This window comes from Sebastes fasciatus, chromosome 8 (genome assembly GCF_043250625.1).
Source record: "Sebastes fasciatus isolate fSebFas1 chromosome 8, fSebFas1.pri, whole genome shotgun sequence".
In the NCBI taxonomy this organism is placed as follows: domain Eukaryota; kingdom Metazoa; phylum Chordata; class Actinopteri; order Perciformes; family Sebastidae; genus Sebastes; species Sebastes fasciatus.
The window spans coordinates 24,924,893-25,036,343 of record NC_133802.1 but is presented as its reverse complement, the minus strand read 5'-3'; the positions used below and the strand labels follow the sequence as shown (position 1 = coordinate 25,036,343).

Below are 111,451 nucleotides of genomic sequence, written 5' to 3'. Positions count from 1 at the left end.
CTCACGAAACCACCTGGTGGTCAAAGAGTGTAAAACAGGCAGATATGATCTTAACCATGTGATAAGATAAGATATTCCTTTATTAGTCCAGCAGTGGGGACATTTTCAGTGTACAGCAGCAAAGGGGATAGTGCAAAAAACAAGATGCATCAGCTAACACAGTAAAAAAGAGCCAAACAAAGTGTAACAAAATATGAACCAAGTATAAAGATAGGAAGTATAAAAATAGCAGTATATACAGTATTGACAATAAACAGACTATTAACAAAATTGGGAATGACTATAAACAATGAAAACAAATCTATTACCATGTAATCAATTTATATATATATATCATATATAATAAAATGTCCATTTAGTAAGTATATTATGAGTATATAAGATACATGTATAATAAACTGTAATTGTTTTGTGAGTAATGCATCTTATGTGTGTAACCCAATCCTTTGGTCAATAATAGTATTGTAGTGTAGTGTAATATAATATAATAATTGCAGGAGGGGTAATATTAGTGTTCTGTGTCACTTCTGGAAAATAGCATTGGTTGAACCAGTGAAGATTTGAACCACTTCATGATCCAGTCAGCGGTACGGCCGGGCAGCGAGGCTTCGGACGTCATCAATGACGTCATTGGTCTAAAACGACACAAGTTTCGATACGCGCATCGCAGGAAACTTCCTGGATTACTCGACACACGCTCCGAAGCCTCAGCACAGCACATAACATCACTAATAAAAACACAGCACAGTGTTCCCCTCGTACCGTAACCACGGGTACTGTGTTAGCCATTGTGGCTGAAAGTGGTACTTCTTTTTCTTCACCTGTCAGCCAGTCTCTCCGTGCCTGTTGCACATTCATCATCGGTGGTGTCTAAGTGGGCACCTCTGTTAGACTCTCCCTCACCACCAGCTTCCTCCTTTCTTTTTTTAAATAATCAACGATAGGCCGCTTCTTTTTGGTGAACAGTGGAACTTTGGCGCCCTGCAGTGTGTGATGCGCGTGAGCAGGGTCTGAAATTAACTTTTTTCCATTAACTGTGGTTTGTTATTGCCATATGTAGTGGTTATTTGCATAAAAACATAATTATTAATTGTGATTATTTAAATATAATATGTTTAATCATAATTCCCTTTCTATTATCTATTTTATATTGCTGTGAAAAAAAAAGCATTTTGTCGAAAAACAAGATTTTGCATAGGGCCCCCAAAAAGTTATGACCGGCCCTGCTAGCTGCTCCTAAAGTTGGAGGAGATGCTGCTGTCATGAGGAGAGACGCAGCATGTTGGGACGGACTAAATTCATTCATTGCAGCCTTGTTACCCAAAGAGGACAAAGAGAGGAGTAAGTAAGTAAATAAGTGGTTAACATCAGTAACATGATTTGAGCTGTGGCGGAGTTTTGACGTCATCTCACTCACTGTGATTGCAAACGTCGGCTGCCGGCTCGTTAGTGAGCGTTAACTGTAACGTTACCGTTAACATCCAACAGTCTAACGTTAGCTAACCGTAACGTTACTGGTAACTACTAGAAAGTTTAACTCACTGACTTGAGAATAATTCCCCGTTGACGCTGCAGCTCCTGAGATCAGAGGCCGGTCATTTTGGTCGCATATGCGATCATTTTGGTCGCAGTCTAGAGCCCTGAGGTCAAACCAGTGAAATGCTCTGCGTTCAAACATATGGACAGTCATGTTAGAGCAGGGACAGAAGATTCAGAGGTAAGAGAGCAGTTGCAAAAAACGTAGTCTCCATTGCATACTGCCCTTCTTGCTATAATCCAGTGGTTCTCAAACTGTGGGATGCAGAGGGAAAATGTGATACGCAATTGATGTTGCAATCGTTTTCAAGGCGGACAGGATGAGACCCAACAAATAAAGAAGACATTTAGAAACATCACATCCCAGTCATGTCAATAAAAAAGTGGTTTGATAAAGTTTAACCCTCATCCTATCAACCTATTTAACATACTATGACTACCAATTGAATAAACTATATAAAAAAACATAGGAATCTTCTCAAAAACATTGTTAGTTATGTAATTAATGTCCCCTGAAGAAAAACAACAGATTATTGTTATTTAAGGAAAGTTACAGATTGTTTGCTTATTGTGTAAAAATGAAAATAGAACCACTGCTATAATCTCCACAAAGACAAAAAAAATAGCATACTGTCTATAATATGTCTGTGGGAGATGATTAGTGCCCATGACTCCGTGATTAACTACTTAAATTCCTGACTTTTGAAGGTCACTTTCCAGCCTACATCACTGATTTGAAATTGAAACTCCCCACGCATCATTTTAAACTAATACCGCTGGAAGACAATTGAGCTAGGAGGACTGGAAAGCCTTGTTTTCCAAACAAAAAAACCCGACATATTGTCAGATAAGTGTCGTGCATTGCTGAATGCTGAGTTCCAGTTCCTCCCAGTCACCAGTAGAGGTCACATATGAGGTTCCTCTTCAAGAGGGCGACCAGCGCCCCCAAGAAGGTGGTGCCCTATGTGACTGCCTATATTGCCTATGCTTTAAGTCGGCCCTGTCTAATATTAAAGGGTAACTTCGGTATTTTTCAACCTTCAACCCTATTTTCCCATGTTTTTGTGTCCAAATGACTAATGGGGACAACACTATTTGTGTCCAGAAATTGGTCCAGTATTGAGGGAGAACGCTGCAGCCGCGAAACGAGTTGCGAGGGCAAGTACGCAAGCGTCAGTGTAACGTTAGGTTCACTAAAAGTGCATGTTTGTACCACTAACAGGCTCAGATTCCAGCTGTAATGAGTCCATAGGGAAAAGAAGGCAATATCTAACACAGCATAGACCGGTAATGTTCACAGCCTCTGGTATTATTAATTATCTTTTTTCAGTTGCTAGGGCAACAAGTTACTGCTGGTCTTGTTCAGGTACATTTTTATCATTCTAGCAGGGGAATAATGTCACCTTGGGTGTACTTGTTCTGTGGTTTCATTAACTCTTCTCACTGTGTCTGTTGTTTTCTCTGCACACAACAGAACTGGATCAAAGAGGATTATAGGAAAGTCTTTGTTTTTGACTTCTTATTTCAAGGAGAGCTTCAATAATGGCTGATGGTTGACTTTATATAGGAAGGTGAGGGAAAGGCACATTGATCCACTGCAGGGATGGACGTTTAGGAAGAGGACAACACATCAGAGGGCATGAGATACAGTTTACAGACTAGAAGAGAAAGTCAACAAGCACTGAGATGATCAGTCAGAACCAAGGAGACTGAACACAACCCAAGAAATGTGAAGAATAGAGTGATGTCACCAGTCAAGTTGATCTTAATGACTAAGTAGGAACAACATGCAGTAGACTCATCCTCAGTGGAAAGTGTTCCCACAGAATGAATCAGCAAATGGTAGAAAACCCAAAGAGAAACACTGTCAGATTGATAGGATATATGATAGGTAAAATTCTGTGGGTTGTGTCTCTTTGGGAGGTTCAAAGGAAACATTAGAGTGGGAAGAAATTGAATGAAAAATTAAGACGGTATCAGCTGAGGTCGGAAGAACTTATGAAAAAGCATTTAACCAAAGACAGTATTCAGTCCATTAATACAGAATTTAACAGCATGATTCATCATTTCTTAAAGCCTTTGGCCAGAAAAAAAAATGAAAATGCATTAGTGCTCCTTTGTAAGTAATAATGTCATTGTTGTGAAATATACCCCGACGCGAAGGTCTTGCATCGCCCCGAAGGGGTTTATTTCACAACAATTGCCCGCTATCTGCACATTGTACGCTCATTAACACAAAAGCAAAACGCAAAACACTTCACCCTCATTTAAAATTATTACTAAAAGCCGCCCCAGGCTGCTAAAACGCACTCTGTGTGATCGGCCACTTACTGAGTTTTTTTCTTAAGAAAATGTGTTTATTTTGACATTTTATGAGTGTATTTTGGTGGTTCAGATATCTTATGTCATGGTTATTACTGTTATAGTGTTATAGAAAGTATCTTACCATGCAAGAATTTTTTGATATTCTTATATTTACTACTACTACCTTTCAAAAGTCTACTTTGAAACTGTAGATTGATTGAGATAACATCTGGAATGTTACATTCATGCACAGTTATATAGACGGGAAAAATCTGTGCCATTATTGGTCGTAATTGGTGAAAGCAGTGTTTTTGTTTTTGCAGAGGACTCTTTTAGGGGACTTTTAATTGCATTTCTACCTATTACATGTTACTGATGTTTAAACCATGCTCTGCTGTACGGCTTTTCACTTTCTAATGCAATTTTAATCTCTGTTGGCCCTACAATTTTGTGCATCCTCCCTCTTTCCCTTTTCCTCCTCCTCTGTACGTACCTCTTCATACTCTTCTTGCAGCCAGCTCTGCAGCAATGCAGTCCACCGAAAAGGAGGTGTGTTGGAGAAAAGCAATTATGTCACCTATAGTGCTGATGATGCATGTGAAGGTTGAGGATCTCGGAATCTTGGAAGGCGTTCACAACCTCGTGTCTGTGATGATGCACATCAGGAAATACAGCTGAGAGGGGTGGAGCTTTTTCTTCTAGCCCTGTTTATAATGTATGTTAATTGTGTGTACATTTCAAAACCAATTAAGTGAAACATGCAAAACAGCCTGTATAGATGGGGGAATACCCGTTAACATCAAAGAGGAGATTTCCCCCAAACGTGTTGTATATTCTGCATAATGAGCGCGTTAGAGAGAGAGCTCTGATTTTATTCTGCCATTCTCCGCCCCTGACTGACTCTTACATTATTTACGAAGTGGGGATGTGCACTGCACTGATGTACATTCCCTCTGCTGAAATGCAGTGAAGTGTCTGCTGCTGCCTGCATGTTAGGTCCATTACGGTATTCCACAGCTATCTAGCGGGGGAGCAGAGGAGCTTGACGGATGCAGAGATAGAGAGGAGAGATAGACGAGGGAAGCACAGATTGCTGCAAATCCATCACCACAGCAAAGGTGCAGTATTTTCTCTTTTCAGTCTCTTTCTTTAAAAGCATGTCATCTGTGAGTTACTTCAGAAATAAGCACAGATTTCTTATACAGTATAATATCATGTGAATGCTCAGTATATGTGTCCAGCCACAGGACTTCTTCATCATGTTGAGGAAGGGCTCAGAGCCGTTGAGGGGAGACAGAAAGGTCCTCCTGGATCTGGACTATGAGGGTGAAGCACAGACCACAGACAGCTATGGGAGTCTGCAGAACGGGATCTTCATTCCGCCAAGATATGTAAGCACTGTTTTACTTTTTTCCTCTATAATGCTGCAGCCTGTTTTCCTTTCATAGAGAATTCACATTGATATGAAACAATAACTGCACACTCACAGAGCAGCCATAACCCTGCTGCTCTGCTCATCCCTTCACGCCTCACTGACTTCTCTGAGATTTTGCAGTGGATCTGATATCCACAGGAGTACAATGTGGTATGACTTTGGTTCCCAACCTTTTGCCTTTTGTCATTAAGTAAACTGACGACTAAGGGACATATTTTATTGATATTCCATATTATATTCAATGCATAACAATAACAGTGCAGAATAACTGATAAACTGTGCAATTAACCCAAATAGTGAACGCAATAACTGCAGGAAGTTTGTGTGAAACAAGCGATTTGAATGACTTTTGAGCAGATCATTTCCTGTGAATATTGCATCAGAGATGAGTTATTTTTAGGAACTTTTAATACAATTCCCTGTCTGTATTATGTATTGTTTTGAATTTTTAACAACCATACATACTTAATAAGCTTCTTTTTTTTTGACGAATTCAGTGTTTTCTTCTCCCTGAAGCGTGGCCATTGTTCTATCAGCTCTTTGGTTGTTTTAACTGTGTACTTTTCTAATGCAGGATGAGGCTGTTTAGCAGAGAGGGAAGGCTCTGTGAATATAACTTGTGTCCAGGTCATCACAGTGGCCTTAATAAATAAGCCAAACTTTAAAAATGTAGTATTCTTCATGGAAATGAATGAAATGCTATAGGCCAACTGTATGTTTTAAAAAAGTTATCTTACACCTCTTAAAATCAAGAAGGCCTCGCGACCCCCCTGTGAAGATTTGGCGACCTGTAGTGGGTGTCAGGACCCCCAGGTTACTGTATGTCACTGGGAAAATAAAAAATGTCTCGTTGGGAAGCGCGACTTTACTGCACTGAAAGAGCTGTTTTCAATCATACTGTAAAAAGCTCAGTGATCATTTTCCATCTCATCTTTCTGGACTCATTATTGCAAAGTGGAGGCTTTTATGATGCTGAGTAATGGCTCAGGATCTTATGGGTTAAACCTCATCAAGAGCAAATTAACTGTCAATATACAGAACAAAGGACTTGCCTGCAGGAAAGGGAGTAAAAAAAGCAGTTCTCACTTTTTTTTTTTAATTAACAGATATTGATGACTCTGGATGCTTTTAGTTTTCAGCTGTAGCTGATGACGAAGAATTGGAAGGTGATAATCCCATGTATATTCACTGTAATACAAGAAGTGAGCAGCCGGTTCCACAGCAGGGGAACTACTTCAGAGATGGAAGAACCAAAATCGGTAGGTACTAGGTAGCATCAGCAGCTCGTATTAGTTGTCACAAGCTCAGTCCTTCATTTAATCTTTTGGACCTTTATGGTTGATCTGGGTTTAGACTTTGTGCTGGTGTGGGAGATCCGCTCGCGGAGGAAACGGCGAGGGAAGGCACACCTGGCACAGTGGAGGGAGAAGTTTGTTCAGAATCTGGAGAGCGCTGGAGTGCTCATGGAAAAGGTGCTGTAGATCAGATTATTCATCTTCTTAATAAATTCTAAATCAACTCATTATTTTTGTTGATTTTTCAAATTAACCACTTCTCTGTTGCCTCTCGTCTCTTCAGGAGGAAACGTCGAATGAAAAGAAAACAATACATTTTCTGAAGCTCAGTGCTCCTTGGGATGTGATGCTGTATTACGCTGAGGAACTCTGTCTGAGAGCTCCATTACAGGTTAGTGCAACTATTTATAGTCAAATAAGTCTAATATGAAGGTATAATCCTTAAGAGGATGGCACTGTCAGTCTGTCCATCGGTCCAGAATGAAATATCTGTCCTAATGATTTTGGTGATCTTCTGACCTTTCGTCTAGTGTAACCAGCTGGTCAAAGTTTTCACTTGTCCTGTGAAATATTTCAGTATGTACAAGATGAATTGCAATAGAAATTCATGGTTTTTATACATAGTATCCTGCTGACTTAAGGCATCCTTTGATTTCTCCAGTTGTGCCATCATGAGGTTGACATTTATTTTTTTGTTTTGGACTATTGGATGGCTTGCCACAAAATCTGGTACACATTTTGTCCAGTACTTTGGTTTATGACCAAAGACCTGCAAAACTAACCACATTCCCATCAGCCTCAGCTGTACTCGTTTGTGTTTAGTGCTAATTAGTAGGGCTGTCCTCGACCAAACAAATTCTTAGTTGACTAACATTCGATAGATTGTGACTAATCTATTAGTTGATTTAATCGACAGATCTGTAAAACTGAGTCTCTCCACAAAGAATCACACAAAAGCACCACTTTAAATCTTGTGTTTACCAGAGATGTGCTCCTACGTTTCTTAGAAATAAGTAAAAAAAAAAGCATAAAGAATTACTAATTGACTAAAGAAGACTTAGTCGACTAAGACCAAAATGACCGATTTGTCGACTAATCGACTAAGAGGGGGCAGCCCTACTAATTAGTTTACATCAGCATGCTAACATGCTAAACTAAGATGACAAACCCCTTACACACATACATATACAGTACATGGTACATATTATACCTGTTAAATATCAGCATCGTAGCATTAAATTTAATCGAACTCAACTGAAATGTCATTGGGCGCATATTAGCATGTTAGAATGTTTATGTTAAGATTGAGTTCAAAGTACAACCTCGCGGAGCCGCTAACATGGTTATAGACTCTAAAGCTGCCTTCACATGATAACAATTTGCCCTTCGCTCACTGTGAGGTAGAGCTCAGAGCCTTGCTGTGCTAGCAGGTATAATATGTCACCAAAAAGTGCGGAAGGAACGTCATTCGCTATTTCTAGGCAACAACAATAGTTGTAGCTGTTATCTCATTGGTTGCGCTTTGAAAGGTCAGCAGCAACCAAGGTCAAAGTTGAAATAATTTGAACTCTGAAGCGGCAATTTCGAGCGGTGCGGCATACCAAGGGTAGTGCTTCCGGCTATTTGGTCTCTCCCCATCGTAAAACTATAGCACAGCCAGCGCAGAGCGATTTTACCGCTGATCATGTGTGGGTGGCTATAGTGTTGTATTGTTAGTGGCGGAGTTCACCTTTCTTGAGCAGGGTTCAAATGCGTTCCCAGTACCCGCACACAAGGCATTCACAGGAAAAAGTACATGCAGGTACTGGACATGATGTGGAGGACAAAAGCCGATGAGTTGAGTGTTATCGTGTCGGACGCCATTGTTGACTGTAACTGAATCCTCTCTGCCAACGGTTTGTTTGGCTGTGTTGTAAACAGATACAAGCTGCCACTGAAATTTTAAGGATTGTAGTTATTTAAAGAGAAAGGAAGATTAAATGCTCTTCATCTTGAATGAATGTGTGTTTGACTTCCAGGCGCAGCCAAATCTGGACTTAAACACATCTGCTCGGGTTATGAAAAGACTATGCATACCTAACGTGATGGAGGAGTCGGTGCCAAACAGGCCTCTAGACTATTACACATGTGCCTTTCGCAAGTCAAAGATGAGCAGGTGAGTTCTTACTAATGATGGTAAATAATAGGATCGGTTAACAAAGTATCACAGTATATAAAAGTGTATTTCGGCTGAATGAATGTCTCTCTTCTACAGGTTCGTTGGCTGTGACAACCATGAAACCTACTTCACTAACACACAGAGACACCGTGTTGTGAGTAACAGGAATTCCTCTACAGTGCATGTACTCAGTGAAATTATTCTCCCATGGAATGAGAGTTTGTGTATTATTTCAGGTGTATGAGATTCTTGCCAGGACGGTATACGGCAAAAGGAAGAGGGCTGAGGTTGGTGTGGAGAGACTGGTAAATGAAGGGGTGTACACAGCAGCTTTCCCCCTGCACGAGGTCAGATATCATTTATCTGTTCTTTAATCGGATGTAAAGCGTGTGCTGTTTTCCCGCTCTAATCAACATGTTGGTTTTTTTCACAGGGCCCCTTTGAGCTTCCAAAGTATGAGATTCGTCCTGACGAGCTGAACCAGAGGCAGGTTATTTACCACTACTGGGCCCGCTGGTGCAAATGGTACAAGTACCAACCATTGGACCACATCAGGGAGTACTTTGGAGAGAAGATCGCACTCTACTTTGCCTGGCTGGGTAAATATAAATTCTTATTCATACAAATAAGATTCTATGCATTGAAATTAGTAGTTTTGGGGTGGGGGAAACATGGCGTTTTCTCACTTGTCATGCAGATGGCTCAGTTAAATATGGAACTTTGGTCACATAATAACAGGTAGTTGTATATGAGATAGAAAGAGAAGGGTGTAGCATACACAGCATCACACATTGTCAGTCGCCTTCTGCGACGCCAACCCGACCTCTTTATCAAGGACATTTCAGCACCAAACAGCAGTGTAATTGCACATCCCTGCATCAGCCAAGAGCTGCAGCCTAATGGAGCTTTATGTCTCTGCAGGTTTCTACACAGCGTGGCTGCTGCCAGCTGCAGTGGTTGGAACCCTGGTCTTTGTGTCTGGAGTCATGTCCATGGGTAGCAACACACCGGCGTGAGTCCACACACAGTCCGCATTTTAGTTGATTTAGTTAATGTGTCAAGTTATATTGGTCAAGTCTTAGACTTAGACTTACTCCACCTGTTTTACAGCCATTACGCAATGATTTGTATGCTATTGTACTAGTACTGGTAGTACTAGTAGTACTGTAATAGTACAGTATTAGTATTAGTAGTTATGATTCTGCTGAATCAGGCTGTACATTGTTTTTTTTAGAAAATTCCTGCATATTATACCTTTTAAGGGATGTCGGAATCACCTAGAAATTAAAACTCAACTCACACTCTTCCTCCCAAATTATGTAAAGCAATCACAGTTTGTGCTTTGATGCTTTGGTATATTTGTTTCTCAGTCTGCTCTGCATGAAAACAAACCCCATAATTATTCAATCCACATGGGGTATGTCTGTGCCCAATTTATTATTTATTATTTATCACCACAGTGGGCTCTACTTTTCATACACAGCATTTGTGGAGTCATTTCTCTTTCGGAGTAGGTGTACCTGAGAGTGTTTGTACCCTCATATTGCCTCACCAGTTGTTTTGTGTTTACCATTCTCTTTGTACTGCATCCTGTTGGTTTCAGTGACAGAAAATTCATTCCCACCATAAAGTAAAAAGGGAGGTTAGAGAGAGTGGAAGACGAGTCAATATCTCAGGAAGGAAACGACCGAATGCCTCCTGATTCATGAGGTTCATTAGTTCACACCATAGATTAAAGCCACTGATTAGTGGAGAATGGATGGAGAGCAGCCTGCGGCAACAAACTGCAGCAATCTTATGTGATAATGAACAATTAGAGCAGAATAACAATCACCCGTGGCATAAATAACGAAGATAGACGTCTCTCAGTGAGCGTTATTTGTGCAGCATGTGTAGTCATTGTTTCACTAGCTCATTGAATAACTGTAACAAGTGAAAGTGCAGTAGCTCTGTTTCCTGGCAGCGAGCTGGGAGACAGATTTCAACACCTTCCATCTGTTCTATTTTCTCACTCAATCGATATACCCGTGGTTTGTGTGAACTACAAAATACATCACTACTAATTCAGCCAATCTCTTATCTCTCACATTGGTAACTATAGTTTCTGTCAAATGTGCTCGGCCACCTGATACATCAAAATCTGAAAAGCAGTCCTGGTTTGAAAGCTTTAACACATGTTTTCTCAGTTGTGACTAATGTGTTTCTATGTGTCTGTCAACAGTAAGGACATCTGTAACAGCGGAGCCAGTTATCTGATGTGTCCTCTCTGTAACACATGCAAGGCCTGGAACATGTCTGACATCTGCACCATGGCCAAGGTAATGAACTTTCAATTCATGTCACTACCTCAGTTTCTTAATGCAAAGAGACTTAAAGTTGATGCACTCTGATTGCATTGCAGTTGGGCTACTTGTTTGACCACCCGGGTACGGTCCTCTTCAGTGTGTTCATGTCCTTCTGGGCCGTAACCTTCCTGGAGTACTGGAAGAGAAAGATGGCCACCCTGGCCCATCACTGGGACTGCATGGACTTCCATGAAGAAGAGGTCTCACAATCCTTCCTTTCTTGTTTGTTTTCAGTATGAGTATGACTTTAATGGTTCTTAGGTATGTCATGATTAAGGGACTAGCTGCAGACCTTAAGTCAATGGGAAGAGAGTTGGGTTTCCCAGGCATGAGGTGCATCCCTACCTATTGCGCCTTTAACTTTATTTAAAGGGCATTGTTTTATGTTTTTCTCAAATATAAACACCCACTCATCTGTTAGCAAAAAGCAGTGACGTATGTTATCAAAGTAAGCTAAACAATAAGGTTATGAATAATGTGAACATTAGCACTAGCTGAGTCAAAGTTAGGAAATAAGTGAAAGGGTTAGTTTGGCTTTTTTGAAATGTATACTCCCGCGTTCTGCAAGGTTAAATTACTGTTTTTGTGAATGTAGTCTGGTGGCTTTGAAGAGAGCGATCAAAGCAGCTGTGGACGGGAGTCGCGAATAAAGAAAAAAAAAAAAAAAATCAATATCAATTTAAGTGTACACTATATTTAGAATATATCACTGCTTTACCTCTCCATCAGACGGCCCTTTCCGACGAGGACCTGAAGCTGTTATATTACTGTCTTTAAAGCCACCAGACTCCATTCACCAAAACAGTAATTTTACCTCACAGAACACGGGAGTTGCTTGTCTACCGCTGCATCGATCCGTTAGTTTGTTTGTGTTATTGTGTGACTTTCGGATCTGAACTAACGTGGCGTTCCACAGCAGTACATTGCTTAGCTTCCGTGCTGGTACTCCTGTCTGCTTCTCCAAACTGGGGGCATGCCGACCACCATCTAAATTACTGTATGTAACGTTAATACACTGGCTGTAAGGATATGTAGCAGCGTCATCATGCAGAAACCTACGTCAGGTCACGTCAAACCAGCAAAGAGTGTGTCCATTGATGCTGATGTCATCACTGTGTTGCCTCAGGAGCGTCCTCGTCCAGAGTTTGCAGCCATGGCCCCGACGATGGAGCAAAACCCAGTGACTGGGGTGAAAGAGCCCTACTTTCCAGAGAAGACCAGGCTGTCCCGCATGTTCGGTGGCTCCATGGTCATCATTATGATGGTGAGACAGCATTATTTTAATGAAGTATTTGGGGTAACAAAAGGTTCTTTCCTTGTGTAATATATTGGTTTGCTGGTATCAGTCATTATGTCTGAGTCTCAGATAAGCCCGTCAATATCACCGACTTCTAATTTGATGAATACAGTACAGTTTGATTATTGTAATGAATTACTCTACTTGTTTTCTATGGAAATAATCACATATCAAGTCAAACTTATTCTCCTTTTCTTCTTTTTGCAATCATTGTCATTATACTTGGCTTCAGTGAGGAGTCTCTGTGTCTTTTTTGAGCTTTTACTTTTGTAATCCTGAAGAGAAAGAGAGGTGGGGTTCACACCACTGAATCCTGCAGTGGTAACTGAATCTTTCTCTAATAATGAATCCAGGTCATTTGCCCACAGGGCTGGATGTGATCTGATCATCTCAGCCATACACCGTACTGTACGCTCAGTCTCAGGATTAACTTGTTCCTGTTAAGGGATCTGAGGATCAGTTTCCCCAACCCTCCTCCTGACAATGATGATGGAGGTGGAAAATTGAAAAATTGCTACCATTGGCACCAGGTCTGTAAAGGCACACTGCGTAGAATAGTATCTATGACCACTTACCGGTATCTGGAAAAAGAATCAGCCGACTATGGGGAGTGGTGTAGATGATGATGGCTGCCCTCCATCTGGCTGTGATGGCGTGCCACATAATATGTAGCAGTGAAGGCGGGGAAACCCCCCACGAAGAACTACTTCACTGAGATGTTGTTCAGAATATTTCTTTGCTGTTTTCCTTCACAAAATCCACATTTTACCCAGTATCCCTGTGTGTTCCCTCTCAGCTGTGTGTTGTGATGATCTTCCTGGTAACGGTGGTCATGTGCCGCGGTATCATCAGCCTGATGATGTTCCGTACGGGGAGCCCCGTCCTGCGTACAGAGGTACATCAGAGCTGCACAAGGCATCTACAGTGGATGTGTGGATTTAATTTGTTCTATTTTGCATTCTATTTAAAAGCAGTGTAATGACCCTCTGAGGGTATGTGCATGTGTGTGTGTGTGTGTGTGTGTGTGTGTGCGCATATTAATATTCATACATGTGTGTGTGCTGTCCTCCCTAGGCAACGACCATAGCCAACATCTCCAGCAGTATTGTGAGTCTGGGCCTCATCCTGCTGATGGGCCGGGTCTACACTGCATTAGCAGAGCAGCTCACTAAATGGGGTAAGAATCAATACTGCTCTCTAACACCTCAAAGCCAAATGTTGTGTATTGATATCAGCCTCTCACTGGATCGCCACTAACTAAAAGACGAGACTCCTCAAAGAGCAGAGGGTGTCTTGAATTTGATTACAACATCTGTGGTGGTAATAATGATAATAATAATAACCATAAACTTTATTTGTAAAGCACCTTTCATACAAGAAATGCAGCACAATGTGCTTTATAAAAAAGGAAAACAGACAGAGGGGACATGAAAACAGGGATGAAAGGGTCACACTGTAAAGGACACAGGGTGTTGTATCCTGTACAGATTGTAATTTCCCCTGAGGCAAATTTGTGATTTTGGGCTGTATAGCCATACTGTATACATCAGTAACCACTGCAGCAGCATCAAAAGATCATCCATCCTCTCCTACTCTGTTTTTATCTTTCCTTTTCTACATCAGTGGTGGAGATTTTAATTTTTTTTTAGACGAAAACTCAAAGTGTGAAAACATGTTAGCAGGCTAACACCGTCTGGCATGCAAATTAGCACTGCAGTTACAATCTTCGTGGCTAAAAACAGTTACGAAGCACTGAAATGAACAATTCAGAGCAAAAAAGGCACATAAATAAACCATACATTTTGCCCCAGAGACACTAGAGGTTGTATTATATCACCTTTGCAGTTCAAATGCTTATGGGATTGCTTGACATCTCTCTTGATGAGAGAGAGTAAATGAAGCACAGATATATTTTCAGGTTTATTAATGTCTGTCTGATAAAGATTTGACTGCTCAGAGTCGTTGTGTTGATTTCACTCCATTTGCTCCTTTGGAGGATAATTCCAGTTTATTTCTTAATATATTCACCAAGATATTGCTGAGATCTCTGAACATGGTAACATTATTATTTTAATTTTACTTGAATGTCTTTAACACTGTGTCCATGTTTTTTTCTCTGTTGCAGAGATGCACAGAACACAAACCCAGTATGACAATTCCTTCATCTTCAAGGTGTTCATCTTCCAGTTTGTCAACTTCTACTCGTCCCCCTTCTACGTGGCTTTCTTTAAAGGAAGGTGAGACACCAGTCAGTCTCCACAGACACACGGACACCGTTGAGAAAGGCAGAACATTTTGTGCCAAATAAGATTTTAACTGTGTTACCTCTCTGTGTGGGCAGGTTTGTGGGTTACCCCACCAACTATGGGACCTTGTTTGGGATGAGGAATGAAGACGTGAGTCTATTAATTTACCGATAAATGTCAAAGAGAGAAAGTACTACAGATCCCTGCTATTTTATTTTTATCTAAGCATGTAGAAAATGTGATGCTCCATTGTGTCATATCTCTGTGTTTCTATTGCAGTGCGGTCCCGGGGGTTGTCTCATTGAACTGGCTGAGCAACTCTTCATCATCATGGTGGGAAAGCAACTCATCAACAACATTCAGGAGTTCATTATCCCGTAAGTTTATCAGTATCTCCGACATTATTATGATTTCTACTTTTACTAAACACCTCAAAGGGTATCAGACCTTTTTCAAACCTGCTTCACTTTGTCTCGTAGAGCTTATAAGGTATACGTATACAAGGTTTCCTCAACCAGACAGGAGTACAATTGAAATTGAAATTGTTGAATTTGATTATCACCTGGAATTCATAAATTGTCACAAGTATCAAATACATTAAATAGAACCGGATAAAATTGAATTAGCATAATACAATCATGTGATATTTGTAGTCTTAAAAGACTGCTTAAAATCCATAGTTACTTTTTTTTTTATCTGCATGACGTTGTCATTGTTTTTTGAGGTGTTGCATCAGACGGCTCTGCATCCTGATTGCAGCTCTGTTTGTTTGGTGCAGTAAAGCTCATCGACGTACCTCTGCAGCACTGGCACACTGTCTGTGTGTGTGTGAGTGTCTCCAGACACATAGCAGACCAGACAACAAGGCAGAATCAGGTTTCAGAGGGTTTTGGTAAACAAATAATATACTGTAGCAGAAAGCCACGGAGCCTTTAAAGAAACATTAAAGATAGTGTTCCTTAAGTTTTTGGCACCGAATGCTCCCCTCACAGTATGAGGCTTAACCCGCCCACAACATCAGCAGTAAAATCGCTCTTTGCTGGCTGTGCCATAGTTTTCCTATGGGGAGAGCGGTGTCGCCCAACTAGGCGGTAGCGCAGTTGACGGCCAGGTTTGTTGTTTCTGTTATACCGTAGCTGCGTCCCAATTCATCTGCGTCTTGAATCTTTCAAAGGACGTATTATTGCACAAGGCTTAATCTAACACTGACACTGGCAGCATCCTTCGGGTTGCGGCATCCGCCTCTTTGGATCAGCACACCTGTTCCAGTCCTACATTCTTGCTCATATCTGAGAGGATAGCTGCCACTGAAGAGAAGGAAGGGACACATTTTAAGTGAAACCTGTCCAGCACCTGATTCGTGTCCTACCTAAATACCGAACCATAAAAGATTGTTTGTGTGCTTTTTGTGTGAAAGTGGCCATGCTGTACAGATTTATTATTATTATGACAAGTGCAGAGTTTTTAGACAGATATTTGGTACAGCGGAGCAAGGATGAGTTACTGAGATGCCACAATAGAACAGTCTGAAACAGTTTTTGAAGGTTTCAGCCTCTGGGACTTGTTACTATGACAACAGCTCCAACTGAATCCAGATTTGAAGAAATGAAAAACCCATGCTCAGGGCAAAAATTCAAAACGCTGGATTGTAAGCTAACAGTTATCCATGTAATATAATATCTATGAATTATAGTTTGTATTCAGGGTGTATAAAATGACAACAATAGAGACACAAACTATTGAAAACTGTGAAACAAAAATGAAAGGCAGTGCTAAACTAAAATCAGAATCTCTACCAGCAGCTGTTGTTTATGAGTCTGACCCCGATGTGTTGAATATAAAAGTTCTATATTAACGCTATTGTCATGTTCATTTCATATTTCTAAGCTCTGTCTCTCTGCTCTGACAGGAAGGTGACGGCCTGGAAACAGAAGAGATCTCTGGCCAAGGTGATGGGAGATAAGGCATCCCATGAGCCTCAGCGCTGGGAGGAAGACTACCAGCTGGTGGAGTGTGAAGGCCTGTTTGAAGAGTACCTGGAGATGGGCAAGTATCTGCTACTGTATCTTAATGTCACTGACATTCAAATGTCTATAACATACAGTATGATGAACGTAGGTAAAAAAAAGGATAATGTAAGAAGTTTAAACTGTCTGACTCATTGTTCTGCAGTGCTCCAGTTTGGGTTCATCACCATCTTCGTGGCAGCGTTCCCCCTCGCTCCGCTCTTCGCCCTCCTCAACAACTGGGTGGAAATCCGTTTGGACGCCCACAAGTTTGCGTGCGAGTACCGCCGGCCGGTGGCTGAGCGCGCCCAGAACATCGGAGTCTGGTTCAACATACTGGAAGCCCTGTCGCACCTGTCCGTCATCGCCAACGTGAGTCCGTTGGAAACGACATCTATCCCAGACTGGATCCTGATCTCTTTTCTCCAACATCATTTTTTCTTCTCTTTTCCGTCTGCAGGCTTTCCTCATCGCCTTCACGTCAGATTTCTTACCTCGTTTGCTCTACCAGTTCAAGTTCGGTATTGATCTCAATGGATACGTCAACTTCACCTTGGCTTACGCCCCACTTAACTACACTGAGAACCCCATGTGCAGGTACACTGTGTGCTGATACTCTGAATGCATGTATTATAAGAGTGGGGAGACACTCTTTGGTTAAAAATTCAATGTTTTGCCTCTCAAATATGTTTCGTTTGATGTAATTTTTGCAAACAAAATGTCAAAGTTTCGCTTTTAATCTTGCTGACGTCAGATCACAGCGTTGACCAACAGAGGGTGGTATTACTGATGTTTAACACATTGTTCAGTTGTCATTTGCTGCTGTATGTTCTGCAGTAACTCTGTGTTTAATTTTATTTTAGATATAAAGCGTACAGAGACGACAATGGAAACTACTCACTGTTCTTCTGGGAGCTTCTCGCCGTCAGACTTAGCTTTATCATCGCTTTTGAGGTATGAATGGAGCTGCTTTGTCTCTCTATTTGCTCATTTGTTTCCTTCTGTGCCATGGAGTTCGCTTGCTTGTCATGGAGATAATTCAACTGAGCAAAGTCCATTCGCTGATAAAGGCGAGAAGCGGCTGACAGCTGTGGACTGTCAAAATATTAATTTCAAGGTCACCTTCAAGCTCCAACACAAATGTTGCTTTCCATCGTCTTAACATGTGACGTCCAACTGCTTGTGTACTCTGAGTTTAAACTTCAGATTTCGTGACAGGAGAGGCAGTTTTTGTCAGTCTGATGAGCTTAAAGGAACAGTGTGTAGCATTTATGGGCAGAAATTAAATATAATATTTATGAGTATGTTTTCTTTAGTGTTTAATCACCTGAAAATAAGACACATTGTGTTTTTGTTACCTTAGAATAAACACTTTATATCTACATACGTAGCAGGTCCTCTTCATGGAGCCGTCCGCCATGTTTCTACAGTAGCCCAGAACGGACAAACCAAATACTGGCTCTAGAAAGGGACAATTGTATTTTCACGTTTTTGCATCAGCCACCGTAGTTCTCCCTACAGACTTGGCACACGGGAGAAGTGTCTGTTCATCTCACCATGAGATGCTGCCAGATCCTACACACTGCACCTTTAAAGGTCTTGCTGTTTTACCCGTTTTCCCTCCTCCAGCATGTGGTGTTCTTCGTGCTGCGAGCCATCGACTGGATCGTGCCCGATGTCCCCGAATCCCTGGAGGTGAAGATCAAGAGGGAGCGCTACCTGGCCAAGCAGGCTCTGGCCGAAAACCAGGAGGCCCTGTTGGTGAGTCGAGGCCGAGGGGCCGCCCCCGCCCCCGCCCCCGCCTCTCCAGTCACCTCCAGCCCAGGTCAGTAGAACATGGGACACACACATACACACACAATGTAGTGCAACGGACACTCATTCATAAAACCTGACACTCTGGTTCTGTATTTCAATATTTAGGGCTTGAGCCACTCTTAGGGTTCTAGATCAGGAGTCCTCAAATGTTTTAATGCAAGGGAAGTATGAGTTTGTATTTGATAAGAGCTACTCCAAGAGAAGTTGATATAGTGTGTGCAGAGATAATAGCGGTGAGAGTGATCTATGATCAGTTATATCAAACTTAGCTCTCTAACTTTTATAATGTCTGGAGAATTCAAAGGGTCAGCTCACCCAAAGCATACTCAGGCTACATCCACACTAATATGTTTTAAAACGCATAACTTTTGCTACGTTAATGCCGAGCGTCCACACCACTCTGGGGTTTAAGAACCCCTAAAGGATGTTTGAAAATGCTGCTGATGACGTTTTAGTTTGAAAACTCTGGGGTTGCATTTTAATCTGGACAGGCCGAAACGGAGACCTTTGAAAACGATGACGCAGACACCCACGTTCACTTCTTCATACGGTCTTATCAGTCACTAGCTTTATGATATTTGAACTAAATATCACAATCATATTGTAAATGTTTGATGTTCTGCAGTATGTTGTCGTCCCATTTGGTTCCATACAGGTGTTCAATGAAACAAGGCACCAGTTCACAGTTCACATCCAGTGTTAACCTGTCACTGTTGATTCTCATAAATAAATTCCAGATTTTAAAGGTTTTTTAAAGCTCACACACATACTCACACCTCCACAGATTTGCAAAGCACCCGCGAGGTGCTCAACTAGCTCTTATTAACTCCCTACACTGCACGCAACATGATCATTAAAGGTAATCTGTGTGGGATCTTAGCCAAATGTGTCAGTGTCAGATGAATTTGATTACAGCCGTAGACCGGGCTGATGTCTGTTGGTGTAGTTTAGAATTCCCTCTATTAACACTGCTTGTTTAACTAGATAAAAGTGTGACAGAAATAAAATAAATGAAATGAAAAAGCATTACCTTGTGAGCAGGAAGTAAACAATAAACAGTAGAACAGTTCAAGCACCCAGCCTGAGTATCACAGCCTGTACATTCATACATGTCCTCCTCTCTGTGTGTGTATGTGTGTGTGTCCCTGTGCTCTGACCCATGCTGTTGTCATGTGTCCCATGTAGTCAATGTTGCTTGATGAGGTGAGTACTACACAACACGTAAGTAAATGGCATTCTCAAGAAGGATGTCATTATTTCAGTAACTATAGCAGAATTGATCAAATGACAATTTATGACCAATTCAGTGGTATTAACTCATGAAACCTATAATACTTACAGTACTGCAGCACAGTAACACCTATTGTCATTTCTCGCCACAACTATATTATCAATTGATATATGTGATGACTAAATAATATCTGTAAAAGACAAGGTCCTTGCTAGGAATTATAGTGACAGTTTATTGTGTTAAAGCTGTCGTCAGTCTCTCTGTTTTGAAGCTGTTTGTCGTAGTTACTGAGGAGGCGAGAGATGAAGAGTGACTGTTGTAGCTGCTCGACGAGGGCTGGGTAATACAGTTAAAATCAATATCACAATATTAATAGGAGTATTTTTTTAGATATTGCGAAATTAGGACGTCATAAAAAAACGAAGAAACAAAACAAGAAAAGAATTTACGAGATTGAAATCGTAAATTTACGAGAATAAAAATAGTCATTACCACGGTTTTGCACTCTACTATTTTTCTGATTTCTCGTAAATGTATGACTATAATCTCGCAAATTTGTTAGTTTTTTTATTGTAAATTTGCCACTTTAATCACAGGGAGCTTGAGTCAAAGTTTTTCTCTCGTAATTGTATGACTTTATATGTATATATATATATATATATATATATATATATATATATATATATAATTTAAAAAAATAATTAATTTTAGCACAGTTTTATTTTAAAACATGCCTTATTTGCCTTAAATCCTGAAATGTTTTAATCCTGGTTCAACCAGGTAAAGCACTTTGTAACTTTATTTTTAAAAGCGCTTTATAAATAAAGTTTTTATTATTATTATTATTATTATTATAATTATTATTATTATTTTTATCTCGCAAATTTGCCACTTAAACTCAGAGAATATCTAAGTTTTTTTCTCGATTTTAATCACAGAAAGAATCTTTTTCTTGGAATATTACCCCTGTCCCCCGGCTCTGTAGTTTTTTTTTTTTTTTTTTACCTACAATGGCCCTAATACGCCATCGCACAAAATAAATGTAATACGTAAAAAAAAAAATTCAGTACAATTACCTGTGTTCCAGTGTATTTAATTACACACGACTCTTAGATGTGTGAACATTTCTTGCTTGGAAGTCATTCATTTGACAGCATAATTTTTGTAAAACAATAAGGCAGTATTATCTTGTTATCATGATATGATACCACTCAGTCGATAAACGATAATATTGAATTATCGCCCAGCCCTATGCTCGACATAAACTACAAGCAGATACAAAACTTACTGGTAATTAAAGTAAGTGTCTGGACATGGTTAGCTAGTTTAGCATAAAGCCTGGAGGTGGCTAGCCTGGCTCCATCTGCCCAGTACTTTCTTTGCTGCATCACTGATGGCCTGATACAGTCCGTCCGCTTTTCTGCTCTGAGTTGAATTTTTTCGAGGCATTCAAGGAGTGAAAAACGCAGGGTGCATAGAGCAGAAAAACATGAGGCACTCAACAGCTCAAAACAATTACAAAAAGCTTCCCCAGGCTGCTAAAACACACTTCATCTGATTAGGGCCTAACGGCGCAATGCTACCAGACCTTGCGACCTCTACAAACAAGACTTTTGGAGGCAGCTCACAGTCACTGTGCCCAGCCGTTCAATAAGAAAGAGTTATAAACACATTACTCCCCTAAAACCAAACTTGTCATGTTTAAATTTCAGTTTATATCAGGGGTTATACAATTAAGATAGAGTATGTTAATTAGTAAGTTATTGAGGTGCTGCCAGGTGTATTTTTGACATTTGGACTGAGCCAGGCTAGCTGTTTTCTGCTATGTTAGGTTAACCACATCCAGACTCTAGCTCCTTACTTAACACACAGATAATGAGATTGTCATCTATTTTATATAGTCTCATTCTCGGGAAATAACGCATGTTTCTCAAAATGTTTTAAAACTCATGGTAATTGAAACAATCTGTTTTATCGCAAATGTCACTGAATATAAGAGGAGTAAGTATCAGCCAGCTGTTCAGTAGCATGTTGTAACAAAGATTGTCTGTCAGCGTTTTTTTCCCTCTCCATTCCTCCTACAGTAGTCAGTCTGACAGAACTAATTCTCTCCTCTGTCTCTCTGCTCCTTCCCCATTCCTACCGTGTCCAAACCCAACTGCACTGCCTCCCCTGAAGCAAGCGACGCGTCCTTTGGAATCATGAGTTAGGACTCCAGTGAGGAAAAACGAGTGGTTTGAGGGGATATTGGAGGAATAATAGACACTCCTTCACATCTGGAATAACATGAGTGAACTTTTTCCCTGATTTGAATACGTCTCTGCACTGGGATTTTGTTTTAATTTTATTAATATGCATACCGCTGCACAGATGTTATGATAAGCAGGTTGTGTAATGGAGGCTAAACTCACCCAAAACTTAGTTCACCCACCTTATCCATACTGGGAACTGACCCTACATCAACTGGGCCTAGCGGACACTCAAGAAACAGAACAAAAACGCCCTGAAAAATGTGATTAATATAGTTGCTGATGCGCTGCCCCCAATTTGCTTTAAGCCAGCATCAATCTGTTTATTTATTTTCTTGTCTAGGCAGTAAAAGTACTGCCTAAATATATATCTTAGGGCTGACAATCGATTAGAATTTTTAATCACGATTAATCGCATGATTGTCTGTAGTTTATCGCGATTAATCGCAAATTAAAGGCACATTTTTTATCTGGTCAAAATGTACCTTAAAGGGAGATTTGTCCATTTTTTATATTCTTATCGACATGGGAGTGGGCAAATATGCTTTCTTTATGCAAATGTATGTATATATGTATTATTGGAAATCAATTAACAACACAAAACAATGACAAATATTGTCCAGAAACGCTCACAGGTACTGCATTTAACATAAACAATATGCTCAAATGTTGTTATGGTGTTTGGGGGAAACTCCTCTTCCTTGACAAAGTTCCTCCAGTGCAAAAGTCGACAGTAAAGAACCAGTTTACGCAGGTTGTGTAGTGCTCCCCATCGTAGTATAGAAATAGAATAGGAGAAGAAAAGACATTCCCATTGAAATCAACGTAGCAGGACGGTCAAAGTGGCGGGCATTTTTATGTGTACCGTTGCCATTGCAACCAGGCTAACTTCCATATAAACTGAGTTATGGCAAGTCGCAGACTCACTGAGATGAGGTTTTGCAGTAAAACAAGCAGTGGAATAGTAATGTTATAAAGCACAGAGAGCCAGAGTTGATGAGTACAATTTAGAAACTTAATACTTCTTCCACACACTCTCAGGGGAGGAAAGCACATTGCTATCACCAGATGAGTGGCAACTTTGTTCGGCTCATTTTCTGTAACCAGTGAAGCGTTAAAGCATGTTGGAATTAGCAAGCTGCAAGCCACACAGCATGGTTAGTTAGCTATCTTGCTAATTCCACTATGCTTTAATGCTACACTGGTGGCCAGTTGCAGGTCTTGATCTAACCATCTCTCCGCCTCACTATCTAGCTAACTAGCCATCCGTGTCTGAAGCTGCATCTGCTCTCTCTTCGGCGAGCTGCGATCACACTTTACAGCCCTACTATCATGTGTTGTTACCATAACAACTAAGAACAATCGCCCTTTTCTTTTGTACCGTTAAAATGACTACGGAAAACTGTGCAATGAATGTTCTTCTCCTATTCTGTTTCATTGGTGTAAAATCAGCAGAGTGACCCTTTGAGTTTAAATTGTGGTTGTTTTCTTTATGATGACCTCTGACTTGAGATCAAAGTGCAACTACCTTTTATCAGTAGCTGATACTGTAAGACGGCAAAGAACCAACAGTGTTTTTTTCCCTGTTAATTTTTAATAGGCTTTGATTGTGAGCTGTTATTATTACGTAGATTATGTGATGTCTTCACTGTGATGAAGAACATCTGCACATCGTTTGCACTGTATGCAATGTAAATATATACTGTACATGTTTACTGTCCGTGGATGCTGAGCATGTCCGTCTTTTCTACTTGAACTCTCTGCAGAGTTAAGAGGATTTCTGAGAGTCGCTGCTGTAAGATACTGTAAACAGGAGTGAAATAGTACCTCCATATAGAACATATTTTGTGTGTGAGCTGTTTTGCATTTAGGACCTTTTAGACCAAAATAAATGTAGTTTTATGAATGCATATGCCTCCTCAGCGTGGGATTCTGATGTTCTCACTGTGCTGTAGGGATGAACTTTATGTTATCATGCTGTTCCATCTACCTTCTCCGCTTTCTGCTCGTTCTCTCCAAACAGCAGAGACCTGCAGACAGATAAAGAGGAGGCTGATTTATTAGGAGTCAGAAACAGACAGGTGTTCGTTGATGATTTCTCTCTTCCTCTCCCTCCTCCCCTCACAAACGAAACCAATGGCTATGGCCTTGGGCAACTCCTGTCTTTTACTTTATCTCCTCTTCCTCCTCACCCATTCTTCACCCTTTCCTGCACTCTCTCCTCCCTTTTATTTCACTTTAGTCATCCTTATTTTTTTTTAATATACGCTCTCTTTCCCTCCCTCTCCCAGCCACATTCATCTTCTGATTGTTATGATTGCGGTGCGTTCCTCTGCCATGGCCTGCAGGAAGAGTGAGTTAGTACATGTCAGCGAGCACAGGTATGCACTGTGGACACCGGCTGCCTCATTCACCGACTGCTGGAGCGAGGAAGGAGACGCTTGCATGCATGGACTGCAAAACAAAGCTCCACATCAGCCACAAGGTAACGATGCAACACGGCACGCCGAAGGGGACCAAAAGTATACAAAAAAAAAACACATTTCTGATGAGGCTGATCCATTTCTGAGACGTTGAGTGTGATGCAGATAAACTGCAGAGCTGGTGATATGTCTGAAATCAATATCATATATTTATATGAATATGTTTGCAATATTTATATACTGTAGCCTACATCACAATATGTACAATATATGCAAAATCACATACAAGAATCAAACTGATGCAATGCAATTTTTATGCATTAAGTCATAAAAATCCTGCATTACGCAACATGATAATTTCATCAGTACACAAATCCACTAAATGCTGATAATCAATATATTTTAATTATACCATATACGCAGATTTCATATTGAACATCAGCAACAAAAAAAAGAAACAGCCTCAGTTCATAATATCCCCAGTTGGTCCGTCATTACAAACTCAACATTGTGCAGCAAAACATTGTTCAAACCCACAAAACTGTATATTTAATTCTAGCGGAGATCCCAAAGGGCCCAAATATGTCTGGTTCTAATGAGCCTGCATGTGACATAGGAAGGGGAGCCAAATCTGAATTGTCTTGTTGAATCACATGTTTTCTGATCGAGGCAGCCCCCAAAAAACTGACTGGGTTGTCTTGTTTCACAGTTTTTTGGGTTGGTAGACACTCCAGATACCCAAATGTATGTGCCAGGACTGTCAAAGTTAAGGCGATAACACGTTAATACAAATTAATTTTAACGCCACTAATTTCTTTAACACAATTTTTAGGTTGTAGCGAGCTCAGTTTTAAAGCTAGTGAAGATACTGACGTCGTATGAAACTATAAAACCTAAAGAATCCATTGATACCAACCATGTCATACTAGCTAGGAGGTTGAATAACGCTCCAAATTTTGCCGAGGAAAAACTGGTATGACCATTTTCAAAGGGGTCCCTTGACCTTTGACCCCAAGATATGTGAATGAAAATGGGTTCTATGGGTACCCACGAGTCTCCCCTTTACAGACATGCCCACTTTATGATAATCACATGCAGTTTGGGGCAAGTCATAGTCAAGTCAGCACACTGACACACTGACAGCTGTTGTTGCCTGTTGGACTTGAGTTTGCCATGTTATGATTTGAGCATATTGTTTATGCTAAATGCAGTACCTGTGAGGGTTTCTGCACAATATATGTCAAAGTTTTGTATTGTTAATTGATTTCCAATAATAAATATATACATATGTTTGCATAAAGCAAGCATATTTTATCCACTCCCATGTTGATAAAAGTATTAAATACTTAACAAATCTCCCTTTAAGGCACTTTTCGAACAGATAAAAAAGGTGCCATTAATTTGCGATTAATCCTATTAATCATGGACAATCATGATTAATAGGATTAAATATTGTAATCAATTGACAGCCCTAGTATGTGCACAAGCTCTGAAAAGTGTTGATGATACAGTATATCCCCTTTAAAGCTAATGGGGATACAGGGATAAGATGCATATTAGGGGTTAAAATAGCTAGTTATTTATCTGGCCTCATAATTGTATTGTACATCCTATATTTTATCCCACCAAAAATATTTAATGCTGAGTTCAGTATTGACAATTAAAAAATAAATCTCAGTAAGAATAGTGATACAAAAGGAAAATTGCAACCAGCTCTCAAGCCTTTATTAGTGACCTGTTTTCCTCCAACAAAAAGGGGGACAATTAGACGTCCACCACTGCTGAGTAAACCAGTGTCCCGAGGTAACCTACCGCCTCCCCACCCTCCCACCCCACACCACCACCACCAGCACCGCCATTCTTTTCATGTTTGATTAGTGAACATAGTTGATACAGCAGCAAGCGGGGAGCACTGAAAGAGATGAGAGAGCTCAAACATGCCGTAGCAGCTATTTTTCTTTCACCAACTCTCAGTTTGACGTTCAGTGAAAAGCTGCATGAAGACACACACACACACACACACACACACACACACAGCCACGGGCATTTCTAACGATGGATCTGCACACACAGTGATGCAAATACACACACATGCACAAACACTTATGCAAATATGCACTTTTGCATGCTAGTCTTTGTGCTTGTTGTGAATGCACAATCTCACACACTCAAATAACACGGTACATGAACACACACTTGTGCTGATAAAGTGCACGTGCATGCTGTACACACACTCCCACTGAGGAGCAACATTTTTCTCTTCAAGTCTGTCTGCTCACTCCTCTCGTTCTGTCTCGAAGCAGGTGCTGAAATGAGACACTAAATAACTATTAGAGGAAGGGCGAGAGAGGGGGAGGAGAATGAGAGAAAATGAGAGAGCACTTCCCCAACAGTAGCAGAGAGAGAGGGAGAGAGAGGGAGGGAACAGGAGCGAGAGGGAAGGGAGAGCAGAGGAGCTTTAGAGAGGGGATCTGCATTGTAAGTAGCTCTGAGAGCAGCAAGTGGTGGCTGCTTTTCCAACCTGTTTTTGTTTTTCCCGAGGAGGTGGTGAACGAGAAGAAGAAAAAGAACCAGGCAGAAGAGCACAGATTTGAAAAAGTCTGAGCTGAAAAGAAAAGAAGCTGAGAGAGGAGGAGAAGAGGGAGAGAAGCCGGGAGGAACACAAGGCAGCAATGGATAGCAGAGTGGCTCAGCCTGACCCTGGGATGGCATGGATTCACACACAGCTGCTGGCTACCATCCAGCACTCACACTAGGCTGCTAACACCAATGAGGTACAGTACTGAAAACAATTACTAACAAAGCAGAGAAATACATTCACGTTTCATGGCCTTTTTTCTCCAAGTTGGAGATTTTTTGCTGCTGAGTGAAAGTTGAGCTGTGTTGTTTGCTCTGATTTGTGCGGTGGAGAAAGTAGTGCAGCTTGTCAGGTGCATTGCATTTATCTGACAGCTCTGAAAACAAAGGTAGATGCTGTTTTTATGTGGGATACAGGGAACAACACAGGCTCAATATGTGAATTGCAGTGAAATGCAGGATTCAAATGTGACAGTTTTACCATTATTTTTACTTTCCTGCAATACAAAAGTAGCTAAATATCCAGCACAAGTAGATGCACAAGTCCTGCCAGACTGATCATTGGCTTCTCTATTCATGTATTCTCTTGGAAGAAGTCGCTGCTTGCATCGATAATGTTTCCAGCAGCTCCCTAGGCAGTGCAGAGAGAGGCGAGCCTTGAATGTGATGGTTACAGTGCAGAAATGAGTTGTTGCAGAGCGGGGCAGGTAAGTGCATGTCTGGAGTATGTTGGATGAGGGGTTGTTAAAAAACTGTACATGGCTGAAACGTCTCTGTTCTCTGTTTTCGTGGGACATTTTAGCATAAGACTCATAACACCTCCTCTGCTTGTAGCCTCGGGCGAAGAGGGAACCTCGGGTCGTTCACTGAGGAGTGGACGTGGATCTGTGTGTGAATGTGTTCATGCATTTCCCAGAGGCAATGCACAGTGGTTTGGCTTTTCTTTCACCTTTCTCCCTGTTTGTTTGTTTGTTTGTTGACTCGTGTGGAGCCTCCAGCTGGTCAGAGTTGTTTACACGGATTGTGACATTCAGCAGCCAAGTTATGTTTTTTGAATTCTGAGGAAGCTTCTTCTTCTCTAGTTGTGACCCACATGTGAAACACCCTCAAGACTTTTTCTAAACATCTTCCAAACCCCATCAGCGAGAGGGCGGGCTGAGGTGATGGCTGCATTTCTGTCTGCCATCCAGATGACTAAGTGCATTGTCATGTGAGCTGACTGCTGCTGCTGCTGTGTGTGTGTATGGATAGTCTGGAGGTACATATTTTGGCTGGAGTGCAAATAGATAGCTGTGGGTGTTTTCTGGATTATCTGATTTACTACGGTATGTCTGGACTGGAATGCACCACCTGCACGTTAGGCAGACATGCACCAGCACAAAGCATAAATCAGGACCTTGAACTGTTTTACTGCACTTTATTACAGGCTGGAGATCCCCTGCGTGATGGCAGACTTCTGATAACAATTTGAATAGTCATCACATTGGGGGGGAAAAAAAGAGATATAGGATATCCTGTCGCTGTGATTGAATGTCTAGCCTGCGAGCACACTACTGTATGTTTGAGTAACCTCTGCATGCCTGCTCATATCACACACAGATTTATAACTCAGCTCACCAACGTCCTCCCACTTCCTCCCTCCCCCCATATGTCTGGAGAGCACCTGCCCCATCACCTGCCTCTCAGACGGTGGCTGTCTGAGTGTGTTTGTGTGTGTGTGTGTATACCATGGACGTATTAAGAGAACTGGATACAGCGTTGGAGGCGGGGCCCCGTTCATTCCTATGAAAGTTGCTCAGTGGCGCATGAAGCCTAAATGGTTCGACTTCCGTCTGGAAAAGTAACCCGGATCTTGGGCACATTGAACATGCGCAGTAGCGTCTGCTCGGTCACATGACTCGGTCACAGGGTCCCAACGTCACGCCGTCCTCACGGCTTGCGCTCCAGCCTCGGTCTGGGTCTCATTCACATGAACGGAGGAAGGGAAATAACTCTGGATTCCGCTATTAGTGCATTTTACAACTTTAAAAACTTAATTTTTTAAATAAGCGCTATTCAAGTGTTCGTACTGGGAAGTTGATTCACCTCAAAAAAAATTATCCGCTTAGTTACAGACATCTCTTTCCCAATGTAAGTCTATGGGGAAAATTATTTCTGGGCCTAATGCATCACGTGACTGACACGAAAGTTGCAGTAACGCCATTTGGCCATTACGAAAGTCGGGATCGACGACCAGCGCACTTCCTGGGGGCTTGGTGTATATGCTGAGGGGAAGCGTTCCAGGATGCCACGCCTCACCCTCCTTCTACCCCGTACCTCCCTCATCCCCCCCCAGCTAACCCTGCATGCAAGTGCTACCTGTGCTTAGGGTTGGGAAAATTATCGATTCACCTATGTATCACGATTTTGAAATATATTTTTTTAATGGCTGGAAAAGCAGAGCTAGACATCATGGCTAAAGCTACATGCTAACTCTGTCACGGAGAGGAAACGTCATCGTATTGCAGTCAAGCCAGCCGTCACGCTCATCTCCGTGGTCAAACCGGCTGACGCTACAACTGTAGAGCACCCATATACTGATATTTATGTTAAACGCATTAAAACGGCCCCGACGGAGCTGACCATGGATGTATAAAGAGAACGGAGCTGACAGGCCCGCTAGAGACAGACTTGGCAAAGTTAGCGGAAGTATACACATGTGAGGTTTTCAAAATAAGGTGTTGACAAAGGGAACTGTATTTACAAAATACATATATGGAAATAAGATTGATTGGATTCTATTCACAAATAGTATAAAACATTACATGTCCCTTATAAATTAAAAAGAAAATACCACTAATTTGTGAGGAATTTTTGCTGGAAAAAATTTATAATTCCTGACAATGACTGATATATTTGACTTCGGGACATCTCTGACTACATATATTTTCCGAAGTAAAAGTCCCTAGAAGTGTATGATTCAAGTTTTTCACCCAAGAATCGTGATAGTATTGAATCGGGAGATAGGTGTATCGTCCCAGCCCTACCTGTGCTCCTTATTGTGTTTACATTCACGTGTCCACACCCAGCTGCTAACCTCAACGTGAATGTTTCTGCTCTGTGATTTGCACAGACCTGTTTTTCTTAAAACTAGCCTAAAATCAAATCATTAGGCGTCATTGACTGATGGCGACCTGCCCTTTAACCATCAGTGACACCGATACTTTAGAGACCCTGTCACTTTCCAGTCTTTTTGGCTTGTGGCCTAAATAGCAGCGGCCTTAATAGCTCATAATAGCAGCCCCTTACTCCTGCACGTGTACAGTTGAGCTGCTTTGTTCGTCTCCTGCCTCGGTTTAGTGGTCAATTTCAGAGGAATGAGCTTGCCGAGTCATCCAGGGAATGTGGAAAAGTGTCTCTGTGTATCAGAGGGTCCCGTCTGGGGGTTGAGTGCCTCCGAAGTTGGACATGAACTTGTCTTTAAACCTGGACAATAAAAGAGACCACCTACTGCGTTAAACCCTGTGTATTCACTTAATGATAATACAGTAATGTGATGGCTTTGATTTGTAAGTAGAAAAGCTGATTTTCTAAAGAGCTGTATCTCCTTGAAAGCACAAACCACAGTGCACAGGCTCTGCCATTTATTAGTTAATCTGTATGTGAGAGAATATTTGCCCCGTGCATGAAGGGTAAAACAGACAGAAACTCGAGCCCAGAGGTGATGTGTGCGGAAACCGCGGCAGCTGTGTTGCTGCACACCTGTCTAGCACTGTAGCCCTCAGGTTATTGCAGATTGTGACTTGGCCAATAAGACGCTGTGTGTGTGTTTCTCATGCGAGATAATACTTTTCTGGCTCAGGAGGAGGGCGTTTCTTCTTTGCTAAAATGTTTTTGTGCCTCTTTGGGAAGAAAAACACAAACAAGATGTTGTTCTCAAGTAAAACAGCAGCAGCTCTTCTTTTCTTTTCAGCGTCTTCAAGGGTGTTTAGCTCTGGCTTTAACCCTGAAGACGCTGCTGGTATCCAGAGTTTGTTTTTGAATAGTTTATAGCTTTAGCCGTCTGGATGGTCAGCTCGTTAGGTGTGTTCCACTTTTACCCGATCACATTTCAAAACAACAAGCAGCCCAGTGGACGGCTTGTCCATACCTGTCCAGATAATAAAAGCAAGTTGTAGGCTGGAGGAGGAGGAGGAAGAGGAGGGGGGGCGAGGAGAAACTGCTGTTGCTCAGCTGGGAAAAAGTGGAGCAGAGAGCGAGACAACAGAGAGGAGGAAGAGAGCGCAAGTAAACACAGGAGCAGATGAATGCAAGAGATGCATCAGCAGTTTGTTGTAAAGTAGGTCAGCCTCTTGAGAGCTCAGTGGCAAATGATCAGATTGTAATCCAAGTGCTCTGATTGACAGTTTGAGTACAGCAAACCCGGCCGACTCCTATCACTGAATTTAAACCATAAAAACATAAAAAACTGAAGTGAAACTACAGCAGATACATGAACGGCACACCTTATTTTAATGTTACTCAGTTACTGCAAAGCTTCTAGTGCCGATATGATTGGTCGGGAAACAGAAAATGAATCACCAGTAACTTTGAGAATGGATTAAAGGATACGGCTCTGCGTTTTTGATTTAAAAACGTCTTAAACTAGATAAGGTTGTTGATATTTTCTTATTGTCAAAAAGTCCCAAACCAACAATTAGTGGTGGGAATCACCAGAAGCCCCGTGATACAATATTATCACAATACTTAAGTCATGATACAATCTTATTGCGATTTTAAACATTTTGCGATACGCTGAGTATTGCGATCCCCCATAGTGTAAAGCGTCTTTGAGTCCTTGAAAAGCGCTATATAAGTTGAATTTATTATTATTATTATTATTATTATAATTAAGATATATTGCGATTTAAACTTTCAAGCTAACATGACATTGGTACCAGTGGATTCCTTAGATGTTTTAGTTTCATATGATACCAGTATCTTCATTCTAGCTTTAAGACTGAGCCTGCTACAACCTCTGAAAGACAGAATAGTGGCCGGGCCCACCGGATTATTAAGGGTTTAGTTTATATAATAAAAGATTAATACTTCCGTCCATGTATCAATGCAATATTGCCACGCAAAATATCGCGACACTATGCTGTATCGATTTTTCCCCCAGCCCTACCAACAATAACAATGCATTAGTCCGTCCCTAAATACTTTTCTACCTCCCTACCTTGTCTTTGGCTCTCAGCCTCAAGTCCATTGGTTCCCACTGAAAGTGTAAATCTTTAAAAATGTGTCACAAATTAAGTTTCACTTTTGATAAAGGTTGAATAGCTCCCCTAAAAGAAATCACTGTAGTGTTAGCAAACTTTACTCAAAAATGTGTAAAACGGTGAATGTACTCGGAACTACTTTCAGAGGCATAGTAATATACATTTGGTGCTCTATTGAGTATTTACGGCTTTAGGATGGTGTATGTGAGATTGACTAAAATAAACTATACTGTGAGTGTTCGTGATAATGAAGGAACACGTCACCCTGTGCAACAGTGTGGATCATTGACGTGGATAGTTTTTGGACAACAATGGAGCTCTATGCATCAGAAGATTTGGTCTTTTCATGGGAATGAACGCAAAAAAATATAATAAATTGCTAGCCTTACCCTTTTGAATGTTTTAGTTGTTGATCAGCCTAAATTGCCAAAAAGTTGCTCATTGCTCTGGATTTGCTGATTTATATCTGCTTCATAATTGTAAATTAAATATCTTTTGGTTTTGGACTGCTGGTCAGACAAAAGAGGTCATTTGAAGACACCACCCTGGGCTCTGGAATATTGTGTATTTTTAACTATTTTATCGACTAAACAATTTATTAATAAAATGAATGCATAATGAACATAACCATTAGTTGCGGACCTAGACGTGTAAGGATGACACATTACATACTAACTCATCACATTTAATCCATAGTGAGATATCAGTTATTGGAGAAACTGTTGTCAATAGCTGTATGAAACATGAAATGGTTGTTGAGTTAATCGTAAAAAAAAAATCACTTTTTTGATGATGGAGTCTGGTGGATTTTTGAACATACAGTACTGTAAGCCAACAATGTCCAAGGCTGGTCCCTCTTAGTCGATTAGTCGACTTATCGGTCGTTTTGGTCTTTAGTTGTTTTTTTATGCTTCTTTCATTCTGATGACTTATTTCTAAGAAACTTATGTGCAAATCTCTGGTAAACACCAGATTTAAAGTGGTGCTTATGTGTGATTCTTTATGGAGAAACTCAGTTTTACAGATCTGTCGATTAAATCAGCTAACTGATTAGTCGACAAAATCGTATGAGTGTTAATCGACTGAGAATTTCTTTGGTGGAGGACAGACCTTCTTTTTTTTACTGAGGTGGATTCCCAATGTGTTTGATTTTTCATATGTCCATGTAACCTGACAAAACATCCTAAATCAGCACTCCTTTTCTTAGCATCTCATCTCATACAGATAACCATCGTCTGTCAGAAGGTACTGATTATGAGATTTTCTGGATTTACTGCATGTTGGATCCTTGGCCCTCCATAGCTTTTGTGACTTATGACAAAGCACCATAATTAGACAGATTTCCATAAGTTAGTCAATAGCTCCTTTGTGTCTTTACCATCCTGGCTGTATGTCTCCTGAGTGCCGGCTTATCTGACTGCAGTTGTTATGGTGGCAGAGTGAGAGGTTAAAGGTCCAAAAGTTTTGCCGTGTACGTGTGAGATGGTCACCATTTTTTTCAGGCTTTTAAATGAGAGGTTGCTGTTTGTCCCTTTTTCAGTCAGCGGGAATCCCACCGGGTGAGACAAGGTCAGAGAAGGCCTCTCTACGTCTTGTCGCTTTCAATCAGAGACAGATAGCGTCTCAAACACACATTCAGGTGGGCCTTGTGTGTGATTGTAAAGCCAGTCTGTATCTTCATAGTGTCTGGGAAGGTCGTGGGTAAGTTGCCTGAGGCTTTAGAGGCGGATTAGGAGGACCCACACCATGTGTAAACATTTGGGCATATCTCCCCCCTCCACCTGCCTCCTCTGTAGCCTCTGGGGTGCTCACCTGTCTCAGAGTGGGTGGAGGCTCGAAGAGCAACGAATACAAAAAACTCCCTCACCTGATTTCACTCAACCATTCTCACACCATTCAGTGTCAGATCTTCCAAAAAAACAGCAGCTTAGTGCGTCAACTTGACATCTGGTACGCTTTCTCTGACAGGAACTCGCTGAGGAGTTTGTTTTGATTGAGAGATTTAGACGAAGCCCATTAAAATACCAAGAAGACACGCCCTGGCTTCCAATCCAGGTATTTTAAGTGTGCAAAAACAAAAATTCAAGTTACGTGCATTGCTATCAGCTGGGTCGAGACACATGGGTTAGACACATGGGAGATACATTTTACTGTACTGCAAAACCACATCATTCACTGACAAAAAACCTGCCTACCGCAAACAAGCACGAAATCGTATTGCATAATGTCTGATTTTTATCAACAAGTTCCCAGTTGCCTTTGATTGTTTTTACATCAACGCACGTCATAATTTGCATCAAAATAATTGGATGGAAAACCGGCACAAAAGACTGCAAAAAGATGAGGGGAAGATTTGAGGTTAGTACTTTAAATGGATAGTTCAGGTGTTTTAAAAGTGGGGTCGTATGAGGTACTTATCCATAGTAGGTGTATTATCTACAGTAGATGACGGTCGGCACGCCCCCAGTTTGTAGAAGCAGACAGGAGTTACCGCACGGAAGCAAAGCAATGTACTGCTGTGGACGGGGGCGGCAACAAAACGTATATTAGACACCTAAAAGAAAAGATTTCTTTAGGTGAGTCTTTCTTTTAGGTGTCTAAAATACAGTTAGCTGCCGGCCACGTCCCCAGCAGTACATTGCTTTGCATCCGTGCGGTAACTCCTGTCTGTTTCTCCAAACTTGGGGCGTGCCGACCGTCATCTACTGTAGGTAATACACTGACTATAGATAAGTACCTCATACAACCCCACTTCAAAACATCTGAACCATCCCTTTAAAGCTATTTTAGATCCACAGCAGCCTGCAACAACTAACCCTAACTACACAGCAGTCTGCTGCTTCAGTAAACACAAGAACATATTAATATATTCTGTGCTGAAGAGTAGCACAAACACTAATAAGTTGACATCCCACTGTTAAAACTTTTTAAATAATTTTAGTAATTCCAGTGGAAAAAAGGTTGTTGGCCAATTAACAGAATCTTATCACTTTCCAAGCAGTGATAGAAAGTGTTACAAAAACACAGAGAGACTGTGAGGATGGTTTTCCCAGAAGTGACGCTGAATGATGTCATGTCTTGTCTCGGCAGACAATGCTGGGCTCTTTAGTCTCCTGCTTGGCAATTAGTGGTCCGATGTGACCAAGTTAAACTGCGATCTCACACACACACATGAGCTGGTCACACCACACTGTCAGGACACTCCAGTCTGTCTGACCAAACACACCAGACCTATGCTCATGGAGGGAAAACTGTGCGGGGGGGAAGGGACAGACACTGAAGTTTCCACAGTCTGATCAATGTTAGATGAAATATTAGTTGGTTGGATATCCTTAACACTGCAAACAATAAATATGATCCTCCAACATGATTTTTAGTGACTTCCATCTGTGACCAGTACATAACAAAGCTCACAGTGTCCTCTAATTGAATAAAATGTCTTCCAGGGTATTTCCAGGGAATATTACAGTATGCAAATACTGGACACTACGGCGGCATAAATATCCCATAATGCTTTGTAGCAGTAACGACAACGTTCACAATGGCGGACAGCTCTATAACGTCAACAACGCTTCAATTTAAGTATAAGTATTAGATTTCACTTTTCTAGGCGTAATATAGTTTTTAAATTAGTTCAGACTTTATGATTCTCACAAATCATCGTTTAGTCATGTGAGGTTGGTACGGGTTACCATGGTTACGCGTCTCTAACTGGCAAGTAGGGTTCTCAGGAAGTGACGTGATAATTACAGCTCAGTGGGTCCAAGAAGATACATACTACTGTTTATCCACACAAAGGTATATTGTATAGTATTATAGTACACATATTGAGCAGTAGTGCATAGTATGAGATTTTGGACGCAGCGTGGCACAAAAAAATGACATCCCGACCTTCTTAATCCAACAAACCAAGCTCTGATGGGCTCGGTCTGGAACCAGGTTACTTTTACTGTGTATCACCACACAAACTACTGGAAAAATAACTGCTTTGGCATTAGGGCTGACCCGATTGCTTCAGTGCTTTGACCATTGCCATGGTAATTAACCTCCAATCAGTATTCGAATGCTTCGTTTTTTTGTTATACTTTGATATAAGTATGTAATGATAAAGTAGAAATCCCAAAGTGGCCCATGAAATAAGGAATAATTCCACAACCTTATTCATTATTCATGTTCAGCATGACTTATTATTAGTTATTCTCAGACGGATATCACTGTTTGTTGTGTGTAGAGGTGTGTGTGTGTACAGTAGTGCTGCAGCGGCACTGAAACGGGGTGGGGGGGATGGAGACAGACAGACAGAAGAACATGTCAGCCTGCAGCGCCGTGCCGGAAGCTTCGAATACCTTCGAATATTTCTCACCGAAGCGTCAAAGCCCAAAAAATGGTATTTGGGACAGCTCTATTTGGCATTTGTTGTTGACGTCAGAAAGAGAGTTTTTTTATACTTGAAAGCTGATATGGGTTGCATCCGGGGTCACCTCGTTGTAGGAACATCCATGTTTGAGCAGCTGAAAAGTAAATAGGGAGGAAATGTCGTGAAACTCAAACAGGTTTTTTGTACTATATTACACAAGAGGATGAGAAAGGACTTTTAATAGAGCCGCTCTCCTGGCAAACCCTGATTTAATCTCACAAGCTTAGTTTTAGCCTGGTAAACATCCACTGAGAATCTGTGTTCAGATCAGCAAACAGTTTGTTCCAGAAATGAGGACCAACGTAACAAAAAGTTCCTACACCAGATCTGAATCTTAGTTTATGTACAGTTACTGCCAAAACTGTGACGTCTTGAGGGAGGAGATATTTGCACAAATAACCGATAAGACTGGTGACATTCAGTATTTTTGCTATGCATTTCTCTGTCTCTCAGTACTTTCTGACTTGACCCTGTCTGTGGCACTGGGCCCTGAGGGTTCCTGAAGACTTATATCTTTAAAAAGGTGTCACAAATATATGGTTTCATTTTAAAAAAAAGACTAAATAATTTCACAAAAGAGCTGGGCACTGTAGTTTTTAGTAAATGTAACTAGAATAGGAATAAATGTTGCATTTTGTTTGGGGACTATTTTCAGCTGTGGATTAATACACTTTTGGTGTTCTAGTGAGTCTTTACAGCAGCAGGGTGGCGTATGTTGGAATAACTTAAAATAAACTACAGTATGTTCATAGTTGGATAAATTGATTGTTGTTTTTTTTTGTCTTTCTCATGGAATTTGTCACCAATAAAAAAAATATAGAAGACTTATTTTTTTAAAGCAGGCTGTACCGGGCCCGTGGAAAAACAGCCTTAGTAAACCACAACCTGATGATGTGAAAAATGTGCCAAATATAGCCCCAACTTGTGATGTCATCTTGGAAAGGTTCATGTTGATGATGTTCAACTTGAAGTAATGTCTGACCAACTGAAGCAAATACCTAATCAGCCTTTCAGGGCTACACTGAGCAAAACAAAGTAGATTGTTGTCATTTATTGACCCACATTGACAAACAGAGTATTAGTTAAACGACTCTTATAGTCTTGCATAGCCAGATCTATCCCCACAGTGCTGTGTGTGACTGCACACATTATCATTCTGCTATAGAGTAAAAAATGGTCTGGCTTGTTTGTACTTCTTTAAACCATCACATCGTCTTGGGCGGCGCTAAGCACAGGACAAACGGTAACAAGCAGATAGACAGGCAAAGTCCAGCCCCTTCCGGTCTTATTTTTCAAAAATATGAACGGTAGTCAACAGAGAGAGACAAATACATCTTTGATCCCATTTGAATTGTGCCATGAATTACACATATGATGTTTGTCAATTTAAAAGATAACTTTGCAAGTCAAGAAAGCCTCCGCTCAGTGAACTACATCTCTCATCTCACACAATATGCGTCACCAACACTAGCTAGCTAGTTAACTGCTATGTTTCACGCACAAATGAAAGGTTATCTTACCTGATGTGTTTTATCCAGCGACTCCTGGTCTTTTTATCAACCGGGAAGCGAAAGAACTGATGTGAGTACATCCCATTACGAAACACACAGGCATCGTAGTTTCAGTGAGAGAGACGTCACTTATGTGCCTTTTGGGTGTGAAGTCTTTCTAATTACTTTTTTTCACAGTCTGATACTTTTGCACAGTTTTGCAACAAACTGAGACTTTCTTGACTTGCAAAATTATCTTTTAAATTGACAAACATCATATGTGTGATTCATGGTGCAATTCAACGTTGACTACCGTTCATATTTTTTGTGAAATAATCCCATCTAATGGTGGTCCACCAGAAAGGTTGCTCTCTGTAGCGGAAGGGGAGGAGAATGCGATGAAATACGTGTCCAGTAGCAGGCTTATACCTACAGTCTATATCTGGTGAGTCAGACCACGATTTTTATAAACCAGGCACAGATATATTATGATCATTTTCCTCTCTGAAACCATAATGGTACATGTCCACAGCCTTTTCCACACTTCCCATTCATTGTCTGTGTAAGCAGCCGCGCAATGCAATCTGGTAGCGTGTCGGCGCGATTCGAGAGACGGGGCGTCACGTTGGCCGCTCCTCATTTGCATAAAGTTGAGGTCTAGGCTACTTTATGCAAATCCGGTGTGACACACAGCCTCTGAAAAACACCCTCGAGAAACTTTTAAACGAATCGTTGTCGATCCAAAATAAAGACAGATTCAGAGAAACACATTTCGGTGAACTATTTTCTTGATATACGAGCCGCCATGTTGGTTCCGGTGCGAAAACTAGGAGCAGCAGTCCACGAGGCAAAGCGTTCGTGCAATGAGGTGCCGAGTGTCTTGTGTATAGTGGCAGCCCATCAAGCGTCCAATGCTGGGAAGCGAGGCGATCCCTATCACAGCACTATCACACTCCCTAACATTAGAAAAGCAAACAGTGTAGAAGTGTATTTCTTCACATCCATGAACCGCAAACAGATCCAACAGTGAATCCATTTGTTTGAACATTCATATCTCCCCTCTGGCGAACATCAAACAAACTTTAATTATGTTATTACACAACATTTGGCTCCGTCGTGAAGCTGAATCAGCAGCAATGGATTTATGCTCATATTTATGTGCTACACTCCATTAAAGGATTATTCTGAGACATTTATGATGAAAAATATCACAATTAAAAAAGCTCCTCGTATGACTGCTGGCATTAAAGGCATGCCAGAGTGCCATTCATTAACTGCTGTATGCAGACATGGCGTCTTAGAGCAGCCTAGTGAAATTACAGGGGAAACACTGGCAGCAAAGTCCATAACAGTCACAAATAACACCCTGCTATGACAAGGGAAATTACACGTCTTTGGAATTGAAATCTTAATCGCGTGATATAATTGTATCAGCGTGAGGAATGTGCAGTACGTGTAATCGGATGCTTTCATGCTGTGATGAATGTGGTAGTGAGGCTTATTGTCGGTTTTTGGGATCTTTGAGGTTTCTTGATCAAATGAGCAGATAACTAATTTAATACAAAGAGTATGTTGATTTATGATGACTCGGCTGTTGATGGAGGATTATGTGAACATTTATTCATTAGGATAATATTGAAAGATAAGATGATCATGGAGATACAGTTTGTGTACTTTAAAGCGAGATTTGTCAGGTATTTATTACTCTTATCAACATAGGCAAATATGCTGCTTTATGCAACTATATGTGTATATTTATTAATGTAAATCAATTACCAACACAAAACTATGACAAATATTGTCCAGAAACAGTCACGGGTACTGCATTTAGCATAATAAATATGCTCAAATCATAACATTGTAAACTCAAGCCCAACAGGCAACAACAGCTGTCAGTGTGTCAGTGTGCTGACTTGACTATGACTTGCCTCAAACTGCATGTGATTATCATAAAGTGGGCACGTCTGTAAAGGGGAGACTCGTGGGTACCCATAGAACCCATTTTCATTCACATATCTTGAGGTCAGAGGTCAAGGCGCTCCTTTGAAAATGTCAATGACAGTTTTTCCTCGCCAAAATTTAGAGCAAGTTTATGGCATTATTTAACCTCCTTCACAACAATCTAGTATGACATGTTGGTACCAATGGATTCCTTGGGCTTTTGTAGTTTAATATGATGCCAGTATCTTCACTGTAGCTTTAAAACTTGCATTAATGCATTAAAGAAATTAGTGGCGTTAAAGCGATTTTGCGTTAAAACTTTGACAGCCCTAGACCTGATTTAGTGGTAAGAAAAGTTTGGTTAATACTGTACATCTACAGCAGGATTACAGTTTAACCAGCCAGTAATCACATTCAGACACCAGTAAGCTTGTGTCATTATGCAACAGTGGTCTGGATGTGTTTATATGGCTCAGTGGCTGCACTATATGAGTGGATCAGTATAAGCAGTTCCCACACCCTCTCAGGTGTCCTGTGCTCAGGGCAGCCTGGCTCAGGTACTCAGATAAAGGCTGCCTTTGTCTGCAGCAGGGAACAGGTAACCATTTGTGCCCGCAGTACTGTGTGTGTGTGTGTGTGTGTGTGTGTGTGCACTTGTGTTTGTGTGTGTGCATACATGCATGCAAACGCATGTGTGTGAGTGTAGCAGAGAAACAGAGAGAGAGAGATAGGATTGACTGGGCTGCCTGAGCAGGTGTGGCTTTTCAACAGCCTCATATTCACAGCACACATGTGCTCTCAATAAAGAGGAAGGTAAACTATTATTTCCAGGCTGTGATTCTCCAGGCAAACAAACACCATCCTAAACAAAGTTATACTTTCAGGAAAAGCATTAATGTATGCTTTCATCCTCTTAAATTACACTCCTATGTAAATTACAGGTGTACAGTTTAATGTGATAGTACTTACTATAATGTAAAATAAGGCGGCAACCTCCGGGTCTGAGAAGTGAAGCCAATGCTGAAGCGCCTTACCTTGCATTCTTTCTAATAGCCAGCAGGGGGCGACTCCTCTGGTTGCAAAAAGAAGTCTGATTGTAGAGAAGTCTATGAGAAAATGAGTCTACTTCTCACTTGATTTATTACCTCAGTAAACATTGTAAACATGAGTTTATGGTCTCAATCGCTAGTTTCAAGTCTTCTTCAATACAGCATGATGTTCATTTAGTAAATTATGGTCCCATTTAGAGTCAAATAGACCATAAAGCAGGGGATGCTTTAGGGCGTGGCTACCTTGTGATTGACAGGTCGCTACCACGGTGTTGTCCGGTCTGGGAGTTGTCCGTGTTCTGTTCATCAAAGTTAATTATAACTTTTTTGATCGCCTAAAAATGTCTCATTCAGCGTTCGGTTGTACTTAACTCCACCCTCTCGTGTCACTTCTGGTTGCAAAAACCAAGATGGCAACGGCCAAAATGCCGAACACGAGGCTTCAAGACAGCAGTCCACAAACCAATGAGTGACGTCACGGTGACCAAGTCCACTTTTTTATATACAGTCTATGCGTAAAAAATGCAAACTGTAAATTACAAATAGAATGCATTACTGGAGGATATCATTTCTTAGCATCATCCATGACAAAGACCACTGACAGCTGGTGTTGCCTGTTGGGCTTGAGTTTGCCATGTTGTGATTTGAGCATATTTTTATGCTAAATGCAGTACCTGTGAGGGTTTCTGGACAATATTTGTCATTGTTTTGTGTTGTTAATTGATTTCCAATAATAAATATATACATACATTTGCATAAAGCAGCATAATTGCCCACTTCCATGTTGATAAGAGTATTAAACACTTGACAAATCTCCCTTTAAGGTACATTTTGAACAGATAAAAAATGTGGGATTAATTTGCATTTAATCACGATAAATCATGTACAATCATGCAATTAATCACGATTAGATATTTTAAGCGATTGACAGCCCTATTTAATTTACAGTATTATTACAAAAAAAATAGAAGAATAGTGTACCTTAACTTTGTTTGGATATAAGGTGCTGCTTTTTTACGGTATTTTGAAAATGATGTGGGACTGTGACTTTGGTGAAATGTGTCTAAATAACAAATATAAAACCAGTTTACCTCTGCATCCCTCCTCTGTGCATACACAGTTTTATATGAGACCGTCTGTGTTGTATGTTAGCGTGTGTACAGTTCCTTTTACCTGGTGGTTAAGTCCAGGAGATGAGGATTAGCTGTTCAGGAAGCAGATGGGTAAGAAGAGACAGAGCTCCACAAGTGTGTGTTTTAACAGCCTGTCAGGAGAGCTAACTTTATGAGCCGCTGCAGACGCTCACTGTGAATATTCAATCACAAGAGGTGCCTGCTAGTTAATGTGAGCTGACAGGAAGACAAACTGGCAAACCACCAGAGTGATTGATGAGTATAGATCTCAGGTGAAAGGTGAGAGTGCTTAGGATGTACTGTACTCCGTCTGTCTGTCTGTCTGTCTGTTGTGGTATTCTGTCTGGAGGCTGGTGTGTGTCTAGATGTTAAATACAGGTGCTGGATGCTGAGAGGTCTTTAATTAGAGCAGGAAGACACGGCTCAGGAGATACACTACACCTTAATGTATGTGTGTTCGTGCTGGTACGTGTGTGTGTGACTGGGAAACATCCTGCACGTGTCGATAGTTTCAGAGTCCATCCTGCTAATTCCAGGAGTGTAGAGGGTATTTTTTCAAGTCAAGAGGAGGGTCCAAATAAAATAGTGTGGAGAGTCTTGCCTTTTTAAAAAGTTAAACATAAGATTCAACCCCCTCTCCCTACACTAATCATTTTAACACAGTCCCTTTTAATAAGGTATAATCAAGTAATGAATTCATACATTTAAAAGAAATAATTTTGCATTTAAATGAGACATTAATAAAGTCAAACAAAATGATAAAAAGATCATGTGGAATATTTTTTAGTAAAACATATTAAATAGTTCTTCTCCCTCTCTTCTTCTGCAGCTCCCATGTGTTCGTTCAGCCATGCTTCCTGGGTATGGATTCTCACCTTTTCCTGATTTCCAACCCCACCTTCACTCTCTTCGCTGCCGAGGAGAGAGTCCCAGCATGTGGATCCCTGGCTCAGGGGAGTCCCAGGCTCTGAGCGAGGCCCAGGAGGACAGGCCTCTCCTCCACCCCTGTCACCACAAGCATGTCGCCGTGTGCCAGCAGGAAACATTGGCGTTTATTGAGCTACAGCCACCAGTGACTCCTAAACTAAACGGTCTCGGCTCTCCGAGGCCGACTGTTATTCCAGAGGCACAATGCACGACACACTCTGTGACCCTGAATTGTTTCAGACACAAACTAAATGAACTGAATGACAAGCAGAACGGCTGCCACAGGACAGACAATGAGCACGAAACAACGTTGAATTTGAACTCTCATACACCTGCGAGTGACTGTGAGCTTGAATGCCATAACGGCATCAGGACTTCTTTGCAGGAGCAGACAGAAAAACCTCGTAGTGTCACAACAATATGTCGTCCTCTCTACGCGGCGCTCAGCCTCCCTCTGCCGTTCCCTCTGTCCTCTCTATACTCCGACAGAGACTCCTGGGAATCTCAGTTACCTTGCTCCCCATCCTCACCTGAAGGTCCCGGGTTTCAGAGCCTTGACTCCTGCCAGCTGCAGAGGAGGACGTCACAGGGTTCAGTGAAAGAGAAGTCTATCCGTGAGTGTGCCGATTCTTTCCACTATGGACTAAGATGACATAACAAATCAGGCTTTAAAAGCTCTTTACATGCTTCCTTGTAAGGGGAGACATCCCATGAAAAGGGTAGAAAATGAAAAAAACTAGGGCTATCAATCGATTAAATTATTTAATTGCTATTGATCGCATGTCTGTCCATAGTTAATCACAAATCAATCACACATTTTTACCTGTTCAAAATGTACCTTAAAGGGAGGTTTGTCAAGTATTTAATACTCTTATCAACATGGGAGTGGACAAATATGCTGCTTTATGCAAATGTATGTATATATTTATTATTGGTAATCAATTAACAACACAAAACAGCATTTAGCATAAAAAATATATGCTCAAATCATAACATGGCAAACTGCAGCCCAACAGGCAACAACAGCTGTCAGTGTGTCAGTGAGCTGACTTGACTATGACTTGCCCCAAACTGCATGTGATTATCATAAAGTGGGCATGTATGTAAAGGGGAGACTCGTGGGTACCCATAGAACCCATTCACATATCTTGAGGTCAGAGGTCAAGGACCCCTTTGAAAATGACCATGACCGTTTTTCCTCGCCAAAATTGAGCGCAAGTTTGGAGTGTTTTTTAGCCTCCTACTCGACAAGATAGTATGATATGGTTGATACCAATGGATTCCTTGGGTTTTCTAGTCATATGATACCAGTATTTTATCAGCTTTAAAGCTGAGACCACTACAACATAAAAATCGCAAGTTGCGTTAATGTGTTAAAGAAATTAGTGGTGTTAAAATAAATTTGCTTAAAAGCCTTAAGAATATAGATAGGAATGAAATATGAAAGTTTGGTGGATGTAAGTGCTACTGAAGTGGAGATTTCTGGCTCAGAGTTGGAGAGAAAAGTAATTTTTGAGAAAACAGCCTTTAAAGATATGAATTGTAAATTCCATACATTTTGCACACTAAAGGTGAATAGGGTAAAAATCTTTAACCAACAGATATCACCATGAAACTTCCCCAGCTGATTACTAACATTGAGACGATTATTTTTTGTATTACAATTTTTCTGAAATGTTATGTTTAAATATGCAAATGAGGCTTTATCTAATGTTAACATTTGGTGAATTTAGGAGAAATGTACAGACCCGAATAGACAAAGTAGTAAATGAAACACCTAAATGTGTATTTAGGATGTTTTCTTTTCACTAGTCTGAAAGAAGACATGTTATGGCAGCAAAATTTACCAGTTTATGAAAGGACAATGTTTTTGCCTGGTGTGCCTCCTCATAATCCAATAAAGTTATTTTCTTGTTTCCAGGGCGAAAGATCCAGGTTTACTCCCCAGACAGCCAGAGCGATGAATCTCTCAGCAGCCCAATCCTGGACGCAGACTATATCTTCCCAGGACCTTTTGCATCTTTCCTGGAGGAGGACCTCAGTGGATTATCTTCTCTGGAGGCCATTTCAAGCCCTTCATCCACAGACGATGATATTTTTAATGTACCTGCAGAACCCCTGCAAATAATAGAGGACTCAATGCCAGGGGTGGGGGAAGACGGTGGGAGTGTAGAGAGATCAAGTGCCACAGGGGGGAGCTTTTTGCCACGCAGTCGTCAGGGGGATCAAGAACGGCGGCGCTTCTCAGCTTCAGAACTGATATCCAGACTGCAGCTGTCTCAGAGGAAGAGCTCCTTCACCTTGAAGCTGGGGAAGTCGCTGTCTGCACGGGTTGCCTCCAGAGACAGACAGAGTGCCAACAGCATCAGCCCCAATGCCGACTGTGAGTAGAAAACAGAACCAATATCACGGTAACATTTCATTCAAAAGTAGTCCATAAACCTAGCCCAACCAAGAGCAATATAAAACCCATTACAAATAAATACCACAAACAGTGATTTAAAGAACACAAGTTCAATGGTCTCATCTTCAACAAAGACAAAATATTTATGCAGATTGGTGACAAAGTAAAGGACAAACCAACTTAAAGGGATAGTATTAATCTCAGTTTAAAGTAGCAGTAGGCAGTATATTTTTGGCATCATTGGGCAAAAACTCCATAATAACCTTTCAGCATATTGTTATTCAAGTGTTCTGAGAGATAACTAGACTTCTGCACCTCCTCATGGCTCTGTTTTCAGGCTTTAGAAAATCTAGCCATGACGGGAGACTTTGACCAATCACAGGTCATTTCATTGAGAGAGCGTTCCTATTGGCTGTGCTCCGGTCATGTGACGGGTACTTGGCGTTCCTTCACCAGATTTCACAATGGTTGCCGTGTCACAAACTTTCTCATTTTACAGCTAAACAGTGCACTACAAGATGATTCTGAAAACATTTGAGGCGAGAAATAGGCATTAACGTAACATAATATTGATTCATATTTGATCAGCGCTGCCTAGTTTGACCGTTTGGTCGGAGTTCGCGAGTGATTGACAGCCGGCTCTCGTAGACAGCAGATGGACAGCAGACCTCAGGTCAGCTCTTACTGCTTGTTTTCCTCCGGTATGTGAAATCTTACAGATGCCGTTAGGAGCACCGAAGGACACAGAGGCACATGATTTTTTTCAGGTTACCTGTTTCATGCACTACTGTCACAATATAGAGACCGTTTTATAAAAATAACTTTTTTTAATCATATTTGCTCCAATCTCGCCTAATTCAGCTTTAAGTGTACGCTATATTTAGAATATTTTCCGACAGGGAACTGAACTGAAAATGAAACTTAGCTATACTGTTTTTGTCAATAGAGTCTGCTTGCTTTGACGAGAGCATAGATAAGTTTCACGTTCAGTTCAGCTCCCTGTCAGAAAGGGCTGTCTGACAGCAAGATAAAGCGGTGAAATATTAGCGTACACTTAAACTGATATTGATTTTTTTAGGTGGGCCTTTCTTTTAGGTGTCTAAAACACGTTTTGCTGTCAGCCCCGTCCACAGCAGTACTTAACGTTGCGTCTGGCGCAGTAACTCCTGTCTGCTTCTCCAAACTGGGGGCGAGCCGACCGCCTTATACAACCCCCGTTTCAAAACACTCAAATTATCCCTTTAAAGTGTGAGGGTTAAGACCTTCAGTGCTCCTGCATATCAGTCAATGTCAAACCTCAATCATTTGCGCTGTTGTATGACAGAAAACTAGTCATTAACTTCTGTTACTTGTGTCCAGACTTGTTTCCAGAGGGCAAAGGTCAACATTTGGAACACCTGGAATTCTAGTCAATCAACTACACGACTGACAGACATGTAATTAACTGAGAGAGTAACTGTACGTAACTGATGAATGGATCATAATCATTTAAACAATTATCAACAGATTAATCATAAATGAAAATAATTATTGGGGGTTTAAGATGCTGACTTTGTAATCGCAATGTGCCCGGTGCAAGTACATGTCATCTTCCTCTCTTTCACTCCTTATTTCCAGTCACCTCTCGTCTCTTTACTCTCTCTTAAAGGCTAAAATGTCTGAAAATATACTGGGGAAAAGAAAATATTTGTTACCCCCAAAGACTAGGTTACTGTGTAAATTTGATGTTTGGTAGATTAAAGTTACTACAAGGAACTTTTAACTGGTTATGAAACGGTCTCAATATAATGCTGATGCCTCTATATGACCTACATACAGTCAGCAAATGTGACCATCTGCGAGAATATTGTCTATTTCTATATAGTTATTCTTAATGCCTGTCATCAGGTCAGATTCCTCGCGAAATCAGACGAAACGATTTACGGCATGCAGGTTCACCGGAAACTCCTCCAGCTCAGACTCCATCAGCAATCAGCCCGCTTCAGACAGACCCAGATCCGGCCTCGCTACCACATTCGACCTGCAGTCGGAGCTCCGCACCCGGCAGCAGCGGCTCTTCCTCCGTTCAGGAGCAGAGCTTCGCCTCGCTGCTCCACCGGTCCCCACTGGGAGTCAACACCGACACCACGCTGCTGGAGGCTCAGGCCATATTGCTGGGCCCGCTGGGGAAAAGGAGGCACGGGAGAACCAGAACCAGGACTGAGCGGAGCAGACTGTCTTTTTTGTTTTCTAAAGGGAATCTGGTGCTCAGAAACACTACCGCTTTTGTCCACAGGGGCCGCCAAAATCAACACAAAATGAAAGTTCCTCGTAGTAGCTTTAAGAAGAAGAAGAAGGCACAAATAGATGAACTGAGAGCCTGAAACAGCTGATTATATCAAGAAGCTGTTCTGTAAACTACAAGTGCTGCTGAAGTTTTACCTCCTAAGAAGTTGTCCCTAAACATCCAGAAAGGTTCAAACAGAGTAATGTTATTGCATGAGGTCTATTGCTTCTTCCATGGACCTCACACCTGCACCGTGTGCTTTTTATCCTCTTTAGATAAGTCCAACTCCAGGCACCGCAGCTCAGGAGGCTCTAGTGATAGCGCCCCCCACAGTCCTGTAGGACCTACACCCACTCTGCCCAGCAGTGACAATGGCATGCCTTTGCATCGGTGGAGCACAAAACTCGGGTAAATATGGACTTAAACTATTTCCACACATAAACTGCAAAGATTAAAGGACATGTATTGACGTCAGTTCACATGCTATTCTACAGAATACGGAAGAAATCCATAGAGGAAGAGTTCTGCACGCTTCCAACTGTCGCTAGTTCGAATCGCTTATCACGGTTTTTGCCTAGTTGTAAGTTTACCTGAACTATTTTTTTTAAGCTATTGCACTTAGTTAAACCGAGACTTGATTGAGTTTTCCTGTAACATCCCTTTTCACTGTGCTGCAGCGATTCTGTACCAGGAATACAGTGACGTGGCCATCAACAGAGAGATCCAGAGGCAGCAGGGGAAGGAGCCGGGCACAGAGGAGGAGGGGCTCAGGGATGAGGGTTCAGACGGGACCCCGTCTCCTTCTAATTTGTCTCCATCCAGCTCCTTTCGCTCATCACGAGGCTCTGCTTTTGCACTGTGGCAGGACATCCCCGATGTTCGAACCAGCGGCCAGCTCGACAACTTCAGCAACGAGGAACGGAAACTACAGGAGGTGAATGAGACATTGCAGATGTTTTTTTCTCTTTTGGACCGCCACATCTGTTTGCTAGTTAATTTTACTGTAGATGGCTGGCTGACCAACTGTCTCTTCCTCAACTCAGGCAAAGTTTGAGCTGGTGACGTCGGAGGCGTCGTACATTCGTAGTTTGACGATCGCGGTGGACCACTTCATGTTATCGCAAGAGGTCGCCGAGTGTCTCGGCGCTCAGGATAAGCAGTGGCTCTTCTCCAAGCTGCCTGAAGTCAAAGGTGTCAGTGAGAGGTGATGTAATGAGCTGCTGATATGATTCTGTCTTTATTTTAACATCTCCGTCATCGTGTGTCCTCCTCTAAATGTATTTTCTGCTGACTCGGTGCCTGCAGGTTTCTTCAGGACCTGGAGCACCGGCTGGAGGAAGACATTCTGCGTTTTGACGTGTGCGACATCGTCCTGGAGCACTGCCCGGCTCTGCGAAGGGTTTATTTACCTTATGTAACCAACCAGGCGTACCAGGAGCAGACGTACCAACGTTTGCTGTGAGTAACTGCTTTCATCACATGTATAACATATCAGCTGTTTGAGACCTAGATATATATGTTAGGCTGCATTCATACCAGATCAGGCGGTGCAATGAAAACACAAGACTTCCTATACATTTTCAATGAAAATAATGAAACCTTTATTGCCCCTAGGGGAATTTGCTTTGCACAATGAGCATCAAAGACTATCAAGAAAACATCAACAACCATATATGACATGCACATAATATAACATACAGAATGAGCATCATAAAAACATCATAAAAAAGCATCATTTGGGAAATCAATAAAGCTGAATGCTGCGTGAGACAAAGAATGTGATGCCTCTTTAAGTACATATTCAGGCCTTAGAGGGTGCGATGGATTTGGGGGTAGCATGTTTGGGCTGCGGCTGCTGAAAAAAAATGCAGTAGCCTGCGGCGGAAAAGTAGAAACAAAAATCAATTTTTGGAGAAACGCAACCCGACGTCACGCTACAGTGGCCAATCACATAACCGGTGATCTACAGCTGTACAACCCAGTCATGTGGGAACAAAAGAAGTTAATTGTCGCAGTTATTGGGCCGTAAAGTGACTCTCCCACCCCGCTGTAAAACCAATGTGAATGCAGCCTTAGGGGTGTGAATCTTTTGGTATCTCACGATTTGATTCAAAATCGATTCTCGATTAAAAACTGCATGAAAATGTTTTCCAGTTTAGGAGATGGGAGATTTATCAATCTTCACGGTGATCTCTGACACTAAAACCTGAATGCTGCTTCCTGTCATCCTGTATAAGTATATGTATATGTAACTTTAATTAGAAAGAACATTATACAGTTGTATGAAAGTCCGATTTTGTACAGATGATCATGTATGTACAGAACAAAATAAAAAAGAATAAAGTGTGAAAATTATATTAATTAATTTATTTATAAATCATTTTTTGGAAGTTCAGAATCAAAGAATCAATTCAGAACTGTAGAAGATATCGCAATTCTTACATCAATCATTTTTTCCCCCCTCGCCTAATATATGTAAAAGTATCTAGGCACTATCTCTCTGTGCACACTGCGGCTGTAGTGTATAAACTGTCCATGATTTCCTCTAAGGGTGCTCCGGTATTATTTTACACCTGCATGACTTAACTTGCAGATGGTTCATCTAGAGGAGGCTTAACATTTTTCTTTCCAGGGCAAAAAGCATGCTGGAATTCACACCCACTTTCACCAAAAGTCATTAAAGTGTTTCTCTAAATATAATCGTCTTGTCCTCTCAGGCACGAGAACCCTCGTTTCCCCGGCATCCTGGCTCGTTTGGAGGAGGACCCCATCTGCCAAAGACTTCCTCTGACCTCTTTTCTGATCCTCCCGTTTCAGAGAATCACACGGCTTAAAATGCTGGTGGAGGTAAACATTAACTGCAGAATTCATGTTTGCACTTGAAACCTAATTACGTGGAACTGTAAATGGGATAATATTTGGACCGGCTAAGCAATTTGCCGCATTTTTTTTCCCCCAACGACAAGAGTATTGTTTTCTCTTTTGGCATGCCTTCAAAAACGTCTTTACTTTTCAGAACATCTTAAAGAGGACGACACCGGGCTCCCGGGATGAGGACACTGCCACTAAAGCTTTCAATGAGCTAAAAAAGGTGGTGATTATCATCTCTAATAGCCAGTTGGATGAGTACCAGTATTATCAGTGGTGAAGCACAGCAGTAATAACCACGTTGTGTCTTCTTAGATCATCAAAGAATGTAACTCCAGTGTGCAGTCGATGAAGAGGATGGAGGAACTTATTCACCTCAATAAGAAAATCAATTTTGAGGGAAAGGTGAATGAAATTGTTCATTTTATTTTATTTATCTGTATTGTTAACATTTGTTTTTCTTATTCACCGTCTTATTTCCTTTGTTTGCAGATCTTCCCTCTGATCTCTCAGTCCCGCTGGCTGGTGAAACACGGTGAACTCCTGGAGGTGGACACTCAGATGATGAGTATTTCCGGTTCAAAGCTCAAGTTGCCCACCAAGCCTGTGTACCTCCACCTGTTCAATGACTGTCTGCTGCTGTCCAGGAGGAAGGAGTGAGTGATATTCAGCCGATACAAAGAGACCAAGAACTAAAATATTGCTTGACTGATTGATGATAGGCAATAAGGAACATTTAGAAAATGTGTTAAATATAAGTTGAAGGATAAGTCTCTCTTAATAAAAAACTCACATGCCATATATGCACGTTGAAACAGTAATAGGTCGCCATAATCATTCCTTCTCTCGTACTGGCTGTGCAGCAATCCCCTCCCAGCGCAACAACACTGTAATGAATTGAGAACAAAATCCACTATGCCTATTTTGTGCAAAAATGCATACTAAAGTTTAACCTAAGCTAATATGAGCTTCAGCAATCTGAGGTGGCAAAATCAAATGCATCCAAAAATAGTCCATGTTGTCCAAAAGTCTAGAAATAGAAAAAACAGGAAGTACGGTATCCTTCCACCACAGTTACACAAGTACACTGTGTAGGGAGTCCACAAAGAGGGAATTTCTCTAAAAGAAATACTATATTTTAATAAAAATATATTAAATTATATAAATGATTAAAGCAAGTTTTGTTTTTAAGCTTTTGGGGTATTATCTATAGTAATATTAATGGTAAAAAATGATGTAAAATTGCATAGTTTTAGGTCAATAACCTTAAACCTTTCTTGAGGAGGGGGACCTCCAAACCCCCACCGCAAATTTATACCAGTTCTTCGCCTGTGGGTTTTTAATTGAAAAAAAATGATCTTCTTATGTTACCGTTGTGCACACAGGCCTAGTTGGCTGATGACCTAACTTTGTCTTGACATATTGTTGACGTATTGTCTCATAATGATGACTTTCATATTCTGTTTACTGATCAGGGGGGCACTCTATTTAATATTTGTCGCTGTCTTTAAAGTTGCCATGGCATATTGTGAAGGGCCTCCAAAACATCTGTTGCCCCGCGGCCTCAAGTAATATTAAGGCGCCTCTGCCACCACCTATCCACCACCCCCATGGCTCTAAGATTAATGGTCTGAAGACAACACATAGGGTTTCACCAGGATTATCCATAAACATACATCATCAGAATAATTTGAAATATGATACAATGACAAAAATCTACACATAGACACAAGACTCACCAGCTGGTTATTAGACATGCACTGTCTGCTGGTGATCTTGATAGTAAAACAACATTGTTCTTGCAGTACGTGGAAGTTCATGGTGTTCGTTCACGCCAAGATAGGACAGCTGAAAGTGAAGGATCTCAGTCTGAAGCTGCAGGGCATCTCAGGCTTCATCTTCCACCTGCAGCTGTGTGAAGGCCAACAGCTCAAACACCAGATCCTGCTCAAGTCACACACTGAGTGAGTAACAACAATAATTTAGCTTCAGTCCACAACTGGATGCTTTAGTAGACGGGCCTCTAACTGCCCTTCTTTCTTGTGTCTACCAAGGAGCGGGAAGCAGAGATGGATCACAGCCATGTTTCCATCTGATCCACGCGAAGACATCGAGCATGCCAGTGAGAATGATGGTCAGTAGAGAGCTTTAGGTGCACTATGAATCAGTATGAACCTTTTAATCCTCTCATTCATCTTTTTCTTGTTTTATCCTCTTAGATATATCCCAGGTTCAGTGCATCAAAAGCTATCAGGCCCAAGAGCACGATGAGTTAACGCTGGAGAAGGCCGACATTCTTCACGCTAAGACCATTACAAGTGATGGTAAGAAGCTGGATAAAGTCCTCTTTTAGATAAACTGCATTCCAATCTCAACCTGCACCTAACATAACTTAGAAAGTTCAGTCTGTGTGTCCCACTGGCTGTCTGGTCTGTAAACCAGTGGTAGATGTGTAGTGGTTTGTTTGATGTCTAAGGGATGCTGTCTTTCACTAGGCTGGGTGGAAGGCATCAGACTATCTGACGGGGAGCGGGGCTGGTTCCCCAAAACCTACGTGGAGGAAATCACAAGTCGCAGCGCTCGCCTCCGCAACCTCCGAGAAAATATCCGCATCAAATGTGTCACGCAGAAACTGGAGGGGGAAGACTAACCACTTTTACTGCAACTTGTCATGTGTCAAAGGTGCATTTTTAAGATGATTTTAGATGGATGTGGGACCCACAGTATGTCGTATAGCATGCAGGTGCTAAAACAAGCCAGCATTTTCCTCTAGCATGCTACCTACGGATACAGTCATGAAATGAGAGGGCAAAGCTTTTAATGCTCCTGTACATTTATAGTTAAAAAAAAGGCTTTTATACAATAAGAGTCAGTTGGCAAACGTTCACATTCGGCCAATTTTTAAGATTATTTTTTGGGCTTTATTAGATATAGCTGAAGATAAGAGGGGGAGAGAGCAGGGACGACATGCAGCGAAGGGAAGCGGGGTCGGATTCAGACCCAGGCCACTGCGGTAAGGACTCAGCCTTGGTACGGTGGTTCTCAACCTGGGGTCGGGACATCTAAAGGGGTCGCAATATCATTTCTGGGGGTCGCCAGATGACAAAAAAATTAAATAACATATTTTTTCTACATTAATCGCCTGTATCAGTGATATAGTTTGCCTCAGAATAGATAGAGAGTTAAAGTGTGCATGCACATGAGTTTTTGACGAGGGATTTCTGGCGGGTTAGGGGCCGAGAAAAAGTCACGCAACGTATCAAAAATCGACAGTATGTGGAGCTCATTGGACAACGCCTAGGTGCTAGAAAAACAAACAAAACAGTCATCACAAACAAAGCAATATTTATTTACATTTATGTATCAAAGCATTCACAATGATCACTCAAAATCAGCTAGTAGGAAGTGTAGAAACAGCTGTTTACACCGGTGTTGCAGCACTCAACACCTGATTAGTCTGGGGGTGTCGCGACTCGAAAAGGATGAGATTCACTCATGTAGTGTAACAACACCAGGAAGTCGCTCGAGGCAGATCCTCCTAGTGAGCTGTGTTAGGACACATCAGAGGCCTTTTATCTTTTATCTTTGTTCACACTGTGTGTTGCTTTAATTTCCGAAGGCAGATGAGAAATCGCTCTGTTGTGTAGTCAACACACTCAACAAAAATGTACAGTTTTTTTTTGTGATTTAGTCCATCCCATATCTGATACACTACAGTGCATCAGTTCATTTCCATCCATGTGGATTGATAAAAAATCCTTGGCTCTTTATTAAAGAGGACGACACCCTCCCTGTACGCACTGTAAATAGTCTGTAGTAACTATGACTGCATGAACTCTGGTCGTTGTCCAGACAAGGCAACTGCAGAATGACGGTTTAATTTCTTTAAAAAGATGATTTCACGATTCTTCTGTAACATAAATGAAGGACAGACTATCCTCTTAACAAGGCCGCACTACACAAATATTTTGTTAGGGCCCTAATCTGATTAAAGGATTAGGCAGACTATATTCTGTATTTTTATTAATGTCAACAAATCCCACGAAAAGACCAAAACCAACAATGAATTCATCCTACTGACAAATATTGTCTAAAGCCTGATATCAGGGACGCTGGAAGTCAGACAGAGTTGGGGGTTTTTCACTTAAAACTATGCAGTTTTACATCATTTTGGACCATTATTTTTTACTATAGATAACGCCCAAAAGCTTAAAGTAATAACTTACTATAGTTGAATAATTATTTTATTATTTATATATATATATATATTATATATTATGTATATAATCACAGCCTTCGTTTGAACATTTAATTCTAAAATCATACTCTAAATCAAAAGAGCAGATTCAGAAAACTGAACATGATTAGCGTTCCTCGTCCGGACGCTGTCCACGTTGTTTTTACGCAGCTCAAAAAAAGGGCTAACCCTGATTTTAAAAAAAACAACAACATGGAACATCAACATACTTTATGTCGAAGCAGCCACAGCAACTACACAGTCAACAACACAGAGCCAACGCATGAGAACTGAGGAGAGGAAGAGGGAGCGAGTAGTAGTTGATCACACATACACCATCCTACTGATGTAAATACTGACTATAGAGCACCAAATGTGTATTAATCCACAGCTGAAAGTAGTCCCCAACAAATGCACTATTTACTCCTGTTTGAGTAACGTTTGCTAAAAAACCTACAGTGCCCAGCTGTTTTAGTGAATGATTTAGCTTTTTGTAATATTGAAACTATATATTTGTGACTCATTTTAAAGATTTCTGTCTTCAGTAGGAACAAGTTGGGCTCGGGGCTGAGCACCACAAACAGGGTAGGGAGGTTTAACAATGCTGGGTTTGTTCTTTTCATGGCATTTGTTGACAGTAAATTTAAAAAAACAGGAAATGGAGACTTACCAAAATACAAATTCACCTCGGCACCCATATAAATCAATCATCTTAGTTGTAAAAGTGCTTCACACGTACTAATTTAAAAACTTTAGCTCCAGTTGAATATAAGCTAGACGTTGTTTTATTACATTAATCATAAAGGATCAAGTAATCTAGTCCTACATCGTCCACATCGTTCCCCTTATTACTTGTAAAAATCCCCAAAATGACCAAAAGCGCAGTGTAACTGAGCTGAGATCTGTTGTTAATGAACCACTATAAATCAACATTCAAATGTAAACTCTTCCAGTGGCACATGAAATGTTTATAATAACCCCTTTTTTTTCTATATCTGCGTCTGTTAGTTGTAATTTAAGTGGTTGCTGTTGCAGCATGTGTATTTATACTCCTCTAGCTGGTCGTTCTCTAAGGAGATTCTGATGTAAATGTACTTTACTGTAGATGGCTTCATGTATAAAGAGTAGAAGATGGACTGTAATTTATATGAACAAAGATTCCACAAATATTATTACTTTCTATAACTATAAACTTTTTCAGTTTGATTCATTTCTAATACCACATTAATAAATATAAGTACTGTGATACACTGGATGTTTACTGGATTTCTGCATACTACTGTAAATGTTTAACCGTTGAATAAATACAGATACTTCCATTTTAAGTTGTGTTGAATAAATTATTCTTTAGAGTTTTTAAACAGTTTATTGTGGAAAAGTCAAACATGTACTTTATGGAAAAGACATCAAAGCTAAATATGTACAGTTTCTTGAGTACTATTTCCTTCAGTAACCTTTACAGCTCTACAGTCTCTACGTCTAACTTCAGCTGAGGTCTTAAACTGGGTCATGACCTTGTTCCTGTTTGATCCCACATGAAAGAACTATAAGCATCTGTTCAGTCCCTCAGAGTGACAAAATCACCCAAATATGGCGAGAACACTTCAGAGCCTCCTCACTGCTGTATCTCCGTTTTGTGGCACAATAAGACATAAAAGTATTTATGTACATACTATCTACACATTGTTTCAGATTTATAATAACAGCCGAGCTTTTCCACATCCAGATGAGTCAGCTGCGTCCGTTGATGTGGCGTTGGTCGGTTGTGATCATCGGTTCCTTGGACTCCTTCCTGCTCCTCTGCAGCTTTGGCATGATAGGAGGTGCAGCGTGACTTGCGGTAACGTGGCTGCTTCTGTCTGGCTGCAGGTCAGAGAGAAAATCTAGTTGATGCAAAGTTGCTTCACGTTTAATGTACTCAACATCACCTCAGCTCACGTGAATATTTCTTGCAAATACAAACTTTTTTGACTGACTTTAAAGGAACAGTGTGCAGCATTTAGGGGGATCTAATGGCAGTAATGGAATATAATATTAATAAGTATGTTTTCTTTAGTGTATAATCACCTGATAATAAGTATCATTGTGTTTTCGTTAGCAAGAATGAACTGTTTATATCTACATATGGAGCCAATCCTCTCCACAGAGCTGACTGCCATGTTTCTACAGTAGCCCAGAACGGACAAACCAAACACCGGCTCTAGAGAGGGACATTCACGTTTTCGCGTTTGCCTACGTAGTTTCAGTCGGTTGCAATCTGCAACCTCACCGCTAGATGCCACCTACACATTGCTCCTTTACAGGAAACTCTAGAGTCTAAGTTGTCTCACGTTCAAATGACCATAACATGTTGTAGCTCCTATGCAGTAGAACCAAAGGATTTTCAAAAATAATCTGTGCTTCAAGCTGCTTCATTTCTACAAAACAACCACAGACCAAAACTGACAAAAAAAAAATGAACCAGAATGCATTTGATCTCAAACAAGTTCGTACAGGTTGATTTTCATACCAAACTAAACCAAACCAGTGGCTGCTCAGGTGGAAAGTTACAGGCAGTACTAGAAAACACTGCAGCATGCATTAGAAAATGCTCCTCAGTAATGGAAAGACATGTAGTAAATTAACTAAAACTGTGTTCTTAAATCTTAAACCTGCATTAACTGATGGCCACTTGGGGGCAATAGAAACTAACTACACACAGCATTTGCATACTAAATGGTAAATGGACTGTATTTATGTAATGCTTTTCTGCCTTACCTCCTCATTCGCACTTTCACACACACCTATGCAATGCAAAGCGCTTGCCTTCAATAGGCCCTTTTTCACAGGAGCTATTTTGACATGTAATTTACATGGTAAACACAGATGTAATAGATTATGGTCCTGTAATATTTGGTGTGTCACAGACGTCCCAGTGAGCCAGCATGCACAATACCAGGGCTGCTGTGAAAAGGGGCCTGTTGTACTGAATAACTCATTAGAATTGGCGCGTCCTGCCGATATGGAGCAATATTGAATCTTTGGAGTGATGCATGTAAGTCCACTTTCTTTTAGCTTTGTTTTGGTCTATACACCAACTACTGAGGGAAACATATCACACTTAAGCTGCTAAATGCTCCACAATGTTAACCAGTGACAAAGTAGTGACAAAGCCACAAAGAATCCACCAACTCTGCAGTTCCCCTCAGCTCTTAACCATTTTATATTCCTTTTAAATATGTCAGACAGCACAGTCTTACCTGTTGTAACTGAAACATCCAGTTGCGATAATCCTCCAGACAGGTACAAGAGACCTGCAGGGGCTCCACCAGCTCACCTAAAACACAACAGCAATTATATGAAATGACTGTATTCCTCACTGTATTTAATTTTGCTATAATTCAATGCTACATTTATAGCTAAAATAGTATTAAGGGGATCATTCGGGTGTTTTGAAGTGGGGTTGTATGAGTTACTTATCCATAGTCAGTTTGTAACCTACAGGAGATGACGGTCGGCACACGCCCAGTTTGGAGAAGCAGACAGGAGTACCATCACCGAAGCATTTTAGCCCCCTAAAAGAAAGGCCCAACTAAAAAAATCAATATTAGTTTAAGTGTACGCTATATTTAGAATATTTTCACCGCTTTACTTTGCCGTCAGACAGCCCTTTCCGACAGGTATCTGAAGCCGCTGTATCCATCTACGCTCTCGCCAAAGCCACCAGACTCCATTAAAAAAATGTGTCATTTTACCTTGCAGAACATAGGAGTTGCTGGTCTACCGCTGCCTCGATCGATTAGTTTGTTTGTTTATTTTATTGTGTGACTTTGGTGAATCCAAACTAACCAAAGTCACACAAAAACAAACTAACTGATCGAGGCAGCGGTAGACCAACAACACCCGTGTTGTGCGAGGTAAAATTACAGTTTTTTTCAATGAAGTGTGGTTGCTTTGGCAAGAGCATAGATAACAGCTTCGGTTCCCCGTCGGAAACACAGACTGTATAGCTGTCTCACAGCAAGGTAAACCAGCAAAAGAACTCTCGATATAGTGTACACTTAAACTGATATTGATTTTTTTTTTTAGGTGTCTAAAATACATTTTGCTGCCGGCCCCGTCCACAGCAGTACATTGCTTTGCTTCCGCGCGGTGACTCCTGTCTGCTTCTCCAAACTGGGGGCGTGCCGACCGTCATCTACTGTAGGTAATACACTGACTATGGATAAATACCTCATACAACCCCACTTCAAAACACCCAAACTATCCCTTTAATGGCACACATTTTCACAGTATACCTATCAGCTCAAACTCCAGTCGTCCAGGCAGGGCTGATCTCTCCACTGCTCTGATGCTGTGTCGGGGCAACCTGCCCTGTTAGAGATGACATTGAAGAAAAATAAATGCTTTAAGTTGTGCAGGAATTTTCACTTTCATACAATGTTCGTACAAGAAGAACCTCATTTAAGACTGAGAGACATTGAAGGATGTTGTAGGCGGCAGGTGTGAGTTACAAAATGTTCCACCCAAGCTGTGTGTCATGTGTCAAAAGAACAAGCGCTGTGTAAAGATTACCGCGACAGGTAGTTATGCCACAGTGGTTGAGGAGGTATTATTATGGATTTTTCCCATAGAGTCATTTTACACTACCTCATATCTTATATTCAGACGCTTGTTGTCTACTGACAGTAGCAGGACGTCTTGTGGGAAGAGAACCATCAGTCTTTCATGAAGTCCCTGAAAGAACAAAGCCATGTCACTGTTACTGTTGTCTAATACAGATGATACCACTGACAAAATACTGTGACACGTGAAATAAGGTTCTCTATAATATAGAATGCGCACTCAGGGTGTCGCGATATACCGGTATTGACGAAAATAATGATATTTAAAAAAGGAAAATATTGATACCATGTTAATAATACACATAATGTTGTGTAAATATCTTTCTTTCAGTTGACAATGACATTGTATTGATAGCAAATGTCAGGCCTTATGGATTTTTTGTTTATCAGTTTATATGTTTGCCTTTTCACTATCCATCAGTGTAATTGTTCTTTATATACTTTTGTACAGTTAACCATAACTGTACAAAAACATACAAAAAGACTCTCTCTCCTCCCTACATTCATGTTATGAGTGTAATTAATTTGCCAAAAAAGAGACAGAACGCTCAATAAACAAAGTAAAGATGAATTTGACTGATAGCATTATTATTATTATTATTATTATTATTATTCAAATTTTCTATAGGTATCGTGATAATATCGTTATCGTGAATTCTTTTGGCCACGATAATCGTGTGGAGAAAATCTGATATTTTGACAGCCCTAATGGACTCTTATGATATTTACCGTATTCCACAAGTAGCATTTTAAAGCACAATTGCAGTTTATCACAACTTGTGTCTTATTTTTGTAATTTTGTCAATCATTCATATTAGCAATAATAACATTGTACACTCCAAGTTAATTGATAGATATGCGAACTAGGCTATGTTGCTGTAAAGTCAGAGGGGCAAGAAAAAAAATTCATAATCATTAGAAAAGATGACCAAATTACTAAATTAAGACCCAAGTTGTAGTGAACCGGAATTATCGTTTAACATCAATAAATAATTTCCATGTTGATTTGAGATACTCGGCAAAGTTTGTGTTAAATAAATGAGAGACCATCACTGAGAGCAGCCTTTACAGTACATGCCACATTGTGTGCCAGCAGGTCAAATTTAACATGACACCTGACTTGCTTATGATTGCTTTATAGCACCAAAGAGAAAAAACGGTGCAAGCTGGTGCAAACAGAGCCACTTCAGAGAACCTATTAAGATAAAAAAAATCTCTTTGCAACAGTTAGAAAATGTGGTCTTGATCTTCAGATACTCTGTCAAAAAGAAGAAGTATTCTTGTAACATCATTGTTGACATCATGTGGTAAGTATGGAAGGCCAGAGAGGACATTGGTAAAAAAAAGAAATCAACATGTCTTGTCTTTGTTTTCATGCTGATAAATGAGTAATTATCTGTGCTCATTTGCAGATTCTTAAAGCAGTGTGACAGAGTATTTATTACCTGTCTGTGTGTGTTGATGATGTGGACGACAGATAAGTATCCCGGCTGACCCATGTGCTGTATCGGCGAGCCCTCCCACTGCCACACGGGAGCTTGAAGTAAGTACTTTTTCAGTTCTTCTCTTTTCCAGTGCTCATCACAGGGTAACTATAGGGAAGAAATATGGTGATCAATTTATTAATTACAACTTAACAACGCTTTGATTTTTCATGCAGAGTTGTAATGTACAGCAGTTGGTCCTTACAAGATAGGAGAGAGCGCAGTGGGTGGGACTCATGGGTTGTGCCATTGACTTGTATCTCCTGTCGTCTATGTGTTGCATCCATTTCTGTAAATCCGCAGCACTGGCACATATGAAGACCTTGGAGTCCACCATTGGGCCTGTGTGAAAGAGGGAACAACATGCTCAGTACTTGACACTGTGTTGCCATGTCTTAGCTGAACTTCCACTGACTCACCGCTGATCTCAAACATGTGTGGTGAATGTGACGCGTCCGGGGCCAAGGAGACGGCTTCCAAGGAAAGTCCAGAAAGAGGAAGGATGCCCTGCGAGATAAGAGAACACGAAGGGTAAGAAAAAATACCATGTCTGTCACTGAGCTTCAGCTTCCTCTAAAGACTTTATCAAGCATTTGTATTATTAGTGTCACCTTTAAAAAGTTGTTATGGCTCATGTTAGGGGTGTAAATCACAAGTTTCATAACGATACAATATTATATTGATTCTTTGGAAAACTATATGATATTTGCTGATATCACAAAGTCTGCCCCAATATGATTTTGATTTGATTCAATTCAGGGGCCTGCGATCAATATGAGATGATATCATTTGTCTTTTTATCATTTGTCTTTAATATATATATATATTATTAAATAACCTAATGAAGGTCTGTGTACCGAAACGTTTCCTTTTAGCAAAATTCTCTGAGAGAATTTGTCTCTGGTAAACAGTTATGCAGTGTATTATGTGTTGGGCTTTTATTGTGAAAGGTAAGAATGGAAGGAGTGGATCTGGTGTGGTTGAATCTTACCCACTATTTATATATATTTTTCAGTTTCAAGTAAAATGCACAAAGAATACCTCATAAATGAAGTCTTGTCGAGAGTGGTCCAGAGAGAGGATCAGCAGGTGGAAAGAGAACAACACCAGGAAGTGTTCACTGGCTTCCTGTGGGAGACAAGGTGAAGTATTGACTCGAGACTAAGGATCTGTGGGCTCATATTGTCAGAGGCTCCATCAACTGTTCACACAGACATGGCAATAAAAAGTGACCTGTTTCACTATTTTATTAAAAGATGCTGCTTGCCAGACAGAAGTTTAGGGTACTGTATGGCACCCAAGCACTATTACAACTCTTACAAATATTCTTAAAGAGAATTTCATAATATGCCCCTTTTAGGATGACGTGTTGATGGAGCCACACCTCATCACTTACATGTGTGTAGCTGTTGTAGAGAGACACCAGGGAGGAGTGGATGATCTCTCCATACATGTGGGCAGGTTGGCCCTCCCACTCCCTGATCGGCTGGTGGGAGTAGATCCTTTGGTGCAGCTCGTCTCTGCTCCGGCCCCACAGCACCACCTACAGACACAAAACTGTATCAGCCCATATCTATTGATTATGATGTGTGGATTGAAATATTTTGTAGTTTTTTTCTAGTGGGTGGCCATTTTCTCATCTTAATCAACCCCCTGAGACCCGCGATCCCGACCGACTGTACTGTTTTTCAAAGGCTGTAGCAGATTCAGATTTAGAGCTAGAGTGAAAGTACAGATATTATATGAATATAGAAAACTAAAGGAATCCATTGGTAACCATGCCATGTGAGCTTGTTGGGAAGGAGGCTAAATAACGCTACAAAGTTAGGCTAAATTTTGGGGTCAAAGGAGTCCCTTGACCTCTGACCTCAAGATATGTGAATGAAAATTGGTTCTATGGGTACTCACGAGTCTCCCCTTTACAGACATGCCCACTTTATGATAATCACATATAGTTTTTTGAATGCAGTATAAATGTGTTATTTTCAAGTATTGGGGTCTCTAAACAGTCTTGATTTACATAAATTGGGTATCATTTTTTAAAATTTGACCTCACTGTATAAAATGACATGTAGTGACCTTTAGGATAATCACAGCTTCATGAAACTTTACAACCACAAACTAGAGACCTAGATCATTCAGAGGATGTATGGCTTTCCTAGGTAGATTGACAATAAGGGGGTTTCCAGAACAGAATTGCTCGCGATCCAAATCTCCAAACCATCCAAAAATCTCCAAATGTGAAAGGTTTTTGAAACCAAATCACGGCATGGCTTTTTCTGTAATGTTCCTCAAGGTCTTGGTGTCTTAATGTGGTATTTTGGAAGGATTATTGATTATTTTTATAAATTCTCAAGTGGTAACATTTTTTTTAATTTAGCACCAAATCTGCCAACCACACATCACCAACTCCAGTTACAGCACTGAGGTCGACCAATCAGTCCCCAGAACTAGACTCAAAAAACAGAGGTGACCGAGCCTTTGCGGTGGCCGCCACTAATCTGTGGAACAGCTCACCTTTTCATATTAAAGCAGCTCAGACGACAGAATCATTTAAATCGCTGCTGAAGACTCACCTCTTCTCGCTGGTGTTTGATTAAGTTTATCTTCTGTTGTGCTGCAGCTCTTTAACTGCTATTATGTGCACATTCTGTTTTTACTCTGTTCTTATTGTTGCTTGATTTGTTTTGATTTTTATTACGTACATGTTCAGCACTGCGGTCAACTGCGTTTTTTTTTTTTTAATATGCTATACAAATGAAATATGACTTGACTCATATCACTCCCCCCATCAGTATTTAAATGTGGCCACATGTTTCACAGTGAGATGAGTCATGCTTTACAAAGAAAATTTGAGTTTGTTTCACTATTGCAAGCCTCTAGACATTGTTGTTTGAGCAAACTGTTGCACAATACAAGGAGATTTGTATCTAAACTTGTTCTTCTGTAGGAGTTTGGAGGCTTTATATTTAGAAAATTTGTCATTCAAGTGGAAAGAAGTGCTAAAAACTCAAGTTTGCGTGTTAGTGTTTCCTCCCTCCTTTATTTCCTGTAAAGTTTGAATCACACCAAACAGGGAATGCAGAATCTCTCACTTTTGTCATGGAAGATTCCTACAGTGTGTAAACACCGTGTGTCTGGCCTCAACACAAATAACAGCACTGAGTGGAAACTGTTGATGTGAGACACATCTCGCCACACTATGCTCGAGCCCTAAAAAGTGTTAAAGTGTTTGCTTAAAGTGAGCCACTAACTGTGTTGTTACTGTGAAATGTGCACGATGAAGTTTCCGGTTGTGTCTTTGACATGTCCTACACAACACACACACACACACATAGTGACCTCTTTTTCCAGGTGGCGTATTGAAGGGTATCGCGGTGGTGGTGGCGGCGGTGGCAGCGGCTGCTGCTCATCTCTGCTGTTCCTCACTGACAGCTGAAGCCTGGTCTCTCCCAGACTCCACAACCTGAATAAACACATTTCATCAAATGTTCACATTAGGTCTGTAAATCAATTGAAATATTTAATTGTGATTAATCGCATGATTGTCCATAGTTAATCGTGATTAATTTCAAATTAATCTCAAATTTTTGTATCTGTTCAAAATGTTTCTTAAAGGGAGATTTGTCAAGTATTTAATACTCTTATCAACATGGGAGTTGGCAAATATTCTTGCTTTATGCAAATGTATGTGTATATCTATTATTGGATATCAATTAACAACACAAAACAATGACACATATTGTGCAGAAACCCTCACAGGTACTGCATTTTGCAAAAAAAATATGTTCAAATCATAACATGGCAAACTGCAGCCCAACAGGCAACAACAGCTGTCAGTGTGTCAGTGTGTTGACTTGACTATGACTTGCCCCAAACTGCATGTGATTATCATAAAGTGGTCATGTCTGTAAAGGGGACACTCGTGGGTACCCATAGAACCCATTTTCATTCACATATCTTGAGGTCAGAGGTCAAGGGACCCTTTGAAAATGGCCATGACAGTTTTTCCTCACCAAGATTTGGAGTAAGTATGAGATGGTTGATTTCTTATGTTTTCTAGTTTCATATGATGCCAGTATCTTCACTTCCGCTTAAAAATTGAACCCGCCACAACCTCCAAAAGATCAGAGGCCCGTCGGATTTTTAAGAGGTTAATTAAATATCACAAGTTGTGTTAATGCATTAAAGAAATTAGTGGCATTAAAACAACTTTGCGTTAAGCGTTATTATCGTATTAACTTCGACAGCCCTAGTTCACGTTAACACATTTCATCAGACATCACTGTCACGTAGCAGCAGTTAATGCTGAGGGCACGGTGGCTCTGTGGTTGGCTTCTTGCCCTCATTGTGGTACAGATGTGGGTTCAGTTTCTGGTCCTATCTGTGCAGTGTGAATATTAAAGTGCATGCTCTATCCTGCAGTTCAAAGACATGTGAGTCAGACAGTCTCGAGACTCAAAACTGTCTCTAAACTATGATCGAGGGCCCCTCTTTGTATGTGCTTCCTAATGGTAAATGCTTGGACTGGTGCCTAAAAGAAAAGAAAGAGATTGAAGAGCAGTAGAGCATATCACAATTTAAATGGCTTGTCTTGACCCCCCTGCAGCCCAGCAGCAGACAGACATAATCAGATTACAGTAGTCAGAGCAGAGACAGACCCACCTGCTGACCCTTTACTTATATTTTGAAGCCTGTCGCACTAATTCTAAGCAGGTTTTGAATGTGTACTACAGTATAGTGGATGTACACAGAAAACTTGACAAAATTAAGACTAGTCAAAACAGTTGATTTTTAAGAATGATATTGATCTAACCTATTGTTCCACAATGCATTGCACAAATATAGATAGATGATATATCTGTAGCTATATCTTAAAATTAACATTTTTAACAGGAAGCCAATAAGATCACACCTTGTCATGTTCTTAAGAAACTAAATATGTTTAGTTTTGATCATTTCAATAGATTTGCTAATATTAAACCTGTCCATGAATGCCTAAATTCGCAGTGACATGGTGGTTGTGTTCATGGAGAACTGTGTTAGGTGCCATTTGGTAAATCCTCCTTTGGACAGATGTCGTTTTCCGCGTGGTGGATCAATACGTGGAACTCCTTACGGGACTCAAAATGGATCATTTTAAACTCAAGTTGAATCAGCTTTTAAAGAGGTATCAGTCATGTGGTCACGAATAATTAATGTATTTTGAGTTTTGTGTATATTCTTTATAGAGGCCCATCTATGGGCTTACATTGCAATTTGTCTTAGACTATAAATGCTGGTATGTGACATTGATCCATGCTATATACTTGCACCTATAAAAATAAACATTCAATAATTAATATAATGAAAAACAAAAAGCATTACATCTTTGGAAATAGCCTACATTTTGATTTCTCTTTGTAAAAGTTAAATTAGCAATGTAGACTGGCGCACAAGCGCATTCATTTCTTGTATACCAACACAGTAAAAATCACTATGACAATTACTTTATGCTTTAAACAATTACAGTAATTGGCCTGGGTCCACCCACTTGGCACCCAATCAGAAGGCATATTTTTTTGCTGGATAATCCAGTGAACAGACCTAAAACAATTCTTGTTTTTTTAACTTCTTGTTTAGGCTATGTGATAGGTCAGATTTTGATTGGCAGTGCATTTCACAGATGCCAGATTGAGAGACAAATCAGTGTTGCCAGATCGGGCTGGTTTTGAGTTGGGCTGGTAAAAAATACTGAAAACAATATTACCGAACAAGCTGCCATTTTACGGTCAAAAACACAGATACAAAATTCAGTAAACTTATTGACTCATTTAAAAATATTTGATTGACATGAGTTGTATTCAATCGTCATTAGGGATAAAGGAGGACCTACTTTATTGACTATCATTGACTATAATGACATGGAAATGTGTGTATTTGGCTGTCTGACTGCACTTTTTGTGGGTTAATTGTGATAGCCTATTCATCTAACATTATATCTTTGGTTATTTGATACATAAATGTAGGTTTTATTGAATTGTGCGGGTTTTAAATTGTGATTGGGCTGAAAACTGTCAATCTGATCTGGCAACCCTCTTGATTGCTCATTGTGACAGCAGCTGTTGCAAACACGAACAGAACGCCATGAATTTTACGTCAGCGTGACGTCAACCAGTTACGTAAACAAGCACACGGATGCATTTGGCGGAACGACACCAGATAGCACGGTCACCCGTTACACCGGAACACCTGTGCATGTAGGAACAGAAGCCAGAGGAGCTCCATCATTCTCAACCAAGACCGACTCCTCCTGCACCAGTTTTTCCTCGACAACAAGTGCCAAGTTATAACGACACAGTAACGTTATGTGGGCCCTCGCTACCTTACTAATTACAAGCAATTGGTGGATACCAACTGACATTCACATGGAAAGCCGTTTGAGCATTTATTCCATATCCTTGATATCAGACGTCTGTGTCCTCCACTAGTTTGGTCTTTGTCAGCACTAGTTGGACATTTTGTCTTACTAGTTGAACAAAAACTCTTACTAGTCACTGTTTTTCAGCAACTAGTGGCACTTTTATCCAACTAGTGAGACTGTGCACCACACTAGTAGGACCAAAGCCCAACTAGTCAGCTTTTTGACTCACTAGTGGACCTCTGGACCGAACTAGTAACACTGACAGTCTCACTAGTTAACTAGTACGCTGCAAAAGCTTTGACATGTAACATTTTGAGCCTCACTAGTTCACTAGTAAGGTCAAAAAGACCTAGTAAGAGTTTTTGTTCAACTAGTAAGACAAAATGTTCAACTAGTGCTGACAAAGACTGAACTAGTGGAGGACAATGACGTCTGATATCAAGGATATGGAATAAATGCTCAAACGGCTTTCCATACCTGCTCTCCTTTGACAGAGACTATGATGAAATCATTGCAGTGTTCAACACCAAGCCCCGTCATCCCCTGCTGCAAACATCAAAAGTAAGCTTATTTACACGATGTCGGTGGATATGTATGCATGATGATGTAAAAGGATTGTATGATTAAACTGTGGTGTGTTAGGCAAAGTATAGTCGTAATGGCCTATGCGTTTCAGAACCTATTAAGTAGATGTTTGGTCTTGGATGGGCTAGGCTCACCTGGTATTCTTTGTGATCATGCCACACTGTGATTTCTACCAACGCCTCTGGAGTTACTATTAATGAAATTTGGACACAGCTATGGATTTGTGTGTACATTTCTCAGCACACACCACATGTCTGATTCAGTATATGTGTGCATCTTTGCAGTGGTGGAAAGTAACAAAGTGCATTTACTCTTTACTTAAGAGCAATTTTTAGGTATCTGTACCTCAATTTCTGCTACTTTATACCTCTACTCCACTACATCTTAGAGGCAAACGTTGTACTTTTTACTCCACTATTTAGTTGATAACTTAAGTCGACATACTATACTATGACTTTTTTCAACATATTATACTATGACTTTTTTATTTTTTATTTTTTCAACATACTATACTATGACTTTTTTATAACTCTTTTGACATACTACACTGACTTTTTTTACGACTTTTTTCAACATACTATACAATGACTTTTTTCGACATACTTATCACTTTTTCGGACATACTATACTATGACTTTTTTTGTACATGCTTTACTACGCTATATAATTTTTTTCGACATACTATACTCTGACCTGTCTATATGATATCCAGATATTAATATAGCAGCAAACAACTACAGTATATGCGATGTAAAGATCATTAGAGGAGTAATGTCTACCTGAGCAGAGAGAATCTCTCTCCCTTGGTGTGTGTTGTAATCCAAGTTTCTCCTTGCTTTGTTGACATTGCCGGGCCGGCCACGCATAGCTTTTTAGTGCATGTTTGTGCATGTGAGCGTGCCCCGCTGGCTAGCTCTCGCTGCCCGTTGCTCTGCACTGCTCTCATATGGCGGTTACAGCTGACAACGCCATCCCGACCGACGGTGGCACGGAAGCGTAGCACCCCCCCTCCGGTTCCCACCCCCCCCAGATAACACCGTTATCTCTGTCTGCACTTTTGCCATTGTTTGCACTGTTAGCGCTGTTAGCTGTGAGTCGTGGCTCACCGTCGCCATGTTGAGAGTTGTTGAGAGACAATAGAAATCTTTAAGTATAATTTTTAATGCAGTACTAGAAACAGAGTATTTCTACACGTTGGTACTATTTTTACTTAAGTAAATGATCAGAGTACCTTCTTCCACCACTGCACCTTAGTAACAACCAATTTTGTCTGTGTTGTAGAATACAAACATGAGTGGGTTGCGACCATAAGTAGTAATGATTAAACAGCCACACATAAGGGCTGGTAGCTACTGTTGTGATTAGCCACTGCTAATCCCCCAGCCTTAGAACAAGTGGGGATTTGTCCCGCCCTAACTCTGTATTAAACCCCGCCATGCTTCAGCTATTGTCTTATAGTAATCTGCTAATCACATCAGTGCAGCATCACCGAGTCCCCAAGTTCATGTTTAGTAAATAGGAGCCAATTAGTTCTCCCGCCTTGTTGTTCTGCTGGGTGCTGATGATTGGAAATCATATGGATGTAATGTGTTGTTGTGCAGGTGTTTTCATCTTGGTTAAAGGGTTTAAAATGTAACCTTTTCTTCACTGCATTGCCTGGAAGTTATCTGTGTAAAATCACATCCTGTTAATCTGTGAAAACAAGCACGTAGTGTGTGCATCCTTGCTGTGGTATCAATGAATACGCTGCAACTTTGAAAAATGGTTATGCAAGAGGCTACCTAGTCTTGTGTTTGGCATGTTCAGCTGCAAAATGTGACGCATGACATGCAAAAGAAAACCCCAGAGGTTGAAAGAGAAGCTTATAAAGTTCACCGCTTCCTCCTCTAGAACTCAAAAACACAAAACCACATTTAAACAAACTTAAAAGGCACAAGGCTGTGACAAAGATGACTGAATCTGCAGTACAGTCATCATAACTCTGTTAATTCCCCACCTCTACTTTTCTATTTTTCAGAAGTTTTTGGCTTTAATTCTTACCCCAAATTATCTCCAGAGAGTTCCAGGAGCTCGATCTCATCAGGGCCCACCTCGTCCACTCCAGTATGCCTCTGGGTCACACTGCAGCATCCCATGACGGATGAGGAGTCTGTCCCACTCCGCCCGTCTCAGCTTCTAGTCCACACACTGAGCACCATCTGCCTAGACAGTCATCCCCACTGTGTGTGTGTGTGTGTGTGTGTGTGTGTGTGTGTGTGTGTGTGTGCCACACTAAAACCAAAGAGATAACAGAAAAAAACGGAGGGTGGTTGGGTCCAAAAGAGGATATTGTACGCTGGAGGGAGGGGGTGGTGCTGCTAAGCTCTAGTTCCCCCTTTTTGCCAGCATGTAGTTTGTATTTCCATAGAACCACGAGAACAAAAAGGTGTTAGAGGAATTGAAGATAAAAGTGGTAAGACGTTTTTGTCGAGTTGCAGCGTTGTAGTTGTTCCTTCCTTCCTGTCAGTTGGCTGTCTGCAGAGAACTGAGCAGCTTCCTCAGTTGTTGGTTCTTTTTGACAGTCTGACTCTCACACTGGGAACCTGCTGACACTTCACCATGACAAATAAAAACTGGTTGTCATTTAAAGATTACCATTTGTAGGTATAAAAATGCAGCTGCTACAGATATTACACCTCTTCGTGTTGATAACTCTGGTGCTCTCAGCCTCCTTGTTGAGAAGCATATGGATGAAGCAAGCATCCTGTTGGGAAAGATGGGACCATGCCTGTCTGTGTTTACATGAAAAGAACCTGAATATGGATAGGCAAGTGAGATAATTATGAGTTATGAAACAGAGGGCTGCAGTCAAAACAACAAGCCACAACATCTGCAGCTTGCAGTGTTGGTTTTCCTGGTTAGAATTACAGTAAGATGGTGGGAGGGTTTGTACACAATCATGTCTGAGTGGTTCTGGCTTTCCACAGGGCAGGAGCTGTTTCTGTGTCTGTGAAGTGACGCAACTTGATGTAAGATAAATGATGGATATATTTTCCATTTGCAACAGCTATTGATGTTGTGTTTTGATTACAGTAAAAGAGTCTACCATTATTTTGGAGGAAAAACCTCTTTTTAAATTTAAATTAAAAGGTTCTCTTTACGTCATATTCCTAACAAATCTAAAGTAAAATGAACCCAGTTATTGAAGTGATGAATAGAATCTTAACTAGGACATTTTTGTGACTTTCTTACATGTTAGACTATGATTTTTTTTATGACTTTTTATTACACACCGACACCATACGGTGACTTTTTTTATGACTTTTTTGGCAAGCTATGCTGTGACTTTTTTGTGACTCTTTTGATATACTATACTATTACTTTTTGAGAAATGCAATACTCTGACTTTTTATGACTCTTTTGACATACTACACTGACATTTTTATGAATTTAAAAAAAAAAAAAATTACGACGGACTGTACTATGGCTTTTTTTTTTTTCGACAGACTGTACTATGGCTTTTTCGACATGCTATATATGACATTTTTATGATTTATTTTTTCAACATATGACTTTTTTTGACATACATTACTATAACTTTTTTTACTACTTTCGACATACTGTACTATGGCTTTTTTTCAACATACTATAAGGTTTTTTTTTACTTTTTTACGACTTACTATACTATGACTTTATTGACTTTTTTTCAACATAATATACTCTGACTTTTTAAAAATAATTTCGACATACTATGCTTTTACTTTTTTTTTACTTTTTTACAACATACTTTACTATGACTTTTTTTGACATATAATTTTTTTACTTTTTTAAAAAAAAATGTCGACATACTATACTATGACTTTTTTTCGACAAACTATATAACTATTTTTTTTACTTTTTTTGACATACTATGCTATGACTTTTTTTAACTGTTTTCGACATACTATAGCCTACTGTGACTTTTTTTAAAGTTTTTTTACATTTTATACTATAATTCTTTTTTAAAGTTTTTTTTTACATACTATACAATGACCTTTTTTTGCTTTTTTCGACATACTATACTATGACTTTTTTTTTTTTTTTACTTTTTTCGACATACTGTACTATGACTTTTTTGTTTACTTTTTTTACATACTATACTATAACTTTTTTTTTTTTTTTTTTGACATACTATACTATGACTTTTTTTTTAACTTTTTTTACATATTATACTTTAATTATTTTTTTACTTTTTTTTGACATACTATACTATAACTTTTTTTACTTTTGTCAACATACTATACTGTGACTTTTTTTTTTTTTAACTTTTTTAGACATACTATACTATGACATTTATTTTTACTTTTTTGACATACTATACTATGACTTTTTTTTCGACATATTATTTATAACTTTTCAAAAAAAATATCGACATACTATAATATTACTTTTTTTTTAATTCTATTTTGCACAAAATATATAAATTAATTCTCATTAAATTTCAATGAGAAGTCATTGCCCCCGGCGGAAACCCTGAAAACAGTACCAGATGTCCGAGTTGTAGATAGACTTTATTTTTATACAAAGCTCTTTAGATTGCAGCTATTTGCAAATAATGCATCACAGTTCGTCTTTCGTCTCATAAACATAGTTTGTGTCCTCTCTGAGCTCTTCTTCAAGTTTGTTCCCACAGACAGGAGGACCAGCATGAGGAGGGAATGGTGTCGTCATCTCTGGAGAACCACAGACGGTGATCCCTGGTGACGACAGCGACGTGATGATCCTTGTCTTCTGCTGATTCACATCATTTGCAGCTTTCGAATGACGATGAAAACTACATTTGCCCAGCTTGAGCTCGACCCGAGGCCTGGGGTTCTTGTTCCCAGCAGGCTGTATGCTTTTGCTGTGTAAATGTGAAGGTCCCTGCACTGACGGAGAGCTTTGATGGAGAGGTGAGGCGGTGATGGATGTGGTGGGACACTGGCCAGACTTTGAACTACTCCGTCCTTCCCCACTTACAAGGTGTGATGGGGGCACAATTTTGTCCTCTGTCCCTGACATGCATCTTCTGAGTACAGTATTTTTGGTGCTTTTCTGGTTGAATTCCCCGTTTGTGTTGTTCTTGCTGCAGGCCAGCACTGAATCAGGTGGAAAAACTCTGTTGTAAAGCAGCACAAAATCCCTCTGACTGGCCAAAGGAAAAATCCTCTGCTTGAGACGACACTTGTTGAAGATCTCCAGAGTTAAATCTAGAGCATGAAGGAGTGACAGCAACAAATTAGTGAAGTAACATAGTTAATATTGGGAACTATGACTGTACCTGTGCATGCAGTGAAATGATGTAAGAACACTTTTGTTTGAGCATGGTGTTAAATTTACACTTTAAAGGCAGGGTTGGTAAAGATTTAAGAAACATTTTTTGTTATATTACTTGAAATTGTCATTACATCCCAAATCTGGTGTGTGGCTGTCGCAGAACAGGAATAAGCCCGTCCAATAATTATATTAGGCCCGAATGTAATGATTGGACAAGCTAGTATGACATGGTTGGTACCAACCGATTTCTTAGGGTTTCTGGTTTCATATACCTGTATCTTCACTCTAGCTTTAAAACTACTACAATCTAAATTCGCAAGTTGTGTTAATGCGTTAAAGAAATTAGTGACGTTAAAACGAATTTGCGTTAACTTTTACAGACGCTAATAAATATATACATACATTTGCATAAAGCAGAATATTTGCCCACTCCCACGTTGATGAGAGTATTAAATACTTGACAAATCTCCCTTTAAGGTTCATTTTGAACAGATAAAAAATTTGATTAATTTGCAATCAATCGGGATTAACTATGGACAATAGCGATTTAATATTTTAAACGATTGGCAACCCTAGTTTGTATATGTTCAATAATGAGGCATGGCATTGGAGATTTGCTAGATTGAAGGAATTTTGGAGCTAGTGCTGCTAGCTACTTTCATTGGAAATGAGTTGTCAACACTTTTTTCAGATCATTTTTAAAAATCTAGTGTACTCTTGCTAGTTTCTCAACATCACCAACCCTGCCTTTAAATATCTACTGAGCCTGGGAAAAAAAATTAACTTTTCTATCTGTATAGATGTAATAACGTAAACTCACCCAGCGTCTCCACAACCGCGCTGGGTATCACTTCCTTCAGCACTTCACAGTTCGTGTGGAGAGCTGGATTACAGTTCATCTCCAACAGCCACACCTATTAAAAACACATGAAGACACGATTAGTCCAGAAACATACACATTAACACACATGTTGAACACCAATCAGATAATCAGCGACGTCTCACCCACCTTGAAGTCCTCGTCAACCATGAAGTCGCAGCCAAACAAATCAAAGAAGCCCAGTCGGCAGTCTAACTGGGATTTGACTGCTAAGAAACACTGCGTCATGATCTGCTGCATGCGCTTCTGATGCACGGAAAGAAAAGACAACCAGCCAGTCAAATTAGGATAAATTATTATATCATTTCTTTACTGATGACTGGCTTTGTGTTGAAACAATTTAGCTGCAATAATATCTTATTTGGTTATTTGGGGCTAGCAAAACAAGGTATAAACACAACATTGACTGTTTGTGTGCTGTTCAGTGCCGGGCAGGGAGCGTACAGTAGGTTTATCAGAACTTTTTATCAAAAAAACAAAACAATAAGCTATTAAAAGCTAAAATTCTTAGTAGAGTAGATATAATTTTGATAAATGCAGCTTTAAACTAAATTACTGTATCTCACTAACTATAGTATATTACCAGCTAACACATAATCTGACAGAAAAGTAAGTTTAAAGACCAAGTTAAGGAAATACTAAGCTACACAAAAACAATCAACACCGCAGAGGACGAGATATCCTGACTTTTGGTACATAAAATGATTTAACCTCCAACAACACTGAATCCTACAATTCCCATAATGCAACTCAGTGGAGTGCCCCTTTAATACATGTATTAATAATAGTTGGTTTCAATCTGCAACCTCACCACTAGATGCTGCCAATCCTACACATCATGGCTTTAACTGAGTACCCCTCGCCTCGCTCAGAGGCCGTCCTTACCATAATAACACTACTTTAGGAGCAACGGAAGTTAGACGGTAGCTGGCGGTACCACGGTTTTGCACTCTGAGGCTCATGTTACTGCAATACGGTGTCCTTCAGGTAACGTAAAAACGTTAATGTCTCTCTCTAGAGCCAGTGTTTGGTTTGTCTGTTCTAGGCTACTGTAGAAACATGGCGGACTCCGCTCATGTAGATATGAAGGGCTCATTCTAAACTAACAAAAACACAATGATTCTTAGTTTCAGGTGATTATACATTAATGAAAACATAGCTATGAATATCATATTCCATTACTGCTAACAGACCCTTGGAAATGTTACACTGTTCCTTTAATAATAAATAAAGTTGAAATCATTTTTCATTTCTATACAGAGTGGCTCTAATAACCGATTAGATTCTTTCTCTATGTATATGGTTCGTTGTATAAACTTCAATGAGTGTCACTATCACACATTGAAGGTTTGAGGTTTCTCTTTAAAAAGTGTAACCTAAAAATGAATAGTTCAAATGTGTAGATTGTGTTTGTTGTAAAGTGCTATGGATAAAAACAACCACCAAACAGCACATTTCATCTAGTAATAACATGATGTATCCTCAGACAGGAATGAGATCATCCAAAACTAACCACAATCTCAATTAGCTGCAAGCACCAACAGCCTTCATTATAATGGTAATTGGTCCCCGAGAGCTACAACACACGGCAGTACTCACTGTGAAGGCGCCCAGCACCCAGTCCCTGGGCAGACCCTTGGCAACCCGAAACCTGTCGTTGACGTAGGTGTTGAAGCTCTCCATGGACCACACAGTGTCCTCCTTTAGTTCGCTGTACAGGGGGTTCTGCTTCTGCATGTACTGGAGACGGACAGCAGGGGGACCAGAGACACATGAGACAGTCAGTGCCACAGCTAATGCTTCATCTATTCAACCTCTCTGGAAATGGAGGACAAGTAATGCAAAGAAGGATGGGATGCAAATATCACTCCAGTATTATCATGAATGATTTTGTCCTTTTAGATTTGTGTTAAATGGAAGTTTACATGGCAAACAGTATAAAAGTCTGTGATTGTGTATCAAGCTGGTGAATTAATAATAAATAAAGTGCCTTTAAACTCCCAAAATGATCAGTGATTTCAGTCCAGTTCCCAGTACTTCTTTTTATTCAATGCAGGCGTACCGGTAATTATGGCTGGAATCGGTACTCCTTTAAAGTATCAACCGAAATAGCTCAGTACCAAGTAGTATTGAAACTTCTCCAGTCAAACGATACCTGCAATCGATCCTTTTTGTGTCCAGATTTCGAAACAAATTAATATTTGTCAGAGCATGTGAGCGGGGAGCGTGAGCAGGAGCACAGAGCAGATTTTTTAAGAAGTTGGATCGTCGCCATATCTCAGTTATCTCTCTTATTGAATGTATCCGTATATTGCGCACAGCGACTACGAAGGATTGTTTCAGACTCGTATAATCCAAACATTTCCAATATCTGCAGAGCGTTAAGTCTAAAAATCAACAGATATTGAAAAGTCACTGCGGTAAAAAAACAAAACATTTTCTCTCCCACTCGCCAAACGCAAAGGACACACCTGTATTAACGGGTCGGTCTAGCAGCAATCAAACGAAACTGACAAGTTATATTCATTAAAGAAAGTTGATTTAATAAAACAAGAACGAGCAGTGTGTGGGGATTGTCACCCAGCAACTGCAAAGAATATCTTCCAAAGTTTGAAAGATATCTACTTGATTTGTCTAACTTACAGGGCAGAAGCCTTATATTACCGTCAGATAAATGATGGAGTAAACACGAATCCGGGGAAAAATGCGTCGTGGTTGCTCGTAGTGTTGGCAGCTGTTTAAAACACGAACAGAACATGTAGGTGTCCTTCGTAAAAGCCTTCAATTTGACTTCAATCCATTTTAAATACATTCGTCTATATTTTTGCACAGCTTTCGCCCACAGTGAAAGAACACATTCGAAAGTGATCTTTTAAAGGCCAGTATGAGCAGATGGAGTGATTACAACAAACTAAATATGGGCTACTGTTTTAAGACAACCCTATCCTTTAAACTTTGACCTGTCAGTGAGTTAACTGTAACCATGGATGTTTTGGTAGAGTATGTACAGTATTAAGGTGTACCTGATTGGTCAGATGGGCAGAGAGGTTGTTGGATCTGGGGTCGTAGAGGTCGCATGTCAGTCGCACATATCCGTGGCGAAAGAAGACCATGTAAGGTTCAGTGCAGGCGATCAGAAGGTAAGAGCGCACATCAAACTTCTTCCCTTTCAGGAGCAGCGGACTCTGGATGTAACTGGGGGAAAAATAGGAAAGGGCAATTTGTCAACAAGATGTTGCCTTTTTGGAGACACAAAATGTGTCCTGATTTTCATTTTAATAGTTCGGTATGTTCACCCACTGTTGGACAATGCGAGCCTGAGGCTGGCGGTGGAGAATATTCCTGTCAGCCTGGCTGTCCTGCTGCAGCTTCAGTCTGAAGGCGTTTACGTCCTCCTGGTTCTTCAGCAGGAAGATCCCTCTGCCCTGGTTCGAACCCGTGGGCTTACAGATCCACAATGGACTCTCATTGTCGCTCTCATCTGGTGACAGTCGTAAAGTTACATCAGGTAAATCAACAAACTTGTGAAATACACAGGTATGAAACATAAAGTCCTACTCTGCTCAGAGATTCAGTGAGACTTCTCAGGTCTGTACTGTTTCAATGTTTTTCTGTTGTGTTCTGTCAATCGGTTGAAATATTTAATCGTGATTAATCGCATGATTGTCCATAGTTAATTGCGATTAATCAAATTTTTTGATCTGTTCAAAACGTACCTTACAGGGAGATTTGTCAAGTATTTAATACTCAGTCTTACCAACATGGGTGTGTGCAAATATTATTGCTTTATGCAAATGTATGTGTATATTTCTTATTGGAAATCAATTAACAACATAAAACAATGACGAATATTGTCCAGAAACCTTCACAGGTACTGCATTTAGCATAAAGTCCCAACAGGCAACAGCAGCTGTCAGTGTGTCAGTGTGCTGACTTGACTATGACTTGCCCCAAACTGCATGTGATTATCATAATGTGGGCATGTCTGTAAAGGGGAGACTCGTGGGTACCAATAGAACCCATTCTTATTTACATATCTTGAGGTCAGAGGTCAAGGGACCCCTTTGAAAATAGCCATGCCAGTTTTTCCTCACCACAGTTTAGCGCAAGTTTGGAGCGTTATTTAACCTCCTTCACGACAAGTTATTATGACATGGTTGGTACCAATATATTCTTTAGGTTTTCTAGTTTCATATGATGCCAGTATCTTCAGTATCTAGCTTTAAAACTGAGCCCGCTACAACCTCCAAAAGATCGATTGCGTGAATGCAATGCAGAAACATAGATAAAAGAAGTCATAGTCAAGTCAGCACACTGACAGCTGTTGTTGCCTGTTGGGCTTGAGTTTGCCATTTTATGATTTGAGCACATTTTTTATGCTAAATGCAGTACCTGTGAGGGTTTCTACACAATATTTGTCATTGTTTTGTTAATTGATTTCCAATAATAAATATATATTTATATATTTATTATAGTAATTTAGGAAACATCTGTATACAGATGTTTCCTAAATTACTCCTAAGCTAGGACTCCTTGCGAGTAATGTTTAGTCTAAGTTATGATCTCTCTTAGAGTACTCTCAGGATGGTTGTTCTTTTCTCTCGTCTTCTTTTCCACAGATTCATCCGTCACCCAGAGATCTAAACCAGCTGTCTGTGTCTTTCTCCTGTTTACTTAGTGATAACCATGTTTGTCATAACCTGTATATCACTTATCATAACTGGGTGTCTGTACAGTATTACTACAAATAATACAGAAACCAGGGAATCGTTACATCTCCAGTCCTAAAAAAATATATATTTTTCTTCAGTCTTAATATTAGATGTATTTTATTTGTCTCAGTCCTGTTGAGCGTCTCTCCTTGTGTTTGTGTCTCAGCCCTGCCCTCTGCTGACTCATCTCTATGGCAACAGCATGTTCCCCTGGTGATATAATCAGGGCCTTATGGGAGGTGGAGTGCATTATTTTCCAACGTCCTCAACCCTCTTGATTAAACAATCACCAAGGCAACTGTTGTCGTAACACTACCAAGCACAAACTATTCTTTCTTTTCATTATTGGATGCTTGACAGGTCATCTTTGATTGATCTTTTTTTACACTGGAGCCTTCTAAATAAACACGAATCCAGTTGAACCAGTGTTGTGTTGTCGTTGCATCAGGATACTTCTGATGAAGTACTACTGAGATGTTTGGGCATTTTTACCTTCCTGCTGGGCAAAGAAAGCCTCCCTCTCTTCCCTCACATCCATGCGGAAGGTATTGGGAATAAACTCCTCCATTTTAAGAGTCCTGTGAAGTACAAAAACACAAGGACGGTGCACAAATGAATGGCTGTGTGTCTTCATCTGTTTGAACCAGCAGGATTGGAAATCAGAATCATGAAAAAATGCGTCATATATTGAGCATCCAAAGCCTACTGAGTTATTTTAGATAAATATTTATTCCACCTTATTTTTAAACTATAAAACCGTGTGTGTTTAAAGGACCATACCTGTGTTTTTACATGTTTTCTTTTCCTAAAAATGAATCATACTCTAGATTACTGCTGACCACTTTTCAAAGCATGCAGTAGTGTTGTAAATGTGTCATCAGACAGACATTTGTTCCTATTAAAGAGATCGTTTGGGTGTTTTTCAGATTGTAAAAGGTTATATCTGAATTCATTTACTATCAATAATAGTTTATATAACTGACACACATAATGCTCAATACCAAGCTTGTGTGATTCAGATGGGAGGCCTGATTTCGGCTGATGCCATTTGGCCGTGTTTATTAAATAGTATCACAGGCTGATATGTCTTTCACTCAGTATTTGCCGAGCCGGGCCTCTATTGAACCTCCATGATGGCACCAGATTGTTGCTAGGAGATTTGTGACACAACTATAAATTATATGAGGGAAATAGCGGTTATATCTGTCTGCTTTTAATACACATAAAACCTCAGTCCTCGTCCGTGGTAGACTTTGCTGCTGACTCGCTCATACTGCCGCAGACTGCTGAGGAGGCCGATCTTAGTGGTGAGCACCTTGTTGTTGGGAATCTGGTACACCAGCTGCTCACCTGGGAACAACAAATGAAGATTTCAAGTTTTCTTTCTGTGAATGGAAGGCAATAATCCTCTTTTCTACTAAAAGCCTAATGAGAACAGAAATGAAACATCAGTTTCATTTCTGAGATACAGATTTCCAATTTTCTTTCTCATTTCCTTAGGGCAGATTGTGCACGTTTTTAAAGTTTATAGTAAAAATAAACAGCATTCAGATTATGTCTAGTGATTAATAAAGTACTGCACCTTCTCTGAAGTTATGGTAGTTGGCTGGTGATTTGGACTCACACCACTTGAGTTTGAAATCCTCCCTGTGCTTGTTGTAAATCCTCTTCCATCCTCTGCTCTCACAGTAACTGATTACTCTAAAGGAAAGGTCCAAAGAAAAATCAATCACAACAATCCAGAGGTCAGGGGGTCACATGTAAAACTAGGTTTTTACTACAGGCTTTTACACACCGGGGGCGTGGCGAATAAAAGACACAAAAATGTGTAATACTTGTCTGTGAATATTTCGCATCAAAACTATTCATACCGGCAGCGACGTGAATTTACGACAGTTGCAATTCAATAAAAGGTTCGAATAGATTTGCGCAGGCAGAGGACCAACTACCGGGATCGTATTGACCCAGAGCAGCGTCTGGCAGTTTGTTAGAAGTAAACTGTTCTATACTCTTAACTACTGTAGGCTATTTTAGTTTCCTTTGAGCAAAATGCTTTAAGTGAATTTTCTTCTGGTAAACAGTTAAGCAGTGTTTATGCCTAGGGCTTTTATTGTGGAAGGTAACAACAGAGGGAGTGGATCTGGTCTGCCTTTGTCAAAATTGAAATAAATAATAAAGTTTGTCGCCTTGGTTCGCACTACAGAGCCTCTGTGTTGTTGTACACTATTGTGTACGTACAGAATATGTCCGTACCGCACAACGTGATTGGTTGATGCCTTTATTCGCAGTGCGAAAGCTCAGATAAAATCAATCTTGTTCTGAAAAATTTTTTCGCCGGACGTTAATGATACTCTCCATGTCCTTTATTTGATATTTGTCTACTTACATTTCAGCCCCATTGGTTCCTCCGAAGAAGTAGAAAGGCCCAGGCCCCCGGGGCTCCTCTGCCTGCTGCTGCAGGTCCCTGTCTGGGTAGGAGCAGGTCGACAAGCCCCTGGGGAAGGACCTCCGGAGGTAACGCTCCACCAGGCCTGCACCTGATACTTTTACATACACAAACACAAAAAAATCCTCTCATACTCACACAAACAAATAAGCTCTATCACTATGTACATCATGTAAATGATGTTGATGAACTGTATTTTGTTATTTTGCCGCAATAAAGGATCAACTTATGGAAAGAACAACAAATGACATCATACTTTTCCCTACACACACCTAAACCTCTATGCCGGCTTCCCTTGTTGACAGTCATGTGGGAAAACCGCTCTCTCTTTTCCTGAGTCTGCCTCTCCTCCCTATGGACCCGCTCTAGTCTAACTTCAGATATCACTTCCTGCACGCCACTATGGTCAGATGACGAAGGCCGTGTTCCTCCCGGCTCCCCCTGCCTCAGGCCCCCTGCAGGCTGGTTGTCCCCACAGGTCACCTCCACGTCCTCCTTCTCTGCTTCTTCCCCTTGTTGCTTCTCCAGTCCGGTCTCCTCCGCCTGATCTTCACAGCAGGGCTTCTTCACCCAGCACTCAGAAGACATGACCTCGCGCTGGTGCAGATTGCTGGTGAAAACCCCTTTATGGTGTGCAGTGACGCTGTAATCAGAAACGGAGACCAGGAATTAGATGTTTTATATTGTGAGTCAGAGCACACTGAAGATTTATGAGGGTAGAGTATGAGAGGAAAAGAAAAGAACCAGTTTAACCTCATTAATAGTACTGTACACATCTGGTATGGTCACATGATATTTTCATTAGCCACGCTACACCCCTCAACTGTCCATCTAGCGCCATCATCGGGTCAACATTTCAATTTCAATGCATAACAATAACCGTACAAAACTACTGATAAACTGTACAATTAACCCGTTTGGGTTAACTCAATGTAAAACAAGCGATTTGAGCAGATAAATTCCTGTGAATATTACATCATAGATGAGTTTATTTATTTTTAATTTTTAACAATCATACATAATTAGCATTGGTTCCTAACCTGGAGGTGGCGAGGCCTTATTCATTTCAGGATATCGCAGCATTTCATTAATTTCTGTAAAGAAAACTAAATGAAAGTTTGGATTATTATTTAAGATATAAACAGGATAAACAACCAAAGAGTTGATAGAGCAATGACCAAGCGTCAGGGAGAAGAAAACACTAAATTGTCAAAAAAAGAAGCCCATTAAATTTGTATGATTGTTAAAACAAACAAAAAAACATAATACAGAGAATTGTATTAAAGTTCATAACAGGGAATTATTATTATTAAATATTCACAGTAAATAATTTGGTCAAAATTGATCTAAATCCTTCATTTTACACAAACTTCCTGCAGTTATGCGTTCACTATTTGGGGTAATTGTACAGTTCATCACTTGTTCTGTACTGTTATTGTTATGCATTGAATATAATATAAAATATCAATAAAATGTCATTTGGGGTTGTCAGTTTACTCCACGATAGAAAAGGGGACCCTTAAGAAAAAAAGTTGGGAACCACTTCTTAATAGGCTTCTTTTTTTTGACAAATGCAGTGTTTTCTTTTCGCAGACGCTTCGCCATTTTTCTATTAGATCTTTGGTTGTTTATCCTGTTTATATCTTAAATAATAATACAAACTTCCATTTAGTTTTCCTCAAATAAATGAATGAAATGCTGAGATATCTTAAAATCAGGAAGGTCTCGCGACCCCCTGTGAAGCTTTGGCAACAACCCCTAGTGGGGGTCGGCACCCCCAGGTTGGGAACCAGTGTGCTAAACATTGGCATGTTAATATTGTCATCGTGAGCATGTTAGCATGCTGATGTAAGCATTTAGCTCAACGCACTAATGTACCAAAGTACAGCCTCACGGAGGCGCTAGCTTGGCTGCAGACACTTGTTGATTAGTATGAATTCTAAACAGCTCGTCATACATTATTTCCCCCTCTAATAACAAGGCTTACATAGCATATCAGTCCATTCAACTGCTCACAGGAAAAAATATATTTTACTATTGACCAGACTGCCGTGTAAATTGACAGATGTGAGGATGTGATGGTCAAGGTATTCAGAGGATTATGCCAAATGATTTTGGTGACCCCCTGACCTTTTGTCTAACACCACCAGTTCAACCTTTGTGCTTGAATGACCATCCTCTGTCAACACTATATCACCTTTCCATCAGAATACATCTTAAATGTTAAGGCTCACTACTGACAAAACTCTTAGTATAGTTTTGTTTGGTTTAATGAACATTTAATCTCCAAAGGGTTGTTAGCACCTGTTAGCATTGTTTTCTTTGTCTGTATTGTTGAAATGTAATATCACATTTGGCAAATGAGAAATTAAAAAAACATTAAAAAGTACAAAGAAAATGTGCTCTCTCTCAAATAGTGTTTTGTATTAGAAGACAGGAGCTGACCTTATTGTAGCTACATTCAGAAGCAAAGGGGTTTACCTGCAACTCCAGCGTCACACACAAGGACAGCCAGACTCCATGAAAACCTACTCAGCCTGTTCTTCTTCTGCCATGTGCGCTCAACCTTGTAGTCCAACGGCCATACCTAGACAAACAGCAAAACCACAGACTGAAGGACAGACTTGACAGAGGTGAAATCACATGTCTGTCAGCAGTTTAGCCCACTGAAATCAGCCGTGTAGTCTGTCACACTGCAAGTAAGCAAACCCACTAGACCAGTGTAAACAATCACCGGTTACTGCGGTAATGGGACCCTTAGCAACAGTTGCCGCTGGTAGATTGAATCTTACAACAACAGCAGCTCAAGACAAACTCAAGATTATGTATCCCACACCTACCCAACCTCCAAGTTTAGCTTCATTCATTATTAATTGCCTGTTAGCCTCTGTTGTGTGAACCCTGCGGTAACATGAGAGCAGAGTGTCAATCAAAATGGATTTGTCGGTTTTCTGGGGTATTATATCCTGACACAAAAGGTAAAATGATATCTTCTACAAGCTCAGTGACACAAAATGTCATAAAAAAGTGAAAATTCTGTCCAGGGTACATGTGTTAAGTAGGGCTGTCAATCAATTAAAATACTTAATCGCGATTAATCACATGATTGTTCATGATTAATCGTGATCAATCGCAAATGAATCATAAATTTTTTAGTATTTAATACTCTTATCAACATGGGAGTGGGCAAATTTGCGTTCTTTATGCAAATGTATGTATATATTTATTATTGGAAATCAATTAACACCACAAAACAATGACAAATATTGATCCAGAAACCCTCACAGGTACTGCATTTAGCATAAAAATATGTTCAAATCATAACATGGCAAACTGCAGCCCAACAGGCAACAACAGCTGTCAGTGTGTCAGCGTGCTGACTTGACTATAACTTGCCCCAAACTGCATGTGATTATCATAAAGTGGGCATGTCTGTAAAGGGGAGACTCGTGGGTACCCATAGAACCCATTTTCATTCACATATCTGGAGGTCAGAGGTCAAGGGACCCCTTTGAGAATGGCCATGACAGTTTTTCAACACCAAAATGTAGCGTAGGTTTGGAGCTTTATTTAGCCTAGTGTGACATGGTTACTACCAATGGATTACTTGTTCCAGTATCACTCTAGCTTCAAAACTGAGTCTGCTACAACCTAAAAATCACAAGTTGTATTAGAGAAATTAGTGGCATTAAAACAAATTTGCGTTAACGCGTTAACTTTGACAGCCCTAATTATTTTATATATCGTATTTATTGTGAACATCATTTATTTTAACATTAATTCATCCAGCTGTTCAAATCATACTTATGAGAGACTAATGTCTGCTATAAATATAATGATTCCAACAGTGATTGATGAATCATATCGTTTCCAGAGCCAAATCCAGTGGCAGGTATGCAGTTGAGCAACATAGTATTTGTCTGCTCGCATTGGCCAACGCACTTATCACCTTTCTGTCTCGGTGATTTGACTCAGGAGGAAACACCCAGGCCCGGCCACGGTTGGCAATTATGCATAATCTCCTCTCTTCCTCCCCAACAGTCTGATAATTGACAGGGGTGGATGCCTCTTAGACCCAGCATCCATGCAACCGTATAATTACACATACAGTGGGGTAACCAGGAGTGACGCATACGCCTAACACCTGTAGTTTAAAAGCGCATTTACACCTAACAGAGGATATTTAGAGCAGGTCGGTCAAACTCTGCTAACAGACGAGAACTTAAATGGGGAACAGCCTCCAAAAATGGCTTTATGGGTATAAGAAGAGACTGATGTTGACAACTGAACAAGATTTAGATTTTAACTTTAACAATCCCAAAAAGCAACAGTCAACTGTCCCTCCATGGTTCATATCAAAAGAAATGCAAACTGTAGGTGTCATCACACGCCATAGTATGTGCTGTTGACTAAAGTTTCAAGAAGGAAGCAAAAAGTCACCAGACAGTCACGCCAGTTCATTGTGTCATTTACACACACTGCAAAATGGCAGCCACAAGAGAGAGCTGCAGCCACAGCACCCCAGTTATTAGAAGCGGGCGTCCCATATTCCTGTTTAACAGAGCTTTGTGTGCGGAGCCAGTGTCAGCCACACCTTGATAAAGAGCCGCCATCTGATAGACACACTGTGCAAAGTGCTGCGTAGGTGGACAAAGAGAACAGGCTTGTTTTACAGCCCTGTCGACCTCATGGTTCACCATCTGCCAAGAGGCTGTGTGTGTATATGAGAATATCCTTGCTTGTGTATTTTGTGTGGCTATCTGTGTGTTCCCATTTTGTATGACATATTTCCCGATTCAAATGTTAATTAATAACTTTCCTATTTTGATTTGATCTCTGTCTGTCAATAGAACAGTGTGGGCCAATACGGGACGCTTTTTACCTTAACTTTCCTTTTGTTTTCTCTGAGTTTCCGCAGGCGGTGCTCTTCTCATTGTCTGTTCAACAGGCCAGTTCTTCTCCTATTTACTAAAAAAAACACATAAAATAGTGTACGCGTTTTCACAAACAGGGTAATGTGTTCTATCAGAGAAGCTAAACATATACGGAGTTATATGACAATTAAACTAATGAATATACTGTATATCATTAGATGAGAAGTATGTGTGTTTGTGTCTGTCTCAGGGCAGTTACACCATAAAGTGTGTGTGTCTTTGGAGACCCGCCCATTCCCATGTCATCTCAACTGTCTCCTGCACCAGGAAGTGCTCAGCAATTACAGGGATGCAGCCTGCAGCAGTGGTGTCCCTACACAACCCATTATCAGGAGGGATTCTCCTTGTCAAGGTGTTATACTGGAAGGAATGGAGTTAAGTTTCGATGTAAAGAAAGGCTCGTCTCAATAGGGTCTCTCTGTCTCCCGCTATTCATGATTTCCTTACAGAATTACACCGGGAAAGCAGAGGGGACTGTTGTAGAGGGGGGGGGGGGGACATTTTGTTCCCAAGGTCTGTATTCACTCATTTACACTGGTGACAAATGCAAGATGGAGACACAAAGACATCGAGTTTCACCAAGACTGGTTTTAACATGGGAAAATGTACATGGATTATACAAATGTCTGTCCTCACATAAACAGCTGTTTAGAGGCAGATATGTAAAAAAAAAAAAAAAAAAAATTTAATATGTCATTGTTGCCTTTATAAAGAGCAAAAGTCCCTCCCCTTCCGGCGGACCGACATGGGACCTTATTTCAAAAAAAACATGTACGATAATTTGATCCCATTTAAATTGCGCCATGAATCACACATATGATGTTTGTCAATTTAAACGATCATTTTGCAAGTCAAGAAAGTCAAAGTTTGTCGTAGGTTTGTCGTAGTATCATTTAGTTTTGTGTGAAACCGCTCAGTGAACTACATCTCTCGTCTTGCACAGTATAAGTCATGTGTATAATAAATACGCCACCTGATGTGTTTTATCCGTTTCAAGTATGAAACAGGCATTGTAGCTTCAGCGAGAGAGACGCCACTTGCACGACTTTTGGGTGTTTAGTCTTTCTAATTACGTACTTTCACACTCTCATAGTTCAACAGTTTTACTACAAAAGTGCAACTTCCTTGACTTGCAAAATTATCATTTAAATGGATAAACATATGTGATTCATGCCGCAATTTAAACGGGATCAAACAGGATATTTGTCTCTCGCCGTAGACTACCATTCATATGTTTTCCAAAATAAGGTCCCATGGGGTCCACCGGAAGGGGAGGGATTTGCCTCTCTATAAAGGCAATAATTACATTTTCTTTAACATATCTGCGTCTAAATAACTGTGTGCCGTTGAGGGTTTACGGCTGTGACATTTTCAGATTCACTTTAACCCTATCGCAGTGATTAGTCATCACAAACGTTGGGAAATGATGAGGTGTATGTGATAAACATGATGTAAAAACACTGATATGGCTCCTAAATAAAGACTTCATGTACTCCAAGCAGCTTTGGTATTTCACACTATCATCACGAGGTGCTAAGGTGGAGAAAAGCTGCTTCAGTCCCGCCCAGATGAGCCTCTATGATAACTGTAAATGCAGCGAAACATGTACATGATGCATACTGGATTAACGTCATTCAGTATGTTGGTTACACCCTCTGGAGTTATGAAAAGACACACGAGCAATACCACTTGAAGTGGAAAATGACAGTATCTGGCAAGATATTTAGGCCTCAGTTAATGGGATATAAGCACCAGTAATTTATCACATACCCCTAATTAAAAAAGTAATACAAATAGGGAAACTTATGTACTTCTGATTATACACAATTATCATATTTCAGATCTTCAAATTACCAGCCACGCCTCCATAATGATAAAATCCCCATGCATTATCTCTCTGTTTAACTACCATCAGTGTCTTGAGTGTAACTGAGTGAACTTACCTGAGGTGAGTCCATTCAGCTACTGTGGAAATTTACCAGCAGTTATGAAAGAAAAGACAGCCAAGTCTGCAGAAAAAGACCTGTTGAAAATGAGATCAGGAGCGTATTATTAGAAATATACTGGCAGCAGTGCTAATGTGTGCTCATGTGTTTGTGTACATTAGCTAAGCTTCAGTATCTCAGCCTGCCAGTCTTCATGTCTAACACAAAGCTAACAAGCCAAGTTTGCCAGAAGGCTAAAATGAGCTTTGCATTTGACAGGACACGTCTACTGAAGTGGTTGTTTTGCATTTAACACCATTGCTATCAGCTAAAGTAACTAAAACAACGTTAGCTTAAGTAGCACATGTTACAGGGTCACTTACAAGCCCGTGAAGCCCGTCTTGCAAAACAGTGTTGGCGGCGGTCGGAGGACGCGGGGGAGACCGTAGCTTTGGTCTCCAGGGCCGGAGTCTCTGCTGTACTCTGCTCCTCTGCCTGCCTTCACTCACACACTGCGCTCGTTCTCGCTATTTCGCTCCACTCTCACGTGCATGCGCGCACACTACACACTGCAGAAGAGTTAGTAGCTCTGAGAATATCTAGTGAATGTACAGTGGACGTTTGTGCAGAAATAACTGCTGCAGCTCCTCCAGACCAACAGAGGTTTCCCGTGTCTTGTGAAGTGACGGGGCTGTGCAGCGAGAAACGTTATCGTCTCGTTACCGACCGGGTGCCGCTGTCTCCCTGCTCACTCCGGCTGCGGTCGGAGATGACAACGTTACTCGCTGAGGAGCCCCGCCAGGCTGAGGCAGGAAAAGCCAACACTAGGATCAGCAGTGATTCATGGAGAGACCTTTGTCTGGTCAGCTAACATTACTGCCAAGCAGCTGAAATATAGAGTGATATTGTGGTTTTAGCTGACGTGTGTCGCCTCACTGTTTTGAGCGATGCTCGTTCATGTCTATGTAGAGCGAGCACTTGCACGAGCCCGACGCTGACTTTCATTGACTTAACGGCCACAGGTGTCGCTGTTAACAAGCATTTCTGATTCTTACAAACAGTCCCTTTAATATATGTTTTTAGATCATGTTGTCAGAGTTCAACCACATACAAGCCACAGTCTGCCACTGAGGAAATGCAACAAACAGACTGAGGTGCTGATGTTAAACTAGCATCCAGCCTGACAGTTTTACCATGAAATTTTGGTTTAACGTTAGTACACCTCATGGAACTAACCCTAATCGCATAATTCACTCACAAACTCACCCATTCATGTCTAGCATTGGCTGCAGGTGGCAAAAAGTATGACTTCCTGTCCTCTCTAACCTGCTGCTGCTGCTGTTGTTGTTTTTCTTACTGATAGGTGGTGCAGTTGGACAGACTGTTGCTTCTGGTCTGAAACTGCTATTTTGATTATATTGGCTGTTCAGAGGAAATAAGACATTGTTGAAATGTTGTGGTCATGTTTGGCAAATTAATTAACTGTAGCTGCCAACAGTTGCTACTCAGTCATTTTCATTGTTTCGAATGACACTGTGAATTGTTCCTACACCTGTACCATGGATAGTGTTACATTGTTGTTGCTGTAGACTTTTTCAAACTTGACAACATATATAAACTTTCTTAATGGCCTCTTTTTGTATTTCCTGTTGCAATGTTTGTTTTAGCTGACAGGAAGTAATCTTGAACCAAAGTCGTTGCCCTAGAAAACAGAATGGAAAAAGTCTATATATAATGTTGCATTAGCGTTCTAAAATAGCCCTCCTTTTACCTTTTTGACAAGTAGACGCAGGTAAACACACCCAGTTTCAATGTTTAGGGAGCAACTTTAGGCCGGAAGGCATCATGGGTGATGTGTCTCTGCAGTGTGGTTTCTCTTAAATAGATGCCATTTTGTGTCTGTTGATCACCAGTTACCAGAAAGGTGAAAGGTGACTCGAGTGTGAATGCTAGAGATTAATGATTAAGTCGTCTTCCTCTCAGGATTTGGATCTTTGTTTGTATAAGCTGTAACAGGAAGTCATTTCAATCACCTATGAACCACAGAAAATCGATTAGTTGTTTTGTCTATAAAATATCAGAAAGTGGTGAAAAATGTGTTTCCCAAAGCCCAAGATGACGTCCTGAAATGTCTGGTTTTGTCCACAACTCAAAGATATTCAGTTTACCGTCATAGAGGAGTAAAGAAACCGGAAAATATTCACATTTAAGAAGCTGAAATCAGAGAATTTTGACTTTTTTTTTCTTAAACAAATTGCTCAAACCAATTAATAGATTATCAAAATAGCTGCTGATTAATTTGATCGCTGACAACTAATTGATTAATTGTTGCACCTCTACTTTTGGGATGAATTTGCGATTAACTATGGACAATAATGCAATTAATCGCAATTAAATATTTCAATCGTTTCACAGCCTTAGTCTGAATGTATCTGATATATTCTGGACTGAATATTTGTACATATACATTTCTAATATGTGTGCTGTGTCTTCACATTGAGGGTCTAATGTGAAACCATGTTCCAAGCAGAAGATGCCAGAACTGGTGTTTCTTGTTTAAATACTTAAAAGTGTGTTATACGATGTTGAGAGCAAAGCATGTACTGTAAGTATAATACAGGGCACAGATTGCATGGGTGCTTCCAGATACTCCTTCCTACAGTATGTCCTTGACCGAGGCATCGGCCTCAGAACTGAAGTGAAAATGCAGTGGGAAAATATTCTCACAGGGATGACTACAATCTAATTTAAACGTGCCTTAATCAGTTCCACTCCTCTGTGACTGACAGCTCCTCGGATGTGCTGTATACGTCAGCACACTTGCAGGTATGTCACGGCCGTTTAGCCTCTGCTGTGCTCCCGTTCCACCCCAGTGGCAAACCCAGCTAAGTGAATATGTAACCTCCTCTTCCACAGCCGGCAGAAGTGCAGGAATCTGGTCAGACTGCACCAAGCATGCACAGACCAGCGCAGGAATCCTCCACAGGCTCTCTGCCAGTCAGGAATGTGATTCAGTGGTGTGATGTCACCAACGGGGGGGGGGGGGAAGTACCTAATTACCTCTTGTTACTGTACAGTACAGTGTTTTTGTTTCTATTTTTTACTAACACACTGTTTTAACTGTAGTGTCTTTCTTTGCTGCGGTGTAAAACCATGTGCGTCACAAATCAAAGTGATAATTTATAAAAGGCGAAAGGTAGATTTTCTAATAAGGCAATTTCAGGACATATTTTAAAGTCAGATTTGTTTGTTATAAAACAATATACAGTAATTACAGCTGATCTGCACTATTGGTGTCGACCTGTGTTAGTAACAAGACATAATAATGTGGATTTATTTATTTATTTTACTTTTTTATCACAGATTCTATAAATACATACATTTCAGAATTGTTCAGATTAATTAATTGTAATTATTTTTTTATTTTACCTATGAAGATTGTTTTAGCAGCAATTCATTTCTATTTTGGTACACAAATACAGTCTGAATTTTGGTGCTCTTTCCACTTGGAGATATACGTTTAAAATGGCTGCCCTCCGGTTGTTTGTGGCCCAAATAACACCGAGGTTCTCAATTATGTTTCAGCCAAGGACTCATTAAAAGATAGAGAATATACCGGGGACCCCCTCATGTGTGTCCCTTGGCCTACTTTTTTACACTTCTATATTCTTAGTTATATGAAAGAACAACACAAGAGAAATGTATTAGGAATATATTAGACATGTTTGCAGATTCTAAGAGTTATAGATTTGTTAGATTAGAACATATATATGAATTATTATAGATTTTAAAATGTAAATATTATTTGTTGAACTATGAAACCTTTTATAAAACAAAATGTTTTAATAGTTTAATTAAATTAATCTGAAAACTTTTCATGGACCCCTGAGAATCACAGCAATAACACACACCTTTCACTGATACTGAACAAATACTTGTACTTTGCTAAAACTATTAAAATGATACATAGATACATACAAATTGTGTATATTACATTACTGTAATTATTTCCTGTAATATGCCGCTTGAAGAATACCACTTTTTAAGCCCCTGGAGGCTTTTTAGGCAATACAACATTACATTATATCTTTTTTTATTTTGTATGTGTAAATAAAGAAACAAAACAAACATATTAAACCGTAAAACTCAAAACAGATCTGCACAGCATTCTTGCCCCACCATGTTACATGTTACATGTCTCTGATCTATTCAAGTGTCCCAGTAAGCCATGTCAGTGTGACAGTGAGCCAGCACGCACAATACCAGGACCCTGAAACTAAATCCAGCCATCATTAATCTTATTATTGAACGTAAGATATTTTAACATATCATCAATGGAAAAACAGGTGTGACAAGTCAAAATATCTTCTGTGAAAAAAGGCTGTTTAAGCCCGAATACCTACATCAGCTTTATATTACTGACCTGAGGGCAATATGAGAAAACTATAAACATGCTTGTTATGGTGTATCATTTAAACACAGATACTCATGATAGTACATTATATAGAGGCCTAAACACAGAATTATGTTTCTCTGCAGTGTGGTTTCTCTTAAATAAATGCCATTTAGTGTCTTTTGATCACCGTCCCATGAAAGGTGAAAGGTGACTCTGCTGTGGATGTGGGAGATTAATGATCAAGTTGTCTTCCTCTTAGAATTTGGATCTTTATTTACAGATTTACAGAAATCATGATGATTTATAGACAATAGTATACTTGGAAGTAGGGCTGCAACTAAAGATTATTTTCTCGATTAATTGATTAGTTGTTTGGTTTATAAAATGTCATAAATGGTGAAAAATGTCAATCAGTGTTTCCAAAAGCCAAAGATGACGTCCTCAAATGTCTTGTTTTGTCCTGAACTCAAAGATATTCAGTTTACTGTCATAGAGGAGTAAAGAAACCAGAAAATATTCACATTTAAGAAGCTGGAATCAGAGAATTTTGACTTTTTTTCATAAAAAAATTACTCAGACCGATTAATCAAAATAGCCGGCGAGTAATTTAATAGTTAACAACTAATCGATTAATCGTTGCAGCTTTACTTGGAAGGAGAAAACAGACTTCCAGCTAAAGATAAATAGATAATAATTGACTTTATTGATCCCCATTAGGGAAATTGTGGTGTTACAGCAGCAATTTACATAGATCACCAAAAACGTGCACAAGGTAGGTACGAAAAACACTGTATTTACAAATCTCTATATAAATGTACATACCAACTACTTTAAACTAGATAAAAGAATATAAAGGTAAATATATTAAACTTCCAATTATTCTTTTTGTTCTATTTTTCTCCACACAGTTTAGTGTACACACAAAAAATAGGATATAATATTTCTTATACTGACAAACTCTTTCTTTGTGGAAAAAGCATGAATGTGAGCCTCCCCAGCAGGTGAGCTCAATGAGGCCCGAGGCCTGTTATGTTAAACGGCTAAATGGTTTTTGTGTTTGTGTTCCAACTGATAAAATCAGATCTGCGTTTAACCAGTCAACTGAAGCTCTGAGCTAACAGGCCTAATTAAACACCGCAGCTATTGACTCTGTGTGCTGAGAGAGGGAGAGAACAGTGCTAAAATAAATTAAAATGTAACCATATAGACTAAGCGTATGCATTTCAGTAGGCAAAAGCTACTGCAAGTCGCCCCTGGCAGTGAAAACACGCCTTGTGCTCGTCGGTTTATCAAGCTAGCCTACTGTGTGCTGCCACAGACTGGGACACAATGAGGGCTTAGCTGATGGGGGGACCTCATGGGTAAATTGAGGCATTTAAAAAGAAGCTCTGTTCAGCAGTAACCTGATCCACACCTGACTGGGGCTCGGCATTCCGGTCTGGCCGAAGGGAGAGTTCACAATGACCAGAGAAACGGCTACAAAGAGCCGGCACACAGGAGAACTGAATCAAATGTTTAAAAAAAGAAAAATTCCAGAAAGAGAAAATGAACAAGAGAGGCATCTCAAATTGTATCCACTTTTATTGAATCTTTTCTTTTACATTTCATAAAATCATACCACAGTAAATACAGTTAACATTATGTACAGAGCTGTGTGCATTGTTCTACTGTACCTGGAGCAAAGCCAAGTCCCCAGAAGGAATTCAGTTATTGCAGTAAGAGGAAGAAAGCAGATCTTTCAACAGATAAAAGCATTTTCTATAATACATTTTTTTCACATTCCTGATAGAAAACTAATTTACGGCGCGGCGCTCGTCGAGAAAAGCCTGTCTCATCCCGGACTGCTGCTCAGTGGAGAAACTTTGACTCAAGTCACGTGGAAGAAACCCCGAGAAATCAATCAATCTTCCAGTGCAAGGATCACAGTTCCATAGTCATCATCATTCAGCCCCATCTGCCACCGCTATAAATATGTTGATGCGCTTCCCTGGACTGCCCAATAATGTCAATAATACGCTGCATGTCAGACGCACGAGAGCGAGAGAGGGAGGAAGTAAGAGAGCAGAAGGTAATGCCATTTAATGGACGGCATTACCAGACAGTATTAGACACCAATAATTACATCTAACCATGTCTGGTAAGACGCCTATCAACAGGCTGGAAGGATGACCTCTGAGCGTTCACCTGTGCAAAGAGGAAGAAGAGAGCTGGAGGGAACAGAGCGGTGTAGCAGAAACAGGCTGAAATGAGCAGTTCCTCTTTGGTTGCAATCACAGATCCTAAACACGCTACACTTTCATTCATTCGTACATTTAAATCCGCCCAGCATGCAGAGAAAGAAGCCCAAACCAAGGCGTGAAGCAAAGTGAGCTAGGTAAATTCTACATTAATACGCAAATATGTGACGCCGACACAAAGAAAAGGGACAACTGGAGAACAAAAAAAAAAAAGCTGTTTCTGTGGCTTGGATAATGGAGCTGGGTGGGCAAATAAAGGTGCGGCTCAATATTTGCGGGGTAATTCTCCCTCCTTAAACAAACACTAGGCCTCTGCTTGCTCCATGTCTATTATTTACCTGTTTCTCCAGTCTGTTTGACGGCTCTACCCATTAAATTCATATTTAAGTCCAGACATTCACCGTCTTCAGTTCAGTAATATTTAATCTCTTAACGATGTAAGAAATCAGTGTAAATTTGCTTAACACACTACCTAAAGTCCTTTTTTGTTCCATTGTGTGTGTACTTAAAACACTTATTGTCTTTTTGTGGATAAAAGCCTGGAGAGCAGGGAGGAGGCCACAGTGTCTGTACTGTAGTCTCAGTTATTTTACCAGTAAAGCACTCCCAGGTGAGCTCATGTGTCAGTTTCAGGATGTGCCACGCAGGTAAGGCTAGTCGGACCAATCACTGCCACACAACACAAAGACCAACGCTGTTCAGTGGAGGGAACAAGGAAATAAGGCCCTGCAGGACCGGTGGAACCGTCAACCGACTGCTATTCTTTAACTTGGGTGGGGTAGGGTTGCCATAAAAGTTTGAAAAAAAGACAGGGAAGTAATAAAAGAGGTAAAAAAAAGAAACATAAAAGCTGACCTTTACGACCATTACTGCATAAAAGACCTCTTTCTCCTTTCTCCTTCAACAAACTCAAACTGGTTTCAAAATAAAAGGCTCAGACATAAATGTTCATGTATTTTTTCACTGCAAAAACGCAAAATCTTACCAAGAAGATTTGTCTAATTACTCGTCAAAATATCTCACTTTCGCACTATAACACTTTTACCTAACAAGCAACATTTCAGTGAGATAAAGGAACTTGTTGTGACAATGCATCTTAAATATTTTAGGGGAAAAAAATACTACTTTTCAGCATTACACTTCCTAATACTAGCAAAATACAGCTCAAAATGAGTTTTCCCAGCTAATTTCAAGATATCTTTTTATCCCGAAAGGCCTGAATATTACATCTTAATTCAAGAAATCTTACCAAGTACATTTGTCTAATTACTAGTCAAAATATCTAACAACCCTTTCACCTAACAAGTAATATTTCAGTGAGATATAGGGACTTGTTTTTAGACAATGCATTTTGAATATCTTATGGGAAAAAAATACTACTTTTGAGTGTTACAGGCTTATTGTGACACACAACACTAGTGAAATATAGCTCAAAATGAGTTTTTCTTGCTAATTTCAAGATACATTTTTATGTCGAAAGGCCTAAATATTACAACTTAATTCAAGAAATCTTACCAAGCAAATTTTCACTTGTTCCATTGGCAGATTTTTTTAACTTATTTTAAGCAAAAACACCTTGTATTCACTGCTTTTTTACTCATTTTTGAAGTGGCCTTTTTCCTCTGTCTGTCAACACCATCTGTATCCTTTTTATTTGTAACTGATCGACACACAGCCTTTGGCATCTATAAAGACAAGTGTGTGGTAAACAAAAGAAAGCTAACCTGTTTTTACCCTGAATTTACTTAAAAAGTAAAACACTTAAATATAGACCAAATATACAGATCCAACCTAATTAGGTTTACCTTTCAATGAAGACGTCTAAGGAGTCTTAACAGTCATTCACACTTATGGATTTAACATTTGACGACCACAGTCACCCAGGAAACATCGTTACCAGACAGTGTTAGAACAACAGTTGTACAATCCAGCACTGTAAGGTAAGATGGATCCTGAGAGCCATTTCTTCCGCTGCTCAGGTATTTGAGTCGATCCAGGGGGGCCCGGGCTTTAGCTAACGTTGCTAAAGCGGTTTGTCTGGTTGCAGTCCGCAGATGACTATCATCATCATTACCAGGCAGTATTAGAGAGAGTGATGATATCCAATGCTGCCTCGTAAGATGGAGATAATCACCCAAACGTCTCATTACTACACTGATATGTTTGGTAGTAGAACATAATGTGTTATTAATGAATGAATGAAATCTATTGAAGCAGATTTTGAGTATACACCTAAATACCTTTATGTGAGAGGAAAGAAAAGGGGAACTCCTTAAATGATTTGAGTAAATGTGTTATGTAAGCATGACATAAGTGACACAAAATATAGCCTAAAATATCTAGTTAAGTCAGTTTTATGGTGGCAAAGTTGTAGCTAACTGAGCCAAGTTTAGCCCAGAAATAGCATAGTAAATAGAAGTGGGGAAGTCCACATTTGGAGGCCACCTCTCCATAGTATAATTGCTGAGCCCTTGTTGTGGTTTTCAGCTTAAACTCGCTGTCACAGAAGACTGGGCCACAGTAGTTGTTAATGATTGCCCAAACCTGTTCCGACTAGTCTAAATCTACGGCACGGCAAGGTTGGGAGGCCTGCTTTTCATACAATGCATGGCAGTTGCTAATTTCAAACGAGTCGCGCGCATTTACTTAAAAATGTCACCGAGTCAAAAGCACGTCAGCTTTCGGGGAGCTGTTTTTGATTAACATCAAAACCCTGCGGATGGGAAAAGTGTGTTTTTTTTTTTACATCTCTAATAAAGCAGCGTTGTCAAGTCAGTTTCAACAGATGTTTTATGGAGTTGAAGAAAGGAAAAGCCCAATTTTTTTTCTGTTTTCCTTTGGTGGACCTCTAAGGCGGTTTGTCTTTGTGTTTGCTGAATGATGAAAGGCTGAAGGAATGCTGCTCAGCTCGACCTGAGCCGGCGCCGTGTGTGCAGAAGGTCACAGAAACAGCCCTCGTTTACTGAATAACGTGGATCATTCACAGGTAAACCGCGTGAAATCCTCACACCCCGTACAGGCATTTTGAAGCACGTTATTATTCTCTAAATGAAACATTAAATAAATATTAAACATTATTTAGCTATTCATTTATTGTAGTTATTCATTGTGCATTGCCTGGAAGTTTGAAGCAATATTTCACTATACGTACCGACGATTAAAATCTCTCTCGTCACATTAGATATACTTCATCAAATGACAGTTAGGTTAACAATGGAGAGTTCCCCTTTTCTTTCAACAAAGATTTGATTGTTCAAAGCAATACGAATCAGCCCTCTCTTTTTTAAAATCTTTTACAAAAAATTCTCTAAATCCCAAATGAAAAGATGAGACATTATTGTGTTCATTAAGAAAGAACAGGTTTCCAGTCATCCTGCAAGCAATGCAAAAGTAGAGCAGAAGAGAGAAAGGGGGGAGGGAGAAGGAGAGAGAAAGAAAAGCCAGTACAAGGGAGGGAAAAGTTCAGGGAAAGAAGGTGGAGAAGGAAAATGGAGAATGCACCTGTAACCTTACCGTCATGAAAGGTACCCCAAGGAAAGAATGTAACAAAACCAAAGTAAAGTGAGTAAGTTTTGGAGGGAGGGAGGGAGGCTGAAAAAGAAAGAGGAAAAAAAAAAAGATCTTGAATTTCCACCCCGCTGCCTGAGAGCGCTCCGTCTTCCTCCCGGTCAGTCAGGCCCCATGAAATGAGAAAGCCAAGAAGACCTGCTCTCCCAGACTCTATTTAGTTAATCATCAGCATTATAAACCAGTGCTGCAGGCCCTCTGAGGAAGAAAAGAGGGAGAGAGAGAGGAAGAAAGAGTGAGAAAAAAAGATTAGCCCGGAAAATTCTAGCTGGTAGAAAACAACAGTACCTGATCAAAGTGTCCTGTGTTACCTCTCCAAATATCTAACCAACAAACGTCCAACAATTTGTCCTCCTTCTTCTTCTGCTCCCTCATGGTTCAAAACTTTCCCCATTGTTGTACACGGCGCTCGGTGCATGGGAGTCCTAACCGCTTACGGCTGCCCACGCGTTTTGCCTGTTGGAAGTGAGGCGTGATCAGGTAACTCTGCCCTCCGTGCTGGAATGTGACTCCACTGTGAAGTCAACAACCTGATAGGTAAACTGGCCTGGCCCTTAATCAATAGTTGCTGTCTTTGTGAGAAAACAATGGCGGGGAAACCCAAAACCTTGTTTAACTCTGGACCTTATCTCAGCGTCACCTAACTGGGCCTTCAGACTGCTGAGGAGCAGCCTGGTGACCGTGATATTTAGGCCACGATGCTGCTTATCATCCACTGCAACTACTTGGCTGTGCTTTCTAAATGTGTACTTTACATTTTAGAGACAGTAACTCCTCCTCCTTTCAGGCCTTTCACCTTCCTGTTTTGAATATTTCAAATGAAGCACTAAAATATTCAACACATTTGATTATCAGAACTTTTCCTTTTTCTTCTTAATGTGTTTTACATGTTCTAATTTAAGCCCTCCCCCTTACTGACTGGTTTATTTAGCATGTACTGTCTATTTTAAAACAGTAGAAAATCTGTAAGAAATTTAAATTATTCATACTGCCATTCATGTCGTCATCCCCATGGAGGCACAAAATGTAAATATTATCTGTTAAAGTTGATTCAATGTTGCCAAAAAAGAGGAAAAATATTAAAACTATAAAAAGAAAATATCTTGAATCATATTACCTTATCATAGTGGCTTCTTAAAACGTTAGCATACTGTTGCATAAACTGTTTAAAATGGCCCTGGCCCATAATGCAGTGTCATCCACCATCAGCTGAACCAAACCTAACTTCACCTCTCACCCCATGAAGCGATAAGGCCTACATCTCCTTTTAATTCAAACCTGTGACTCAAATGCGAGCAAACAACGTAAAATCCTTCCACCGCTTCGTCTGGTAAATCTCTTTTCTTTCTGTTGAAATCCTACTCTGCACTTCCCGCCCTGCTGCCGTACACTCGCCTAGCCCTCATGTGACTCGCTGCTATTCAGGTGTATGAAAGAAATGAACAAATGTTGCTCTTTCCACCAATCACAACCTTCCACCTCGCTCTGCAGTCGCCGCTGTACAGTACACGGTCGACATTTTCCCTCCATTTTCCCTTCTCCTTCCCAGACTGCAACAGTCCTCGTCTGCTTGAAAAGAGCAGCCCAGAAGACGTAATAAAGTATACCTTCCATCGAGTGGGAATTATCTGCTCTGACAAGTCCAACGGTCTGTCTTAACTTAACCAAACCTCCGAGGCGAGGAAGACGGATGAGCAGACATTTTACGTCCGACACACATCCACTTCATAACAGACTTCCCTTTTTCCTCACTTCAAAAGTGCATGTAAAAGGCATTATTCTATCAAAACTCTACCTTAAAAAGCCAAAAAAGGGGTTAATCATACAAATAAAAACTCTAGAGAATATCTTAAAAGATTATCCGAGGCTTTAAAGATCAACAGGTTGCAGAGAAAAGTTGCCAAATGAGTTCTAAACTTGTATGAAATAACACAGGTATTACTATTAGATTATGAATCTGTAAAGTGGTTTCATACCGTGGATGTCTCCTTGTTTAACGCTCTAAAAGAAGGAGTCAGCCTCTGTCTTCATATCCTTTGACAAGTCTGGCAGTTTGCCTTTACCTGCCCCAACTGGTCTATCCAGTTTAGGAATGAGCGTTGGCTTCTATTGTTTCCTCTTCTTTCTCTCCGGTTAAAAGGAGCCGGAATTTGATACACATTATTTTCGCTTCCCATCGAAACTAGCTAGACCCTCCTATATCAGCACACAATCGCAGAGGGCTTCGCGCGATGACCTAATTTGTTCGCCGCACATTTCCTGATCTTAGCCCCAATGAACAAATGTCCGTAAAGTTTTAACTCTACCGTCGCTGAGCAACAGGCTATGACGAAGTCTTAAAGATGGAGAATGAAGACAAAGAAGGGATCACGTTTGTGAATTTACCCAGTCTCTCCCAGGTGTGGTCACCGAGCCAGAAACCCAAGACAAGAGGCATCATTGTATGAGGGCTCTTGACGCCCCGTTGGCTAGTCTTCCTCTTTCCTGCTCCTGCTGAAGGACAGTCGACCTCTGGAGTGGCGGTTAGGAAGAAGAAAAAAAAAGCCGTCCCTTTTAGGTAGATGCAGCCGTGGAGTCGGAGGAAGAGCCAAACCCCGGAACAAACCCAACCAGTTTGAAGCGCGTCAGCGCTCTTCTTCCTGTCGCCTGAGCAGAACTTGTTTTTTTTCCAGGAGCTCTCGTCTGCGGTGTTAGGCGGTTAAGCTCCTCAAGAAGACAGAGGCTGAATTTGTAAAGGGCTTGGTTTACATGTAGCCTGACCCCCCCTCCTCCCCTTCTCCCCCACAGGTGTAATTTTCAGGTCGCAGCCAATCTCCTTAGCCTCTGGCGCCCACAGGTGTGTCCCCCGCGCTGTCTTTAGCCAATGGTGGTTGAGACGAAACCTCCCCACCCCCTCCCCCCGACCCCTCCTGCTCCCACCTCACCGGTTCGCTCACCTCCGCCCTCCCCATCAGCCCCCAGGTACCTTGTTGTGTGTTTTTTATGATGTCAGCTCAGGCTTCTGTGGGAACAACCTCCTCTGTTCCTATTACAACGCAGACAACAGCTAAACCACCATCATCCTCAACTGTCGAACACACCCATCCTGTCCAAGCGGACAAAATAAATCCTCAGGCCGACCGACACACCGGTGAGGGCCAGGTATTCAAAAACATGTATCTGTGAGGTATTATCACATGCGTAAACCTTTGCCTACTTCTCAGCTGTATAAGCCCGCCATAACCTGAAATACCTGCCCTTTGCTCTCATGCCTCTCTTTGTGTCCACACACCTCTTTTGTCCCGACAATAACCCGGCTGAGTTACAGCGAGAGCAACAGGTGAACAAAGTGCAGGTGAGTAAAACTTGGGAAAGACACACCAGCAGTTTGAGGAGTGGGAGATGGGGGAGTAGTGACAAGGGGGCTAGTGGGGCTCCTGGCCCCGAGGGGCGAACAGGGGCCTAATCCTGGACAGGGTTTGGCTGGATGCTGGGGTAGGCAGCCACTTTCGGTCTGGAGGTGTAATTGTCGGGATTAGTCTCTCAACAATGAGCACAATGCCAGAGCCGTATCCTGTTTCAGCAGGGGCGTGGCACAGGTTGCTGCAGAACTACAGTTGGCAAAGATGGAAGAAGGCGATTCTTTGAATCTTTAAGTTAAACAAACTGTGAAATACTGACCCAAACTACAATAATATCACTGATAACCCACCAATCAAACACCTTTACCTTTAAATTCCAAGAGAGTTATTACAATAAAGCTGATTCAGTTGATTCAGGCTGTGTGGTTATGAAAGAAAGCTGAAAAATAGTGATAAAAAGTCTGTGCATTCAATTCTATGAGCGGCTGTCAAAGTTAACGCGATAACGTGTTAACGCAAATTTGTTTTAATGTCACTAATTTCTTTAACACAACTTGCGATTTTTAGGTTGTAGTAGGCTCGGTTTTAAAGCTAGAGTGAAGATACTGGTATCATATTAAACTGGAAAAACTAAGGAATTTGACCAACCATGTCATACTAGCTTGTTGTGAAGGAGGTTAAATAACGCTCCAAACTTAGGCAAAATTTTGGCGAGGAAAAACTGGCATGGCCATTTTCAAAGGGGTCCCTTGACCTCTGACCTCAAGATATGTGAATGAAAATGGGTTCTATTGGTACCCAGGAGTCTCCCCTTTACAGACATGCCCACTTTATGATAATCACATGTAGTTTGGGGCAAGTCATAGTCAAGTCAACACACTCACAGCTGTTGTTGCCTGTTGGGCTTGAGTTTGCCATGTTATGATTTGAGCATTTTTTAATGCTAAATGCAGTATCTGTGAGGGTTTATGGACAATATTTGTTATTGTTTTGTGTTGTTTTTTGATTTCCAATAATAAATCTAAACCTACATTTAAATAAAGCAAGTATATTTGCCCACTCCCACGTTGATAAGAGTATTCAATACTTGAAAGATCTCCCTTTAAGGTACATTTTGAACAGATACAAAATGTGCGATTAATTTGCGATTAATCATGATTGAATATGGACAATCATGCGATTAATCCCAATTAAATATTGTAATGGTTTGACAGCCCTATTTTTTAGTCTTTCACCAACCCCAAGTGAAGCTCAGTCTCTTCAAAGGGAGCAGTTAGTAAATTGCTCGGCCCTGAAAGGTTTGCTTTGTTTAGGCCTTTCATTTGCATACCAAATGAGGTTTGGAGTGAAGGCAGCGGCCTGACCTGAACTTATTTGGGTACTGATGGCTATCTGGTTGGCCAGTCACGCAAGTCAGGATGTGAGGACATCCATCAGCTGCACTGACCCAACAGCCTCAGACAACAAACACAAACACAAGGCAAATACATCTGCCCGTATGCACATGCTCAAACTCCCACCTGCTGACACGGGGCTGCTCCAAGGTGACAACACCCTAAAAACACAGAGCCTGAGGGTGTTATGGAGGCATAAAAAATCATTTGTCTGCATGATTTAAAAATTTGTGTGCTCTCGATTTAATAATTCTTGCTCCTGATTTAGCATCTTTCGTGAATCTTCACGCTCTGACTAAGGATTGCTTGGATTTAATACTTTAAAGTTGTGGTTGAGATCCAAACAAACAGATTTTACAGGATAACGGACTGTTTCTCTGTAAAATCTTTGTACTGTGAATTAGGGCTGGACGACACGGCCACAACCTTCTTTAACAATATATGTCATTTCATCTCGTTAACGATATACAGTATATCACAATATAGCATGTTTTCTGGTAATTCAATAAATAGTCTATATGAAATAACCACATGGTAAAGTCTCTTTTTGTATACTACGAGTATTTTCTCCGTTTTAGAACTTGTGTGTAAACTGAACATAAGTTTTAAGTGAACTTAAAGAGAAAAATAAATAAATATTAATCTAGCCTATACCACGATAGAAACAATATAGAAAAATATAAACCATAAACATTTTTATATTATCTGACGATATATTTAGTCGTATTGCCCAGCCTTACTGTGAATGTCATCCAGTTAATAAAAACTCTTATTCTGGAGAGCTTCATGAATGCCGTTTTTGTCGTCTTCTACAAAGTGTCAATAGACAAGTTGTTTGCTTTAAATTATCATGAAGTAAATTATCATGTGAAGTGTTTTGTTCTTGTTCCTTTGTGATGGCCCTTGAGGCTTATTCATAGACTAATTATAAAATCAATGAATTAAAGATGATGTAAGTGAATCTACAAGGAATGAACATTAAGGAAATTGAGAAAACGTGTACTTCACAATGCAGTTTCCTTGTATGGGAACTTTTTTAATTTTTAGGAGACAGGGATGCCTCAGTAGCGAAAATGGCAGACGATGGAACAACCAAAGTAACTGTGGACAACAAAATGCAGTGTGTCCTGTGTTGTTGGTCAACTTGATCTCATGGGAAGGCGTATAATTAGTATGACATTACAAGGACATTTTGCGTGACATGAAAATGCATTTTAGCCCTTTCGTGTGTCATTTTTACGCCACGCCACAAAACTACAATAACGGCCTCAGGTTGAGGTACCAAAATCACTTAGGTAGGTTTAGGAAAAACATCATGGTTGGACTTAAAATAAGTATGTGAACTAAGTAAAATACGTACGGAAACAAACGTAACAGAAGGATGGGAATCACATGACAAACGTCACTAAAAAACACTTCACAAATGTCACTAATGTAATTTAGAAAACAAAACACAGTTTTCAAACACCGGTCTCCTGGTTGAAAGTCCTGTTTGCTGGACCCGTCCACCTGTTCTCCCGCCCACCAAAAGCAGTCTTTCTCACTTTGTTATTCTACGTCACTAGCTCCAAGCGTAGCATATTTATGCAGATGTGTTTACGATGCAGTCAATACGGACTACATTGTGTACAAATGACACGCCAAAAGCAAGAACGGCGTTCTTATTGCATGCAAAATGACTTGTGAATTACCGTGTCATTCAAACGCCATTTAGTGTGCCCGGGCTGTGTTGGTGGTTGCTAGGCTCTGAGGGAAATGGAAAGCGATCCAGTTACGTTTGCAACAGTGGCACCAACAATAACAAAACAAAAATTCCCTTATTAACTCTTTTTTTCTACATCACACCTCACAGGCTCCATTTAAAATAGACGTAGATGTGTTTTTCTTTGTTATAACGGCATACTTTTTCTGTCCAGGTTTGCAATTTGGCTTTTGATTTATGATGGACTTTTCCCTGACTCACCTCCCACAGCTTTAGTTCTTAGTTTTTTGTCTTTATGGATACACTATAATCATGAATGGGTCTGTGCACTGGATATACCCACAGCATCAGACATCCTGGGGATTAATAGATGAGATTGGTCCAAACCTGAGACAAGTAAAACCTTGCTCACTGTAAAACATATTAAGTTAACAAGCATCTTGACAGCAGGGTTTATATGTGTCTTTACAGTAACCTGACAGCAGTCGTGTGGATCACAGTCTGGATAAATGCCACAGCTTGTTAACTGAGAAAAGGTAAACAATGACTCATGTTTGTTTCATCTTTCCCTATGTGCTGTTGCAGAACATTTCCATGTAGCCCTTCTCTAATCTGCATTCAGTATCCAAGGTGACTAGTAAAGCTGGAAATGTATCTCCCCTCAGGCCTCTAACTGAAGTCTTGATGTAACTTTTATGGTGCTTAGCCAACTGAGAATCACAAGGTGACCTTGGAGGGCACAATATATCTTCTTAAAATACAAGAGAGTCTAAGTGAGTGGTATTTGCTCATAAAACATATCCAACAACCATACATTAATTATTTAACTTAACTGACTTCAGGCTTTTCAAATCAGTCTGTGCTTTTAAGGGCATTACAGAGAAGGAACCAAATACTTTGTTTATCCCTTCAGGTAAAAACACATATTCCTGATGAAGGTCTGAGACCCAACACATTGTGATTTAAGTGAGTACAAGTGATTAACAATGTGCTAGATTCTTAATTTCCTGCAAGACAGAGTTTTCACCTATAAGAAGGTTGAATGTCCTTTAGTGACAAGTTTCTGTAAGTTGATTTTCATACAGCATTAATATGTTAAACATTGTGGTATTGTTTGGGAAAAAGCATCCAGCACTTGATTTGTGATAAATAGGCTATAAGATACGGCATCAAGAGCTAATTTCAAATTCAACCTGATTAGGCACTTGCATATTGCACTACTGTAATGTCACATACAAAGAAATAAAATAGGAGTAGAACGGACATGTTGTTTGTTTTCCGTGGTCATTTGACTAGTACAAAAGAAAATGACAATTGTTGTTAGTTATCGTCACCATAACAAGATTTTATGGTGACAACACACATCAGTGGGACCATAAAGTTTGGTCGCAGCTCGCCGGTGGCTTGTCCTTCTCCAGAGGTGGGGAGTGAGGTGCAGGAACCGTTAGATCCAGCGCTGCCGCTGGTCACCAGCCCACTGTTGGGCTCATTTACTGTAACCAGTGTGGCATTAAAGTATGTTGCTTGTAGCTTGTTGATTCCACCATACATTAAAGTGGCAATAGGCAGTATATTTTTGGCAGAAATAGGCATTAATGTAACATAATATTGATTCATATTTGATCAGCACTGCCTAGTTTGACCGTTTGGTCGGAGTTCGCGAGTGATTGACAGCCGGCTCTCACAGACAGCAGATGGACAGCAGACCTCAGATCAGCTCTTAGTGCTTGTTTTCCTCCGGTCTGTGAAATCTTGCGGATGCCATTAGGAGCACTGGAGGACACTCTGAGGACACAGAGGCACACGATTTTTTTCAGGTTACCCGTTTCATGTACTACTGTCACGATATAGCAACCGTTTTATAAAAATAACTTTTTTTAATCACATTTGCTCCAATCTCGCCTACTTCAGCTTTAATGCTACACTGGTTACAGAAAATGAGCCGAATTAAGTTGTCACTCCTCTGGCGACAGCAATGTGGTTTCCTCCGCTGTGACAAGAGTGTGTGGATGAAGCATTAAGTTGTTAAATTTTAGTAATTTACTCTGGCTCTCTATGCTTCATAAGGTTATTACTCCACTGTTCGTCTGAGTCGTTGTGACTCTATGGCAACAGTACACATAAAAAATAATAGAAAAAAGCTTTTACTGCAGCAATGCTGTCACTTACCATCTTTTTCTACTGTACAGTCTACAAAGTAAAGATGACTCATTCACTTTTAGATAGTATGTTGCCAGAAATGCTTAATTAATGCTTAATTTAGAGAACTATAACTATTGGAAAAACTGTAAACAAGTAAATGTATAATATAATGAATATAATGGATAACTAATACCATGTTGATGAGGCTGTGTGCTGATACTTTGCTTTGCATGTATTATAGTAAATAGACACCTTGTACTGTAAATCACCCCATGAAACTGATCTTGAACAATATCCTGCGTTATAACATATTCATCAGAGCTGAATAATGAATAACAATATTTCCATAGTCTCTGAATGGCCAAAGACACAATGTAAAGCTGCTGTTCTCATAGGTTTTCCCAAATTAGAGGCCTCATCTCACAATATGCAGCATCTGTCCGCTCAGAGTTTTATCCACCTGTCTCCTCGGTCTGCCCTGCTGCTCAGGTGACTATGGGATAATTACAGAGATTTACATTCTCTTAGAGGAAATTGGAGGATTTAGCCCAGGTGTGATGTTTAAAGGCCCCTCATTACACTGATCAGCACTCAACCACTGATTTCTACCAAGTCTCTCGCCAATTAGCTCCCTGTCTGCCTCAACAGCAAAGCCCCCACGCCACCTCACAGTAGATATAGAAAATATAGAATACATCATTATGTCAGATGTTTGACTTTTTCTACAATATTTAAAAATTGTATATTGAACTTTTATCTTTTCCCGGTTGTGAGGAGAAACAAGCCTCATTTCTCTTCATAAAGCCAGAGAATCACCAAGGGAGCAGCGTTCACACAAGCTGTCTAGCAGCCGCAGCCGTGCTCTGACTTGCGGCGTGCCACCAGCAGCGGGTAATTGGCCCCGAAGGATTTAGGGCGGGAAGCTGTGTGTGGATGGCGCGGTCGTATCCCATAATCTCCAATGGGGCAGTTGCCATAGGGAAGCGGAGTGAGGCATACCAATTATTAGTGCATCTTATTCCACAACACACCTGTTTGGCTCATCTGCTGGTCTAGAAACAAACTGCTGCTGTGATCAGTCAGTGACAAGCAAAGAGATAAATGGAGCAATATACAGAATCCATACATGATCAAAACCCACCATACATTAATCGCAAATTATTCGCACATTTTTATCAGTTCAAAATGTCCCTTAAAGGGAGATCTGTCAAGTATTTAATACTCTTCTCAACATGGGAGTGGGTTGTATAATATGTTTCTTTAGACAAATGTATGTATATATTTATTATTGGATATCAATTACCAACACAAAATAATGACAAATATTGTCCAGAAACCCTCACAGGTACTGCATTTAGCATAAAAAATATGCTCAAATCATAACATGGTAAACTGCAGCCCAACAGGCAACAACAGCTGTCAGTGTGTCAGTGTGCTGACTTGACTATGACTTGCCCCAAACTGCCAATGATTACCATAAGGTGGGCATGTCTGTAAAGGGGAGACTCGTGGGTACCCATAGAACCCATTTTTATTCACATATCTTGAGGTCAGAGGTCAAGGGACCCTTTGAAAATGGCCATGCCAGTTTTTCCTCGCCAATATTTTGCTTAAGTTTGGAGCGTTATTTAACCTTCTTCACAACAAGCTAGTATGACATGGTTGGTAAAATTCCTTAGGTTTTCCGGTTTCATATATACCAGTATCTTCAGTCTAGCTTTAAAACTGAGCCTAACAGGCTGGAAAATAGAGAATATTAATAGAAAAATCATTCAAAAATACAGAACAAAAAGAGCAGAGGTGCCATATAACCCAAGTACATCTTCAAGATCAATGTCTCTGAATGGATTCCTGTCTGTCTTACACCTACATGTGCAGTCGCTCACACACTCACACACACACACACACACACACACACACACACACACACACACACACACACACACGCACGCACACGCACACACACACTCTCACACACACACACACACACACACACACTCTAAAGTTTGACTCTTGTTGCCTGTCAAACACAGCTGCAGAGCTGCTGGCTGGGTCAAGTTTCAGTCATTCACAGTCGAGACGTTGCAGTTTGTTTAGGAAATGAGCGTAAATGCTGACCTCAAGGTCATCATTCATTGTGCCCTACTTTAAATAGCATGTCAGCCTCGACTGCCTCACGGCGAAACGTGGCATTGTCAAAGCTTTAAAGGGTTTGTTTGTGTTCAGTTTGAGGGCATTATGAGGTGCTATGACGGCTCACCATCTCCAAACACACCTGCCTGTTTTCTTCCAAAAGACTTTCTATTTGGTCTGGTGTAATTAGCTCGCTGTGTAATGTGTTTACTAAAGCATTAGCATGCTGGGAATAACAATGATTTTCAGAGGAAGAGCTATACGCTTTAGTTTATGTGTATGTTGAAATCATCCAGGCATGAAACATGTTGAATGGCACTAACAGAAGATGAGTGCCCATTACATGAGAGGGAAACATCATCCTTCTGTAGCAGTACACACAGCTGATAATCGTTTGATCAGTGTGAATTTACAGTTATTATTTTATAGTGATAGAGTTTTACAACTACATTTCCATTGAGAAAGAACTCCTTTCTCATCCAGGTCAGCCCAGTTAACTGTTTTTATGTGAAAACATTTTTGTATACCAATCATAACTGGTTTAGAAAAGCGTTGGTAAGATCATAGTTTTATTATAAAAAACAGTTACTGTTTTCACTTTTGATTTTTCATACATTTTTTTAAATGTTTGGTGGTGATGAGTATCTAACATTTGAATTCCTTTTCCTGCACTAGAATGGTGACAATTCAACGTATCCTCATACAACGGTTTCGTATGATATCTAACGACAAGTTATTCCTCATCTTTCATGCATTTTCTTACGAATGTCCAGCAACATGTGACGCACGTGTAAATTTCATGCATACAGGCTTTTCAAAATAAACCTCCGTCTTCACAGGAAACAACTTGGTTAGGTTTAAGCACAAAACTACTTTGTTATGTTTAGGAAAAGATTGTGGCTTAGGTTATAATAACTGCAAAAGTAGAGTTACTAAATAATTCAACGTTGACTTCTGGTTTCACATGGGATATGAACAGAGGTCTCCTGGGTAAAAGGCCGGTGTTTCTTGATCCACCCATCCACCCCGACCTCCTCCCTTCACTGCGTTTTTCGCTCTTTATACTTCCTGGATTACATGCAAATTGATTTCGTGGGATATGCTGTATACAAATTACAGTGCATTACTTTTCTGAGGTGTATGAGAACAGCCTGGACAATTAGCACTGTTCAACCAAATGGCACCAAGAACTAAGGAGTCCCTAGAACTAAAAGTCCTTCTTGTTCAATCCTGCTTGTATTTACACCACATTTGAACAATCGTGACGACTCAACAGAGACACAGGACACAGAGTCATCATTGTTCTTGTAGTTGACTGATGCACAACTGACAGGAAGTCGACTTCATGATTTTTTGAACGTCAATAAACATTACAAGAAATTTCCTCCCCTAGTCCCAATATTGATACTACCGGCAGGCAGTATATACTGTCTGAATGAATGCTGCTGCTGTTGTAGCAGCTTAAAGCTTTAAGTTTGACCAATCAGGGACTCTCAGTGTTACTCACTTATGCTACTTGTGCTACCTCTGGACTTTTGGGGGACCAGGAACCACAGCAGAGGAACTAAATAACTAAAAAGACCCTTGTTCCTCCATTTGAAATGCAGGTGAATTCCCTGAGTTCCCTAAAAACATTTGTGGGTTCCTGGATAGGTTCCTGCAGTGGAAAAGGACAATATGAAACTGTTTATTGAAAATACTACAACTATATTTTTTTCAAACTTTGTTTTTTTTCTCTCTGGTAAATTGCTGAATTATTTTTATATTAGCCTCTAAAACTCTTCAGGTAAAACTGGACTTTTTGGTTAAACTGCTTCGTTTCATTACTTTTAACTTCACTTTTATCATCAGATGTCCCGGATATATGAGAATTTGTGAGCTTAATATACTGCATACACACCATTAATGGGTTAAATAATAAACCATAATAGGACAGGAAATAGCGCACTACTAACAACTATGGACTGGATTGATTTCTAAAGTGTCATACAATTGATTGAAGATGCAGACATATTTTATTTTAAGATGATATGAAATGTCTTATGATTCTTGCCGACTCGTATTCATGTCAGTATTAAAAAAATCCTCTCATAATAGGAAATAAATATTAGTGTAACCCTCAGCATTACAGAAGTCCTCATCACACTGTGAGTTAAATAATGGACATGAGTGAAGGTTTGTCCTTATTCTAATACGTTTAAAGCTACGTCTTTCTGTACATGTGCAGTACGTTCACTGTGTGTTGGGTAACGGCTGATCTCTCCCACAGAGTGTATCATGGGGGTCTGCCTGCAGGGTAACAGCAGGTCCCGCTAATGATGCAAGACATGTTTGTGATGTGGAGGCTCTCTGGGGAGGCAGGGTTCAGGTGAAGGTACAGCAAGGAAGCAGCCCCACTGG

The 111,451-nt window shown here is 40.4% G+C and overlaps 4 protein-coding genes and 1 long non-coding RNA gene across 9 annotated transcripts in view; 2 read left to right on the top strand and 3 right to left on the bottom strand.

The window, feature by feature from the left end:
• The first annotated feature begins 4,817 nt into the window (after window positions 1–4,817).
• Window positions 4,818–24,377, top strand: ano11 (anoctamin 11). 5 transcript variants are annotated; one of them, XM_074644615.1, is made up of 25 exons: window positions 4,818–4,958; window positions 5,082–5,231; window positions 6,408–6,534; window positions 6,629–6,747; window positions 6,854–6,961; window positions 8,589–8,725; window positions 8,825–8,882; window positions 8,965–9,075; window positions 9,162–9,327; window positions 9,650–9,740; window positions 10,950–11,046; window positions 11,130–11,273; window positions 12,200–12,337; window positions 13,167–13,265; window positions 13,445–13,547; window positions 14,496–14,607; window positions 14,712–14,766; window positions 14,896–14,993; window positions 16,526–16,662; window positions 16,789–16,994; window positions 17,083–17,219; window positions 17,486–17,576; window positions 18,252–18,447; window positions 23,944–24,001; window positions 24,212–24,343. In XM_074644615.1, exons 2-24 carry the CDS (start codon window positions 5,100–5,102, stop codon window positions 23,982–23,984), a joined length of 2,703 nt encoding a protein of 900 aa, XP_074500716.1. In that variant the 5' UTR covers window positions 4,818–4,958; window positions 5,082–5,099; the 3' UTR covers window positions 23,985–24,001; window positions 24,212–24,343. The 5 variants fall into 5 exon arrangements, with proteins under 5 accessions (XP_074500716.1, XP_074500719.1, XP_074500717.1 ...); XM_074644618.1 differs by lacking the exon at window positions 23,944–24,001 and having other exon boundaries at window positions 24,212–24,377; XM_074644616.1 differs by lacking the exons at window positions 23,944–24,001; window positions 24,212–24,343 and adding an exon at window positions 21,850–23,826.
• A 2,361-nt stretch (window positions 24,378–26,738) lies between these two features.
• Window positions 26,739–56,217, top strand: arhgef19 (Rho guanine nucleotide exchange factor (GEF) 19). Its single transcript, XM_074644612.1, has 16 exons — window positions 26,739–27,117; window positions 43,020–43,731; window positions 45,039–45,500; window positions 48,063–48,195; window positions 48,282–48,367; window positions 48,465–48,721; window positions 48,831–48,991; window positions 49,093–49,245; window positions 50,505–50,634; window positions 50,804–50,878; window positions 50,971–51,060; window positions 51,148–51,311; window positions 52,461–52,619; window positions 52,710–52,789; window positions 52,875–52,979; window positions 53,151–56,217. Exons 2-16 carry the CDS (start codon window positions 43,041–43,043, stop codon window positions 53,303–53,305), a joined length of 2,901 nt encoding a protein of 966 aa, XP_074500713.1. The 5' UTR covers window positions 26,739–27,117; window positions 43,020–43,040; the 3' UTR covers window positions 53,306–56,217.
• A 27-nt stretch (window positions 56,218–56,244) lies between these two features.
• LOC141773007 (pleckstrin homology domain-containing family N member 1) lies at window positions 56,245–70,500 on the bottom strand. Its single transcript, XM_074644620.1, has 11 exons — window positions 70,009–70,500; window positions 64,323–64,446; window positions 62,377–62,523; window positions 62,022–62,108; window positions 61,400–61,487; window positions 61,186–61,322; window positions 60,942–61,088; window positions 59,522–59,608; window positions 59,170–59,245; window positions 58,132–58,208; window positions 56,245–56,755 (listed from the first exon to the last, which is right to left on the bottom strand). The coding sequence occupies exons 1-11, from the start codon at window positions 70,101–70,103 to the stop codon at window positions 56,624–56,626; spliced, it is 1,197 nt and encodes a 398-aa protein (XP_074500721.1). The 5' UTR covers window positions 70,104–70,500; the 3' UTR covers window positions 56,245–56,623.
• Window positions 70,501–72,478: 1,978 nt separating this feature from the next.
• ttll10 (tubulin tyrosine ligase-like family, member 10) lies at window positions 72,479–86,224 on the bottom strand. Its single transcript, XM_074644608.1, has 13 exons — window positions 86,163–86,224; window positions 83,762–83,867; window positions 81,553–81,923; window positions 81,221–81,377; window positions 80,417–80,535; window positions 80,064–80,184; window positions 79,327–79,412; window positions 77,423–77,603; window positions 77,146–77,317; window positions 75,722–75,862; window positions 74,252–74,368; window positions 74,063–74,156; window positions 72,479–73,175 (listed from the first exon to the last, which is right to left on the bottom strand). Exons 3-13 carry the CDS (start codon window positions 81,866–81,868, stop codon window positions 72,547–72,549), a joined length of 2,133 nt encoding a protein of 710 aa, XP_074500709.1. The 5' UTR covers window positions 81,869–81,923; window positions 83,762–83,867; window positions 86,163–86,224; the 3' UTR covers window positions 72,479–72,546.
• Window positions 86,225–96,960: 10,736 nt separating this feature from the next.
• The window catches only part of LOC141773004 (uncharacterized), a 29,367-nt gene continuing 14,876 nt past the window's right edge, over window positions 96,961–111,451 (bottom strand). The window contains exon 4 of the long non-coding RNA XR_012594989.1: window positions 96,961–98,537. This is a non-coding gene — a long non-coding RNA (uncharacterized LOC141773004). The remainder of the gene's footprint in view (window positions 98,538–111,451) is intronic.

Bases quoted from the DNA above. Each gene is read 5' to 3' on its own strand.
- ano11 (XM_074644615.1), top strand. From the start codon at position 5,100: ATGTTGAGGAAGGGCTCAGAGCCGTTGAGGGGAGACAGAAAGGTCCTC. The intron at 9,076-9,161 runs GTCAGATATCAT...TTTTTTTCACAG, and splicing joins CAGCTTTCCCCCTGCACGAG to GGCCCCTTTGAGCTTCCAAA. The intron at 16,995-17,082 runs GTGAGTCCGTTG...TTCCGTCTGCAG, and splicing joins ACCTGTCCGTCATCGCCAAC to GCTTTCCTCATCGCCTTCAC.
- arhgef19 (XM_074644612.1), top strand. From the start codon at position 43,041: ATGCTTCCTGGGTATGGATTCTCACCTTTTCCTGATTTCCAACCCCAC. The intron at 50,635-50,803 runs GTAAACATTAAC...TTTACTTTTCAG, and splicing joins GGCTTAAAATGCTGGTGGAG to AACATCTTAAAGAGGACGAC. The intron at 52,980-53,150 runs GTAAGAAGCTGG...GTCTTTCACTAG, and splicing joins TAAGACCATTACAAGTGATG to GCTGGGTGGAAGGCATCAGA.
- LOC141773007 (XM_074644620.1), bottom strand. From the start codon at position 70,103: ATGGGATGCTGCAGTGTGACCCAGAGGCATACTGGAGTGGACGAGGTG. The intron at 62,109-62,376 runs GTAAGTGATGAG...TGTCTCCCACAG, and splicing joins TCTACAACAGCTACACACAT to GAAGCCAGTGAACACTTCCT. The intron at 61,488-62,021 runs GTATTCTTTGTG...CTTATCTCGCAG, and splicing joins GACAAGACTTCATTTATGAG to GGCATCCTTCCTCTTTCTGG.
- ttll10 (XM_074644608.1), bottom strand. From the start codon at position 81,868: ATGTCTTCTGAGTGCTGGGTGAAGAAGCCCTGCTGTGAAGATCAGGCG. The intron at 80,185-80,416 runs GTGCAGTACTTT...TGTTGTTCCCAG, and splicing joins CTACCATAACTTCAGAGAAG to GTGAGCAGCTGGTGTACCAG. The intron at 75,863-77,145 runs GTACACCTTAAT...GTCCGTCTCCAG, and splicing joins CTGCCCATCTGACCAATCAG to TACATGCAGAAGCAGAACCC.